The sequence below is a fragment of the Eretmochelys imbricata genome, chromosome 7, assembly GCF_965152235.1.
Source record: "Eretmochelys imbricata isolate rEreImb1 chromosome 7, rEreImb1.hap1, whole genome shotgun sequence".
Taxonomy (NCBI): domain Eukaryota; kingdom Metazoa; phylum Chordata; order Testudines; family Cheloniidae; genus Eretmochelys; species Eretmochelys imbricata.
Genome location: NC_135578.1, coordinates 23,993,300 through 24,112,491, shown reverse-complemented (window position 1 = coordinate 24,112,491; position 119,192 = coordinate 23,993,300). Strand labels below are relative to the sequence as shown.

General features: G+C 55.1%; 1 protein-coding gene across 1 annotated transcript; it reads left to right on the top strand.

The window, feature by feature from the left end:
* Positions 1-3,092: 3,092 nt before the first annotated feature.
* COL7A1 (collagen type VII alpha 1 chain) lies at positions 3,093-103,676 on the top strand. Its single transcript, XM_077821477.1, has 117 exons — positions 3,093-3,144; positions 3,270-3,450; positions 4,055-4,214; positions 4,714-4,807; positions 5,346-5,501; positions 6,130-6,293; positions 6,675-6,804; positions 10,532-10,651; positions 12,071-12,217; positions 18,480-18,596; positions 18,881-19,030; positions 19,610-19,738; positions 21,831-21,977; positions 22,501-22,623; positions 23,081-23,227; positions 23,507-23,632; positions 24,620-24,763; positions 24,870-24,995; positions 25,374-25,520; positions 26,016-26,147; positions 26,226-26,372; positions 26,778-26,897; positions 27,507-27,653; positions 28,087-28,223; positions 28,458-28,584; positions 28,961-29,104; positions 30,276-30,448; positions 31,630-31,659; positions 32,281-32,307; positions 33,081-33,173; positions 34,300-34,371; positions 34,895-34,948; positions 35,690-35,758; positions 36,210-36,217; positions 36,634-36,747; positions 37,835-37,861; positions 38,589-38,651; positions 38,980-39,039; positions 39,790-39,825; positions 40,572-40,616; positions 41,286-41,321; positions 41,564-41,720; positions 41,871-41,915; positions 42,397-42,432; positions 43,484-43,519; positions 43,986-44,018; positions 45,137-45,208; positions 45,815-45,874; positions 46,423-46,458; positions 46,885-46,965; positions 47,620-47,655; positions 47,756-47,800; positions 48,377-48,448; positions 48,542-48,586; positions 49,486-49,512; positions 49,603-49,647; positions 50,032-50,112; positions 50,609-50,644; positions 50,787-50,822; positions 51,281-51,361; positions 52,246-52,281; positions 52,737-52,808; positions 53,517-53,561; positions 54,210-54,245; positions 54,694-54,729; positions 55,608-55,712; positions 56,355-56,390; positions 57,060-57,095; positions 58,232-58,279; positions 58,515-58,550; positions 59,326-59,457; positions 60,343-60,552; positions 61,030-61,065; positions 61,859-61,903; positions 63,012-63,083; positions 64,024-64,068; positions 64,942-65,004; positions 65,311-65,355; positions 66,349-66,384; positions 67,158-67,193; positions 67,729-67,773; positions 68,749-68,781; positions 69,071-69,133; positions 69,277-69,312; positions 69,647-69,727; positions 70,307-70,375; positions 70,891-70,926; positions 71,406-71,447; positions 71,535-71,579; positions 71,717-71,761; positions 72,170-72,205; positions 72,994-73,053; positions 74,178-74,303; positions 75,099-75,170; positions 76,136-76,171; positions 77,211-77,270; positions 77,814-77,858; positions 77,953-77,988; positions 78,536-78,571; positions 79,134-79,190; positions 80,012-80,083; positions 80,773-80,844; positions 81,031-81,066; positions 81,153-81,233; positions 81,666-81,719; positions 82,569-82,622; positions 82,708-82,770; positions 83,537-83,599; positions 84,646-84,762; positions 85,970-86,047; positions 86,268-86,321; positions 86,657-86,705; positions 87,086-87,118; positions 90,721-90,816; positions 92,220-92,336; positions 99,492-99,671; positions 99,863-103,676. The coding sequence occupies exons 1-117, from the start codon at positions 3,093-3,095 to the stop codon at positions 99,910-99,912; spliced, it is 9,015 nt and encodes a 3,004-aa protein (XP_077677603.1). The 3' UTR covers positions 99,913-103,676.
* Positions 103,677-119,192: the final 15,516 nt, after the last annotated feature.

Sequence of the window (119,192 nt, the reverse complement as noted above, 5' to 3'; positions counted from 1 at the left end):
TATACACCCTGCCTCCTGGCACAAGAACATAGGGCCGGCCAAGGGAAACTGAACGCCAGCTCGTTTAGAACTTACCAAAGGAAACACTTTTCAACCCAGTGAATCTGGAGAACCTGCTGCCAGGAGGGGTCGTTGTGGCCCAGAACTCAGCACAATTCAAACCCAGATTAGACCTTTATATCGACAATAAGAGTGTCCACGGTTACTCAGCATAAAAATGCCTGCTTCAGGCCCTGAACCAACCACCTGGGGTTAGTAGGCACTTCCCTTGGGGGAGGTTTTCATAAGTGTCCACTAGGGGGGTTTCTTGTATCTGGCCACTGATCAGAGACAGGCCACTGGCCTAATGTGGCAACCCCTGCTGTGGGTAAGGTGTCTGGGAGGGTCCGGTGGGCTTTTTCCATGAAACTCAGCTGTGTCTCTGCCCCCATCCCATTGCTTTGCTGAGACATGAGCCCCCCATTGGTTTTCCTGTTCCCTGGTGGGCATCCACTCCTCCCACTTGTTATGTCTTGCAGGCTCCCATGATGAGAGGGTGGATCCTGCTCCTCGCTCTGCTCCTAGCTCCAGCACCAGTTACGGCACAAAAAAGAAACCAAGGTTGGTGCTGTCTGAGTTCTCCAAGGGGGTGGGGAGGGTGGGGGTACGTGAGGCAAGGGCTGGGGGCTGGGCCCACTTGTGGCACCATCACTGGGTTTGCTGGAAACAATGCGTGGCCCCAGAGAAGCTGGGGGAGGGAAGATGGGGGCATTTGGCCCACATAGTCAGCTGGGAGGGTGAATTCAGACTGGTCCCAGCTCCACCCCTCAAACCAGCCTGGGCCCTGTAGTCCGATACCAGGTGTCTCCTCCCAGCACAGATTCGCTGGCAGGCTGCCCAGGCAGATCTGAGCCATCACCATGCTGAATTGTACTGGGTCTGGTGGGTGGGGTGTATGTGGGGGAGGGGATGGGACACAGACTTTGTTGAGTGGTTCATGGTTCCCCAAGTCCCCACATGCCGGACACAGGACTGGATGGGGCAGAGAAATGATCTAGAGTAGGGGATCTCTGCGCCCCTGCTGCCTCGAGGCTGGCCTCTGTGTCTGTGGTTGGGATGTCTGCCTGGAGCATGGCATGCTGTTGCATAGTTAGGTGTCACAAATCTGCTGCTCTCTGCAGTTCTCCGGCTCATGCCTTTCTGGTATCCCTATTGGCCCACCACCCCACCCCACCATGCTTGCTGATGTGCAAGGTGAAGTGGGGCTTGTCCAGTGCTCAGCTCCTGGCCCCACCTGTGAGCTGTCAGGATCTTGCTTGCTCCCTACAGAAGGTCAGGTTGGAATCCCACTCTCAGCACCACCTGGGAGGTCCCCTCCTTGGAGGGGATAAGGGCTAGATCCCCAGACTGAGAGCCCCCGTCCCTGAAACGAGGACTGTTAGGGTTGCCAACCCTCCATCTCTTGGAGGCTATTGAAGCCAATCCGGGAGATTTTAGGCCACTAAAAGTCTGGCGGCACAGCGGGGCTAAGGCAGGCTCCCTGCCTGCCCTGGCTCTGCGCAGCTCCCGGCGTGAACAGCATGTCCAGCTTCTAGGCACAGGGGCATCCAGGGGGTCTCTGCATGCTGCCTCCACTCTGAGTGCTGACTCTGCAGCTCTCATTGGCCAGGAACAGTGGCCAATGGGAGCTGTGGAGCCGGCACTTGGGATGGGGGCAGTGCACAGAGTTGCCTGGCCACCCCTGAGCCTAGGAGCTGGACATGCCATCTGCTTCCCGGCAGCTGCCCAAGGTAAGCACTGCCCAGCCGGAGCCTACATCCTGCACCCCCTCCTGCATGCATCTCAACCCCCTGCCCCAGCCCTGAACCCCCTCCTACACCCAAACTCCCTCCCAGAGCCCACACCCCCTCCTGCACCCCAACCCTCTGCCCCAGGCTCAGCCCAGAGCCCCTTTCCACACTCTGAATCTCCTGGCCCAACCTGTCAGTCCAGAGCCCGCACCCATTCCTGCACTCCAACCCCCTGTCCCAGCCTGGTGACGGTGCGGGAGAGCGAGGGAGGGGGGATGGAGTGAGTAGGGGCGGGGCCTTGGAGAAGGGGCGGGGCAGCCGTGGGGCCTTGGGGCAGGGGTGGGGCAAGGGTGTTTGGGTTTGTGTGATTATTAGGCAGCTGGCAACCCTCAGAACTGCGAGTGGGGGGAATGCAGCATCTCCCTTGCTGACTTGCTGCTGCCCCTGTGCTCCTGGGATAGGCCAGAGGGCTCCTTGCGGGTTTGTTCTGCTCCAGGGTGTAGACTGCGCTTCCCTGATGCTCAGCCTGGGAGTTGGTGTCTCTCCCTTCCTCCATAGGCTTGATGACTGCCCCCTCCCATGAGCTGGGGCATGGAGTGGCCCAGGGGTTTTATCCTGGGGGAGGCTGGGAGGTGCCCTGTGCTGACATTCAGAGGAGGTTTGTGGCCAGGGGTGCTGGAACAATTTGTACAGTGGGGGTGCTGAGAGCTATTGAACCAAACTGTAAACCCATGGAAACCACTTCAAGCCAGGGGGTGCGGTGCACCCCGAGCTCCAGCACCTATGCTTGTGGCATGAGGGGGGGAGGAGGAGGAAGGATGCATGGTCCTGTGTGATGGAGCTGCCTCTGTCAGCCCATATAGGACCTGGAGTCCCAGCTGCCTCTTGGCAGGGACTTATCCCTGAAGGAATGTGGGATGTGTGAGAGGCTGGAGTGATTCCCAGGGGAGGGGCAGCTGCTGCCTCGCTGGTGAGTCCCTGGCCCCTTTGCAAGGCCTGTGGTTGGCAGGGAGGAATGGGGTACTAGTCTGAGAAAATCCATTGTGTTCTCTGCTAAGGGGGCCCCTAGTCAGTGGGCCCTCGGGGAGCTGTCAGCCCACAAGCACTGGCTGCTGGCAGTGCTCATCCCCTGCGTATTCATGGGATATCCCCACCCCTGCCTGCTTGGCCCTGTCTGCTCCACACCTGCTTGGCCCTGTCTGCTCCACACCCGCTTGGCCCTGAAACTCCTATAGAGGGATAGGCTGTCATGGCCTCTGGCACTGAACCTGTCTCCTTGCTAGAGAATGTGGCCCTGAGGTCTGGGCTTCCTTGCCCTGACTCATGGACTCTGGCAGTCTTGGAGCTCTCTGTGGGAGGAGTGAGGGCTCCTGGGGTAAGAGGCTGGAAGGGCTAAATCAGCAGAGGGAGCTTCCATGGCAGGGCTGGGACAGTTCCCTCTGGCCCTCGCATGCTGGGACAAAGGGAGTCAGCCCTGAGCTGCTGATGGTTGCTTTGCAGGGACATGCATCAATGTCTATGCGGCCGACATCGTGTTCCTGGTGGATGGATCCTCCAGCATTGGGAGGGCTAACTTCCGCATGATCCGAGCCTTCATGGAGGACCTGGTCAGGCCCTTTGTCCATGTGGTCGGTGAGAGCGCGGTGCGATTCGGGGCAGTGCAGTACAGCGACGACCCCAGGTGAGTCCCAATGGTCCTGTCCCCCCCTGCCAGGCACACGGGGTGCGGGAGGCTCCTGCAGCCCTGTCCCTGGTGGGGGCGCCTCTCTGTGCTCCTGGGGGTGGCTCCTGGGGTTCCAGTCGCCAAGGGAGCTCGGGATGCTTGGAGTGGCCGCAGAGCTATCTGCTGGGGGAGGGAGTGCTGCGAGTGCCTCACACCTGCTACTGACAGAGGAGGCCCAGCCTCTGCTCATGGGCACTGTGCTCGGTGCCCCTTGGTAGCCAGTGAAACCCCTTCATTGTCCCAGGCTGGGCAGGGGGAGGGGGAGAATAAAATATCTAATTACCCCCATTGCCCCTGCAGCCCCTAGCACACTTTCTAAGGAGCCCCATTACAGATAACCCACTGACCACCTCTGCAGTGTCATTGCCTCGCTTCCATGGAGCCGCACCCTAGGGATACATGGAAAATGACCCATCCCCTACAGGAACCCTGTGGGTGCCCTGGTAGCTTCCCCTGAGGAAGCATGTGGACCATGCAGTTACTGTGTAGGGATCCTGCTCAGAGCGGGAGTTGGCTGTGTTGTGGTTTTCCCCCATCCCCCTGGGATTGCGTTTGTCCCCAGGGTCGAGTTCACGTTCTCCCAGCATCCCAACGGGACGGAGGTGAAGAGGGCCATCCAGCAGCTGAGCTACAAGGGTGGGAACACACGCACAGGTGCCGGCCTCCGGTACATCGCTGACAACTTCTTTGGGCCCACTCAGATCCGGGCTGGAGTCCCAAAGGTACCTCTAGAGAGACCCTGCTTATGCCGTGGCCAGGGAATGTGAGAGCAAAACGCTGGCCTATCGGTTCTCCTCCAGTGGGGCCAGAGAATGCTGATGGCTAGGCCGGTCACTCGGCTCCCTCTGTGCTGGAGGGGAGCAGAGCTGGGTGCTTGGCAGGAACGGGTGGGTTGCTACATCCTCTCTTCTTCGAACCCCCGTGTAACATCTATCCAGTTCCAAGTCTTTCTCCATAACAGGGGAGACCATGGGGAGGCAACATGCTCCAGCCCAGTGGGACTGTCTGACTGCTGCTCCCCTTCTTCCCAGTGTGGGCCCCTCCAAACTCAGCTTCTGGGGGTCCCAGTCTCACATCTGCTGTGCTTTGGCTGAGCCAGATGGGGGCACTGGCCTTGGGGCCCTTCCTCCCTGAGGTGGGCCCCATGGCTCGTGTTGAGCCTGGCAGCTGGTGTGGAGTTGGCCAGCCCCTGCCTGACTTGCCCTTGCCCCTTCCTGGCAGGTCTGCATCCTCATCACAGATGGCAAGTCTCAAGATGACACTGAGCAGCCGTCCGTGAAGCTGAAGGCTCAGGGCACTAAGGTCTTTGCTGTGGGTAAGTGACTCCAGGAGCCCAGGGGTGTGTCTGCCTTCATCAGGCTGCTCAGGACTCCCACCGCTGGCCAAAGTGTCCCTTTGGTGCAGGGGAGCTCTAGGAGGAAGGCAGAGCCATGCATCCGTCCTCTGATCTTGGCCAGTGCAGCTGCTGGATGAGAGTGGAAGCACCTGGCCAGGCCTGGAATGAGCCTGATCCTCTAGCATGGGAGGGCAGGGGGAGTGGATGGTACAGGGGTGTGAGGCTAGGGAGCTCTGGCTTGCTGGCCACTGCAGGACATTACAGGGCACTGCAAGGGGGGTGGGAGGTGGGAGAGTCTGAGGCGATGGGCCAAGGGCCCCGGGAACCCAGCACACCATGGCATGTGCTGCAGCTCGCTGTGAATGTCTGACACTGTAGCAGCCAGCTAGGGCGAGTAAGAATGGGGGGGGTGCCACTGTGCCAGCCGGTGGGTGGAGGGGGACATGGCTCAGGGCATACCTGGGGATTATTCCTAGGAGAGAGACTCACCCGCTCACTGGCTCTCCACCCCCTACAGGGATCAAGAACGCAGACCGCGCGGAGCTCACACGTGTGGCCTCCACTCCCACAGAGGACTACTTCTTCTACGTCAATGACTTTAAGATCCTGGGCACCCTGCTGCCGCTGGTGTCCCAGAGGGTGTGTGCCAGCACTGGAGGGGTCCTGCAGACGGGTAAGGGGCGTGTTGCACCTAGTGCTCTCGGCCTCCCCCCTGCGATGGCTCAGCCCTGGACGTGCTTTGGAATGCCGTGTTTGATCACATCTCTCCTGTCCGCTGTGCCCTTCTAACCCACGAGACCACTACAGCCTGAGGGATTTTGGCAGTCTCCCCACTTGGCTCTGCTTGGCAAGATACTTCTCTTTCTGAGTCTCGGGCACTGGCTGTCGCAGCTGTTTCTGATGCTGCAGTGGAAGGGTTAAATTCCACCTTCCCCTGTGTTTCTGGAGATGAGCCCCATCCTGGAAGTACATCCCGGTGTCTAGGGCTCAGTGCTATGTCACGCTGTGGCATTGTTTTGTGGTGATGGGGCGCTGACTGGGGCGCTGTGTTGGTTCGCTTTGGCCCCACGGTCGCTGCCCTACCCAGTTGATTCCCCCCCACCCAGAAAGTTTGAGTGAGAACGTTTTCATGATTCTCTTCTGATGACGTCCTTCGCTGTGGCAGAGGCCATCCGTCCCCGAGCGGGCTCCCTGCGTTGGGCAGCTGGGACTTAGAGTCTGCGCCGTGGCTCTGTGCGTGTCAGCCCTGGGGAAGGTGGGGTGCCAGCAGGGAGCCTGACTGCTGCTTCCCTTCCCCTAAGGTCCGCGGGTGTACAGCGGCCCGTCCAATCTGGTCTTCGTGGAGCAGGCGGTCAACATGCTGAGGATCCGCTGGACTGCGGCGGGTGGCCCGGTCACAGGCTACAAAGTCCAGTATGTGCCGCTCACGGGCTTGGGGCAGCAAGTTACAGCAGAGATGCAAGAGGTGAGAGTTCCCTTCCCAGCTATGGCCGGAAATCCGCCTGCTGGGCAGGCTCGGCAGAGAGGCCAGTGGGACTGAGCTGCCCCCCCCTTGTTGGGAAAGGGGGTTTCTCTGGCTGAGGCACATTGGAAAGGGTGTGCCTACAGCCTGCCCTCTGGGTGGATAGAGCCTGTTGGCTTCTCGTGGCGGCGGCTCTGACTCCTGCTCCAGCACCAAACCCCTTAGGGAAGTGAATGGTGCAAAATCTCATATGGAGCCCACCTGTTCCGTGGGGCCTGGCTCAGTGGGCCATGCCATCTGGACAGCAGGAGGAGGCTGGTGAGCAGGCAGGGTATTCGATCTCTCTGGCTGAAGAGGAGAATGCCTTTGGGTGCCTTTGAACAGGTCAACCTGAGCCCCGGGGAGACGAGTGCCATGCTGAGCCAGTTGAACGGAGGGACGGATTATCTGGTCACTGTCATCGCCCAGTATGCCAACAGCATTGGGGAGTCGGTCTCTGGCAAAGGACGCACTGGTGAGTAACCTGCCCTGCTCCCCATCCAAGCACCCCCCGCACTCTCACACCTAGTCCACCTGCCCAGAGCAGGAGCCAGCCTGCACTCCCAGGCTCCCTGGTGCCCTCTGAGCCAGGGGGATTCCTGATGGAAGAGCCTGGTGAGCTTGGAGTCCAGCCTGGGGCTAGAAAGGTCAGCTACCATGTCCATGCACCATTGTCTGAGGATGGGCCCCATTACAGGGATGGGGCCTGGCTGAGCCCACCCAAGGATGGGACAGGGCTGCTGGACCCGCTTCCAGCTCAGTTTGAGGTGAGTGGGACTCCTCATGCCTGTGACCCTGGCAGGCTTCCCATGGGAATGGGAATGGCTTCCCATGGGAATGGGTGACTCCCTCTGGCCTCACCATGTGCTCACTCCATCATTGCCACCATCTTGGATTCTGTGGCTGGATGACCGTGCTGGGATGGGATTGATAGGGTGTGAGTGCCGCTGCCGAGCCGGGCACTGGGCTCTCGCGCTGATGGTTTTTGGTGGGTCCCACAATAGCGTTAGCTCTGGGGCGTTGGTGGGCTTGGCAGCGGAGAGATGAACTGTATATGGGGAGTCTTTGAGTCAGTGTTTAGTATCCCGAGGATGCTGCCCAGTGGAGCGTGACAGTTTTAGGGCTGCTCCGCCACATGCTGGGATTTGGCCCCAGACTGGCTAATGACCGCCCCTGTCCCCTCCTGCATTGCCCCAGGGCAGCTTGCTTTTCTCCTGGCACCAAGGCGCCTCTTGACCCCGTGCGAGGGGCTGGCGGCTCTCTGGGGCAGGAGTGTGTGAGGGTGATGGCCTTGCCCCCATTCTCTTTCAGGGGCCCTGTCTGGAGTGTCGAATTTCCGAGTGGTGGAGGCTGGGCCGTCCTTCCTCAGACTGGCCTGGGGAGCTGCCTTGGAGAACTTGCAGGGCTACCGGATCACCTACATGGCCCGAGGTGAGGGCAGAGTGCGGGCGATTGGGCCGGGGAGGCGCTGCCTCTCCTGTGGCTCTGCAATGTGGGAACATCCCCCTGGGCTGTGTTCTCTGCCACAGGAGAGCTGCCAGCCAGCCCGGCTACAGACCCTTGTCCCGCATGTGTAGGGTGTGGAGCCTGGATCCATTCCAGGAGGGCAGGGGAATCCAAGCCTGGGCAGGCCTTTCTCCACTGCCCTAGGACTCGGCTGAGTGGGAGGGTTGGAGGAGAATCAGCGAGCACGGATCTCTGCTCCCTTCGCTCTTTGGCTGCACCACCTCCTCCCCACACCCTGTCTGTCCAGCAACTTTGTTAGCCACAAACCCCAAGGAGCAGACAGCTGTGACGTATGAACTCCCTCCGAGGCAGGCAGACACAGAGCCAGTTGAATGGCCTCTTGTTCCCATGGGAGGCCGTGCTGTGCCGGGATCAGTGCAGGGCATCCACTGTGCCCAAAGGGGGTGGGTGGTGCTGCCAGGATCTCTGTGATGTGGTGTGTGGCGTTCACGTGGCCGAGTGAAGCCCAGGCACCCCATAGGTGAGAGCGGATTCCAGCCCCAGCTCTCCTCTCGCTGCAGCTGTATTTGTTGTGGGGGAATGTGTGGGCCCAGGTGCTTGTGTGTGTGTGTGTGTGTGTGTGTGTGTGTGGCAGGGGGGAGGGGGTTGGAAGGGGTTGGGTGTGTGTCCTGGGGTGTGGATGTACAGGACTGGTTTGTGTGTACGGGAGGAGATCAGTACATGTGCTGGGGGTGTACATGTGGAGGTATGTACATGGGGTACAGTGTGTGCTCAGAAGAGTGTGTGTGTACAGGGGCTCTCTGAGCATGCTGGGGTTTGGGCAGGGGTATAGATGGTTTCAAGCCCCCCACCCCAGTGCTATTTTCTGTAGGAAGCTGCACCTGGAGCTGCCCCTCCCCAGCCTGCAGCCATCCCAGTGCATGTGGCCCTGGCAGCACTCCCAGTGCGCCTCGCCCTACATGCTGCCACACCCGGCTGCCATGGCAGTGCATCTCCCCAGCAGAGAATGCTAGCCCTGAGGGCACAAAACCACTGCTGAGCTCATCTGAACCACCCCTGTGCCCTGCCCAGACCCCGTGCCTAACTGAGGGGGCCAGCTTAGAACTGTGTGTGGAGATTTGCCTGCCATCTTCCTCTCCTTTCATGGCATCTGCAAGGGAGTGCCAGGACTTGCCTACAGCTCCCTGCCAGGGAGTGCAAGCAGGGCCCTTGCTCCCTTTTCCCAGCCCTGCCTGGTTGGGTTGAGCCCCTGATCTTTGTTTAGCTTCTTGCACTGGCTGAGCCCTGCTGCTGGGAATGGGGGCACAGAGCCGGGCTGAACGCACTGAGCGCACATAGCATGTCTGCTCATGCTGCCAGCCATGTGCTTGCACACGTGTGGGAGGCCAAGTGTGTTCTGTGCTGCATGTGCTCCCCCTCGCCAACCCACCTGGGCACCAGAGTGTTCCAGTCCTGACCTACTGCATGAAGGAAAGGCCTGTCTGAAGCCCCACAAAGCTTGTGTTCTGCAGCCTGCCCAAGGCTGGGGTAGTGTCCGGCAGCACCAGAGCCCCCTGCCTTCCAATGGATAGTCCCCCCTCGTGCTGGGCCCCACTCATGCGTCGCTGTCTGTGCCCATCCCAGGTGAGGCTCAAGCGGAGGAAATGAGCCTGGGGGCCAACGCTGTGTCTGTCACACTCAGCAATCTGCGCCCCAACACTGACTACATGGTCACACTTCAGCCTATCTCCCAGCGGCAGACGGCAGCGCCGGCCCAGCTAACGGGCCGAACCCGTAAGTACCATCTGCTCAGACAGCCAGAGCCTGGGGCTGCCAGAGGGCATCTGACTGGGTTTTCTTCCAGCCAAAAATGACTTTTTATTTCTTTTTTTTTTTTAAAAAGGAACTTTCTTTTTTTTTTGCAAAATAATTGTCCGATTATTGAAATGTTAGTTTTTCATAGGACTTTTCTCCATATTTTTATAAAAACTCTATCAACATAGTTCTCAAAATCATCAACATTTTCTCTTTGCCAAAATCCTGGTTTCCAGGAAGGAACCATGGTTTTCAATAGGCAAAACATTTCTAAAACACTTTTGATAAAAATGTCAATCCAGCTGTGTGAAAAGTGTCAGGCAAACTGGAAAATGGGTCCACTTCGAACCCACTGAAATGAACACCACTCCCACATGTTGTGAAATTGTTAGCTTGTGTTTTTTCAACCATATCTAACTCAGGTCAAGTACAAAACGTGCATATCTCAGATGCAGCATAACACCCTTCACTTTGACCCGGGGATTTTTAAATGAAGAAGTGATTTTGATCTCTCTCTCTCTCTAATCACCTGAGCATAGAATTTTTTGGTAAAGTATCTCTGATGTATTTTGAGACTAGTATTGGATATATGGTTTATGTGACGCAATCCACTTTTAAAATAATGCATGTGTGTGGACTTGCATTTGAAGCTGATTGGTGCATGTCCATGAAGTGCACATGCATCATTCCTGGGTGTATTTTTCCAAAGAGTTTTGTGGGGTATTTATATTTTGAGATTACCGGTGAAGGGAACTGTGCTTATTTAGGGGCAGAGTTAAGGTTATTGTGTCTCTTATGTGAGCTGGCAATGCAGAAGGGTGGCTGGGCTGGGCTGGACTCTGCAGTATATTTGGCTGCCTTGCAGGTTGCATGGAGGCTGAGCTCTCTGGGTCTCACATTTGTGCCATGGTTGTGTTTTGTTTGATTCCCTCTCCCTCCAGTGCGTTTGGAAGGGGTGCAGCAGCTGTCGGTTCAGAACGTCTCCCAGCAGAGAATGCTGGTGACCTGGCGGGGTGTGAGTGGAGCTACTGGATACCGGGTCTCCTGGGGGCTCCCCTCAGGTAAGTCTACCGGACTAACTAGAGCTCTCTCCCCATACCAAAAACCAGTGGCAGGGTGCTGTAAACTGAACGGTGGACACGGTTCTCTAGACCTTCTGGCTGGATGGTGGGGTGCTGAGCTGTGGTGCAGGCTCTAAGGAGTGGGTGGGTGTGGGTGGGGGGCTGGCATGCCTTTCTTCCAGCAGAGCAGATACACCCCTCCCATGGGACAGGACTCTTCTGTAGTCAGGTGCATTATGGGGCAGAGGGTCCCAAACTGTGTTCTCTGGAGCACCTGCTGCTGAAGTGTGGAGAGACTGGAGAGTCCAGAGTGGCTGGAGGAGAGGCGAGTGAGGCAGCATGCTGAGGGGAGAAAGGGACCAGGGGGCTGGGCAGGATGCCCAAGACAGAAAGGGACCAAGTGACAGGCAAGCACATACAGGGGGAGAAGAGGAGGGCAGGTGGCAGAGCTGCTTGAGAAGTTGGGGGTGAGGGGAAGAAAGTTTGGGGGCGGGGTGGTGGAATGAGCAAAGGGGGCCGGGGTGATGAACTTCTGTCAAGAGAATCTTTATCACTCTGAAGGCAATTCAGATCCACACCTGCTCTCCTGCTGGGCCTTGTGCCAGTCCTAGGGGTGTAACAGCCTGGGGGAATGGTGGGGAGGGGCCATGCTCCAGGCTCTCTGTCCATTCTCTGGGAGACTCTGCGCAGCCCTGCTCTTGGAGTACTGGGGATCTCTCCTTTTGCCCCGAGACACATGGAGAACCAGGCCAAATCACACCAGACTGAAAGGGATCCATGTGTTCCCGGAAATGACCTCACCACGAGCTTTGGGGTTTGCGCAGCTTCTTGGCCAGGTCAGCCACATTGTCTGTACAGAGCCCATTGCTGAATCCCTCCAGGAAGGCCCACACATCTGGGTCACAGGTGCAGGGCCCAGGTCTGCAAACCTCTTGGCATAGAACTCTGGGAGTCCTGCTTGTGGAGGATGGGTAGGATCAGGCCCTGTATGTTAGTCACCTGTGTCTGAGGTGGGGTGGAGTGCAGGAAGCTTTCTTGTTCAATCATCCCCCATGTTCTCTATTAACATGAACAGATTTTACTGACAAAGCCACTTATGGCTGGGTGTGGGAGTAGTGTCAGGATATTTGCTGGCCTTTGGCAGCCCAGAATCCAAAACCTGATGAGATTGGCCTGGGGGTATGGCCTGGTGTATGGGGGGAGGCTGGATGCCAGACTAGACTTCATCTGCTATGTCGTAGACACAAGGATACTGGATTAGCAGCGCGGCTCTGGCCCCGTGCAATCAAGAAATGGGATAGCGGACTGGAAGGGCTGTTGGTCTGGTCTGATGTGGAGTCCCTGGTGTTGCATGGGGCTCTCAGTTGAACGGAAGACCTGGAATTGTGCCTTAAACCCTTTTTCTCTGGATTATCTCAGGCCAGGACATTCGGAAATTTGATGTGGATGCCAGCAAGAATTCCTACCTGCTGACAGGGCTGCAGCCAGACACAGATTACCTGCTGACGGTCATTTCACTCTACGGGCAAGTGGAGGGGCCCCCAGCCTCTATTAGGAGAAGAACAGGTGTGTGCATGACCATGGGAGAGGCTTCCCACTGCTGAGGGGCAAGAGGCAGGGTCTGTGCCAGGAAGCTGGTGGCTCTTTGGGATAACTGTAGTATTTGTACTCTAGTAGCACCCAGAAGCCCCAGTCAGGGCTCTATTGTGCCAAGCCCTGTTTCGATTGTGACACTCCCCAGGAGCGAGGCACCTCACCATCACCTGTCTTTAGCATGAGGAGGTCACGTCTGTGCGTGCTGTGGATCAGCTCCCGGCAGCCACTGGCAGCCCAAGCACTGCCTTCCAGATCCCCGCAGGCCTTGCTCTCTGTACTGGTAGCAATCGGCATACACCAATGCCTGAGTCCTCAGAGCGTGCAGTGCACCGTCCGGCCCCTGATTCACCGGCCACCTAGAATTACCAGGCCTGCTGTTCCCAAAGGAATCGTATGCACCAGCTTGTCAGCTCAGGAGCAGCACTTTGCTTAACACACAGCACTGAGATATATTGATAGTGAAAACTAGAACAGAGATTCCTGTAATAGTGAGTAAGGGTATCAGAAATAAATGGTTACATACAAAACAAAATCATCACCAGCTTTCTAGGTAACTACATTAACAACTTCTCCTCCTGTCTGAAGAAGCAGATCTTGCCCAACATGCTTTCCAGTGTTGTCAGCCAAGCCTGATGGAGACCCTTCTTTCATGAAGTAAACTCACGGTCTGTTAGCTTCCTAGGTGAAGGATGCCAGGGTGTCTTTATTAGAGCAAATCTTTGATGTGCTGTAATGATGCTGGTTCTGCCGGGACCCAACTGAGAGTGTCAATTCAGGACAAATTGCTTAAAGCAGGGCAGTTACAGCCCAAGGCTGGGGTTTCTATGCACACCAAGGCAAACCAAACCAGCCAGACAGAGAAGACTTTGGTTTTACCCCACTGGTTAACCACAAGTCACACAAGCAATTCCCTTAGACACTCCAGTTTCCCAGTATCACCACCAGTGCCACTCGTTATGGGGACAGATGGTTATGAAAACCAGTACCCCAGTAAAAGAAAAAAGGTTCTCTCGATCCCAAAGCACCAAGCCCCAGACCCCGGTCAATATACAAGTTAGATCTTACCCACAAATCATGCTGTTGCCAATCCTTTAGAATCTAAAATCTAAAGGTTTATTCATAAAAGGAAAAAGAGATGGATGAGAGCTAGAATTGGTTAAATGGAATCAATTACACACAGTAATGGCAAAGTTCTTGGTTCAGGCTTGCAGCAGTGGTAGAATAAACTGCAGGTTCAAATCAAGTCTCTGGAGGACATCCACAGCTGGGATGGGTCTTTCAGTCCTTGGTTCAAAGCTTCAGTGTAGCAAAGTCCCTCCAGAGGTATGAAGCAGGACTGGAGACAAGATGGAGGAGCTGCAGCAGCTTTTTATATTCTCTTGCCATGTGGTCTCTGCTTTCTTTGTTCCAAAGACAAGCTGTCCCTCACGTGGCCTGGAAAAACCTCAGCGTTCTGTCCATAGGCATGTCCCTGCACACCTTGCTGAGTCACAAGGCATGTCTGCCTTCTCTCAATGGGTCAATTGTACAGCTGATGGTCCTTAATGGGCCATCAAGCAGGCTAGGCAGAGCTGACACCAACTTTTCTGGGGTGTCACACAGAAGCATAAGTTTGAAATACAGACAGTATAGAGCCAATATTCATAATGTCAACTATAAAAATGATACACACATACAGATCGCATAATCATAACCAGCAAACCATAACCTTTTCTGGGACACCTCGATTCGTAGATACTATGGTCAGAAGGGACCATTATGATCATCTAGTCTGACCTCCTGCACAATGTAGGCCACAGAATTTCACCCACCCACTCCTGCAAAAAACCTCTCACCTATGTCTGAGCTATTGAAGTCCTCAAATCGTGGTTTAAAGATTTCAAGTAGCAGAGAATCCTCCAGCAAGTGCCCCGTGCCCCATGCTACAGAGGAAGACGAAAAACCTCCAGGGCCTCTTCCAATCTGCCCTGGAGGAAAATTCCTTCCCGACCCCAAATATGGCGATCAGCTAAACCCTGAGCATATGGGCAAGATTCACCAGCCAGATACTACAGAAAATTCTTTCCTGGGTAACTCAGATCCCACCTCATCTAATATCCCATCACAGGCCATTGGGCCTATTTACCATGAATATTTAATTACCAAAACCATGTAATCGCATCATACCATCTCCTCCATAAATTTATCGAGTTTAATCTTAAAGCCAGATAGATCTTTTGCCCCCACTGCTTCCCTTGGAAGGCTATTCCAAAACTTCACTCCTCTGATGGTTGGAAACCTTTGTCTAATTTCAAGTCTAAACTTCCTGGTGGCCAGTTTATATCCATTTGTTCTTGTGTCCACATTGGTACTGAGCTTAAATAATTCCTCTCCCTCTCCGGTATTTATCCCTCTGATATATTTATAGAGAGCAATCATATCTCCCCTCAACCTTCTTTTGGTTAGGCGAAACAAGCCAAGCTCCTTGAGTCTCCTTTCCTAAGACAAGTTTTCCATTCCTCGGATCATCCTAGTAGCCCTTCTCTGTACCTGTTCCAGTTTGAATTCATCCTTCTTAAACATGGGAGACCAGAATTGTACACAGTATTCCAGATGAGGTCTCACCAGTGCCTTGTATAATGGTACTAAAACCTCCTTATCCCTACTGGAAATACCTCTCCTGACGCATTAGCTTTTTTCACAGGCATATCACATTGGCAGCTCATAGTCATCCTATGATCAACCAATATTCCAAGGTCCTTCTCCTCCTCCGTTACTTCTAATTGATGTGTCCCCAGCTTATAACTAAAATTCTTGTTATTAATCCCTAAATGCATGACCTTACACTTCTCACTATTAAATTTCATCCTATTACTATTACTCCAGTTTACAAGGTCATCCAGATCCTCCTGTATGATTTCCCGGTCCTTCTCTAAATTGGCAATACCTCCCAGCTTTGTATCATCTGCAAACTTTATTAGCGCACACCCACTTTTTGTGCCGAGGTCAGTAATAAAAAGATTAAATAAGATTGGTCCCAAAACCGATCCCTGAGGAACTCCACTGGTAACCTCCCTCCAACCTGACAGTTCACCTTTCACTAGGACCCGTTGTAGTCTCCCTTTTAACCAATTCCTTATCCACCTTTCAATTTTCATATTGATCCCCATCTTTTCCAATTTAACTAATAATTCCCCATGTGGCACGGTATCAAATGCCTTACTGAAATCTAGGTAAATTAGATCCACTGCATTTCCTTTGTCTAAAAAATCTGTTACTTTCTCAAAGAAGGAGATCAGGTTGATTTGGCACGATCTACCTTTTGTAAAACCATGTTGTATTTTGTCCCATTTACCATTGACTTCAATGTCCTTAACTACCTTCTCCTTCAAAATTTTTTCCAAGACCTTGCATACTACAGATGTCAAACTAAGAGGCCTATAGTTACCTGGATCACTTTTTTCCCTTTCTTAAAAATAGGAACTATGTTAGCAATTCTCCAATCATACGGTACAACCCCTGAGTTTACAGATTCATTAAAAATTGTTGCTAATGGGCTTGCAATTTCGTGTGCCAATTCCTTTAATATTCTTGGATGAAGATTATCTGGGCCCCCCGATTTAGTCCCATTAAGCTGTTCGAGTTTCACTTCTACCTCAGATATGGTAATATCTACCTCCATAGCCTCATTCCCATTTGTCATGCTACCATTATTCCCAAGATCCTCTTTAGCCTTATTAAAGACTGAGGCAAAGTATTTGTTTAGATATTGGGCCATGCCTAGATTATCCTTGACTTCCACTCCATCCTCAGTGTTTAGCGGTCCCACTTCTTCTTTCTTTGTTTTCTTCTTATTTATATGGCTATAGAACCTTTTACTATTGGTCTTAATTCCCTTTGCAAGGTCCAACTCTACTTGACTTTTAGCCTGTCTCACTTTATCCCTCCATGTTCTGACCTCAATACAGTAGCTTTCCTTGCTGATCCCTCCCATCTTCAACTCCCTGTATGCTTTCTGCTTTTTCTTAATCACTTCTCTGAGATGCTTGCTCATCCAGTTTGGTCTACAACTTGTGCCTATGAATTTTTTCCCCTTTCTCGGGATGCAGGCTTCCGGTAGCTTCTGCAGCTTTGATTTAAAGTAATCCCAGGCCTCCTCTGCCTTTAGATCCATAAATTCTTCAGTCCAATCCACTTCCCTAACTAATTTCCTTTAATTTTTGAAAGTCAGCCCTTTTGAAATCAAAAACCCTAGTTGCAGATTTATTTTTGTTTATCCTTCCGTTCAGTTTGAACTGAATTAGCTCATGATCACTTGAACCAAGATTATCCCCTACAACCATTTCTTCTATGAGGTCCTCACTACTCACCAAAACCAAATCTAAAATGGCATCCCCTCTAGTCAGTTCAGCAGCTACTTGATGAAGGAATCCATCAGCTATCACATCTAGGAAAATCTGAGCCCTATTATTATTACTAGCACTTATCCTCCAGTCTATATCTGGGAAGTTATAGTCTCCCATGATCACGCAGTTTCCATTAGTATTTACTTTATTAAAAACATTAAAAAGGGCTCTATCCGTATCCAAATATCTGTACACCCCAAGCACTATCCCAGGGGAGGCTCTAATAGTTTTCTTCCCCAATGTAATTTTTGCCCAGACGGACTCGGTCTTACCCATTGCATCGCTTCTTATTTCTTATTTAGAAATTTATTATTTGACCCCCTTTATATAAGATTTGGTGCCACTGCAGGACCTTGGTTGCAACCATGATCTATACGGTCTCAGTTCAAGTCCATAACGTCACATGTGCACTTCAAGTATTGTTCTCCCTGCCCACTCTTTACTTCTTCCTATTGCTTTTTCCTCGCTGAAGCCGTTGCAACCCTTTGTCTGCATTCCGTTCAGCCGGCTGAGGGGAGACCCAATGTGAAGCAGACAATACTTAATATCCATGTAAGCAGCTAGACAGAAACATTTCTTGACTGACGGAAAACCTGTTTTTTCATCTTTGCGGATGACCAGTCCCCTTGACTTGACCTAGAGAACATAATTTTCAGTGTATGTACATAACAACTTCTTACGAAACCTCTGTACATGCGTTTCCCGATACTGATGATGAGTGCGACACTGGCTTTTGTTTGTGACCTCGCATGGCACTCTTTGGTGAACTAGAAGTTATGTACCAGATCCAGGAGATCCCCATAAGCCCTGTGCACCCCCTCTGTGCTCCTTGCTAGTTGGCAAGAAGAGATTCTTGTGTCACACAGATAAACACCCATGGACATGCAATGAAGAGAGAGGTCAAGGCCCCAAGAGCTTATGCTCTGAGAATGTCCAGAGGGCTGACAGGACGAGCAGCTGGGGCAGCACAAAGTACTAGCAATGCACATGGCCCCAGGCTTGGCTGGTGTCCCTCTCATGGGAGAGCGATGCACAGGGGGAGACAGCAGCTCTGCATCCCGGTGTGGCTGGGTGCGGATTGATATGGTACTGAAGGGATCCTGGCTGAGAGAGCGCTTTGTAATGTCCACAAAGCGGGATGAGGTGGCACCTACAGTCGAGTGGGGAGGAGGCTGGGACTGGGGCTGCTCCTGCAGAAACAGTCCTGACAGTACCATCCCTGGTGCCCTTGGCTGGGTCTCCAGGGGGTTAATGCCATTCTCCAGGCCAGGGCACCGTGGCCTTTCCTTTCCCACAGGTCTCTGGGGAGGGAGGCCCCTATTGTAAGGGGGGGCTCAGCCCTGGGAGTGCCCCCATGGCACAGATATTTCTGGACACATTCTAAAGCAGAGGGAGATGGGGAGTTATTTTTCCCTGTGTCTTTTTCTGGCTGGGAGCGTCAGTTGTTCCAGGCCTGGCTCTTCATCCCCTCTCTTGGCATAGTGGCTCTCTTGCCAGTGCAGCCCTCCAGTTTGCCAGCCCTGCAGACTGAATCCCTACTCAGAGCAGGCTCCGCCAAGGCAGTGCCAGAGCTGGCTTCCCCCATGAGCTGCCAGGGAAGGACCCTCCCGTGGGGAGGGTATGCAGCCCAGCTGGGGAGTAATTAGCGACAGCTGTGGTGGTGGGCACTGGACTGAGGCCCACCACCTCACTTCCCAAAAGGCTACTCTGGCGGGGTGCCCAGCTTTAGGCTCAGCTTGAGAGATGGATTTGGAAGCCTAAGTGTTTCCCTTCTGTGGGCGCTAGGCTCTGTCGAGAGCCTTCATGCTGCTGAGCTCAGCCTGGCCGCCTGTCTCTCCTTCCTCTAGAAACAGGCATAGTCCAGTCCCTGAGGACCGTCATTCTGGGCCCAACTTCCATCCAGGTGGCCTGGAATATCATCCGCGATGCCCGTGGTTACCGGCTGGAGTGGAGAAGAGCAACAGGTAGGCTGGCCAGGTCCCCAGGGCAGGGAGTGGGGAAGGCTACTGGAGAGGCTGAAATGCCCTGTGTCTGCGTGGGGGTAGGGTGATAGATCCCCATCCCGGATCTCCACAGGCTCAGCTGGGCTCCAGGTCTGGTTCACAGGCCGGCCAGGTTCAGGGGGATCCAGCTGCTGGTGCAGGAGTCCCTGGGAGGACGAAGGGGAGGAGAGGTGCTGAGATTCAGGGCTGGGAAGCAGCAAGTGACTGCCTCATTTCCGCCCCCCCCATCCCATTCTGGTTCTCAGGTGCTGACCCCCCACAGACTGTGTCCCTGCCCACCAACATCAACAGCTACCAGCTCACCGGCCTGCAGCCAGCCACGGACTATCGCATTACCCTCTACACCCTGTACGACGGGAGGGAGGTGGCCACACCCGTAACCATCTCCCAGACAGGTGAGTGAACGCCCCTGGGCCCACCTGGGTGGAGTGGGCAGAGGAGGGTTCCCAGAGCCTAGAGGTGCCCAGTGCACCATGCAAGTGGCTCTGTGACATCCTACCAGCGTTTTTTGGGGTGGGTAGCCCTCCAAGTGAGTGACATCCCCAGCACAGGGCCCCTGCTCTTCTCCCGGCTCACTCCGCTGGGCTGTGGCATGGCAGCATGGGTGGAGTCATTGCTGAATGCTGGGCCCCCTGCCAGGCCCAGACTGTGTGGGGCTGAAAGACCTGCCCCCTTCCCTGGAGGCTCTTTGACTGTAGGTTTTCAAAGGAAGCGACTTGGGTGCTGGGCAAACAGTGATCAAACAGATCCCTGCCCTGCCCTTTCCCCTACACTGGAGCCTCCGTCCATTCAGCAACGGGGGTGCCAGGAACCCCATGGACTGAGCGAGGGCAGGATCTCCTGGCCCTGCCAGGCCTGCTCTGACTGTTCCATAGGTCTGTGGTGCCCCGCCCCTCCTTCCAGTGCTCCTTGGTGTCCCCAGGCTGTGCCTGCCCAGCTGTGAGCCATGGCGTTAGCGCTGTCTTGTCTTGCAGGAGCGGAGCCCCCAGTGGGCAGCATTTCTGACCTGCGGGTCATTGATACCGTGGGGAAGAGGATCCGGCTGGCCTGGACTGGGGTCCCGGGTGCCACTGAGTACAAGATTGTGCTGCGCAGCTCCCAGGGTGAGTCTCCAGCGGGGAGCCAGTGCTTGGGGGCCACAGGGGAGTTGTGGCTGCAGGCTGGACTCCAGACCCATCCAGAGCTGACTCTCTGGAGTGCCACCTACCTCCTGACTGGCATCTGAGGCCCAGTGGTGGGGGGGTGGGACAGGCCAGAGCCCTGGAGAACACACCGTGGTGTCTAGATACCCAGTGGAGGCTAACTGCAGTCGTGGGAATGACCCTCGCACAGACAGCTAGAGATCCACCCCACACCAGTGCTTCTGCAAAGCAGCCCTTCAGTCCTCTATCTCCCGATCCTGCTGGGAGGATGGGTGGGAGCTTGTTCGCTGTTTACAGGGCCGGCTCTAGGCACCAGCAAAACAAGCAGGTGCTTGGGGCGGCCCATTTCTAGGCGTGGCAGTCCGGCGCCGGCCATGCCGCCCCTAGAAATGTGCCCCTGCCGCCCCAGCTCGCCTTCACCCGCTCCCCTGAGCACGCTGCTGTCGCTCCGCTTCTCCCCCCTCCCTCCCAGGCTTGCCGCACGCCAAACAGCTGTTTCGCCCGGCAAGCCTGGGAGGGAGGGAGGAGAAGCCAAGCGACGGCGCTCGGGGGAGGCGGCGGTGGCAGAGTGGAGGTGAGCTGGGGCGGGGAGCAGTTCCTCTACCCCCCCGTTACTTCCTGCGCTCCCTCCCCACCCCCCCTCCGCTCCGCCTGCTCCCCTGAACATGCTGCCTCTCCCTCGCCTGGGGAGGGAGCAGGGAGAAGTGGAGTGGCGGCATGTTCAGGGGAGCGGGGGAGCGGAGGTGAGCTAGGGCGGGGGGTTGCGGCGGGGGAGCCGCAGGAAGCAATGGGGGGGGGAATGTGGCACGCCCGGGGGAGGAGGCGGGGCTGGGGATTTGGGGAAGGGGTTGGGAAGGGGTGGAGCTGGGGGTAGGGGGACATGGGAAAAAAAAAAAGCGGGGACAGCCAAAAATGTTTTTGCTTGAGGCGGCAAAAATCCTAGAGCCGGCCCTGACTGTTTAGTTGGCTGGCACTAGCCCTGTGCTGAGTGCTTGGGAGCAGCTGGCTGAGATTCTGAGGTAGATGCTAAATCTGAGACCGCAGGTTTTGATGGCATTAAGTCTGTGAGTGACTAAAGCCCACAGTGCAGTGCCCCCTGGCTTCCCCCTTTCTCCTTGGTGCTGTGATTTGGCTATTCACTGCAGTGCATTCTGCGCTGTCCCTCCATTCAATTCTCTGTGTGCTGCACGGGCTTGTGTTGAGGCTGCACTGAAGCTGTGATGGGGGAGCCTGGTAGGGGCCAGCTGGGACTTTTGTCCCTTGGGGAATTGAAAGAGGCAGCTTGGATTAGTGGCACAAACCCATTAGCGGGATGCTTTTGCCAAAACAAGCAACACTGAAATGGTTAAGAGTTATCATGTACAATGTTATCGTTAGGTTCCAGTGTCAACAGTACATGCTCATGTGAATAGAGCAGTTCCCGCCTCTGAGCTATTGTTTCAGGCTGCTGGCAGACTCAGGCAGGCATTGCTGTCTGCTACCCTGGGGTCACAGTTTGAAGGTTTCTCTTGCACTTGTCAGGCCACAGCTGAATTGTGTGACACAGAACTGATGCCGTGAACTGGGAGCACGTGTTCACAAACTCATGCTCAGTAGCGGGGGGAGTTACCAGTCCCCAGTCCACTAGCCCCAGCTGCTCTAGCCACCCCTGGCCTGGCATTCCTCCAGAGCACCATTGGCCGGGCACCTACTCGTGTGGCCACCCTCTGCTGGGTGATATGGAATGGCATGTGTGATTCCAGGCCATGCAAGTGGGCTCTGAGGGAAGCGCGCTCACCCTGCCCATCGGACGAGACGTGTGCACGTGATGGGGAAGGAGTGGTACCTGCTCCCACTCTGCTCTCCAGCCCAGTCAGCTCCCCAGCCAGGAGATCTGTGCCCAAAGGCTGAGGAGGCACCTGGGGTCAGCGTGGCTTGGCCTGTGGGTGGGGGTGCAGTGCTTTGTACCTGGGTCTGAGGGTAGCAGGGATGTCACAGAGGGACTCTGTCATAGCTGATGTGACATCAGAGCTGGAGGGAGCCCTAAGCCTCCCCATTCCTGTCACCCCTGCAGATGGCACTGACAGGACCAGGCAGATCCCAGGCACCCAGACCATGCTGGAGCTCGAGGACCTGAGAGAGGAGGTCACCTATGTAGTGCGTGTGTCAGCCCTGATTGGCAGGCGTGAAGGCAGCGCCGTCCCCATCAGTGTCCGGATCGGTGAGTGCCAGCTAGCCCCGGTGGGTGGGTGGGACCTGAGGCCCCAGGGAGGATAGGCTAGAGTGAGTGTTCTCTTCCCATGGAGCTGGCCCCAGGCAGTCAGATGGGATTTCTTACTAGCAACCCTGGGGGCTCTGCCGGGGGCATGGGTGGGAGATGGGCTCTTGTCCCTTCACACAGGGGTCGGTCCCTCTTTCTCTAGCTCCTTTCCCATGCTCCCTCCCCCAGCAGCAGGCTCAGCAGTCATCAGCTGGCATTCAGCACAGCCAGCAGTGTCTGTCTAGAACAGACACCCGGGGTGCTCATGAGCCCTGGACACTGCACCCAGCTCCACTCTATGAGCTGTGCGTGCTATGTCCGATATTACCCCCACTCCAGGGGCCTGGTCGCTGCATCTCCCTTGCCCAGGGGCTGGGAACGCTCCCTTTTCCCCTAGGGCAGTCATGCCTGCTCCCCGAACAGGCTTTGGTCCAGGCCCCTTGGGCTTGCTCTGACTGGGGGGTCCCTTGTGTGTTTATGGCAGAGCCATCAGTGAGCAGCGTGTCCAACCTGCAAGTGGTGCCTGTGGGTGTGGGCCGTGTGCGGCTTCTGTGGAGTGCCATGCCCAGGGCCACTGAGTACAAGCTGGTGATCACCAACAGGCAGGGTAAGAGCTGGCCTGCAGAGTGTGGGCATGGGTGTTGGATAGGCTGTGGTATGGGGGCCATACCTGCTGGTACCCACTTCTCTGCCTGGCAGAGCTCTGCTGCGCAGGGGTGTCTGCTGAGGCACCTGGAGGGACGTCAGAAGAACACGGATAAAAGGTGGGCAGAATGGGGGGCTGTGACTGAGCAGGGCAGAGGGGAAGGGCCTGTAGGCAGCTGTGACAGGGCAGGGCGGAGGGGTTGGGAGTTATGAGGGGGAGCAGGACATGGCTGCGGGTGGCTGTGATGGGGGTTTTTGTACTGGGCAAGCCTGGCATGCACCAGTACATTAGGGCCATCTCCCCTGGGAGCGTCAGGGTGTCTGAGAGCCCTTCCCCGTGCTGCAGTAGCCGTGCTGTGGGAGCCTCGCTCCCTGCTGGGGCGCAGAGGCCAACTCCCCAGTGCTCTTCCTTGCTGCAGATGGCTCAGAGGAGACCAGGCGCATCCCCGGCAACCGGAATTTCTTTGAGCTGCAGGATTTGAAGGAAGGAGTCACATACCTGGTGCAGGTGACAACCCTGGTGGGCAGCCAGGAGAGTGACCCTGCCACTATCACTGTCCAGCTGGGTACGTCTGCATGGGGACCTGTGCAGGGGCATGGCTTAGCACCTGGGGGGGCACCAAGCTAGCTCAGCACTTGGGCTGAATGGTCCAGCTCTCCCAGCAAGCCTGCGAGGCTGAGTGTCACCACTGCGGGGCGTCCGGCTCTCCCAGTGAAGGCTCTGGGTATGCAGCCCTTGGTTAGCACCTGCATTTGTTCCTGCCCTCTGGCTGGGCTGATTGCGGGGACCGGGCATGACAGACAAGTCTCTGGGGTCCAGGCTGACACAGTCTCCGGCCCTGCAGATCCGCCATCTGTGGGCAGCGTCACCAACCTGCGGGTGGCTGAGATCAGACCCAATCAGCTGAGGGTCTCATGGAGTGGGCTTCCTGGGGCGAGTGGCTACAAGTTGACATGGCGGGCGAGTGATGGTAGGTGTACTGAATGCACGTGGGCTCAGGTGGGCCATTGAGGTGAGACTATCCAGACTGGCTCCTTGCCTTGGGAGATGCCCCCGTTACCCGTCTGCCTCTGCTAGGAGGCACCACACTGCAGCATGATCTAGCAGTTGGAGCAGGGGACTGGTGTCTGTGCCTGGCTTCTTGCTTAGAGCTGGTGACAGGACCCCCTTGCTCACTGGCAGCCCAGAGCTTGAAGTGCCTTTGGCCTGGGGTATGTTGCTGCCCCAACCTATTCTAGGGCCAGCGGGACTGGCTGTGCCATAGGCGGGAATAAGCTACAGCCTCACAGAGCAGATCCTGCTGCCGGAGATTTGCAGGCCAGTGCCTGCTGCAGGCAGGGTGGGGCTTGGTTTGGCCATTCCATGCTCAATGGCCTGTGCTTGGCTAACCCACCATTCATTGTTTGAGGAGACCCCATCCTGCTGCTCCCTGGGGAGAGCACAGACTGGAATCCTGGCCCCTGCTGCTTCCAGATTGGTGGCTCACCTCCAAATGACAGCTGCTGTTGCCATTCCCTCCCCGCTGGATTGGGTGTGGCCATTAAATGCTGGCCGTGGTCCTCCCTGGTTGTCGCAGCATCTTGGCCTGGGGTGTCCCTGTCACGGAGTGTGGGGGAGTCCAGGCCCTGTACCCCTCTTCCTGGGATTCACTGAGACTCTCAGCCAGCCAGTAAAACAGAAGGTTTATTGGACAACAGGAACACAGTCCAAAACAGAGCTTGTGGGTACACCCAGGACCCCTCAGTCAAGTCCTTCTGTGGGAGCAGGGAGCTTAGACCCCAGGCCTGGGGTTCCCTGTGTTCCTCCACCCAGCCCCAAACTGAAACTAAACCCACCCAGCAGGTTCCCTGCTGCAGTCTCCGTCCACATTCCTGGCAGCATCTTAGCCCTCTCCGCCCTCCCAGACCTGCCCTGCCTATGAAATCCAACCCCTGCAGCTTGTCTTTCTCTCCCGCAGGCCAGGAGATCTCCCGGGTCCTGCCAGCCGACAGGACCTCCTTCAGCATCGAGGAGCTGCAGGCTGGGGCCGTCTATGTCATTGGGGTCTCGGCCCTGGTTGGCAGCAGGGAAGGCAGCCCTGTCACCATTGCGGCTAGAACAGGTGAGGCCTCGCCTGGTCTCAGGGTGTAGCTCCTCCCTGCCCCTTGTGACTCTGTGCGATACTGATCTCTTAGTAACCCAGGCCTCCTGTGTGCCCTCTGTCACAGCTCCGGAGCAGGTGGGGATGGTCTCCAGCCTCAAGATCCTCTCGTCCAGGAGCAACGTTGTCCGGGTCACCTGGGTTGGAGTGCCTGGGGCGACAGCCTACAAGGTGGTGTGGAGCCGTCGAGATGGTAAAGTACCCAGCCAGGTCAACACGCTGCCTGTGGTGCCCACATCCCCAGACCTCTGCCCAGCTCTGTCCTGGCTGTGCTGGGAGCTCCTGGAGTCCCGTGGTTGCCCTGGCCTGCAGATCCCATCACGCCACTCCTCTTGCACTCTTAGAAAGCCTTTGTCTCCAGCCCTGGAGTCTCTTCTCTGACTGGCACAAACCTTGGAGTTGGGCATCGTGAGATGAATCTCTCCCTCCCCTGATGAGATGGGATCACTCGCCATCATCAGCTAGTGGAGAGCCTGGTTCTGTCCCCCACTCTGGGCACCTGGAGTGAGGCTGGCATCCTTGCTGGCTCTGCCCCTTCTGGGTGCCATGTTAACCCTCTGTTCCTTTGCAGGGGGCTCTGAGTCGAGCGAGGTGGTTTCTGGTGACACCAGCTCCTTTGACATTCTCAACCTGGAGGGTGGGGTCAGCTACACCGTGAAGGTCACAGCACTGATTGGCAACCGCGAGGGTGACCCTGTCTCCATCGTCGTCACCACACGTAGGTGCTGATGCCTGGCCATGGGAGTCTTGGATCCCTGCTGGGCTTAGACTGGGCTGTGGGTGGAGTTGGTGACTTCCATTGTCCAGGGTCCCCTGACCCTGGGCAGTGCCCTCCCAGCGGGGTGTGGGCAGGGAACTGGAACTCCCATCTGCTCCTTGCTCTAAGATCTGTGGCCTGAGCTGGTGGGCAGTGCCTATGAGAGCTGGAGGTGATGATGCCTGTGCCAGAGAATTAGCAGCAAGTCTGCCCCGGCAAGAGTTGCCCATGCAGCCCAGAGAGCTCTTCCCAGGCCCTGTGACACAGCTCCAGCCCTGCCAGAACCTCTCCGATCCCTGACAGAGAGCCGAGGAACCCCGCGCAGTGCTCCCCATCCTGCCCATGTGAGCCAGGACACCCAGATCCCAGTGGGGAGCCTCTCTGTGCACCTGGTTTGACAGCTGCAGCAAGACCACTACGCCCCTGACCCTGTCCCTCTGTGTTGCTGCCCCACAGCGGCAGAGGTGGCCCCAGCCCAGCCTGTGGGGAACCTGCGGGTGATTGACTCCTCGGAGCAGCGCATTCGCCTCACCTGGAGCCCAGCGCCGGGCAGCACCGGGTACCGCCTGAGCTGGAGGCCAGCAGATGGTGAGCTCCTTCCCCACCTTCCCCGCAGCTCTCCTGGCACGCCCTGCCCCGTTTAACCCCGTCTCTCCCCTGGGGCAGGAGGGCCGGAGAGGAGCCAGCTGCTCGCCCCCAACGTCAACTCCTATGACATCGAAGGCCTGGAGGCGGGAGAGCGCTATGAGATCCGGATCACCAGCCTGGTGGGCAGCCGGGAGAGCGAGACTGTGGGCATCGCTGCCAACACTGGTATGGGCAACTCTCCCACAGGCCAGCCCCATCTCACCCAGTGCAGGGTCTGAGGGCCTGGAAGGGAACCTCCGACCATGGCTGTTCACTGGCATATCATCGGGGGGGTGGGATGGGACAGGTTTTGCCCTCTCTGGAGTCTGAGACTACCTTGCGGGCGTCTCTCTTAAGGGGAGCCCAGTTCTGCCCCCTGGAGACCCTGTCTGGCTGAGCCATGTCTGGACCCAGGGGGCCACCCTGTGGTGAAATGCAGAAGTGTGCTTCCCCGACCCCTCCTCCCTTGCCTGATGGGTTGGGTTTGCTCCCCACGCCCTCACCAACTGTTGGTGGGGGTTGGGGTGACACCAGTCCCTTGGGCTGGGGTGGGAGGCACACTCTACACCCTATTCTTTCCTGCCCTTCCAGCACCTCTGGGCCGAGTCACCAGTTTCCGGGTGACGGCGACCCGAGATGATTCTGTGACCTTGGCCTGGACTCCGGCTCCCGGGGCCACTGGCTACCTCCTCACCTGGAAGCTGCCCCGAGGTAATGAACAGATTTCCAGCACGGCTGCCTCTGGGGCTGCAGAGCTACAGCAGGGACCCCTAGAGCCTGCATGGAGCTGCGCCCCATGGCTGCCTGAAGAAAGGGCCCCCCTGAAGAGATAGGAACCCCCCTTCCGTGCTGGGCCACAGCTAGCCCCCACCTCTGGGGCTCCCTTGCTTGCTCAAAACAAGGTCTGCAGAAGTCCTGGTAAGGCTGTGCAAAGCCCTAGAGGAAACCCAGGCTCAAGGCCAGCGAGCTGAAGTGAGATTGGGGCTCAGACCCCCCCTTAGTGGGCAGGAGCCCAACTCCCCCAGCTGGCAGCCTGCTCCAGACAGGCCAGGTCACTGCTGGGAATGGGGACCTGCTGGGGGGTCGCTCTGCGGCAGGGTGAATGGGGTGGAGCTCTCTGGCCTGAGCCCAGTCTGGAAAGAGGGTCTCTGTTTCCATTGCTGTGGGATCTTGACCATCCCCAGTTCAAATACCCCTTCAAAGAGAGACAGCACTGAGCAGAGAGGTGGGAGGCAGAGGGGATGGGTAGCAGGGCCCACACTAGGGCCATCTCCCTCAGACCCTGTCTATGCTGAGGTCCCTTGTCCCTGTTTGGGTTAGAGGGAGGCGAGACACAGAGGACACTGCCCGGGTCAGCAACTTCCCATCAGGTGTCGGGGCTGCGGCTGGGGCACAGATACCTCTTCACCATCCGGCCGCTGTTCGGGAGCGCCAAGGGCGCGGAGTCCACCCTCACCGACCGCACAGGTAAAGGGCAGCCTGGCTGGCTCCCAGGACCAGTCCGGCTCCAGTTCGGCTGTGCGAGGGGTAGGGACTGGACTGTGGGGCCTTGCTCCATTGGGGCACTTAGCGGTTTGGGGCTCAGCCTGGTCGCTGTTGGGACAGGGGCTCTCACTAGTCAGCTGGCATCTCCGCACGGCAGTGAGGCCTCAACTGGAGCCTGCTACCGCTTGGGTCTTTTTGGTGGCTGTGGAGGCTTCCTCAGCACTCACTGCCCCTGATCCTGAGCAGTGGGGCAGCAGGCAGGAGCCTGCCCTGCACACAGGGGAGTGGCCCTCCAGAGCAGAGGTGCGGGGAGCAGCTCCTCCGTCAAACCCACCCACAGGAGGTGAGCTGCCCTGGGCTTTTCTTCCTGTCCCCCTGCCTCTCAGGGGCTCCCTCATCTCCTTCTCCTGTGCAGTTTGCAGGGATGCTCGTGGTGACATCATCTTCCTAGTGCATGGCACCCGGGACAGTGCCTACAGTGCCGAGGCCGTCCGAGCCCTGCTCTCCAACACCGTCTCAGCGCTGGGCCAGCTGGGCCCTGATGCCGCCCAGGTACTGGGGGGCAGGGCTGGCCTGGGAGCAGAGCTCTGGTTCTCCCCACTGATGTGGAGGGGTGGAACGTGCACCCTGCACACATACCCCTTGTTCCTCCACCTCCCCTGGGGGCTGCCTTGGGCCATCCTGTCTCTCCCCTTCCTCCGCCCTGGGGCTGGTCCCACCCCGTCCTGGGACCACATCATGGCTGTGATCTCAGTGGCCTGGCTGACCTCTTGCTTTCTTCCCCAGGTGGGCCTGGCGATCTACAGCTACCGCAGCGTCCCGTGGGTCCTGCTGAATCGCTCCAGTGACCTGGGCACTGTCCTGGAGCGGATCCGCACCATGCACTACGAGGAGCCCAGCGGCAACGCCCTGGGTAAGGGGCACCATGCCTGCAGCCTGGGCTCCCCCATGGTGCCCCATGGTGCCTGCTGTGGGGTGGGGGTGATGCCAGCTTTGGATGTCGTGCTTCTTCGATGCCACAGTGCCAGGGGATGAGGACAGAACACTGTCTGGGGGGGGCAGGAAGGGAGGGGGCCCTGTACTCCGAGAGCCTTATGCAGTGGCGGGTTGGACTCTGCAACCCCAGGCCATGGGAACACCTTCCCAGTTGGCTGGCGTCCCGCTCTGGAGTTAACCTTGGGTGGGGGTGAGTGGTGATGGGGAAGGGGATGGAGGTGGCAGGGCCCTATGGGGGGTGAGATAGAGGTGGCATCACACCTGCTTGGTAGTGATACCCTTTCTCTCTGCAGGAGCTGCCATCAACTTTGCCAGGACCTACATGCTGAGCCCCAGTGCAGGGCGCCGGCCTGGTGTGCCAGGGGTGCTGGTGGTGCTGGCAGACAGCCCCTCCGGTGACGATGCCATTGGGCCGGCCAGGGAGATCAAGGCGACAGGTGAGAACTGAATCCCTGGAGCTGGGATGTGGCGTCTGAGCCAGGTGAAGAGGGTGGGATGGGTGTCGCAGACCCACATGATCCGTGCTACACCCCCAGCTTTGGAACCCCTTCAGCACGCTGGTCCCCCTGTGGGTCTCGCCCTTTCTCCAGGGCAAGCCACTCGGCTTCACCGCCTCCTTTGACTGGTCCTCAGTGCCTGCAGCCCTCCTGTTTCACATTGTTCAAGTCCAACTGAGACAGACCCCACGGGAGCCTTGTGCGCTCTTGGGGGGATCAATGCACCTTGCTGAGTGTTTGCAGTGATACTTCCACAGTTGGGTTAATTCGCTAACTGGAGCACAGCGTAGGAAGGCCTTAGGGTAGTCGAGAGAACTGAAGGGTAAAGCACAGACCGTTCTGGTTAGTCGAGAGCCCAGCCAAGCTGTAGTGACCCCTTGGTTCAAGCTGTGTCTGTCTCCCTCCGTCTGATCTTCTCCATCAGACCCCAGGTGAGAGCCTAGACTCCTTCCAGCAGCCAGCTCTGATCCCCCACCTCACTCCTTCCCAGTCCTTTGTTCTCGCCCTAGGGAGATGCTGTTCAGCCTCCCTAAAGAGAGGCAGGAAAATCCATCTCCCCCTGGGTCATTGGGTGCTAAGTGCCAGTGTCTGAGCAATTGGATTTGCCATTGTCTTCTCAGATGCTCCACTGATATAGGGCATAAGTCCCAGACAGCTAGGCGCCATTCACGTCTATGTCTTAGCCTGCCCCAAGAGCAAACAGTCCTTTTCTACCCACTAGATAACAATTCAGCATATAGGGGAAACCGAGGCACCAGCCAGACTCATAAAAGTATTAGAAAATGTTCCCACTTTGTCACATCGGGCAATAGCTGGGGGGCAGGGGAAGGTGTGGGGAAAAAGGGAGAGGGCAGGCTGGTAGGGAAGGAGTTTACAATGGTGGGAAGGGAGGGGTGTGTGTGGGGAGGGGTGGGGAGTGACAGGAAGGGAGAGGATTGTGTGGGAACCCTCTCCCTCTCCTCTTTACTGCTGGGTTGGTCAAAACCCCTGCCCAGGGCAGTTTGCCGGGGTGCCAGAGCCTTTAACCCCTTTCCCTTCACCCTCCTGAGTGGTGAGTCCAGGGGGGTTAGTACCAGGCTGGCCCCCTGAGACTCCTTTCTGCTCTGTGTAGGGATCCAGGTGCTGGCGGTGGGCATGGACGGGGCGGATCACGAGCAGCTGCGCCGCATTGTCACCAGTGAAGACCCGCGCCATGTTTTCTATGTCAAGGATTCGAGGGCCGGCCTGTCGGAGCTGGAGGACGGGCTCGCCAGCACCCTCTGCAGGGTGACTGTCACAGACAGGGTAAGAGGGAAGGGCGGCCTGCAAGAGGGACGCTGCCTTCTTGCCCCAGGTAGGGTTGCCAACCCTCCCGGTTTTGCTGGGAGTCTCCCAGAATCGATCTCTATCTCCTGGAGGCTACTGAAGCCAAACTGGGAGATTTTTAGGCCGCTAAATGTCCAGTGGTGCAGCAGGGCTAAGGCTGCCCTGACTCTGTGCTGCTCCCGGAAGCAGCCGGCATGTTCCTGCAGCCCCTGGGGGGGAGGGTTCTCCATGTGCTGCCCCTGCCCCAGCATTGACTGGGAGCTGTGGCCAGTGGGAGCTGCAGGGGTGGTACCTGCAGGCAGGGGCTGCATGCGGAGCCCCCTGCCCACCCCCACAGGGGACGCAGGGACATGCTGGCCGCTTCCAGGAGCGGCGCAGAGCCAGGGCAGGCAGAGAGCCTGCCTTAGCCCCGCTGCGCCTCCAACTGGGAGCTGCCTGAGGTAACCGCCACCCCCTCCTGCACCCCAACCCCCTGCCCCAGCCCTGAGTCCCTTCCCACATCCAAATTCCCTCCCAGAGCCTGCATCCCTCACCCCCTCCCATACCCCAATCCCCTGCCCCACCTCCCAGAGCCTGCAGCCCGCACCCCAGCCCCCTGCCCCAGCCTGGTGAAAAGAAAAGGAGTACTTGTGGCACCTTAGAGACTAACCAATTTATTTGAGCATAAGCCCTTATGCTCAAATAAATTGGTTAGTCTCTAAGGTGCCACAAGTACTCCTTTTCTTTTTGCATATACAGACTAACACGGCTGTTACTCGGAAGCCTGGTGAAAGTGAGTGAAGGTCGGGGAGAGCAAGGGATGGAGGATGGAATGAGTGGGACATGGCCTCAGAGAAGGGATGGGGCAAGAGTGTTTGGGTTTGTGTGATTAGACAGTTGGCAACCCTAGCCCCAGGGCTGCCCATAACTGCAGGCCCGGAGCTATCCCAGAGCCAGGTTGGAGCTGCTGTCGGGTGGGGCATAGGGAGCTGCAGGTGACTGAAGCCGTGGGGCTGGGGGCAGCTCTCCCCTCCCCCTGCACATGCAGCATCTCCGTGGCCCATGTGTATAATGTCCCCCTGCAGGTGGGGGGTGCTGCTCCCTGCCCCAGCAGCTTGGCATGGGGTGGAGCTGACATGGCTGCCCAAGGCCCTCTCTAATGCAGAACTTTTCCCCCTCAGCTGGAGCCCTGCACGGAGCAGTGTCCCAAGGTGAGTCCCACACCAGTCAGCACCTCTGCAGCTTCCTCCCATGAAGAGGGGGCTGCAGGAGAGCGACTGAAGATAGCCGGACCCCTCCTGGAGCTGGGGGGGAAGGGATGGGAGCCCCCCTGGAGCTGGGGGGGATCAGTGCAGTGAGCGGTGGGAGGGGAGGCAGCGTGGAAGAATCAGGCTGTGTGAAAGGCCTGTTTGGGGCAGGGGAGCATACTGGAGAGGGGGCTGCAAAGAGGACTCCAGGCTCTGGTAAAGTGGGGAGTCAGGGGACATTGAGGTGCCCTTGGGAGGTGAGCAAACACCTGGGGGGAGGGCACTCCACCCCCAGGTGTATCTGCAGAGGGAGTGGGCTGCTTCCAGCCCAGAGCCTTGGGCCACGGGGGTGGAGGTGAGAGCGCCAGGCCCCTGGCCAGGAAAGTGGGGAGAGGTGGGCTGGGTGATGGTTTTTCCCTGCCAGCTCTGCACTGACTCCTGGTGCAGCCTGGCCAGCCCCATCACTGTCTGTGCTGCCCTGGGGAATGGCTGGGCGAGGTGCAGGAGGTGGAGATGCTCACGGGTGGCTCTTCTGCCTGTTGCTGCACTGCCCCCTAACTGGCCTCTTTGCTGTTTTTGCTGCAGGGTGAGAAGGGGGAGCCCGGCCAGATTGTGAGTATTACAGGATTTGCTGGAGGGGTGCTGAGGTGCTCCCCTCCCAGGGGCTGCGAGGCCACTTTAGTTTAGTGGCTTAGCTGATGGACTTAGAAGCTCTGACTGCTGATCAGCCTGCGTCCTGGGAGTGGGAATGGCCATACATTCCTGTCTTTGTTTCTCTGTGCAGGGGCAGAAAGGACGTGTGGGGCAGCCCGGCCCCCCTGGACGCCCGGTAATACTCCCCTCTGTGTGTGGGCCCCTGGGCTGGGGGGACTGTGGTGCTGAGCTCTCCCTGCACTCAGTGTGGGTCGGGTGCAGACCCTGTGTTAGAGTCAGGACCTTTCCAAGGCACAGGGCATGCCTGGAAATAGACTGGGGTTGGGGAGCTCAGCTAAGGGGTGCTGCTGCTGGCAGTCCCAAGGCCTCTGCGCAGTGGGGGCTCGTGTGAGGAGTAGCGCAGGGGCCTTTAGGGGGCCTTATTACAAAGCCCCTGTGTCACCCCAGTAAGCAGGGAGGAGGAGATCTAGGGACCCCTCCCTGGGCCTCCTGCTGTGCTGAGCTCCTTAGGAGTCCTCATTGGCCTGCCCTGGGAAAGCTTCTTGTGGCAGCCAATCGTCCTGCTTCTTCTTTGGAGAGACGCAGAGAGCAGGAGATGGAGGCACTGCAGGGTGATGGGCACAGAGGGGCCTCCCAAGGCCCCGAGCCTGCCCTTACCACGGGGGTGCATCTCCACGTAATAACCCCATGTCATTTCTCCTTGGCTGTTTTCTCTCCTCTGTTCTTTCTAGGGCCTCAATGGGCTTCCGGGCCCCCCAGGACCAATGGGGCCCCAGGGTGCCCCAGGCGAGATCATCGAGCGGCCCGGCGAGAAGGGGGACAGAGTGAGTGAGTGCCCTTCACGCCCCACGCTGGGGGGAGGGGCCAGGGCACTGGATGGCTGCATTGTAGGGGCAGAACATCCACTTTGTTCAACTCTGATCTCTTTCAGAGCCGGTGCCCTGAGGGTCCCTCTGGGTGCATCCTCCATGCCCATGTCCCCTATGGAGCCCCTTGGTGTCCTTATTTGTGGACGCTTGAAGCCCATTGGCAGTGCTGGGCACGAGGGGCATGGACAGCACTGAGTACAAGGCACTAGGCCCATTGACGGTGCTGGGTGCCAGTAGCACCAACAATGCTGGGCACAAGGCACTGAGCACCAGGCTCTTTGGCGGTGCTGGGTGCCAGGGGCACGGACAGGCTGGGTCAGAGGTACCGGGGCCATTGGCGGTGCTGGGTGCCGGGGCACGGACAGCGCTGGGTCAGAGGTACCGGGGCCATTGGCGGTGCTGGGTGCCGGGGGCACGGGCAGGCTGGGTCAGAGGTACCGGGGCCATTGGCGGTGCTGGGTGCCGGGGGCACGGGCAGGCTGGGTCAGAGGTACCGGGGCCATTGGCGGTGCTGGGTGCCGGGGCACGGACAGCGCTGGGTCAGAGGTACCGGGGCCATTGGCGGTGCTGGGTGCCGGGGGCACGGGCAGGCTGGGTCAGAGGTACCGGGGCCATTGGCGGTGCTGGGTGCCGGGGGCACGGGCAGGCTGGGTCAGAGGTACCGGGGCCATTGGCGGTGCTGGGTGGCGGGGGCACGGGCAGGCTGGGTCAGAGGTACCGGGGCCATTGGCGGTGCTGGGGATGCAACTATCTTTCACAACCCCCTTTCTTCTGGGGTTTCTCTGGCACTAGGACCCAGGAGGGATCCTATCCCCATGGAATCCCTTGGGGAGCTAAAAGCAAGTCCAAATGGGGCTCTGCAGTGAGAGCTTTGGCCAAATCCCAGCTGAGGGGACCCTCTAAGCTGAGATGCCCTGTCCCAAATTCAGCCCCCGTGGCTGCCCTGGCACGGATCAGCACTCTGGGGTGACTTTGAACATAAATAGGTTTCACTCTGGGGCGTGAACCAGGCTGGGAATGGTGAGGCCAGTGGCCAGAGCAGAGCCAGGACCTGCTGGTTTATTCTCCTCTCTGTTCCCAGGGATTCCCAGGAGTGGATGGGATCCCAGGAAGCCCTGGTCGCCCTGGCAACTCTGGCTCCCCTGGCCAGCCGGTAAGTAATTCCTCCTAGTTCCTCCTCTTGGGCCATATTTACCATTGTTCTTTGCCTGCCGGGTGATTTACATCCCCCTTCCCATGATGCTTTGCAGCACTGAGCTATTACTTGGCTTCATCCCATGTAACAAGGGTTGCAGAAGTCCAAATTAAATGGGTCTCTGAGACCCACATTGCCCCTGTTGTGCCCCGTGTCAATCCCCTTCCAGGTGCTGTCTCCTGCCTGTGGTGGCTAACTTCAGTGCCATGGACTGTAGCGGTTACCCTGCTCCATGGTTCCTGTGTCTGCGTCTTGCTCCATGCATGGCGTGCAGACCACGTGTGTACCTCCTCCCTCGGCTTCAGTCTCCTGCTCCCTTGGCTGGAGGATGCTCCTCATCTTCTTGTTGTTGTGTTTTTTTTCAGGGTAGACAGGGCATTCCTGGCCTCAGAGGGTCCCCGGTACGTAGAGCTCCTGCTTCCCCTTTAGCCTTGCTCCCTGCTCTGGAGCACCCCTGCTCACTGTTGCTTTTGCCTTCCAGGGGGACCAGGGCCCAGTGGGGCCTCCCGGGCTGCGGGGAGAGAAAGGCGAGCCGGTAGGTAGAGGTGCATCCCGTCCAGTGCCGCCTAACGTGGCCACCATCTTGGATTCCCCACCAAGCAGGGCAATCCCAAAGGCTCCGCTTGGAAAGAGAGAGAGAGAGCTCTGTCTGCAACAGCCTCTGCCGGCGCCTAGCCATGTGGGGTGGTCCACAGCCCCCTCCCCCCCCCCCCAACTTTATGTGACCCCTGATCCCTCCAAGCTCTGTGTCCCGCAGCCCTACTAGGCAGTGCTGCCGTGAGCAGGTTCTGGCATTGGCAAGAGGGAGGCCTTCATCCTTAGATCCAGTTAGACACCTCCCTGTAAATTACGCACACGTCATACTGGGGTCACAGCAGCGCTCCCAAGCTGAGCAGGGTGGAACCAGCTCAATGCTTGGAGTGGAGACTCCACAGCACTCCAGAGCCAATGAACAGCTCAGTAGGGATTGCTCTCCTTTGATCTTGGTGCCGAGGGCACTGTGCTGCTGGATAAGTCATAAAACTGAGTTCTTGGCCACTTGTGATCACTAACAGTCCCCTGGCCCATTGCCCAAGAGTCTGGTGCTCTCCTCCACGTCCTGGCCAGAGTCCAGCTCTGGTGACTCTGTGCAGTCTTCCCCGATTTCTTCTTCACTGCCTGTCCTGAACCGTGGTACAGTGTCGCTGTACAGCTGCCATGTGTTCTCCCAGAGAAGCTGAGGCTTGTATATGGGGCTGGGCTGGTGCACTGAGGTTTGGCTTTCTGTTTTGTGTAGGGAGATCCAGGGGTGATTGTGAACGGAGGAGGGAGGCTGCCTGGCCGGAAAGGGGAGCCTGGGAGTCCGGTATGTAATAGAAAGCAGGTTTGGACTGTGTGGTCATTGGGGTACAGGAACGAAAGGAGAGGTCCTGTAGCCCAGGGCCCTGGCACCCACAGTGGGACTGCAGGGGGGGCTTTGCATCTCTCTGCCCCATGGTGTGAGCCTCTGGAATCCATTCAGTGGCACCAGGAGTGTTCCAATGACTCTCCGATTGCACGAGGATTGGTGCGCCCAGGGCACTTCTGCTCTGAATAGATCTGTGCTCAGCTCTTATTCTATGGACCCTGCCCTCTCAGGCCTCCTCAACATGGGTGTCATTTGGGAGGGTGGGGGGGCATTGCCCCCCCCAAAGTGCAAGCCTCAGGCAGGCGTGGAATTTGCCCCTCGCACGCAGCCCCGTTAGCCGGACTGGAGCTGCCCCCCCAGATATAGAAGTTAAACTATGCCTGTGCTTCTCTGTGCTGTCCCTGCCTAGGGGTGGAGGTTTGAGGGACTCGCAGGCTTGCCCAGTGCCAGATGAGCAGGGATCCAACCCTCTCAGCATTCCTGCCTGGGTCTGTCACCCTCTAGGCCTCACACTGAGGTTCTTAGACTCCTTGCTGCCGGTCCACCAACTCTGGGGCTGCTAGCACGTGGAGGGCAGAGGCCTTCTGCCATAACCCCATTCCACAGAGACTGGGGGCCCTGCCTCTAGGGTGAAGCTGTGCCAGGCTACAGCAGAGCCTGCACGCAGACATGCTGGACAGTATGGGCAGTATATGAACACCCTGAGCACTGGCTGGAAACTCACAGACCTGCATGGCTGGCTGCTGTGGCTCATCCCAAAATCCAGGGTCCCCAGTCCGTGGTGCGCTTTCTTCCCAGCACAGAGCACTGATGAAGCCTCTCTGATTCTCTAGGGAAATCCTGGCCTGCCTGGGAACCCTGGGCCTAGAGGAGCAGTCGGTGATCCAGGACCTCCTGGGCCCAGTGGACCTCCAGGGCCGTCAGGACCTGCCGGAGAGTTTGTCAAGGTGCGTTTCCCTCTCCCGCTTGGGAGGAGCTGTTCAGAGGCCCTGCCCCGGGCAGCTAGATTGAGGCACATCGTGCCCCCTCCCCTGTACATGCACACAAACAGCCTCTTCCACAACACCATGCGCCCGCACGGCAGCCCCCGTGCAACCCCTCTACAGCTCCTTCCATGCATGCAGGCCCTGCCATGCCCTGCCTCCCCGGGCATGCAGCTCCCACCCCACCCCATGCATACAGCAGCCTGCCCCAGCACCTTCCACACAGCCATGCCCTGCCTGTGGTAAGCTCGCCTGGCCTGGGGTGGGCTGAGGTTTCAGGTTGGGGTGTGCACCAAGAAGCCTGAACTGCAGAAGAAGCTCCGGCAGCAGCGGGGCTGGGGAAAGGGGGAGGGGCAGGCATGCACCTTAGCATCGGAGGCACATGGCAGGCTGAGGAAGCGGTACGGTTAGGGCAGCTGCGGTGGCACGGAATCCTTGCACCCCTGCCCCGGGCACCCAGAGCAGCCACCCGCCTGGCTGCTTCTTCCCCTTCCTGGCTGCTGCTCTTATGCAACAGCTAGTGGGTCCTGTCCTGGAAGGGAAACAACCCTTCTCTGTCCCCTAAATGATGTGGGTCTGCCCAGCTGTCCTTTCCCCGCCCAGCTCGGCTCCAGCCCCTGCCTCCAGGCATTCCCTCTCCCCAGGATGCTCCATCTCACACCCTCCCTGGCTACAGGGGTGGAAACACATCCGCCCCCACAATGAAAATTAGCCCCCATTGCCGCCCTGATTCTGCTGCCTCCTGCTGTATGTGCATCGTCATCCCACCACGTGTGCACACTGTGTGTCCCTGTGGATCTCTCACCCGTGCACACGTGGCTCCACCGTGGTCCCTGGCCAGGTGTGTACACACAAGCCAGATATTCTGAGGCTGCTCCTGGTGAGTGGGTATCATGCTGAGCTTATCTTTGCTTGTGGTTTCCCTGCCAGGTGCCCTGGGCTGTGAATGCACCAAGCCCACTGAGCATTGCGTTCCCAGGGCCGCCCAGGGGCCACTAGGTTGCCAGGTGCAGGAATCCCTCCCTTTAACCCTGTGTATTTCCTCTTGCAGGGGGCGAAAGGCGAGCGAGGGGAGCGGGTAAGTGACCTTCCTCCTTCCCTGGCTCTTCCCCTGAGTGCTGCGCTCTGGCCTGGGGGAGGCTGACAGGCTGTGACGCTCAGCAGCACTTGCCCCTTCATGCCAGCTGGTGGGGTCCCGCAATGCTGTGACAGGGCAGCAGCGGGCTCTGCTCTCTGCATTGTGGAGCTGGCCTGTGGAGAGCTGGCCTGCGGGAGCTGCAGCCAGTTAGCCACAGGGCTGAGCCAAGACACGCTCCCCTGGGTGGAGGGGCTGTGTTTGGGTGCAGAGCCAGCTTGTGGGGCCGTCAGGGCATAGCCGGGTGAGAGGGGTAGTAGGAGTGTGACGTGATATCTGAGCTCCCTGTGTTTGTCTCTCTAGGGCCCCCCAGGGCTGATTGATGGGGTACCTCCCGGAGGAGAGCCAGGCACCCCGGTGAGTACCTCCCCGTGCCATGCCAGGGCTGGGAGTGGAGATGCATGGGTGAGCAAGGTGGGTGGGGATGGGGTGAGGGTGACTCTGTTGGTGGTGTGTGGTGCGGGGGAAGTGGGGTAAGGAGGATTAGGGGGGGATATGAGTTAGGGAAGACACAGAATAAGGCTCCATAGAAAGGGAAATCCCCTTTGCTAGATGTGGGCAGTGTTAATCTTGTGCTGAGGCTGGCTTCCCGTGAACACCATGTCACTCAGGGCTGGTCTCCACGCTGCTCAGGTTGGTCTCAGCTCTTTCTTTCTCTCTCGTTCCTCAGGGCTTGCCTGGCGATCCTGGGCCACGGGGACCTCCTGGGCCCCCAGGACAGAAAGGAGACAAGGTAAGAGGAGTGGCTGTGGTGAGAGGCAGGGGTCGCAGGAAAGCCCAGGCTGTGCTAGTACAGGATCTGCTGCCATCCCTCACCCCCTAGTCTGCTGTGGGATTGTGCTCTGGTCTCCCTTCTGCACAAAGGCACTTGATGCCGTGACCAGGGCGATGCACACATGGTAGGAGACTGCTGTGGCTTGTAGTGACCTCGTTTCCCTGGATCCCACCCTGCTAACCTGGAGGAGCAAGGGAGCCATCCTCGCTGGCTCCTGTCCCCTCAAGTTCCCTGAGATATGATGCCTTTGTCTTTTCTGGACACTTCCTTTGCTCTTTGTCCCCAGGGTGATGGGGAAGAAGGCTTTCCAGGGCCGCCGGGTCGCCCAGGGGACCCAGGAGATCGGGTGAGTCCCCTAAGAGGAGGTAAGCCATGCCCTGGTGGAATGAACCCAGCTGGCATGGAGCACCTGTGGAGCCTCGAACAGCAGGCCCCCTGAGTGGGGAACAGCGAACCGCTCTAGGGCTACGTGGTCAGAGCTGGGAAAGGCCTATTAGACCCATGAGTCCATGCCCCAAGCAGGGCAGGAGAGAGCCTCTTAATCAGAGACTGCATGAGGCCCACTGGGCCAGCGCTCCGCTGGCTGTCTCCCTAGAGCCAGCCCTGCCTCTCCTCAGCTGGATGGCAGCTTGGCAAGCCCTGCCCCAGGGGTGGAGGAGCTCATGTACTCGGCTGGCTGCTCTTACACCAGTCCGATGGCAGTCCTAAAAGCCTCCTCAGCCAGGAGCCTCCCCATTCTCAGCTCTGGTAAAGCAGCCTTCCAGCTGGGGTGTGCACAGAGCAGGCGCAGTGCTGGGGGGCTGCTCACGCCCTGGCTCAGACCGCCGGCAACAGGGCCTGAACAGGGGCAGGAAATAGTCATGTCACAGGTATCCTGAGGAAGTCAGAGGCTAAGCCTGCAGGAGTGGGGGAGTGGGTCCTGGATTCCAACCTCCTCAGCCACTGACCCACCGGGCTGCCCCCTAGACAACCCAGCCCATGCCTCGCTCCGATCAAGCAGGGAGATAGGTCCAGGCGCCCCTGAAAACACACCTCAGCAGGTTTTGCTAGGGACTCCCTGGTGGAGAGATGTAACATTCTTGCTTCGCTTTCCTAGGGCCCGAGAGGACCTCCAGGTGAACAAGGAAGCAAGGTGGGTCCTGGGAGACCTCCCTGCTGGAAGGCTGGTTCAGGTGGAGACGGGGAGTTGGGATTCATGGGTGGTGTATCCAGTTCTGCCAGTCCTGTGCTCTGCGACCTTGGGACGGCCCCTTCTCCTCCCTTCTGCACCTGTTTCCCCCTCTAAACGGAGGGGATGCTGTCTGTGTCCCTGGGGCCATGGGGATAACATGCCTGGAGATCCCAGAAGGAGGTGCTGTGTGTGAATTGTTATTACGCAGGTGGCCTGCCCGCTGTACATGGTCACTGCCCTGTAACAAGGATGCCTGTCTGAGCCTTCCCCCTGAACTCTCTGGGGAAGCTGGATGTGATGGGGCACTGCTCCCAGGCCCTGCTCTTTGGTGCATGGGCTCCTGGCCAGAAACCCTCTGCCTGTGATGGCCCAGGGACAGTCTGAGACAGAGCACTGCAGCCTCAAGTGGGGAAAGTCAGCGGGAGCCAACGAGCTGCTGAGGCCACGAGCCTCTTGTGTGTTCCTGTGCCAGGGAGTGAAGGCAGGGCCACGCAGGTGGGGAGTTGCTACAGTCCACTCTGCTCATGGGGTCCCCCCAGGAGGCATCTGCTGGCTGCTCACCCAGTGGTTCCTGCCTCTTGGAAACTCTGCAGGATGAAATAGGCCGAAGACCTCTGCTACCCCTGGGGCTCCTCCCACCTAGGTCCCATTGCTGGGCGTGGTCTTTGTGCCTTCCAACACTGATGCACTTATCTCTTCTGTAACAGGGAGACCGTGGGCAGCCGGGAGAGCTTGGAGAAGCAGGGGAGAAGGTGAGAGTTTGCTGGAGCACAGGGTTATGCTGTGGGGATCAGGGGTATCGGGCAGTGCCTCACCTGTGCCCTTTGGACAGTGCTGTTGAGTCACGACATCCCGTCCAATCAAGAGGAGAGTTTGGGACCAAGCAGGCACCACACTCAGGACTCCTGAGCTGAGGCTGAGTGCTGTTGCTCCCACCTCCCGAGAGTGCTCCCTTTGCACAGGGAACAGGGGTCTGCAGTTTACTTTCTGGGGCTTTCTGGCCCCCTGCCTGTTACTGCTGCTCCAAGCCAAAGCTCTGCCCCAGAAGTGATGGAGAAAACCGGAGCCCTGAACGGGAGAGGCTGGGATTTCCCTGTGACCATCCCTGTCTGCCAACAGCCTCCCCAGTGACAGACTGGCTCACAGTCTGCAGGTGCGCTAGAGACGTGGACAAACTGGATGTGGATTGCTGGGCCCTGGGATGGGCAGGACTGTGTTCTGTGCTATGGCCACGTAGCTCGAAACCCCTGCAGAAGACTCTCTAGAAGATGGATGTTCTGCCCTAGTCTGTTTCAACCAGGTCTCCAAAGAGGGTGCCCTTTGGCTGCTAGGGTGCTGCTGCAGGGGGCAGGGTTATCCAAGGGGCCCCAGCGAGTATGCACCCGGCTGCAATGTCCTTTCTCTTTCCATTTCCTCTGCAGGGCGATCGCGGATTCCCTGGGCCGGAAGGGACAAAGGTAGGTTCGCTCTGGGTTAACCTTTCACAGCCAAGGGCCTGCGATCACTGGGGGTGGGTAGTAGGCAGGACAGCTTTTGCCAGAGAAGCTGGGTCAGCCCCGTCCATGGCCCTGGCTCATTCTGTTCAGCTTTGTGGCCCCCTCTGATCAGCACATGAGGGACAGCAGCTGGTTGGGGAGAGCGGCTCTTCTATTGTGCCAATGCAGCGGGTCAGTGCGCTTGCTCTCTGTGCTTCCGTCAGGATGCTGGAAGCTTCTGCACAACCAAAAGGGTCCCCTTCCCCCAAACCCACCCATGTCCTGCAGTTCAGGAGAGCAGGAGCGCTGGCCAGAGGCTTAGATCAAGCAGTGCTGTGTGATCCCAGCCGGGGAATGGTTGGGGGAGGAGCAGAGAACTGGGTGAGGTGGGGAAGCTGAGCAAGGGGTGTGCTCTGGGTGCAGGTTGGCTCCTGCTGGGCTGTGGGGGTGTGATGGTCCTTCCTCACTTCTAAATGCCAAGTGTGCACAGAGCCTGTCCTGCTTCCACTCACACCTTCTATCCTGTTTCAGGGGGAGCCGGGAGCCCCAGGCCGCCTGGGCCCAGCAGGCAGAGAGGTGAGTGTGGGGAACCCCGCCTAGCCCAGGTGGAACATGGCAGTGCCAGCCCCACACTGTCACAGAGCCTGGGCAGGAATGCGCCTGTGCTGAGATGTGTCTGCTGCAGCGCCCCCTGCTGATCTGGCACTGTGTTTTTTCTCCCCTACCCCTCCGCTGAGCTTGACAGGCCCAGGGGATGGGTGGAGGGGACAGAGAAGGAGCAGAAATGACTATTGGAACCTCCTGTAACTGCCCTGCTGAGGCCTTGGCTTAGTACACTGAGTCACTGGGGGAGTTCGGCGATCAGGGATCCTCCCTCCAGCTCCTAAGCAATGGGCCCCAGCACAAATTGGGCTGGAGTCCCATCCATGGTTCTTGGTCAGTCTGGCTCTGGCCTGGGGCATGAGTCTCTGGGGCGGCTGGCATTCCCTGCATGGATAGACGAGGGTACCGCCAGTTCTCTCATGGGCTTCTCTTGTCTCTCTAATCTCTGGAACAGGGATTGCCAGGACCGTCCGGCCCGCGAGGGGAAAAGGTAGGGACCCTTTGACATGGCCTGTATCCTGCCTGCTTGCTGGGCCCCTTAGTCAGCTCTTGGGGTGAGCAGAGCATTTGTGGGGCATCCATGAAGTGAGAGATGACAGTGCCCGCCCCTGAGCTGCACTGATTGTTTTCCCCCCATGCCCCCAACATTGCTCCTAATGTGGAGAGTTCTCTTCCTCTGCGTGTCTTCTCTGGGCCTGCACATCTTGAGTGTTACCTTCGTCAATGTCCCTCCCACAGATCTGGGCCTCAGGGGCCAGGAACCCTGGGTCTAAGTGCAGAAAATACTCAGAGTGTCCTTAATGCAACAGACAAGGAGTCAGCTGCCACACTGCTGCTCCTTTGCATTCATCACTGGCATTTGGTGGGTGCCTGGAGGCTAAATGAGGAGTGGAGGAGGAGTCCAGGTAGGAAGGGAAGGGCTCTAGGTCTTGGGGGAGAGAAGTGCTGGGAATCCCCCTTGATAGGCAAGACTGGTGGACAGGGCTGTTGGATCTTGGAGAAGCTCTTAGAAGAAATAATGTTCCCCAGGTGGCTCTTTCTAGAGAGGAGGTGTCTCCCCTGTGCTGGGATTGCCCTGCAGAGGGAGGTGGCATTGCGTGCAGTCCGCTTGGCTTATCGCATCAATACCAGCCTGTCTTCTCCAGCCAGAGGAGCTGGTAGGGCAGAAAGCAGATGTCCTCCCTGTGTGACTTGTGCCATCTGTGCTCACTGGGCACAGAGAATGGGACCACTGATGCTCTGTCACTCAGCTGGGGCAACAGCACTCTCCTGGCCGTTGTCACTGTCTGGGTCTCTGGCACTAGCCCCAGTGCCCTTGGGCGTGGGTTCCCAGCGCTGCAGGGGAAGGGGAATCCTTGAGCTCTTTGGATCTGGGTGTTTAAAGTCTGTGGTGTGGGGCAATAGGGAAAACAATATCGCAACGCAGGGCTCTCTGATGGCTTCCTCACACTCCCAGGACAGGGTGGGCTGCTGCCCCTTGGGAAGGCTCTGCCCCCTGGGCGGGGTGGCTGACCCGTGGCCTTTGTCATTCTTTCCCTTAGGGGGATCAAGGTGCTCCTGGGGAACCTGGAAAGCCGGTAAGTGGCCTCCTCTCTGCCAGGCAGAAACTGCATTCCTGAGGGCCAGGAAGGGTGTTACTGGGCTCCCAGCACGTAGGGTGGATACTGACCCTCAAAGGGGCAGGAGAGGCACCACGGGACCGCGTTGCTGGGACAATGGCCCCCAGCGTTGGTGCTTGCGGGAAGGTCGGTGCAGAGATAACTCACTTCAGGGAGTGGGGCGTTGCCTACTGGGTCCTACTGCACCCAGCAGTTGAGGTTCTTCCTCTGTACCCCACCACCCTTCTCCTGAGTGCTGACCTCAGCCAGGGGATGGGCAGAAGGCTGCTTCTGTGGATACCCGGCCAAGGGGAAGTGCTCCCCCTGGTGGCTGTGAGAGGTAGCAATTCGCATGAAGGGCAGGCAGGGCTCTCTCCGTGTGTCCTTGCCAGCAGGGAGCGGTGCACAGGTTTCAGCAGTTTCTCTCCTTGTGTTTCTCCTCCAGGCTTCCAGCGTCTCTGGGGTCAAAGGAGAGAAGGTAACTGAAAATGATCCTGTCCCCAGAAGTGGGGCGCTGGCGTGGGAGGGGCCTCTCTCAGTTCTTTTGCAAATGTACAGTGTGTAAGATGCACTCCCAGCTGGCACTGTGTGTTAGGGCAGGGCAGAGTGCAGCCATGGGGCTTGGGCCTGTGGCATGGTGGTGGCTGATGTGACCCAGGAAGGGGGCAGTTACCCAGCAGGGCTGGCGAGCTCAACTACATGTTGATTCTGCTCCGTGGGCCAGGGTTTCTGGTTAGGATGGCACATTCCCACAGTGACCAGGAGATGCTCCCAAAGGTCGAGGGGAGAGGCCAGCCTCTGTGTAGTAGCTTAGGGTTGGTCTGTTATCAGCTCAGTGCCTTGTTACTCGGGTCAGCCTTGGGTGAGAGAACACACCTCCTTTAGGCTGCCATATTCCTGCCCTGTGTTCCCCTCTTCACCCACTCTGTTCTATGTCTCTCTTTTTCCCACTGCCTTGCCTTTCCTGCAGCAACTCTCAGGACCTGAGGGTGTCACTCCTACTCCCATCCCCTTCTGTCTGCTCAAATCATCAGCAGTGAAAAAGTTAGAGTTGACACTCACGTGAGGTCATTGGGCTTGAGAGTTGCTGCTCCAGTCAGATCGGCAGGGGTGTTCGCCCACTGGGTCATCGCGGCAGGCTCTCTGCAGACGTGGGCAGCCATCGCTGCAGTGGCTGTGCTCAGCTCATGACTGGAAGGCTCTCTGCAGCTGGGAGGGCTGGAAACTTATTTCTTGTAATGAAAGCTGAGGCCAGGCAGGCTGGAGCCCCCATGCTCAGGGGCAGAGGGGGCTTTGGCTTCTCTGGGGGCAGTGTGGGAACTTTACCTGCACAGAGGCAGCTTTGACACTGCTCTCTCCAGTATCCCAGACACATTCCTTCCACCACCCCCCTCCCCCCCGCCACTCCCGGCTCCAAGTCACTTGTGGTCAGGCCAGCCGGCTCCTTTTAGTGTCATCCTATCCTGAGCCCCGCCTGCCCCCGTTGCCCTGGGAAGCAGGTGAGCAGCTCTGTCTCGCCTGTGGGGGGAGGGTCAGTGTTGGGGTCCAGAGGGGATCAGCTCTGTGTGGCTGATGGTGCTGTTTCCTCTGTTCCAGGGTGACAGAGGCCCTGCAGGAGCAGAGGGGGCCCCAGGTCCCAGGGGAGACGCAGGAGATAAAGGAGCCCGCGTGAGTATCATTTAGGCTGTCAGCACAGCCAGGAGCTCTGGCGGAGGCAGGCAGCTCAGCGGGGGCCCAGGGGATAAAGCCATCTCTCCTGTCCCCTCTGAGACCCGGGCTCAGGGCCAACTCGCTGAAGTGAGTCTGGGGCTCAGTTCCCCACTTAGTGGGCAGAAGCCCAAGTCCCGCAGCCAGCAGCCTGCTCAGGAGGGGCAGGGATGCTGCTGGGAGTAGACCAGAGTAGCTCTTGGCGCTGGAGAGGGTGATCGCTCTGGGACAGGGGGGTACAGCTCTCGTAGCTGGGTAGGAAAGAGGGTCTCTGCCACCAATGCTGCATCCCGCAAGGTGGCCCCTCAGTGCGCCGTGGCTTAGAGGCTCTTCAGGGGTGAGTCTGAAATCTGGGCCTGTGCTTGGGGCTCCCCAACATGCCTGTGTAGCTCTGTGCTCTGGGAGCTGGAATCCATCTCTCCCTGAGGGCAGGCCAGGCTACACCATCCTCTCTGGGTGTAACATCGCTGGGGGGACGCAGAGAGAATCACAGCTTGGCCAGGTGAGGAGCCTGGAAAGGGCTTGTCCTGCCTGCCTTGCTCTGACCTGCTTTTCTTTTTGTTTCAGGGCCCCCCTGGATTCAGTGTCCCTGGCCCACCTGGCCCCAAAGGAGAACAGGGCGACAGGGTGAGTCTTGCCTGCCTGCCTTGTGGCTGGCATCCCACAGCTGGCTGTGCCCTGCATCCTGGGCCAGGTGCCATCAGGGCCATGGGGCTATGCTCCCACTCGTCTCTGTCCCTGGGATTATGTCTGACTCAGAGCTCTCTGTGAGGAGGGAGTTGCTTGGTCTCTATCCTTTGGGCCAGGGTTGCTGGGGTGGCATCGATCAGCCCAGGGCTGTGCCCCTCTCTCCCTCAAAGTGGTGGGTAAAGGGCTAGAGAGCCACTGGTAAATATGAAAGTGGCTGGTGTAAGAACAGGTGGGAGCCCATCTCTGCACAGGTGTGGGGCCCTGGCTCACCTGCACTCTGGGTGGGGGAGGGATTTGGGGACTTGCACCCCCACCGCCCATGTGCAAGAAGGGCTCTATGGAAAGGCCCAGGAGCAGTCCCCAAGGCCCCGCGAGTTCTGCTCCATGTCCCACAGCCTCCCCTGAGACCACATCCAGTGGGGGCAGCACAGACCCTGCAGGCAGCCAGGTCACCAATAACAACCTCTCTCTTTCCGGACAACCAGGGGATTGTCGGCCTCACTGGCAAGAGTGGCCCAAAGGTAATGGCTCTGTGGGGTGATGGGGGGTGCGGGGAGGGCTCCTCTGCCTGGCTGCCCTGAGAACTGCGTTGTGTGTGTGCACTGGGCTCCTCTCCGCAGGTGCTGTCCTATGGGAGGAGGGGTTCCTTACTTCTTGCCCCATTTGCATGGATGCTGTGTTGTGAGGGGGACTCGCCCTGCCCTGCCCTGCATGTGTGGGGGTTGTGTTGTGTGAGGGGGAGGGAGGGTGCCTCTGGGCATTCACTGTTTGTGTGGCGGGGGGGCTCACTGGTTACTGTGGGGTGTGTTGGTGGGCTCCTCTTGTTCTACACTGTTCACATGGGTGCTGTGGGTTGGGGCTCTCTTAGCTGGGTGCTGGGTTGTAGCCAACTGGCTGTACATTGACTCAGCCTCTCCTCTCTCTGCTGTGATTTTTCTCTTGTCCAGGGTGACCCAGGGGAACCCGGTGAGAAGGGGGAGCTGGGGAGACCAGGAGCTCCAGGGCAGATGGGCCTGCGAGGGAAGGAGGTAATGTAGAGGTGCTCTGGATGAGGAGGGCATGACCTGGGTGCATTCCAGGGTGCCCATGAGCAGGCAGATGGGGCTCTTGGGTCTACAGTTCTGACTGTTGCCTCAGACAGTTCCTGCTGGTGGAGAGCCTGTTTCTGGCCACAGTGATTATACAACATGGTGGAGTTTCCATGGAGACCCTGTGCCAGATTGTCATGACAACATCAACAGGCTATTTTTAACAGGGGATCCAAGAGGTATTTGAGGGGGCTGTGTGCAGTGGAGGTGTATCCGGTGGAGGTTCGTTTGAGGGGCTGGTGCGGGTGGGGTTATGTGGAGGCATATGCCTGGGGAGGAGGCTGTGTGGCGTGGAGGAGTGTGCCGAGTGGAGGAGTGTTCGGGGTGATGGTGGGGGCTGTGTGGAGTGGAGGAGTGGTCCTGGCGGTGTATCGAGGGGAGGCGTGTTCCTGGGGGTGTAGCGAGTAGAGATGTGTTCAGGGTGATGGCAGGGGCTGTGTGGAGTGGAGGCATGTTCCAGGGAGACGGGGGCTTGTGCATATGGAGATATTTAGGGTGCTGGGTTTGCACACAGGGTGCACTGAGTGGGTGACTCTATTTTGTTGGTCAGGGAAGATTACTGGTAACTCTTTTTTTCTCTTGTGTGTGCTGCAGGGTGAACGTGGTGAGAAGGGTGATGAGGGGACCCTGGTAAGTGATCAGTCTGTCGCTTTGTGGCAATGCCCCTCCCCTGCTTGGCCAGACTTGGCTTTTCCCATCATTCTCTTACTTCCCTCTCTTTCCCTCTCAGGGAGAGCCGGGTCAGCCTGGCAAACCTGGAGACCGGGGCCCACGGGTAAGTGAGGGGGCTGTGAGGGGTGTATCCCATGGGGTGGCGGGGAGGAAGAGATCATGGGAGGCCTGCATGTGGGCTCCCCAAGGGGCCAGGGTTGCTGGGACCGAGTGGGGACATGAGGATGGACAAAATGCTGCCCCTCCATGGGACTCCATGCTGTCGTGCTCCCCGAGCTCATGTGAGTGGGGAGCTGCAGAAAGGACCCAGCTGAGCCCTGTGTGCTGCCTGGGGGCGAGACAGCAGCCGAGATACTGACTGGGGTGAACTCCAGAAGGCGCAGCCTGGGGGAATGATGTTACAGTAGAGTTTGTCCCCGCCCGGGCTGCTGGGTACCCTCCATTCTTGGGGAGCCTGGTGAATTCCAGCCTCTGTAGGGGCAGCAGCACCATCGCTGCATGTCCCATGGACCTCTTGGAGGGCCTCTGCCTGGCCCCTGCTCCTTAACTGCTCAGACCTGAGTGCACCTGCTCCTCCCCAGCCCTGTTCCTTGGGTCTGGGCTCCCCAGCCTCTCACTCCAGCGTGGGGGTCACCATAGTGCTCTGGACCTGCTGCCTCACCTGCTGTCTCTCCACCAGGGCCTACCAGGAAACCGTGGCCTCCCCGGGGAGAAGGGTGACCAGGGAGACCCAGGCGATGATGGCAGAAATGTAAGTTCCCAACTTGCAGCCCACCTCCTCCTTCCCCAGCAGCCGGCTGCCTGACTCTCCCCTCCCCTCACTGTGTCCCTTCTCTCCTTGCAGGGCAGTCCTGGAGTACCAGGGGCCAAGGGCGACCGCGGGGAACCGGTGAGTAGCTGCACCCCCTTCTGCCATGCTTGGAATGAAGCATTTAGTGCTCAGCCTAGGGGTGCTCCACCCCCACACAGACCCTTCTCCTTGGGGCACTGCAGTAGGGTGAGGCTAGGGCTGCCAGTGTCACACCTAGAGGGCTGCAAACAGGGCACAGGAGCACCACCATGACCCACGCACAATGGAAATCCAGGCATATAGGAGGATCGCCATCCTCTGAGAGGAGCCACTGCAGGCTCAGGGTGTCCATTGCATGCTCCGTGCACATACCCCTGCTCCTGTTGCACGCTCACCCCACAAAGACGCAGGCTTACTTGTACACTTACTGATTTGCCCTGGCCCGTGTGGTGCTGCCCAGGCTTGCACGTGTCCTCCCTCATGCTCGCCCAGACCCTGCACAAGTATCCCAAGCTCAGACAAGGGCACCTGGGTTTGATGATCTTTCCCTCCCAGGTCTCTGGTTTGGAGCCAGCCCAGGCTAGCAGTGCTGGCAGCTAAGTTGATGTGCTAAGCCTGATGTCTCGCCCAGTCTCTAATGGGCAGTCTCAGCAGAGTACCCAAAGGCTAGCTGGTCCCCAGAGATGGGCCAGGTCAGGGCAAGGGGGCAGCGTGGAGAAGCTTGCACCAGTTGCCACCCCTTCGCAGCTGGTCCTGGCCATGAGAACCCGCCAGTGCAGCTTCTTGATTCAGGGCAAGATGTGGAGCTTGGGCTCCATTCAGGCTCCATGCTGGGTGTGGGCTCCCAAAGCTCTTGTTTAGCTCTTCTATGTCTAAGGTGGTTTGGAGCCCTGCAGAGCTTTCCCCCTGCCCCCACAGGGTGCTGCTGTGTCTTGGGCTGTCTGTGAAGATGTCCTGGAGGCCTCCATTAATACTGGGCTCTCTCTTCTTCTCTGCAGGGGCTGCCTGGACCCCCAGGACGAATAGTAAGCTCAGCATTTCTTTGTCCCTGCCCTGGTTGTGTTGGGTTTGTGCCCTGGGCCCCATAGCATGTGACCCCTCTCTCTTCCCCACAGGTCGATTCAGGAGCTGTAGGAGGAATTGGAGAGAGAGGCGAGAAGGTAACGCTGCTACTATCTCCTGAGGGCTGCCGTAGGATGAGCGCGGTGGAGCTGCCCTCTCTCTGCAGGAGTGGGACAGCCCAGCTGAGGGCCCCAGGCCTGAGGCTGGGCTGTAGCCTAGCACTCTGTGTGTTCTGGTACCACTCAGGACTCTGCAGTATGGACCACACCTGCCCTGCAGAGAGACTGTCCTGGAGTGGAACTGTTCCCTTCCTGCCTGGCAGGGGCATGGCTCACTTGGGCTTAGGCTCTGGGGGTGCACCTGGAGGAGGATACAGGACAATCTGGTTCCAGGGGAGCAACAGAGCTGGTCCACCTGCCTGAAAACACTGAATGTCAGTGGTCCTGTGTCTAATCTGTTCTGATTGGCTGTTTCCATTTCAGGGGGAGCCAGGGGACCCTGGAGAGGACGGGATGAAGGGTGCGAAGGGTGAGGCCGGGGTACCTGGCCTGCCTGGAGAGAGGGTAGGTGCTAGTGCCTGGGAGTATCTGTCTCAGGAGGTGCCGCTTGGAACTGAAATGCCATTGGATTGAAAGTCTCTGCAAGCCGAGCTCTAAGGGAGGGACGGGGGGTGTGGCAGAGGAAGCTGGGGGTCTGGGTGTAGCTCCTGGGAGCACAGAATAAGGGCGGCTGTCTCGCTGGGAAGGGATGCCCATGTGGGGGATGGGGGAATGCCTGCCAGGGGAGCGTGGGGAGGCTGCATTGGGAGGGGGGTGTATTGCAGGGGTTGGGGAGTCTGTAGCGCTGGGTTTGCGGCATAGGTGCACATAAGAAGGGAGCATGCTGGGGGCTGGTACCTCTGGGGAGCGTGTGCATGTGGGGAGAGCCTGCACAGAGAACTGGGTCATCTCTCAGGTATTCATGTGGTGAGGGGGCGGGTGATGAATATATGGGGGAAAGTGGGCCCCAGACATCTCCTCCTGACACTCCTGGAGCAGAACCATCTCCTTCCTCTTGCAGGGGATCGAAGGCCCCAGAGGCCCCCCTGGAGCTCGGGTGAGTCCCTGTTCCCTTTCCTCTCTGCTGCTCTGGAGGGATGCAGCACTTTCTGCTCCCCACCCAGGTGCTGGGGAGCTTTGGCTGGCTCTGCCCCTCACCTTGTGATCAGCCGTGTTCTCTTCTGTTTCATACCCTTCAGGGTGACCCTGGAGACCGAGGCCAATCAGGAGACAAGGTAAGAGCCTCACTTCCACGAGACATGCCAGGTCTGCCTGGGCCCAGCATGGGGTGGGCGGGAGGGTGGAGCTGGGGTGTGTTGGAGGTGCCCCATTGGGCTGTACCATGTCTATAAGTGGAGCTCTCACCAGGACCCGCAGCCGGCAGGGCCTCTTTGCCTTGTTCGTGGGGAAGGAGGGATATATCCCTGCTGCTTGGCCTGTGCTCGCAGTCCCGGGTGAGGGGTGCAGAGTGCAGCATGCCCATCTGCAGGGGGCAGGGAGGGGGCATCCAGCTTGAGGGCCGAAGGGCTGGCCTGCAGCACTGTTGCTGGAGGGTCCTTACTTCCGCTGCATCCAGTGCTGCACCATCCGTTCTCCCGGCTAATGCTGCTGCCTGCCCCACTGGTGGACTCTCGGGGGAGGTCGGAACAGGGGCGCCTCGGGGCGAAGCTGTCACTGCCTGGTTCTCTTTCAGGGAGACAGAGGCCCTCCGGGGCTGGATGGCCGGAACGGGTTGGATGGCAAACCTGGGCAAATGGGCCCCGCTGGGCAAAGGGTAAGTGTGGCCTCGCTGGGGGGTCCCATCCTTCTTGCGTGAGGCTGCCCCTCAGAGGGGCCTAGGAGAGGCTCTGCTCCCTGCAAGGAGAGCCACTAACCGGAGTACCGGTGTATCGCCAGGTCCCACTAGCCATGTAACATGCCCCCAGCAGCATGACCTGCCCCCTGACAGCGTTGCCACATGACAGCAGCTTGTGCAGGTGCCCAGGAGACCCCTTGCCCAGGCTCCAGGCCCCCCGCTGTAGCTGAAGGAGCTGCCTCAATATTGAGGGTTGTGGTAGGAAGGCAGGAGAAGGCATTGCCTAGCAGGGCCATGTGGGGCTCTCCGCATACAGGCTGACAGCTGCCCCAGCCGTGCCAGCGCACCCTGGAGTAACACCCCCAGGGTGGGAGGGAAGTGCAGTCTCTAGGGTGACCCACCCAATCCTTGGCCTCTCTGCTGAGATGCCAATAACGGCACCAGTTAGTGCCAGCTGTGATGGTGGCTCAGTAGTGCAGGCACCTGTCCTTGAGGACCTAGATGGAGACCATCAGCTCGTTCACTTCAGCCACAGAGCCATGGAGCCTGAGCTGGATTTGAGTCGGTGCCTAGAGGGAGGGTCTATGTCGCTGAGCCATGTGGTGCTCTGTGCTCATTTGTGTCTGTGCCCCCTGAGTGGCTGCTGCCGGGCTAGCTCAGGGGTGCTGCTGGGTTTCCCTGGGTGGCTGCTGCTCCCTTCCAGTCAGTCTAGGGGCCCTATTAGCAGAGGTGCCTGTGTGGTGGTGACCTCTCCTGCTTTCATGCCGTGAAATGAGCCAGGCCTCTCTGGAGCCCCCCGGCAGTACCCTGACAGGCCTGAGCCCAGCCCCAATGATCATGGCCATGTTCTGTTGTTTTTCTAGGGTGACCCAGGCAAGCAGGGTGATCCTGGCCGAGATGTAAGTATGGAGCTCCTGCTTCTGAGGGGTGGTGGGTCACACAAGGCAGGGGGCTTCCCCGCTTTCCCTGGGGCACCCCGAAGTCTCATGCACGAGGCCAGTATCTGAATAACACTGCAGCAATGGGCCCAGGAGTCACCAGAGCAAAGCACTGGTTCAGCTAGCTCTGTGCCCCACCTCCCTGTCACAGGGGTCCATCCATTCCAGTATCCTTCCTCTGACCAACAACTGATGCTTTACCCTGCGGGCCCAAGGCCTGGAGCTGTGTGTTGAAATCCTGAGCATGGTGGAGCTGTCCCGGGGGCCATCTGACCCTGCAGAGTCCCTGGCCCGAGGGCACTGCTTACCCCTACGATTACCAGTCCTCCTCTCCCTTTGTTGCTGAGCTGCTGCCCCTCGTGTCTGCCTGTGACCCAGCTGGGATCTGCTTCTCACCTGATCTTTTATTGTTGCAGGGGCTGCCAGGCCTACGAGGGGAGCAAGGTGCCCCAGGAGCCATCGGCCCCCCAGGACCACCAGGCTTGACTGTAAGTAATTTGGTTGACTGTTGTGGGCCATCCCTGCTGGCTGTTCCCTGCATCTCCTCTGGTGTCGCCCTGCACTGGCAGGGCCCCAGATAACCCACCACCTGCCTTGCCTCCCTACCAGGGGCTTCCTTATGAGGTCACTCCTGTTCTCCAGCAGCCTCTCATCCATGGTCTCCACTCACCCTTATGCACCTGACCTGAGGGGTTTGACCCTGCCCCACACCATGTCTCACATGCTCTGGGAGGCCTGTTCCCAGGACTTATGCTGCCCCGTTGGCCCATCATTTTGCCCTGAGCAGCCTGACCCAAGTCTGATGTGAGGCCTGCTTGGGCCTGGGGCTGCTTGCCCAGAACTTTCTGATCTCTCAGGAGGGTTTAGGGCAGCCCTTAGCTCCTGGCAGCCCTTAGCTCCCAGCAGCCCCGTTTGGCTGGTTGCTCTGCCAGCTCAGCCCATGCTATTACCCTGGGTCTGGCTCTCTCCAGTCAGCTGTCATGCCCCAGCTAATCACTCTCTGGGCAGGGTCACAGCGAAGGCAGGTATCCTGACCCAGCCTCCCCTAGGAGCTGCTGCCCTGTGGTATGACAGCATTGGACTCCAGCCACACTGTGGGTCAGGGTGAGCCCAGAGGGGGCCTGCAGAGGAGTCTGCTGCCGTCTCAGGCACGGGGAAGGCCCCTCACTCTCCTAACAGCCTGCGCTTCCTTCCAGGGCAAACCCGGAGACGACGGCAAACCCGGCCTGAATGGGAAGAACGTGAGTAAAGGAGCCAGCCTCTGCTGGAGAAGGGCAGCTCCTGGCTGTGGTGGGCAGGGTCTCTAGGCCTGATATGCAAGGACCTGCCCAGGCGAGAGGGAGCTGTGCTGGCAATGGTGTGGGGACAGAGGAAGAGACTGCTGCCTGTAAAGCTATAGCGTCCATGAGACTGTACTGAACGCAGGCAGAGGGCTCCTTATCAGACGCTGGTGCCGCTGCACCCCCCGCCCCCGACAGACCAAATATTGGCAACCCCTGTAACAGATCCTCAGCTTGCCAGGACCTTCCACTGATGGGTTGTCAAAGGGGCATAACAAAGGGCTTCCCAAGCCCAGAGTGTGGGTTCTCCCCAACCCTCCTATGTGGGGCACCCAGTGTGCAATGGGTAACCACCAGGGCCAGAGTCTGCCATCTCCCTGCTGCCCGCCATTCCTCAGCTCCACTAGCCCTGAGGGAGCCTGGCTCATCTGAGGACTGTATGGCAGATGTCAGGAGGGCTGGGGGACCCAAGGGGATGTATTGTGCTCCCCAGTGTGGAGGTGACAATCTGATCTGGGCTTCTCTCCCCACACCTGCCCAGGGCCCAGCCCCCTAGTGTGCAGGGCCTGTGTGGAACAGGGCTTTGACTAATGGTTTCTATCCTCCTAGGGAGAAGATGGGACTCCAGGAGAAGATGGGAGGAAGGTAATGAGCTCAAGGGCCCCTCTCCCCTGGACTAGCCAGCCCCCTTTGCTAGGCAGGCCTGCAAGCGTCCTAGCAGGTGGGGTTCCCCTGGGTGACAGACTTTCCTGCTGCTCCATTGTCACTGCCAGGCACCTCTCACCATGCATTTCCTCCTGGTGCCAACATGCAGCTCCGGGCTGCTCCAGCTTTGCTTACCCAGCAGGAGGGGTGGGTGAGGTCAGGCCTGATGTTACTTCCTCCCCACTAAGTAGCAGTCTCAGACCTTGCTGGCTACAGGAGAGGGGCCATTGGGAAAACAGACCCAGGCTCTGGGCGAGGGTTCCTGCCTCAGTGGGGGCAGGGCAGGCGGACACAGTGGCTGGGCCCTACCTGAGTCCCTTTGACTGTCTCATTTGGAAATGGAATGAGGCTGTAAGGTAGCCATTTTCTCTTGGCTTTTCCTGATTAGGGGGACAAAGGAGAAGCTGGAGCCCCTGGCAGAGACGTAAGTACCTATGATTTTCCCCCGGCTCCTTTCCTCCACCTGCCCTGGATTTACCTCAGTCACAAATTGCCCCCCAGCCTAGGGGCTTGGCGCAGGGTCTGTCTGTGTTTGGTGGCTCCACATGTGACTCTTCCATGTGCTGCCTACACAGTCAGTTAGGCCCTTCTCTCTGCTCCGATAATCCATCACACTGGGGGCTGCACCGTCTGGATGGTGCCAGTGGCAGAGACCCCATCTAGCAAACCTGGGGGCAACTCTGATGGGTCTCCCCAGCTTGCTGCCCATAGGCAGGCAGGGGTGGTCGGTAGTGATCCAGTGCATCAGGACCTTTACCCACCGGCAGGGGAGGGGAGTGCAGGCGGTGTCCTCAGGCCTCCCCCCACCACACACTGTATGAGGGGAGCTGCGCCTTCTGGCCTATGCTCCCCGGCTTATAGAGGCTTGGGTTTAGATGGCAGGCTCTGCTGAGCTGGAAAGGGCAGAGGGGGCTCCAGCTCTGGCTAATGAGATAGTGATGGGTGGGAGTGGATCAGGGTGGGACTGGGGCCTCAGTGACTCCATTGCTTACAGGCCCTAGTTGTTTCTTGGGCTCCTTTTTTGGCACCTCCATTAAAGCGTCACTAAAAGATGCTGGCCTGCTCCCAGTTGGTGCCCCCACCCACAGCAAGTGGTGATAGTGCCAAGGGGAGGTACATGCCTTCTGCTGTCACCCCAGGTTGCTGGCACTCTTTGACAGTGACGGGCCTTTCAGCAGTCATCTGGCTGTAGTACCTCTCTGTAGCCCTCCCAGCTGGGAGGGGGTGAGGGTAAGGAGGAATGTGGGGTGATGGCCATGGGGAACAGCACCAGATGGTGATGCGTCTGTTCTTCTTTGGCAGGGTCAAGAAGGCCCCAAGGGCGAGCGAGGAGACCGTGGGGCACCAGGCCCCTTGGGACCCCCTGGTGTCCCCGGTGTACCTGGGCAGGTTGGACCCCCAGGCCAGGTGTGTAACCTCCAGAATAATACTCCTAATACCAGCTGCTTGGCATGGCTTGCTGTGCCCATGGTCATTTGGGATTGGAGCCCCATAGCCTGCATGGGAACTGGGGGTGGGGAGAGCACTAGCTGGGGGAGTGGAGAGACAGAGGGAGAGAAGAGGAGACTGGCCCAAAATCACACTGAGCTCAGAGCCTAGGACTCCTGTCTCCCAGACCCTGCTCTAGCCACTAGATGATATGCCCAGGGCTGAGCTTGGAGTACAGACCTGGCCAAGTCCAGAGATGCCAGGGTCTGGACAGCAGAGTAATGGCTCATTGTGCCATGGCATGGATACCCTGGATCCCTCTCTGATTCCTTGGGGAAATCCTGTTCCTCTCCAGCTGCAGCTACAAGCTCCTTCCAGCCATGCAGGACCACTTGGGATTGGACTGCTGACCTGCCTCAGGGGGCAGACCCCGGGGCAGGGAAAGTACCCCAGCTTGAGTGGGCTCCTCCTCCCAGTCTCGGTGCTCACAGACACCCCAAGCTGCGTGGCCTCCTCTCCCCAGCCCTGGGAGTGCCTGCGGACCCCACCCATTGGTAGTGAAGCTGCTCTCCCGCTACTTGCAGGTCCACGGTCTGCTCACATTTCTTCTATTCCTTCCAGGGTGCTCCAGGCCTCGCCGGGGTGGCTGGACAAAAGGTGAGTGTTTTCCCAGCCCCCATCAGGCCACTGGAAAACGAACAGAGCAGAACAGCCTCTCCTGGCAGACCCCACTTGGAGAGGGGCTGGCTTGCTGTGCCAGAGCACAGACTTCTGGGCCCTCAAGGGTTAATCCTGTGAGTTCCCTGAGCCCCTTTCCCACTGTGTCCAGCTGGTGGGTGTGGCTTTGTGTCCTCCTGTGAGCTGTCTTCTTTGGAGGAGCTGGGGGCTAGGAGGGACTAAGGTGCTTCCTGGGGGGCCTGCGTGGAGAGCAGTGGGGCCCAGGTGTGAATGGTAAGGGAGCTCTGCCCACATTCTCTGGGGTGCCATAGGCTTTGCAATAGGCCAGTGGGGGTTCCCAGCATGTCTGGCCCAGACTTGGTTCCAGGTGGAAGTTCTCTGAGGCTGCAGAGCCCATGTGCTGGGCTAGCTGGGGGTGGAGCACTGGTTCGTGTGTTCACCCACCTGTCTGGGGAGGGAACTTGGGTATCTGCCCTTCCTCCAGCACCTGGCACTGTTCCTCCCCAGGGCCCTCCCCGAGCTGTATCACTTCAGCCTAGACCTAAATGGGGGCTCTTCCAGAGGAGGCGGGGCTGAACTCTTCCTCTGGGGTTTTACTCTCCCATCGCAGGGCTGGAGGCGATCCTGACTCCTCTTGTTCTGTTTCAGGGCGACCGAGGAGAGGCTGGATCCAAAGGAGAACAGGTGAATACCCAGCACTGCCTGGGGTGATCCACCAGCGCTGAGTCCTCCCCTCCCCACAGTGCAATGTCCTTTGGGGTGTGTGCGGGGGAACCCAGAGCTTGGTCAGCCCCTCTGTATCCCCTCTGAATGCAGCTCTGGGACTCTGGAGCAGCTCCATCAGCTGAGATAAATAGACCCTTGCCAGTCACTGCCACTTGGGAGCAGGAAGAACAGGGTGATTATAGGCCTGTTGAGTCCACCCCTGCAGCAGAACACTGCCCTGCAGTGTTCATTCTCATTGCCAAGGGAGCCTTCTCCTAGCCCCGGTGGCTGTGAAGAAATGCTTGGGAGTGTGACCCGAGCATAGCCGATGCAGCAATGCCAGCCTGAAAGAACTCTGCCCCACTCATCTTGATCCTGTGTTTAACTCTGGAACTTAATAAGGTCAATTTAATAGCAACATAGTATCTCTTTCCCTGCTGATCATTTTAGCAGCAAAATCTGTCTGAAGCTCTTGCTATTTCACAATTCCAAACCACCTCCTACGGTGCTAACTGCCTCAGCTGTCCCAATCTCCAACTTCCCCAACGGCTTTGCTTCTGCGTTAATACAAATGCCTGCAGCCCAGTGAAAATGGGGGCAGTGTAAAATGGACTTTGATATCCAAATAGCTAACCCAACGTGCTGTGGGCTCCCACGTGTCCCTGGGGTAGAAGTCACTACTGCGTCTTCCCTCTAGCTGATGGGCTAATCCAGTCCCCTGGGTAGTTCAGGCAAGCACTCACTTTCTGAGTGTGACACTGCTGGAGAATTAGCAGACTCTGGTTGCAGCAGGTATGAAGGGTATGCAAGGTATGAAGAGTTAATGCAAGTGATTGCGTATTTTACGAAGGCAGTTGATCGGGGCCTGTGTAAGACCTGCAGTACCAGGGAGAGTGCAGTAGTGACCTGTGAACGGCGTCATCGCACTAACTGATGGGTGAGATCTCAGGCCTGTCCTCCCAGATGGGGAGGATTCTCTCTCCCCCGCATTCACTAGGTCAGCCCCCCAACTCCTGCTGTTTCCTTCCCTGGGGTTTCTATGTGACGTGGCCAGGTGGTCAGTGAGCAGAACTGTTCTAATCTGGTGTCATTCTGCTTCTTCTCATGGTGACTAGGGCAGACCCGGGGATCCTGGACAGCGTGGTGAGCCTGGGACGGTCTCGGTAAGTCACTGTGTGGGGCCAGTCCCTTCCATCTCAGAGCGGGGAAGCTACTTACACCCGCAAAATAACCTGGGCATCTACTGGTGCAACCAGTTCAGCCCTGGCAGATGTGAGGAGGGTTAAGGCCCTGGGGTCTCACAGCTGGCAGTGTTGGGGGTTGGGGTTATGCCTCAGCAACCCTGTCTAGGGGCTGCCCCTCTTTTTGTTCTCATTGTCTTTCCCTTGCTGTTCGTAGAACGTTGAACGTGCTCTGGAAGCCTATGGGATTAAGGTAGGAAGCAAAGCAACAGCCAGCTCTGCTCACAGGGCATCTGTAAAGGGGAAGGGGAAACACGGGACTTGGGGTGGGGACACTGTCCCTGGCCATTAAGAAACCAGCAGGAGGGAGGCCTGAGCCTGGTCAGGGTGGGTGAGGAACAAGGGGAGACTGAGATATAGGGGGATGCCAGAGCCCTGGCCAATAGGCTCATGGGTGGAGGAGACCAGGGCCTGGTGAGTGCACAACCGAGAGAGAAGCCAGAGCCATCGAGCATGTGGTGTGGGGAAGGTTGGGATACTGGCTGGTGCACCTGGGGAGGGGAGAGGGAGTGAAAGCCTAGGGTCCCCAGCCACTGGGCCATGGGGTAGTGGTGGGGAAGGCCAGGGGCTCTGGCCGGCATCTGCCTGGTATCCCAGCAGTTCTGCTGGTGGCAGGCTTTTGGCAGTGGTAGGCCATGGCTGCAGGGTGTTATGATGGTATCGTTCCCATGTGTGCCAGGGGGAGAAGTTATCCGAGTGTGAAGGTCAGACCTACCATTTTCTGTCCCTGGCACAGATCTTCCCCCAACAAATCATGGGATCCCAGCATGTTTGTCTGTATTCATTGGGGACCCTGTTCTTGTGCAGTGGTGGGATTGAGAAGCACTTGCTCAGGGCTGTATGGACTGTCCCGGTTGTCCCTCTGTCAGGGGGCGCAGAGCCTGGATAGATTATCCCTCCCCCAACCCACGGTCTGGGACTTCCCTCCGTTGCCCTCTGTTGTGATTACCGCGCTCTGTCTCTCTCAGATCGCCTCGCTCAGAGAGATCACTGGAGCCTATGACGGGAGCACCGATCCATTCCTGCCCTACCCTGACCGCCGGAGAGGCCAAAAAGGCGACAGGGGAGACTCAGGGGAGAGGGGACCTCCAGGCAAAGAGGTAAGGTGGAGCCACCAACAGAGGGTTGGGGCAGGTACAGAGGGTAGGTGGTGAGTTCCTCTGGAGCCTCTGTGCTGCCCCTTGTGGGCAAGCCTTCAGCCAGCACCCAGAGAAATAAAACACTGCCCTTCTTAGGGGTTGCTCTATACCTGGTCCCAATGGGCCCCACTTCAGGCCTGGGTTAAATCAAGCCTCTCTGAGTCCCTCGGTGGACATGGCCAAGCAAACAGCTCCTCAGGTTCCTTCTTTCCTCGGGAGAGGAGACATGTTGAGTCCCTAGCCCCTTCTCCTCAGGACTCTCACACACATGGCTTTAGAGTCCCCTGTCTCCTGGGGAAGACTGGGGGGAGGGGGGCGGGAAATCCCGATGGCTCCCTGGTTCTCTCTGGCTCAGAGCTCAGAGATACAATGAATCTCAGCAACATCTCCTCTGGGGAGCTGCCTCCCTCACTGGGGCTTTCCAGTTCCAGCCACTTCATAGATCTGCTTCATGCTGCTTCTGGGCCCTGCTGGTTAACCCTTGTCTCCCCATGCACAGTCCTGCCATCACACTCCATTAGAAAGTGCAACCCTAGCCTGTTGGTGCTGCCCAAGACTGAGCGAGACTTTCCTGCTTCCTGTGCCCAGTGCTCCACTGGCAGCCAGCCCGGACTTAGCCTCTTGCTGGCTAGAGACTGAACTCCCCGCTGGCCCCAAAGGGCTCCCTCCAAGCCAGGGCTGAAACCCATTGACGGGGCAACACATGAAGGAAGCCTGTCTATCCACTAGCAGCACTCCATCTACAGTGCTGTCCATCCATTCCCAGACCATGAGCTTCCCCATCATTTCATCTCACCTGCTGGCGCCAGTCCTGGGACTAGCTGAGTTGTGGTGTGTTTCTTTCAGGGTGTGATGGGCTTTCCTGGAGAGAGAGGGCCCAAGGGCGACAAAGGAGACCAAGGCCCTGCTGGCCCTCAAGGCCCCATGGGACGTGCCATCGGAGAGCGAGGTCCAGAGGGGCCACCTGGCCAGGCAGGGGAGCCTGGCAAGCCTGGAATCCCAGGGGTGCCGGGCCGGGCCGGGGAGCTTGGAGAGGCTGGCAGGCCTGGCGAGAAGGTGAGTGAGACATGGGAAAGAGGGAACAAGGATTGGAAGGTCAGTGGTGGCCAGTTATGCAGCTGGCCCAGTGCGTGAAGCTGCTAGGGGATGGAACAGGGATGGAGGGGGCTTCCCTCCCTACCCCTCTCCCCTGAAACCCAAGGATGTGGCGACACCTGCCTGCCATGGCTGTTCTCTCAGGCTCAACTGGTGCCTCTGTGGGATTTAGGAGCCTTTTTGAGGAGGTTGTGCAGGGGGAAAGGATCCTTTTGAGAGGACTCTGCTGCACAGTGACCAGACTATTGGTTTCCAGGCGAGGACCTCAGCTGCTTGAGGGCCCCTAGTCCTGTCTCAGGCTCCCGGTGAGACTGCTCTGAAAGCTGTCAGCTGGGGCCCTCCTGTGGCATTTACTGACCCTTGCTGGGGAGGGGAGGAGGGAGCAGAACCGAACTCCTGAGACAGCACTGCTGACCTGGCCCCACCTTTGCTTTGCAGGGCGATCGGGGCGAGAAGGGCGATCGGGGAGAGCCGGTGAGTGAGGCCTGGACCCACCAGGCACGCAGCCTGCTGCACCTTTCCATATCATGCACTCTCCACAGCTGGAAAACATGCCATGATCTGTATCTCTGTGGGATCAGAGGCAGCTATTACTGCCCGTGCCTGCACGTGCATGCAAGATTGCCAGTAGGGGAAACTGACCCTCTGACTTAGGGGGCTCAGGATTATTCCATTGGGGTACAGAGGCCATCGGTTGCATGTAGCCTGTGGCCATGGGGCTAGATTCCAAAGACATGGGGCAGGGGTGCTGTCTTCTGTACCCTCCCACGCATATTACTGATGATTCAAAGTCCTCGTGTAGCCCCACCCTAAATCCAGCAGGAATCCGCAGGGCACGCAGAGAAGCCCCCAGCTGGCTGGCACGTGCACCAGCAGGGAAGGTGTACCAAAGTGCTGCAGTACCATCGTCCACCCGTGTTGTGCTTTGGGCTAGCAGGTGGAGCCTCGGAGGGCTGGGATCAGAGACAGTGCCCACGGCCCTGAAGGGAGGAGGCCCCAGCACTGACTGTGGGGCACAGAATGGAAGGTCCCTGTGATCTTGGGCCCAAACTAGGGTGGGGAGAACGGGCCAAGAGGTGCATAAAGGACAGTCCTTCACCTCCTCCCAACCCTTCCCCCTTGGGGTGTTGCTGCAGGGTCAGTGTACAGGGGCTGCCTTCTCCTGGAGCTGTGGGCGAGGGGCTGTCTCCCTCCGGGGATGGCTTCCGCTCTGCCCTCTGGGGGATCATCTGGGACTTTGATCCATGTCCTGTTTGTCTTGTCTCAGGGCAGAGATGGTGCTCAGGGTCCTCCAGGGCCCCCAGGACCCAAGGTGAGTAAGTCCCCGCCTGGCAGTGTTGTCCAGGTCTGCCCACTGGAACCAGAGGGGTTTGGGTGGGCGGAGGTTGTGGCACATGACCCTCTTGACTTGTTTGGCTCTGGGCCATCTGCAAAGGACCTGACTCCCCTGCTCCTTGGGCTGACAGGGACGGGAGAGCTGTGAAGGCCATGTGCTGAGCTGTTGGGAAAGGGAGTGCCCCATGCTGCCCCACAGCCTCCTGCCCCTGGGAGATGCTTGGGTCTAGACAGCCTTGTCCATCGCTCTTTGGCCAGAACTGAGACAGAGCCACTGTGACACAGGGCAGCTCCTATGCAACCCCCACCCTCCCCAGGCCTTGGGCCTTTGCGTCCCTACTGTCCCGTGTTATCATGGGGTCCTGCTCTTCAGGCAGCTCAGACACAGGTGTCGGGAAGCCACTGCAGGCAGCAACCAGGTGACTAACATCACTCTGTTTAGCAGGGGCCTCGCCATTGTGCAGCCCCAGTTGAACTAGGAGACAGCAGCTGGGGCAAATTGCCCCAGGACCTGTCCTTTTAGCTAGCAGGTGCCATGGGAAGACCCCTGCGACCTGGCAGGATTGGTCTCCCTCAGACCCGTCTAACAGGATCAGCACATCTCTGCATGGGTCCCAGAGGAGGCCACCAGTGACAGTCAGCTCTGAACTCTGGATGTGGCCCCGAAAGGGACGTTCCAGACCCAGTGGGTCTAAGGGGCACCCAGGTCTATTAATCTAGTACAGAACATAGAGGAGGTATGAGCCCTGCTGCTTCACAGCATCAGCCAGCCACTCCATGCCCAGGGCTGGAAGAGGCTGGGTAGGTTCTTCCAGAGCTGCCCATTATGGGGTTTCTTGTACCTTCCTCTGAAGCAGCTGGGTCTGGCCATTGGCCCGTGGACAAGAAGGACCCATCAGTCCGATCTGGTTTGGCAGTTCCTGTGGCTCCAGGGGACAAACAGGAGTCTTACCCAGGGCATGTGGGGAGAGGGGTTGGCAGGTGTCCTGTAGGAAACCAGGTTCCCATGGAGGGTTCCCAGTGCTGTTGGCAGCAGAGTTGCTGGACCTGGGCTGCTGCCTCTCACTGTGCTCTTGTGTCTCCAGGCAGATGTGGTGGAAGGGAGCCTCTCTGGTCTTCCGGGAGAGCGTGGACCCACAGGACCCAAGGGAGCCAAGGTTAGTGCCAAGGAGGAGAGAGGAGCCCTGTCTGTACCCATGTCTCAGTCAGAGTTTAAGGCCCAAAGGAACCACGAGACCCTCTGTCTGTCACCATCACCAACTTCACCCAGCACCGCACAGTACCCCTGTCTCCCCAGATCTCCCAGGGTGCTGAAGGACATGGAGCTGGTAACTCTTCCCTCTCCCTGAATTTGGCCCAGTGCCCCAGCATGGTGCTAAGAGGTGCTGCGTTGCTGCGTTTCAGGTGGGATGTTCGAGGTCCTTTGTGGTCGTCAGAGAGCTAATGGCGCTTACTGCACAAGCGTGGGTTTAAGGCCACGTGGTGTCCTGGCCAGACTCCTGTGTGGAGCAGGGCGTGCCTAGATTCCTCCTGTACTTCCAGTTGGCTAAGAGATTCTCCTTCATAGACTCTTGTGAATGTGCTGTGTGATATTCAGCAGCCCCCCTGGCCCAGAGGTGGCTGCATTTCAGTGGTGGGTGAAATGATCCCTGTTTATAATGTTATAGGGATCACCCCATAAGCTCCTTATTTCCCAAACCAGGGTCTCCCTTCAGCCCAGTTTGGAAACGGACACTGTGGTACGGTGAGCTCAGCCCACCCTGGTGACATCATTGTTGCCACAACCATCAATGCACTTTCAAGGGAACAAAGCAGCAAATGGGACAAAATGTGAAATGGGACAAAATGTGAATGAAACACGAAGTGGGAACAATGGTGGGGCTTGGAGCAGAGGCAGCAATGCTGTGTACTTCTGGATTGGGGAAGGAGGTGGCAGCTGCCACTCAGGAGAGATGTAGGGAGAGAGTGGTCTGGAGCCAAGGCTCCAGGGTTCTATTCCCTGCTCTGTGAGGGCGTGTGTCCAACGGTTAGAGCCGGGTGACTGACTGTCTGTGGTTTGAGCCAGGGCTTTCTGATACTAACTTCTCTCCTGTGCAGGGAGAGCCCGCTGTGGATGGCGAGAGAGGACCCAAAGGAGATAAGGTCTGAGTATAGTAAGTCTTCTGGCACCTGCACTTCACCAGCTTCCTCTCTGACTCTGTCTCGCTCACATCGGGGGATCTCCTCTGCCTGGGGCACTTGACTCTGTCTTTGATCCCTCAGCTTCTCTCTCGCTATCCTTTTGTCTGGCTGCACCACTGCTCAGCAGGCCCAGGTCTCTGGAGCTGGCCCTTCTGTGTTGGAATCCAGGCTCCGGTGCCCTGCCAAGGCATTACTGGTGGCTCATCATCCCATTGGAATGGTTCTTTCCTGGCAATGGCAGCTCCTCAGGCTAAGTCTGAGTGGTCCATGGAGAGAGAACTTGCATCTCCCGAGGGGGGCCCTCCAGGGCAAGTGTAAAGCATGTCAGCAGGTGATGGTGTGCGGGGGAAGCTGGCCTGGCCACTGCCTGTTCAGCGTATAAACAGTGGACTTCAGCCCCAGGGCTGTCAAGCCAGCAGCTTCCACACACAATCATGCTGGATTTATTCTTTAAGAAAGAAGGAAAAGTCCACATTATCCTGTAGGCCCTACATATAAACAAAGAAGCATGAGCGCTTCTGTACCCTGCACTTTACTATGGCATGAGCCCCGCTCCCTATGCAGCCATAGGAGCTAGTTCCCCTGCCGATTTCCAATAAATGCCCGAGGCTGGGCTGTGCTGAGACCTTATGTCCCCATGTGAGGTCCCCCTCCCCAAAGAGCTGGGCAGCACTAGGGAGATGGGGGGACTCTGGCCTCCCCTCAGGGAGCAAACAGATCAATATTCCAGCGGGTGAGCCTCCCCCTGCCCTGGACCGGAGAGGATCTTGGGTTGGGATGGGTCATGGTGATTTCCTGCCGGTCTTTGTGACATGCTGCATGTCCCAATTGCAGGGTGAACCTGGGCAGAAGGGGGAGAGAGGAGAAGCTGGCGAGAAAGGCAGGGATGGCAGCCCGGTGAGTACCGCTAGTGGGACCAGAACCACTGGAGCAGCAGCAGGGCTGGGACTAAGGTTCATTGGCAGAGCTCGGGGGGCGAGGCTGCACTGACAGGCTGGCGTGTGTCGGCAGAGCTGGGGGGGGCGAGGCTGGTCTAGCACAGGGGGGGTTAATGTGCATTGGCAGGGCTGGTGGTGGAGTTAAGGCTGGATCAGCCAGGGCTAGAATGAGGTGCTTCAGCAGGGCTGGGGGCTCAGTGCTTCCAAGACCTTTAACCCCTCGGTGCCTGTTTTTTACTGTCTTCCCTTGCCTTGTTTGCTTTAGGGCCTCCCAGGAGAAAGAGGCCTTGCTGGGCCGGAAGGGAAACCGGTGAGTAAAGGAAGGAAGCGTCAGCCTGGGAGTGCGGGGTGTGGGAGGGAGCGCATGGAAATGGGGAGGCCGGAGGAGTGTGTGACAGGCTGGCTGGGAGGCTGCTCAGAGAGGAGTGAGTTGGTCACTTGGGGTTTTCTCAGGAGCCAGAGTCCCTGTGTCGGGGGGTTTAGCGGGCGGAGGTTGTCATTCCCAGCTGCAGACACAGGGCGGCTCTCGCAAGACATGCCAGCACCCCAGTACACTGCCAGTTCCCCAGTGCCACAGCTGGGCTCTCTGGAACGTTTGTGGGACAATTCCCTGGGCCGGCAGGGATTCAGGATACTGAGCGGGCATGGCTGAGACCATCACTGGCCCACGTGCAGGTGGGTGAGGTGCCCTTTGCCAGCACAGGGAGACAGGATGTGATTCAGGCAGGGAGGAGAGACTAGGGCTCAGCACATGTCTAAGGGCCCCCAAACCAGCTGCCTTTGTTCTGTTTGTCGTGCTGTATCTTGGTGCTCTCGGTGCCGGGAGGGTTTGGAACAGGTACCCGGTGCTGACTGTGATCGAGCTGGTGGGGGACCCCGGACAGCCCCCAGTTTGTTCTTGGGACACGTCTGCCAGCATTAACCAGCGGGAGACACTAGCTGTGCAGCAAACCCTCCTGCACAAGGTGCCAGCATCGCTGTTCCAGTCCCTTTGCACCCCCGTGAGCAGCATTCCCCACTGTGACGTTTTGCTGCCAGCTCACGTGTTGTCATTTTGTGTCCTTCCCTTCCATCCAGGGCCCGCAGGGCTTTAGAGGGCCTCCCGGCCCAGCTGTAAGTAATCCTTCATGGTAGGCCTTGGTTCTGGGCCCTGGCTGAGGTTGGCTTCCCCAGCTCTCTGTCTATCCTGTGCAGCAGCTCTGTCTTGGCATCATATTGTGTAGAAGGCCAGGCCCGAACTGGGGCTGCTTCAGGGGCTGCTGTGGTTTCGCTAATTCTCCGGCTTTGAATTGCCTCTTTGCAGGGTATGCCAGGCTTTCCCGGAATTCTAGGCCGACCGGTAGGTGATTGCCTTCCCCTCTTGTCTTGGGCCCCTTCTGCATGTAGCAAGTACATCCTTCTCCTGCAGAGTCTGGGGCGTTTCTGCTTTCAGGAGCAGTCTGCATTGTAATCTTTTCACAGGGAGGCAGAGATCGTGCATCTGGAGGTTAGAGCAGGGACTGGGATTCCAGAAATATGGGTTCTAGTCCTGGTTCTGACTCACAACTTTGGGCAAGTCACTTACTCTCTCCTGGCCCTCAGTTGCCCCATCTGTAAAATGGGGCTAGTGACTCTGAGGCTCCTCACAGGTGTAAAGAGCTCAGCGATCATTGGCTAATGGTGCTAGAGCAAGGCCCAGAATGACGGACTGTGTAGCGCACAGCTGGTTAAGAAGTGCCGACAGCAGATAAAGTGAGAGGATTAAAATCCTGTCTGTCTGTGCCTGGCCCTGGTTGTAAATCACCTAAAGCAGGCTGGGTTTGCACCGCTGCCCATATCGTCCCAGACACGGTGTGACATGCACAACAGCTTGTGGAGAGTGTGGGTACAACCCTGTCGCCCGCTGAGTGCAACTTCCCTCCTTTGGCAGGGCCGTGAGAGGGGGCTATGGTATGGTGGCAGGGACACTTCACATGAGGATAACTCAGTCCAGAGCTCAACCCTTTTTAAAGAATACTGATCCAACCAAAACTCAGTTAAACCCAGAAGTCAGTTGGCCTATCTGGCCTCTGCAATGGCAAGAGGTGATCAGAGCCCCCATCCAGCACTAACAATCTCTCTCCTGTCCTGCAGGGCAACCAGGGAGATCCAGGGCCACCAGGCACAGCTGTAAGTAACACCAGCCTGCTGTACCTTCTGTTGTCTATGGCCGTGTGTGTATCAGAGCCACATCTCGGGTGGCATGGGGGAATCTGCCAGTGCCTCAACCCCAACATGCATAGTAGAGTCCAGATGGTTCCTGGAGGCTGAAACCTGCTGGCATGAGATATCAGCCCAGCACAGAGCTTATACTGGGAAAGGGGAACAGAAAATAGAATCCCAGTGACATCCATTGGAGCTGCCAGAGGCACACAAAGCATTTTCTTTCAGTATTCACCTCCCTGCCAACCCTCCCCACGGGGCCTGCAAGAGATGATGTCCTGCAGAGCCGGAGGTACAGCCCTCTGTGGTATTACAGGGCTAGGGAGATGCGGAGCCCTGAGCCCAGGATGTTAAACAGGGCTTTTGTGTGTGTGGCAGATTACAAGGCAGTGAACCAAACAGGAAACACCTCAGTGCTGTTCGTGCTGCGCTCCAGAACTGGCTCAGTTGCACTGCTGAGCTCTAGCTGTACCTGGGATAACCATCTTCTCTTTCCTTGCAGGGGCTTGTTGGAGCACCAGGCGCTCAGGGCCCACCTGGAATAAAGGTACATCCCAGACAGCAGCAGCTTCCAACCCGCTGGAGGCTGGAACCTCTGGCCAGAGGAAGCTGGAGTCCTGCTGCCTTTGCTCGGCTTCGGGACTCCAGGAGGCTGAGTTAGCTGGAGGAAGCACTGCAGATCAATGAATCAATACGAAACCCGCAAGCGTGGCTTGTGCATCCACTGGGGAAGGCCTCCAGCTGCCGGGAGCACCAGGTTCCATGCAGAGCTGCATGTGGGCTGAAAGAGGGCCACGCATGAGGCTTGGGTGATAGGCACATCCCTGAGCAAGCCAGAGGGGGTGGAGCTGCACAGCATGCAGAATGCTGTGCTAGCTGGAGGGCTTTGCTGCCCCGCTTAGACCCGGGATTGCAAGGATCTGATTCCAGGTCAAGTACTGCACACCTATGGGTTACACCGTCCCCTGGTCACTGTGGTCACAGTGTGTGTGAGATGCAGGCTGTCCCCTTAAAGGGGTGCCACATGTTTGGAAGGCCTACATGGCGTTGTCCCACATTATGGAAAGAGTGAGGGGGAGGCTTGCAGGAGAGACTGGCTGGAGCCTTTGGGCACTCCATAGCACAAGGGACATGGGGAAGGGGTGACAGCAGGGGAGGCTCCACTTCTCCAGCCAAGTAGGTGAGGGGAGCGTGAGTCACAGTAATGGACCAAATTCACCTTGGGACATGTTCCTGGAGTCAGCGCAGTGAGCCCAGGGCTGAATGTAGGAAAGTAATGGCGAGGACAAAGCCCATGGAAGGGAAAGAGCAGCAGTCCAGGGCTGGGAGACACTGAGTGTGTCTTTGCAGAGAGCACCCTGGGGGGTACCTGCCCCCATCCGTGGGTGGGCGTCTACCCTGCTTTGCCTCACTTAACCACATGCCCGTGCACGCTGGCTTGAGGCCTCATGGACACCTGCAGCTGAATCTGGGATTGTTGTACCTGCCCAGTGCGGGTTTGTAACAGACTCTCTTATTGCAGGGAGATGTGGGTGAGCCTGGCTCCAGCATTCGGGTGAGTAGCTCTGCCATGCCCTGCCCTCTGTGTCCCGTCCCCAGTCAGGCTGGCTCTGGCCTGATCTTAGGCACTTCTGGGACCTTACCCAGTGTGTACACACCTGCCCTAAAGGGAGTGCTGGGCCCTTTCCTCAGGGGACAACTGGTGTGTCCTGATTCCGTGTCAGGCCAAGGCCTGGGAGCCTGCAGAGTGACTGCCTGGGGGTTGATGCTGTCAGGGGGGGACCCACTATCCTAGGGAGAGGCTTCCCCTGGTCTCTAACACATGCCTCTTTGTTCCATTGCAGGGCTTGCCTGGGCCCCAGGGAAGCGTCGGCCTCCCAGGCCCCTCAGGCCCCCCTGGCCTTGTGGTAGGTAGTTGGTGTGGTTCTCTCCCATTTGGGTGCCATCAGGGAGCAGAGTTTGAATGGTCTCTGTGCTGTTGCCCAGGGTGGGAGATTTGCAATTCCTCCTTCATTGCCTTTGATTCCTGATTGTGTTTGTTTTCCAACAGGGGCCGCAGGGCACCCAAGGATTGCCAGGACAAGTGGTGAGCATTGCTTGTTCACAGTGCCCGATAACTCCCTTGCTGCCATGGGGGGTATGAATTGCCTTTCCCAACCTGCCTGGCTTTGCGTATGGCCCTTCCAATGTCCTGCCACTGGCATCTCTTCTCTTGGCAACTTTTGCCTTTGTGTACACATCCATTTGGCAGAGCTGGGCCTCCCTTAGCTGAGTGGGCAGGATCCAGGTAGCCCTTCTCTGAGGCCTGGAAGTGGCAGGAGGAGTCCGATAGAGATGCTAGCTGTGGAGTGGATTGTCCGCAGTGCTGTCTACTTCTCTCTCCCTGTGATAATTCCAGCTGTTCCATTCCTGTTTTCTAGGGTGAGACTGGAAAGCCTGGAGTGCCGGGGAGAGATGGAGTGCCAGGGAAGGAGGGAGAACCAGGGCTGCCTGGGAAAATGGTATGTCCCACACAGGCGCTGGCAGGGCATGTGTGTCTGCTATAGTGAGCTCCAGCAGGAAGGGGAATGGCAGCATTCCCCAGATACTTGGGTGACAGAGGAGTTAGAAATGCCACAATCCTGCTGCACTGAGCCTCTCTGGCCTTCCCTCCCATTGTGTGTCTGGCACTGGAGACCATGTGGATCAGGAGTTGTTCTACATCTGTCTGTGCAGCTGGATGCCCTGGTGACTCTAGCCCAGTTTGGATGACACAGGAGGTCTCATCAAACCACAAATTCCAGGGGATGTGGCACCTCTAATCGGCACTGAAAGCTTGGCTTTGAATTCAGCATGGTTTAGATTTTCCATGGCAGCATGGTGTGTGGAAGAGTACATTAAATTCAACCCCTGGGAGTGTGGTATGCAAGAGAGCTAAGTCAGCAGCCGTGTATGATCTGCCAGGTTACCTCTGTGGTGGCCCCACCTCCTGAGGGAGCTGGTGGTGGCAGAGCAGCCAAGGGAGCATGGAGTTGGGGCAGAGCAGCACCCATCATGTCCATCTCAGGCCAAGCCTAACAGTTGTGTTGATTGCATGACAGGGTGTGCCAGGACCCGCAGGCCCTGCCGGACCTAAAGGAGAGCCAGGGGACGCCGGGCTCCCAGGACAGGTGTGTGGGACATTCTCCTATCTCCCTTGGCTCATTTTCTGAGCCAGCTGTGGTAGGTTACTAGCTCCTTTCAGAGGATTTTCCTTCTGAAGGTGGGAGTAACTCATTCAAAGCCCAGCCCTGCTGGGTGGGGTGGGCTGAGCTGGCCCCTCTCCAGGGCTGTGGAGAGGCCCCCCCCCAACCCCAACATCCCCTGCTGCCGGAATTCTGAACGCAGGTCCCATACGGGGATGGTGTCGGGACCTTTAATCACTTTATAGCTTACCCAGTGAGGAAATGGTGACAGCAGCTGGGGTTCAGCAGGGCTGGACAGCCCTTCCACACGGGGGTAGGGAGTCTGTATCCCCCTGCCTAAGCCATAGACCAAGCAACGATGCTTATCATTGTGCTGTCTTGCTGTCCTCCTTTGTGTGATTCACTCACTTCCTACCCTGGCCCTTGAAGTGAGAAACTTCCCTCAGTCCCTGATGTCACTCTTTTGTTAAATGTCCATATTTCCCCTTCCCTGTCTCTAGGCGATTGTCGGTCCTCCTGGGATGAAAGGCGAGAAGGTAAGAGGCTTGGGGGTTAGCTCAGGAGAAATCTGCACAGAAAGCTTCAGAGGGGGAGTGTGGGGACTAGGAGCCAGGACTTCTGGGTTCTTTTTCCAACTCTGACCCAGAAATTGCATTACTAATAATGTTGTTAGAGCCCAGTAAAAGCTACAAAGGGAGAGGGTGGGGCTGGAACAGCCTGGAGTGAGTGACCAGCCCTTTGGTGCAGGGCTTTCTCAGTGCCATGCTGCCCATGCGCCATGAGCTGCATCTGCTCTGGCTTGTCCAGTGCCAGCTTCCCCGGTGTCTCTTCAGCCACTCCAGCGTCTGAGCAGGAGCACAGGGATCCCAGGCTGCACCAGGAGTGATGGTTTGGGGTGACCAGGATCAGTGGAAGAAGGGAGGCCAGATGTCAGCTCAGGCTGGGAAAGGGGTTGGGATGCAGGGAGCACAGGAGGGATGCCTGATGTGCTGAGCCTTTGTGTGTTGGTGTATAGGGCGCCCCCGGAGGGATTGAAGGGAACCTGCTGGGTGAACCGGTAAGTTGGCCTTTCATGTTCCTTCCCACTGTTATATCTCAGACTCTGTGCCCAAAGCCAAACACTAACTCTGCTCTCTACCTGCAGGGTGCCAAGGGCGAGCGAGGCTTACCGGGCCCCAGGGGAGAGAAGGTGAGGAACTTCCTCACACCCCAGTGCAGGGAGGGGCTTCCACTCTTAGCCACCTCCCTGTGATGGCTCATGGTGCCTTTGTGACCTGATCCATTTCAATCCCCATTGGTGAGTCTCACTCTCTTTCTTCCTGCCAGGGGGAGCCTGGAAGACAGGGGGAGCCTGGAGACCCTGGGGAAGATGTAAGTACCACGTAGATGGGGTGTTGGGAATGGCTGGGATCCCCACTGTAGGAATGCTGAGTCCAGGCCCAGTGTTAGAGGCTGGGGGAGGCTCTTCCCCTGCCCACCTGCTCAACCCCCCCTTGGTACTGTTCAGGTTCTTGTCCTGGGCCCAGCACTGGAGTATATGAGCGGTTTTGATTTGTTTCATTGCCCCACCTGAATGAGAAGCCCTGGCCTTTACCATAGTAAACCTCTGAGCATGGGGCAGCTCCAGCGTGTCTGAGATCTGGCTCCAGGGAAAGGCTACCTTGGTGTATTGTAATCTAGTTCTGAAAAATGGTATACAGCGTGTGTGCATGCCCTCAGATGTGTACGTGTGCAGAGCGTGGTTTTTCTTCATTGTTTCCTGTGCTTGTATTTTAACAGGGAGCCAGAGGATCCCCTGGAGTCAAAGGGGAAAAGGTAAGTAGCAGCCCCGGTACTTGGGCTCCAGTGTACTGAGCCTAGAACTCACTGGTATGCCCTGTCAGTCCCAGAACGGGATGCGTTTAGCAGTACTTGGTGGCTCAAACACCCATCTGTCACTTGTTACCTTCCATATGGCATTCGGGTTCATATACCTGAGGTATCTCCCTTGCAGTTTGATTGTCATGTGCTGGTGGCTGAGGAGCAGGGAAGATTATGGCAGCAGTGAGAAGGGCAGGTCTCTGAGTCAGCATGAGACAGGGAGAGAGCTCTTGGGAGCAGGAGCAGCCGCCAGCTGTGTGTTCAGAATTACTGGGACGAGCTGGCCTGCTCTGCTTGGTGTTTGGCTGGGTGAAAGGCTGATGTAAATGGGCTAATCAGAGCTCTTCTTGCATTGTTTAACAGTGACTGTAGTGTTCATGGCTGTGGAAATGGCTGTCACAGTGTGTGTGTCTCATTCCTGTCCTGGCAGGACCCCCCCAAGGCTGAGAGGGGAGTTTATTCTCCAGGGACCACAAGCTGAACGCACCCTGTTCTGTGACTGACAGGGTGTGCTGGTGAGGTTCTTGTGATGTGGCCACTTTCCCACTGGGGACTGACTGAGGCCTCCCAGTGAACAGCCATAGATTGCAACCGTGCTTAGTCACCAGCTTGGGCATAGCTAACTGGAGGATAATTCTGTCCCATTCCCATCCACTCCTAACTCCTGTATGTCCCTATGTATCCACCCCTCTGCCCCTCCATGGGGCATGACTTACCATTTCTATTCCATCTGCACCATTCAGGGTTCAGTTGGCATTGGCCTGCAGGGACCCCCTGGACAAGATGGGCCTCAAGGTTTGAAGGTAACATCTCCTAAGACTTTGTTAGCACAGAGAATCTCTCCTTAGTCATACGGGGAGTCTGGGAATCAGAACTTCTGGGTTCTCTTCCTGCTTCTGCTTCTGGCTTGCTGAGTGACTTGGGCCAAGCCTCTTCCCTGGCTCTGTGCCTGTCTCCCTTTTTGTATAATGGGGTTAATGACACTTGCCCTCTGTTGTTAAACACCTGCGTGGAAGGTGCATATTATTATTGTTATCAACTTAAAACATGGAGTGAAACGCCACGTGCTGGCCTTGGCACTGCTCCCTGCTCAGCATTGCTGTCTCCTGCTGTGTGTGACCTGTCCAGCCCACAGACTCGCAGCCAAGCCAGGAAATACTGTGAATACTGTGAACACGAGCAAGACACCCATAATCTCCCCCTTCATGGGAAATTGATTATTTGGTAGATTCTCCAGGCCCTTTGAGTGAGTCACAGGACCGCTCTAGATGGGGAGGTGGCAGGAGCCACTCTAGAAGCAGGACAGGAAGGGCTGGATCCCCCCGCTCCCCCCGCCTACCTTGCCCCTCACAGCTTCAGGGCTGAGAGACACGGGTGCTTACAGAGCTCATTTGGCATCAGCACCACGGGTGCTGGACAGCTCCTCCTGGAGACCCTGAAGAGCTGGGACACTCTACTCCTGGTTCCAAACCAATCCCCCAGCAGAGATCTTCAGCGCCCAGTTACCAATGAAAATTACCTGCCTCTCCCTCCGCTATGCACACCCAGGGAAAGCCAGCTACCCCAGTGTAACCGCAGAGCGGGCAAGTGCTGGGATCAGTATGTCTCCACTCCAACGCCAGCCATCCTCCGTATACAGGCCTGACCCCCTCACTTTTGTGCTGCCTACCTGTATAGGCCTGAGATCCTTTTCCCTGCTTCTGCCCACCCTCAGCATGTGGGTGTTTGGCTGAGCCCACCTCCATTTCATTCCTTCCCCCCAGGGCTGAGTGCTCTGCCCTGCTAGAGTACTGCATTTCCCTCCAGACTGAAATTGAAGTCCCCTGAGGAGTGTGGGCCGCATCCCACTGCTCCTTTCTCAGCAGTCTGGCATCGGGGGAGTCCTTCCCCAGCACCAGGCTCAGCAGCACTTCTCTCTCCCCTCCAGGGCGACACTGGCTTACCTGGCCCACCAGGATCCCCAGGCTTGCCAGGCATCGCAGGGACCCCCGGCCAGCCAGGTCTGAGGGCAGAAAATGGACAGCCAGGCCCACCAGGACCTCCAGGAGAGAGGGTAAGAGGTGCAGTTACCATCCGGCCCTGAGCTCTGGCCCATCTCACCCCTGCTAAAGCACAGTCACTTGGACCACTCGCCCCAATAGCACATACTGCTCAGCACCAAGGGCCAGTGCAGCAGCATGACTGTCCAGCTGCCTCAGCTTCTTCCCTGGGCCTGGCCCTGGAGGTTCATGCAGGGGAGCCAGATTACAAAGGGAGGCCACTGGGTGAGTCCATGAGATGTTCCAGAGCCCTGAGGCTTCCTGTCCTGGACTCCTTGGTGCCGGCAGGCAGGGCCTCCTGCTGCCGGAGTGCAAGGGGTCGATGAAAGAAGCAAGGGAAAAGCCCACGTAGGACCATCCTGGCTACCCCCAACAGACTTTTCCCTGCAGCGCTTTCTCCGACCCAGTGTGAAGTACGCTCCAGCAAAGCAGCTTCCATCAGCTCCCTCCTGCGACGTGCAGAGAGTCTGCAGCACCCCCCTTGAAGGATTAAACGTCCTTTCTCCACTCACTCCTCCCTGCACTGAACTGGGCTCTCTTTCCTGGCAGGACCTCGGAGTTTGCCCTGAGCTGCACAGTTCCCCTCCCACGAGAGCACTTGCAGTTGCCTGGTGCCCTGAGTGTGAGCTCTGCCATGGGGGGGCTCGGTGAAGAGAGATGCCCCAGGGCCCTGGGGCTTGACCTCTGCCATGGAGAGGCCTTAACTGTGCTCCCTTTACAGCCAAGGCCACTCCTGGGCCTTCGCTAGCTGTGAAGTGGGGCCTCATCATGGCCAAGGCCTCTCTTGACTGATGTATTTTTCTTGCTAGGGTTTGATTGGCTTCCCTGGAAGAGATGGTACCTCTGGATCACCAGGGCCCCCAGGGCCCCCAGGGCCAGTGGTGAGTGTTGGGCACCTGGGGCCTAGAGGGCTGGGTGTGTAGCCAGGAGGAGGAAGATGATTCCAGGAGGTGCAGCTATTGCTCCCCCTAACTAAGCCTCTCCCTGTGTCTTTCTGAAGGTGCCCTGCACAGCCTCGGGGAGGGAGAACTGGGCAGGGTGCTGGAAAGAGCCTGCTGCCCTGACAGAGCAGCAGGCAAGAGAAGTCAAACTGCCAAGCTCTCCGGGGAGCAAATGAACAGTGTAGGAGGTGACAGGCAGCTGCCCTGGGCCAGGAGGGAGGCCACTGAAATCCAAGCCAATGCCACTTTGCACAGCTCCAGAGGGAGGGATTTAAAAGGTCAAGTGCCCAAAAGCAGGCAGGCTGGGTGTCTAATTCACCTGGGCCACTGCCACAGTGACTCATATAGCATATATGCTGTGACTCTTGCTCATCACTTGCACACACAGTCCCAAGGATTGTGTGAGATCTTCCAGCCCCCACCTCCAAGCATGGGGTTCACCTTTGGGTGACAGAAAAATCTCTTGCTTATCCCAGTGCAGACGCCCTTAGGGGTCTCCCTGTGGACTGGAGCCAGAGCAGCTTTGCATCCAGATTCAGAGCTGGGTGAGAGGCTTACATGAGTATCATTGAACTATTCCCTTGAGTGGGTTGGGGTTGTGGAGGGATGGCTAGACAGATGACTATCTGCATTTCTTCAACTAAAACTCCCTCCATCTGCTTGTTCTCTTGTGTTAACCTCCTGTTCCACTAGTGCTACCCAGGGCCAGACAAATGAAAGGGAAGTGAGGTGAGTCGTACAAGTGACATGGCCAAGGTCTGACCCCTCTCCTTGGTGTAATTGTGGTTGGCATCTAGACCAGGGCAGCACTGATCTCTGTATCCTGTGATATAGCAAGCCCGCGGGGATTGCTTCAGAGGCCCCCAGGCTGGGCCTGGTCCACTGATCTGTCTCTCTTGTTTCAGGGGGCACAAGGCATCCCAGGACTGAAGGGTGACAAGGTAGGCTCTGCTTTAACCCTTACTGCGCCAGCCTCCTGTGGCTCCTGGAGTGCGGGAGAAGGGCATGTATTCTCCAAGGGCCACAGCTAGAGTGTTCTTTTTCTTGCTTGGTGGATGTTCCCTATTGCCTTCAAATAACACCTGTCCCCCTTTGGGGGATGGGTCTCTGGAGGAATCCAGACTTTTCTCCCCCAGTGCGGCTTCTGGGCTTGTGATGTTGATAGACGGAGGTACAGGGACATCTCAGAGCTACCTACAGGGGGAGTCCTTGGGGCCAAGTGTATCTCTGACCCATTTGCAAAGGCCGTTCTTCTCTCTTCCTCTGGCCTCTGGTGCAGTCGCTTGTCTCTGAAGAAGCCTGTTGTAGGGTGTGACTGTGGTGCCAGGCCCCATCGGTTGATCCTGGGGCTGGCAATGCTGTTACAGTACAGGTACCAAGGAGCAAATGAGCTCCTGTCCTGTTGCATGACCTGACTTCCCAGTTTGAGGGCATGGGCAAGCAGAGCCGGATCCCCTTCAAGCAGCCAACAGACAGCAGCATCCCTAGAGGTGCAGGTGGCATGAGGATCCTGCCCCGCACATGGAAACTTCTGAGCACCAAGGGAGCAGCGAGGAGAGGCCATGGCTTTCCGGCTTCGCCACATGTCTGGTTGTCAAGACATGCAATCTCATGTATGTGCAGGGTAGAGTGGCCAATTTTGGTTGGATGTATTCCTGGAGGTTTCATCACATGGCATAATCTTTAATTAAAGATTCATCTTTAATTCCTGGAGACTCCCGGCCAATCCTGGAGGGTTGGCAACCCTAGTGCAGGGCAGTGTCCCATGGACCATAATGCTGAAGATTCCCAGAGCTGGGACAAAGTGAGCAGGCAGAGGGCGTGGAAAGGGGCAGCCAGTGGCTGGATCCAGCAGGGCCCGGGTAGTGCCTGACTTGGCCTTTTGGGCAAGGTGTGCAGGATTGCTGCTTACCTCGGCTCATTCAGAGAATGCTCTTGTTAGCTACAGCATCACTAACGCTCTGTCTCTCTGCCCTGTAGGGGAACGTGGGGGCTGGACAGCCGGGCCCTAGAGGTGAGCGAGGAGACCCAGGGCCACGGGTACGTATCTCCCTTATAGCCTCCCCCAGCTGTGAGTGCAGACCATGCTAACCCACCCCTCTCCCCAGCACTGCTGTGTGTGAGGGGACAAGCGCATCGATCCCATGGGGCCAGAAAGACTTTCCAGCTTGCGGTACAGCAGTGGGGAGCACGGCCTGTGCTCCCCTGCAGCACTGGGGACTCTACCAGGCCTTGTGTCTTTGGGATACTGACACGGCTCTTCATGGGCCAGGGGTATGTGGAGCAGTCTTGGAGGTTAGAGATGGAGAAGACACTTTTGAGCCCATCTCCCTGAGGAGAGCGCCCCCTTGGTGCACACCCTGGCTGGGGCTGCGGAAAGCCCACAAATGGGTACCCTGGAGGCATCCTGTGCCCAGGACCCTCCCCAAGGCCGAGGTCACTGCTCTGGGGCTTTGCCTCTCACCCCCCTCACCATGGATCAGGATAGCAGGCTATGGAATTGACCCGCTGTGCCCTCAGGGCCCAGCTCTCCCATTCCCGGCCCTGTGCTCTGTCTCACTGTGCTCTTTTCCTCCTCGGCAGGGTGAAGACGGGCGCCCAGGGCTGGAGGGAGATCGTGGGCCTGCGGTAAATACCTTCCTCCTCCCTTTGCCTTGCTCTTTAACCAGGGGCTGGGATTGGCTCCCGCTCGCCAGTGATTCCCCTTCTCTTTTCCCTTTAGGGGCCTCCCGGAAACCGAGGGGAGCGAGGTGACAAAGTAAGCAACCTACTGGTGGGGAGCGGTGGGGCCGGGGGAGGGGAGTCTTCTCCCACCTCCCCCTCCATCAGGCTGCTATTGAAGTACAAGCACCTGCCCATGGGGTACAATCCCACGCTGATGGGATGGGGTCAGGCAGGGTATTGCCCAGAGCTGCCCCTGGATTTCACCCCCCAGCCTGCTTGGGCTGCTGCCTGACCAGGGGCTGTCTTCTCTCCAGGGGAGCTCATGGCCTGTTCTCCCTCTTGCTCTCATTTCTCCCAGTTTCTAGTTCTAATAAAGTCAGGTATGAACCCGTTTCTCTCTGATCCTGAGCCCTCCACTCATGCCTCTCAGGACCCCATGAACTTCCCTAGGTTTGGGGTCCCCAAGGCCCCAGGTTTGGGGCTCCTTCCAACCACTCTCCTCCCCTCTGAGGGTCTGGGTTCTGGCTGGTCTCCTTGATGCTCTGAGGGAGGCCCTCGGGTTTGGTAGTGGCCTGACAGTCGTGAGACCCACATGTCCCTGTGCGAGGCATGTTTCTCACCCACGCTCTCTTCCCTTCTAGGGAGACATTGGAGCTATGGGGCCCAAAGGAGACAAGGTGAGTTCCCCATTTACATGCTGCTAGGGGCTCATTGGCTGACCTCTAGCCCCAACTGCCACACCAGAAAGGCCCACTTGCCTTCAGACCTGGGACTGTCTGAGCCAGTCCCCAGAGGAAGTTGAAAAAGTAATTCTGTGCTGGCAAAGCTGCAGTGCACAGAGCTTTTCCATCTGCTGCCTGCACACCAGGTGCTCCTGCCCAAATGCCGCCACAGCAGGTCCACCTACCTTCCAGTGCTAGTGGCCAGCTTTGGCTTTGCCCTGACTGGACAGTCCTTAGCCCTGGGGCTGCTCCTGTAACCCTGGGTTTCTCACTGCTGGGCTGTGTAGGTCCTTGGTCTCCGGCGGCGTGGGAAGCCGTCTGCCATGCACCGCAGTGGTGCGTGTAGGGTGTGAGCTGGACTCTTGACTGGCTTGAGGGCAGCAGCTGATGGCCCTTGGGCACATGAGCCTGTTTAAACCCATGGGATTGCAAACTGCAGCATGGGTCAGTGGGTCTGTGGTTTATTTTGACCTCTCATTGGCTGCCGTGTGGTCTGTTTGTTTTTCCCCATGTGCAGGGTGATACTGTCATTGTGGAGGGGCCGGCTGGAGTCCGGGGGAGCAAGGGGGAGCCGGTAAGAGCCCTACCCCATAGAGCAGAGGTTTTCAAACTGTGGGGTGCACCCCCTAGGGGGGTGTGGAGGAACGTTTTGGGGGGGTGAGCAGCAACTGGCTTGGGCCAGCCCTGCACAGTGGGGCTCAAGCCAGCCCCACACCATCTCCACCCCCGACGCACCTCAGCGAGCCACCCAGCCTACAGGTCAGTGTCAATATCCACCACGGCTGCGCTGATTTCTGTTCCCAGCAGCCTCTGTGCCCAGCGCTGGCTCTGCCCCCAGAGACCATCACATGCGCCTTCCCCCACCCTGAAAACCCTCGTGGGGAGGGGCATGCATTGGGACTATTTTTGTCTGGGTTGGCGGGGTGCAACCAAAAATTATAACTCCAAGTGCGGGTTGGCTCAGAAAGTTTGAAAACCACTGAAGGGGCCCATTGCCCAGGGGCCAGAGTGGGCTGTTCCCTATGGGCTGTTCCCAGGATGCTTTGAGATTCATCAGCCTCGAGGTATTTCCTGCTATTGAACCTGTAGCTGTTAGGTCCGTCCCTTCGCATCCCCCTGCCACGATCCTCTCTTGCCTTGGGGTTCAGTCTACACTGCACGTGACCCGCCCCTGCCTTGGGGTTCACACCCCAGATCTCAGCAGACACTTCCCCTGTGTACCTCCTCCCCCAAGTCTCCATGTCGCTTTAGCCAGACAGACCAGACTCCACCCCAAGAATCTCCCCTCCAGTCCCAATGTGTGCCTTGCTGTTCTCTGAATCCCACCTATGGGTCATCCTCCCTGTGCTGTCAGGGGGCTGACTCCCTGCACCCTCCGCTCTTTTCCCTGCCCAGGGAGACCGTGGCCTGAAGGGGATGGAAGGGGAGAAAGGTGACAAGGGTGACCCGGGCCTCCCAGGAGAGAAGGTACGTGAGCGAGCAGCTGGAGGACAGGCAGGTATGGGAGCATGCCTGTCTGAAAGCTGTCCCAGAGGCTTGGGAGAAGCCACAGAGCACTGAAGGCTTGGCAGGACTGAGAGCAGGTGCTGTGATGACTGGGCACTGTGGAGCACAGCTGGCCCCAGGAGCTAGGAGCTGGATGCTTTGTGCCCTTTGCTTGCTGTGAGCGCAGCCATTGAGAGAGAAGGGGCTTTGGGCTGGCGGCAGTGGGAGCTGCAGGCCCTGGTTATGGAATGGAGACTGGCAAGGAGGAGAACAAGAGAGGGGCGTGTCACTGGAGACTACAGGGGAACGGGCCGAGATGTGACGGAACAGGCTTGGTCCCAACCTGCATTATACTCTGCTGATGGCTCAGGGGCACCCTGTACTGGCCAGCGCCAGCTCCCCGATCCCACTGGCAGTGGTGGGGTGCTCAGCAGAGAGTGGCCCCTGGACACCTGCTTTCCCGGAGGTGCATCAGTCTGACCAGGAGGGGAGTTGGCTAGTGAGTCACTGTGGTGGGGGAAGCAAATCAGGGACGTTTTATTTCTCTCATTTGGGGTCCTTTTTTTAGAACCTAATATAATTTCAGAAGCTGGTTCTGTCCCTCCAGCTGCCTGCTGTGAGCAGGGGGAGTTTTCCTCAGGCTGTGCACTGATGTGTGCTTTCACCTGCAGGGAGGAAGAGGTGAGCAAGGGGAGAAGGGCTCTACAGGCTTCCCAGGAGCACGCGGCCCTGGGGGCCAGAAGGTAAGAATAGCCACAGGTGTGCACAGCCCTGCATGTGCCACTTGTGCGCAGATGTAGGTGTGACTGCAAGTGCGTGTGCACACAGGCCTGCCAGAACATCTGCTGTCCCCATCCTGGCATGTACACGTGGGCGTCACTCAGGCACTCAGCCCCTCCGTCCCTGACCTGGTGTGTTTGCCTTTCCAGGGTGAAGTTGGCGAATCGGGAGACCCCGGAGAGTCGGTGAGGAACTGTCCTTTGCTGCTGTTTCTTGCCCATTGTCCAAGAGCAAAGCCCGAGAGTCACTCTGTGTTTTCCTCTTTCTCCAGGGCCTGCCAGGAAAGGATGGAATCCCAGGAACAAGAGGGGAGAAAGGGGACATAGGGCCACTGGGAATGCGAGGCCCTAAGGTGGGCATTTCTTGTGTCTGTCTGTCCTCCTGTGACCCTGAGAGAGCCTGCCTGCCTGGGCCAAACGTAGCCCTAGGGCAGACCAGAGGGACGCTGAGCCCACTCATGGCAGTGTCTTGGGACCAAGCACCTTGGGGAGAGAGGAACCCCCCGTGTGCATTCAGGGTCAATGTCAGGGAACCCCCAGGCCACCAATTGGCCCCTGGGAATGGGCTCGGATGCAGTGGGGTCTTTCCAAGGGGGCAGTGTAGCCTCCCAAGAATGGGTTCAGTGGCATCAGCTGCAAGACATTGATGGCCTTGATAGCCTGAATTTCTCCCCCTGATACCCGACACCCAGCACAGACCCTGTCTGCAAAACCAGCCCACTGCCCCAGGGGTTAGTGTCGAAGCGGGTCGTGGAGCGGTGTTGTGACGTCTCTCTTCACTGCAGGGGGATCGGGGACCGAAAGGCGCCTGTGGCCAGGATGGAGATAAGGGGGAGAAGGTGAGTGTTCACGGGTCTGCACAGGTGACTCCCCTTCTCCAGCCAGACAGCAGAGGTGGGGACACTTGGTTCCAGAGGCGGCAGAGCCAGCACGCTAATGGAAGGTGGGACGACAGTGCGTTGGGACGTGCCAGTGGAGCCGCCCAAGAGCCCTGTGCTCCCTGCGGAGCTGAATGGATCCCTGGGGAAATGACTGATGCTTAAGGGCTTCCAAGGAAATAAAGGCTGTCCTGGGGGCCAAGAGGCTTATGGGAAGTGGTGACAGTTCAATCCCCATCTGGTAGAACCCAGTGGAGCTAATTCTGGGCCCAGTCTCACCCCCAGGGCAGCCTGGTCGTGTCACTTGGCTGAGGGGCTGGGGTGCTATGGAACTGAGCTCTGTCAGACCAGCACTGGCCCTCTGAGCCACCAGCGGGGGTCTGTGTAGTCGACGAGGGAGGGGCCTTTGAGAAGCCCCAAGTATCAGCCCTGCCCTGCAGCACTGGAGGGCCCCCGGGATGCTGTGGAGGCTACTGAGGAGATTGAGGAAGGCGGGGGGACCCTCAACCCCACCCCTTTGGAGCCCTGGGGTTGTACGGTGCAGCAACCCCCAACCGGAACTGAACCCCAGGAGGGGTGAGTCCATGGGCGGGCGGAGCTGTGTGGCATCGCCCAGAGCACTGCTCAGTGGACTGGCTTCCTTTGGAGTAGAGGAGGGCCGGGAAGCCACGGGCTAGATATAACTCCCTCAGTAAAGCAGTCTGTGCTCTAGACATGAGCACAGTATGGAGGGGCTAGGGCACTGTCCAGTCTGGTTCTCCATTACACGGCTGTCTCCCACTGACCTGTGTCTCCTTCTGTCTGCTCTAGGGGGATCCAGGGATTCCAGGCCGAATGGGACTTCCAGGAAGGAAGGGCGAGCTGGTAAGTGCCCCCAGCTGGCTCCAAGGGCAATGTGATGCGAGCACATCTGGACTGGCCAGAATGAACATCTGGTTTGTTTTCCTAGGGAGAGCTGGGCATGCCTGGAACCCCAGGAATCCCCGGGAAAGAAGGTCTCATGGGACCCAAGGTAGGGATTAAAGAGCAATAATGTTTGGAGGGGTGGAGTGAGGCCTGTGGATGAGGGGCTGCTGTGGGGCTTGCTGATCACTCTCTTCAGATCATGGCCTTCCTTGGCCAGAGCTGCCTCACTGACTGTTGGTTAATAGCGCGCCACAGCACGTGCCCATGTTATGTGCAGACAGTGGGATTTCTCCAGTGCTGCTAATAGAGGCTCCAAAGCAGCCAGAGGCTCTGCATTAAGATGACCCTGCAGCCCTTTCCAGTGCACTCAGTGAGCATTGGGAAGTAATTAGATGCTGGGACATAATGTTTCTAACCTAACTGCTGTTAGACTCTGTACAAACCTGACATTTGGGGCCCAAGATCACCTGACAATGGCACTTCTACCCAGTTGTGGGTTAGCCACTGGGCCCACGGGGCCTGATCCCAGGGACCCCAGCCAACTGGGGGGCCCTGGAAAATGAGCAACCCTGTGCCCCAACCCGCTTCGCCCGTCCACCGCTCCTGCAGAGTGGGGCAAGCCTCCGTGCCCTGACAGCACTCCCTAGCTGGGGCGCCAGGCAGGTGGAGCGGGGTAAGCCCCTGAGCCCTGACCCCACTCCCCGGCTGGAGCATCAGGCTGGCAGAGTGGGGCAAGCCTCCGGGCCCCGACCCTGCTCCCCAGGGCAGAGTCCCAGAAATGGTGGCCTGCTCTGGCCCAACAAAACTGTAATCCGCCAGTGTCCCTACCCCAAATCTCGCTAGAAAAAACACCTTGTTCTTTGCCTTCCCAGGGTGACAGGGGATTTGATGGTCAGCAGGGAGCCAAAGGAGACCAGGGAGAGAAAGGAGACCGGGTGAGTTGTGCTTTATTAAGGGCCAAACTCCAGTGCCCTTGAAGCTTGTGTTGGTGGGATCAGGGCTTATACCTAAATGCTTAGGAGTTTGGAAACTTCCCCACAGGAGCCCTCTGCTGCTGTGGCAAACCCTAGCATGATGGCAAAGGTCTGGTGCCCCGACTTGCTAATTGCTGGACAGTTTTCAGACGCTGACCATCAGTAGCTCGTTGCCTGTTAACTAGAGCTGAACACTGATGTGTCCAGTAGGGTGTAAGGATATGCCTGGCCAACTGGGGAACCGTGATTCTCTAACCAAGACACGGGTCTCAGCATTGACTTGAAACTCCTCAACATCCTCCCTTCCAGAGGATTCTGGCACGGCAGAACCGGTGCTTCAGGCTGTAGCAAAAGTGGGAGTGGAGCAAGGTCAGCTCACTGTTAGAACTCCCAGCTGGTGAGAGCAGTCACAGGCCTGATGGAGAATAGCTGCAATTCTCCCACTGACAACTGGCACTGTCTGGTGCCTCCCCACAGATCCACGGTTGTCCTGCAGCTTGGGGGGTGGGGGTGATGGGGGTGGGGGTAGAGCATCTATGCTGTATGGCCATCCCCAAGGGTTCAAAAATCAGGCGTCAAGCCGTAAAAAAATCCCAAGATTGGCTGAAAAACTGGCTTTTTTTGAAATGACTAAATGTTGGGTTCTTTACCTTCTGGTTTGGGGGGCCTTAAGGATGCACTCAGGACACCTTCTTCAGCTTCTCTCTGCAATCAGGAGGGCGAGGCCCTCACTCTTTTTAAAAAGCAAGTTGAAATTCTCACGTAATCACAGAATGTCAGGAGCTGGGGTTCTAAGAAAACCCTCAGATATGCTGGGTCTTGTGATGACGTTGTGAGTGTTGGCCACACTTCTCTGTCAATAGACTATGCCTATCTCAAAGGGTACAGAGCAGGTCAGTGCTGCGGGAGATTGACTCGGCATGGGCCAAGGTGCCAGTCTGTCACACTCCCAGTTTGTACTGCCCAGTGTGGGTCATGCCCTTCCTAACCCCTGCCTCTTTTCTCAGGGTGCTCGAGGCATTATTGGCTCCGCAGGCCCTAGGGGCAATGATGGAGCACCTGGCCCACCTGGCCCACCAGGTAGCGTTGGCCCTAAGGGCCCTGAGGGGATTCAAGGGCAGAAGGTAAGAACCTCTTCCCCACTGTGCATGGCCATTTCCCTACAGCTTCTACCCACCCCTCCAGACCAGGACAGTGTTGCCCTTGAATGGCCAGCAGGTGGCGAGCTCCTGTCTCCGGAACTCCACAAGGAAACCAAAACTGGACGACAAACCCCAGTGCACTCCCAGCCCTGGCAGCAAAGGCACCAGAGTCTGAGAGGGAGCAACCGCCCCTTTTCCGTGCAGTATTCAGGAACAAGAGACCCCATGAAGGGCGAGAGTGAGTTTGCAGGGGTCCCTTGGCAGGCACAGGGTGGAGGAAGCAGTTCCCCTTCCCCTCCCGTCTGTTTCAGTTCTGCCTGGTCATATCCCCATCCCAGGGCAGTGAGCAGGTCCCGGACCTGTCTGCAGTTAGCAGGCAGCAAGGAGGTGGTAGTTAGACTCTGTTCAAGCAGGATCAGCTCCATCCACCTTCTGAATTGATGAACGGTGCCGCGCGAGTGATGTGCAGAGGCTGTTAGAGTGACAGGCAGTGTTACTCACTGGTTAGACGGCAGTGTTACTCACTGGTTAGAGCAGGGAGCTGGGAGTCAGACTCCTGAGGTCTATTCCCAGCTCTGTCACTGGCTCATGCGTTGACTCAGGTCAGTCTCGTAACCTCTCTCTGTATCTCCGGGATGATTTCCTTGCCTCCCAGGGCCAGTGGGGTTCATTTAATGAATGCTAGCAGCATGCCTCCGACCCTGAGCTGGAAGTGCCCTGTGGGGGTGCAGTGTGTTCATTCTGGCTGTATTCTGGAGCACTGCTATTTCATGACCTCCCATTCACCCACAAGATCAGCTTCAGGGCTGCCCTGAACCCAGCCCGAGGTCACCATGCGTGATGTCTCTCCCCAGAGCTACATCTTTGATCAGGTTGGATTGCTCCCCTAGGGGACAGTTCTCACCTACAAGGGCACGGGGACCCGCCTTTGAGGACTTCTCACTGGGGATAGGGAGATGAAAGCAGAAGAGTCTAATGTTTTGGAAGCGGCTGAGAAATCTCTCTCGAAATAAGTGAGACTGTCATGTGTACCAGCTCGTTTAGAGCCGCGTCTAGGGAACAGCCCCATTCCCTGCAAGAGGGAGCTCTGGGGCGTGTGGGGGATGGTAGTTACTGCCCTTCTCTGGATGGCCCAATCCTAGAACTCCTCTTGCCGGCCAGTGTCTCAGTGTGTATTTTCCTGCTGCAGGGTGAAAGAGGCCCCCCAGGGGAGTCGACTGTAGGGACCCGAGGTGTCCCTGGGATTCCAGGAGAGAGAGGAGATCAGGTGTGTAAGCATGTTTCTGACCCATTGGATGTGCATTGCCTGGCTGAATGCTTGGCTCTGCCTGGATGTATTCGCTGTACCTTGAACCCCGCCCCTGTCAGGTGAAGAGGAGAGCTTCCTAGGGGGTTGACAGGGTTCTGCAGAGGGTGGGTGTCTCCTGGCTCAGGGAGTTGCTGACCATGTAGCACGCCTCTTGATTTCCCATTTGGCTTGTTTTCAGGGGAATCCAGGACTCGAAGGCTCGAGAGGAGAGAAGGGGGACCCTGGCATGACGGTGAGAAGAGAGCTCCCTGAGGTCTTGGAGCAAAGCCCTGACCCACAATGACAACACATCCGTGCTACTGCGCAGTCAGTCAGAGAAGTGGGATACTTCCCTCTCCCAGGGGCTGGGACTGGCCCTTGAGTTCTGCCTTCCTGCATGGCAGGCTCGAGGCCTTTTTCCCCTTTACGGTTTCCCTCCAGGTCTGGCTCAAATGTTGGATTGTTGGAGTGGGGGGAGACTGCTCTTTTCCCTGTGATCCCCAAAGCAGCTGAGGCAGGCTCATGATGGGCTGGGGGGGGCCAGAAGGCATCTCTTCCCTCTCTTCATTCCCTTGGTTTTGTCTGCAGGAACAAGAGATCCGTGCATTTGTCAGGCAGGAAATGAGTCAGCACTGCGGTAAGTGAGGCTTCACCTTCCACTTGGGGCTGACTGACTTCTCAGCAGCACCCCGGCTCTGATCTCTTATCACTACCAGGGCTCCTTGGGCAGAAACTGGTAAACAAAATTGTCTCCTTCACTGTCTCCTCCTCTGCCCTCTGTCCCTTTGTTCCTTCCTCTCTCCTTCTTTTGGTTAAGTTGCATGTACCATGACTCCCACATCTGGAGGTGTTCAGAGTACAATGTGCCAGCCCCATGCAAGTGTTAGGGGCCTATCAATCTAGTATGTCCCTTTCCTGATACCTGGTGGCGGGGCAGGTCTGTGCCAAGTGCCAGGATGCTAGAGAAGGCTTTCCCCATGGATTAACCTCCTCTTTTCTCTCTTTCTCTCCACACAGCTTGCGGCGGGCAGTTCTCCTCTTCTGAACCACGTGAGCACTGATTTCTTGTAACCCCTTTGGGATTAAAGGATGCACAGTTTGCAGTGCTGAGCAGCAGCCCTGTCATTGACGAGCAGGTCCATTCTCCCAGATATGTAGCAGGTTTCACGAACGGGCCATGGCCCGTCCTGGAAGGTCACATGCAGCTAGCTCAGCCCTGTAGCACCAGCCACATTGGCAGATTGCCAACAGAAGAGGCAGCCCTGTGGAGATGCTGGTTTGGCATTGAGCCCTAGGAGACTTGGCGAGAGTGGCTGGATTGGTAGGGGAGCTGTCATTGAGGGTGACTCACTAGGCCAGGAGCAGGAGATGATGGAAGCTGGGGTAGCAAGGGCAGAAGAGGTGATGAGTGACATGCTGCAGTTTGAAACATTCCTCAGCAAGGTCTCACGTCTGGCAGCACTCGGGGTGTCAGTGAGTGCGGTGGGGATTCTGAGGGGGTAGCACCAGGGAGCGAATCTCTATAGGCAAGAAGGACTCAGTAGACTCCAAGCCTAGAACTGCCAATAGGGCAGTTTCAAAGCCGAGCTTCAGAGGCCGGACAGGAATGCGTGGCCAAGCATCTGATGGCAAAAGGAGACTGCTGCACTGGGTGTCCCCAACCAACCTGAGACAGCATCTGACATGCTACGCCAAGATTAGCAAACAGAGAGTCACAGCAGCCATCCCTTCTCTGGACCCAGGGTCTAATGCGGCTCTCCCCGACACACTTTGAACAGACTGCCAGTGGGCAGAGTAACTTATGGGTAGTCGTGCCTGGAGAAGCCAATACTTGTGATACCAAGGCACCAAATACATGGTAACAAGCTTGTAAAAGAACAATTATTGTGCAAGCCAGGACTGAGGAATCACTATAGCAAATACACTAGAGCAGGGGTCGGCAACCTATGGCACGCGTGCCATTAAAAATCCAATTCGGCCTGGCCCTGCCTGGCCCGCTCTTCTCTGCTCCCCACCCCATCCCACGGGGGCAGGGGGCAGAAGCTTGGTCCTGCCAGCTCCCCTGTCTCTTTCCGCAGTGTGCTGGCTTCCTGTCCCGCCCTCCCAGCCCTCTGCTTGACTCCTTCATCCACATCCCACAACCCCAGCCCTAACTCTGGCACCCCCACACATACCCAAGCCCCCCACACCCCATGCCCTGATTCTTGTACCCCCCCACATACCCAGGCCCCCCACACCCCATGCACCCCCCCACATCCTGACTCTTGCACCCCCACATTCCCACCCTGAGCACCAAATGGGAGCTCCTGCACCTTCCCCACCCCCCACATTCCCACCTGCATCCCTCGCACCAAATGGGAGCTGTCCAGGTAAGTGCTCCACACCCAAACCTCCTGCCCCATCCCTGAGCCCCCTTCCTCATTCTAGCACCTGGCCAGACCCTACACCCCAACCCCCAGCCTACTCCTTCACCCCCAGCCCTGTGCTCAGTGCACTCCCACCCTCAGCTCAGTGCAGAGAGAGAGGAAGAGAATGGCCAGAACCAGGGAGAAGGTAGGCACCCACTGTATGTGGGCAGGGCCGGGACCCCAGACCGGCAGCAGGCTGAGCAGGTCCTGCAGCTGGGATCCCGGCTGGCAGGAGCCAGCGGATGGAACCCCTGAGTGGCAGCGGGCTGAGACACTCAGCCCACTGCCGGTCTAGGGTTCTGGCTGCCGGCCCCTTGCCAGCCGGGGTCCCGGCCATCGGCCCCCCGAGCCCGCTGCCGGCCTAGGTGAACAGAACCCCAGACCATCAGCAGGCTGAGCTGGCCGGCAGCATAAGGTCAACATTTTAATTTAATTTTAAATGAAGCTTCTTAAACATTTTGAAAACCTTGTTTATTTTACAATACAACAATAGTTTAGTTATATAATATATAGACTTACAGAGAGAGAGACTTTCTAAAAAACATTAAAATGTATTACCGGCACGTGAAATGAAAGTGAATAAATGAAAGGTTTCAGAGTAACAGCCGTGTTAGTCTGTATTCGCAAAAAGAAAAGGAGTACTTGTGGCACCTTAGAGACTAACCAATTTATTTGAGCATGAGCTTTCGTGAGCCACAGCTCACTTCACGAAAGCTCATGCTCAAATAAATTGGTTAGTCTCTAAGGTGCCACAAGTACTCCTTTTCTTTTTGTGAATAAATGAAGACTCGGCACATCACTTCTGAAAGGTTGCCGACCCCTGCACTAGAGTAAGGAGAATAAGATGGCACAAGGACATTGACAGACTCATCCAGGGTAAGATCTGTTCCTGCACAAGGGCTAAGCCTGGTGTGGATCAGGGGAGGAAGAGAGAGGTGAGTGGGGGAAGGGAAGGGAAGAGAGGGCTGGTGAGGAAAGCAAAGGGGAAGAAGGAAGGAGGGTTTCATAGCAGGTTCCCAGAAATGATAAAAAAACAGCTGAAGATTGTAGGGAAGAGGAGGCCAGCAGGGCAGCCAGCAGTGTAAGCCTGGCAAGGAGGAGCTTTGACGCAGAGGTAGGTAATGTTTGGGCAAACATGAAATGAATTATTTGCCTGATTGTTCTCAAAGGAGGATGGGGGACACATGCAAGGAACAGACATAAATCTTCCAGGAGAGGAAGAAGAAATACCAGAGGAAATCAGGATCACGGCAGAACAGGTGATTGAGAAAGCAGAGCATCTTTCTAAACCACCCATGCCAAACCGGTCCAGAGCAGAGCCAAGCAGACTCCATCCTTGAATGGCAAGAGAGAGTGAGAGAGATTATCTTCTAGTAGATAATTCCACACTGTTTCCAGCCAGACCCAGCAGGCTGTACCAAGCTGGGGAAAGGCTGAGTTTAGTATTGGAGGCATCATTCGTACAGGGCACAGTGTTCATAGGCTTCTCAGCATTCCTGTAGTACCTTCCTATTTGTGTGTAGAATCTGTGACCACATGCCTCATCCAGAGCCATGAGTGAGCCTGCCTCATATCTGGGAAGACCTTTGCTGTGCTCGTCTGTGTCCTGTCTTGTCCTCCACTGGTGTTTGACAGCTGCCTTGTTGTTTTTGTATATTGTTCAAACTCTAACTCACCAAGGGCTGTGTTCAAGAGCATGTCTGCCCGCTCCAGGAAGCCCAGTTCTGCTGAGGGGATTGGGTGGATTAGGATGAAGGGAATCTGAAGAGAATATATCTCCCTTTGTGCATGCATCCTGCCTACAGGTCTCTTTCTGCTGGTATTTCCAGCATCTATATTGCCATCACCTTGCAGTGGAGTCAGTAGGGTGAATTTTTCTATTTAGCCTCTGTCCCAGGAGGTCCTGTCCCATCAGAGGCAGGAGGATACAATTACATAGATTATGCCACAGGCCAGGGCTGATGCAGACAAAGTGCTGCTGTTCAGTGTCCAATGGCGGGCCGCAAGAGGTGGTCCAGACCTGCCCGTCTATGGTGCTTCTCTCCCTGATGCCTATTTCTTCCCTTAGGTCTCCAACGCAATGCTAGTTTTGCACCATGTCTGTCTGGCTGTTAGCAGTCTTGGAAGTGGAAAGTGCTGATGCTGCTCTTGAGCATTAGCCCGTGACTTGTCGGGGGGAGGGGAGCCATGTCAGTCATTCTTATGTCCTGTTTGATGTCTGTGCTGTGTCCTTGCCTCTCTTAGGTCTTCTCCCCAACTATCCATCCACCCAACCATTCCTGTCTGTTAATGCTCATCTAGTCCCTGTGCTTAAGTTGTCACACGCTGAAGAAGAGGAGGGTGAGTCTTGTCTCTTTGTGCCCTGTCATCATAATCGTTCTCCAGTGCTGACTTTGTGAGTCCTGCATGGAAGCTCTGCCATTACAATGTCCTTCACTTGCGGGTACCAAGGGATTGCAATACCCACCTTCTGTAACAGTAACTCAGAGAACCTAAGGCAGCTGCAGGCCATTTAAAAGTAGAGTTCTGGCTATTTATTACCTTAATGCTAAGCTGCACCTAGATATGGGCCATTGTATTATGACTTAATGAAGGGCATCTGCATTCTCGCAATGACACAGAACACATAGGGATGTCTTTGCTATGTCGTCAAACCCCAACCACCTTTGGATCAACTGATCAGAGGGACAGGCGAGTGAGAGTGATGTGCAGAATGAAAGGAGTGTTGTTTATCAAACAGCTGGAGTGCACAAGGTGCTCAGGATGAATGGGTAGGTTCATGGAAAGATAAACAGTGACTGAGTAGAGGAGTAAGTGTATGGCTTGGATAGATACTGCAGGATGGTCACATGGCTTATGGAAGGGTATGTGAATGTAATGGATGTGTGAATGTCCAGGATGACGGGTGCGTGGGTGAGTGAATATGGATGGAGAGTAGATGAATGGATGGGCTCATAGGTAGAGGGGGTGAAAGGAATGGGAAGAGGGAATGTCTGAAGAATGATGGGAATGTGAAGGCAAGTGTGTAGAATGACTGGAAGGATTGATTGGCCGGATGCTACAGCATGGCTGGTAAAGCAGCATAGGTTGGTGGGTAAACATCTAAACCTGAATTGCATCCAGTAGTAAGTGAAGGTGGCACAAATCCTCCCTCTAGCTCCTTTTCCAGCTTCTCTGTTGTCCCGTTGAGATAGGGCACAGAGAGATTTGCAGAGATAAGTCTCCAGAGAGGGTGTTCATTCCCCATTTATTTAATTGTTAGCATTTTCGGTGACAGCCTCTTCGCTTCCCTGTGTCCTGCCCCCACACACCCCTTGTCTGCTCTAGAACATTTTGTATCTGTTTTCCAGGCATAGTGTCCATCCCAGTAAAATGAGCACAACATGTTCTAGTGTAGCTGTAGCCACACAGGTCCCTGTGCTGTGACACTGCACCTTCAGGGAAGTGACCCCTGTGGCACGGTTAGTTACTGAGCAGTGCAGCCAACTCCTCTCCCTCCGGCTACCTTTGTGCAAACAAGCCAGTGCACCAGCCAGGCAACTCAGTGGCATGTTGACCAGGCCTGTTACTGAATCTCCTCCCAGGATCAAAGCTGCAGGCCAATTGTCGTCATCCTAGGAATGATGAGGGATGAATTCCCACATGGCTCGGGCAACTAGCCCAGTGACCTCATCCACCTGCCCTTCCCACCCTGCACTTTCCTGTCCTGTGGCCCTTCTGATATGGCCGGTGTTATTTTCCAGGGCACGAGGTGCGTGTTGTGAACACAAATGACCCTGAGTACGAGCATGTCTACGCAATGGAGGACTATGAAGAGAGCCTGGAAGCTGATGGGACAGAGAGCACCATGTTGAGTGATGGTGAGTTTCCTTAACCTTCCGACAGCTCTGAGGAAAATGAGACCCGCCAGCACTCTCGGGGGGGGTGGGGGTGGAGGGCGGAGCAGAGAAAAAGAAGCAGACTTGGTTTTATGTGGTCCTCTGCCTTTCTAACCTAGTCATTAGGGGTCGGTAAAGTCGATGTGCGTGACTGCTTCCTGCAGTGAGGCTGGCTGGCATGTGAGGTGGGAACAGGATACGGAGCCTTTCACCTCTCAGTCACTGTGCCCAGCCTGCCCAGTGGAAGTTGTTACCATCTGAAGGGTGTTTGGCAGCCTATGTGAAAGGAGTGGGTGGATCTCTGTCCAGTTCTTAGTGGACAAGCATCCACAAAACAAAATCACAGCACAGCTGCAAACATTTTCCAGCTTGATCTCACTTGTGACGGAGAAGCCAAGGGCTCATTGGGCCATGGAGGCCGAACTCCTTCTCAGGCACAACAGAAGTGGCCTCTTCAGGAAAAAAGGCGGGATCCTCCTGTTAAATATGCTCGGTGGTAGTATTTTATGTGAAACCTCAGCTTATGTATCCTGCATTTAAAATTCAAAACCCGCGTGCATTGTAATTGCTATTTAGTAAAATCAACTCTTGTAATACAGCAACAAGGCAGACACCTCCCAAATCAATGGGGCAGAAAAGAAGTCCTTGTAACCTGAAAGAGGAAGAAAGGAAGCCTTTATGCCCTGCTTTGGGACACGTTAGAAATATGATTTAAGAGCTAGTTGCCTAGATTCTTGTAGATGAGCCCAGGACTTAGCCATAATTTTGGCATGGACTGTAGATGCCACATCTGATGGGGAGCGTGATGACTCTGAAATTGCCATTTATGGAGACCTCACTGAATGGTGTTGGATAATCAGGAGAAAAAGACTTCTCTCTAAGGTCTGAAGCTGCTGATATTCTCTAAGGCTATTTGGGTGTGGAAATTTGGTCCCTGAAGGTATTTCACAAGGGTTCCAGGACTTCCCTGTCTCATGAAAAGTAGATTCCAACAGAAAGCTCCAGCAAAAAGGAGGACCACAAGGTTGCCACCAAGAGAGGAGATAGCATAGTAATGATGTACAATAGTTAAGTTCTGAAGGATTTTCAAGCAACTCTGCTGCTTACGTGTTGCGATTTGTCCCCATGCAAGTTGGGACCCCATTTTTGTGACTTCTGATCTTGAGGTGAAAGGGCAGGTGACCTGTGCATGGTGTGGCCAGGGAGAGGGCTTTGTTACAGTTCAGGGGAGCCAGCATCTTCCGCCTTTCATTCCTGATACTTGTGGGCAAGCCAGCTCTGGAATATGACCCACTCATCCTCCTATCTTGCACTGCCTCTGTGAAATAAACCCAGAGGTTTTCCTGAACCCACAGTCCATCCATTAGCCTTTCCACTTTTTCTTCACATATGGGAAGTCAGGTTTAGGAGGCTTCTCCTCTGGCAAACAAGGACTTCCTAAACAAGTACTTTACTTCTGTTTGTAAAAGTGATCATCCCCAGGGCAGCTCCTGAGCACGGCCAGCAGAGGAGAGAGACCTCTGAGGCAGATAAGAAGCAGACCTGCCTGATAACTCTCCTATCACAAGGGGGAGCCACCACTCTCCCCCTCCACCCTCTTTTGAAACTGTTAATCTGATTTTTTTCTCCCACCTCCCAGTAAAGTGACTAATAAGTTTAGTGGTCTGTGCTAACAGTGACCCCTGAGTAGTGTGGTAGAGATCTGGCATTTTTTTTGCAGGGAGGAGATGGTGCCGGTCTCCCAACTGTTAAGTGTCCAATCATGGCTGAGTGAATAAAACTCTTTGTACTGTGCAGAAGGAAGGAAGAAAAAGGAAATCTTTGGGTGGAAAACAAAGATCCTCCTCTTATAGTCTCTGTGCCCTGCCATGTTGTTAATGAGGATTCTATAGAGGATTCTTACCCCTCCCAGAAACAGCAATGCCCTAAATACTAAGCATCTAGTACAGTACAGCAAAGATCATATTGGCACGTTGCTAAATGCAATGTTTCTTTTAATTTGCATGAAATGGAGCAGATAGCAGCCACCCAGAGAGAGACTACAGGTCCCAAACTGCAATGCTTCAAATATCCAGATCACAGCACTGCATTGTGGCATCTGTTAGAGCAGACGTGGGCAAACTACTGCCTAGGGGCCACATCCGGCCCTCCAGACGTTTTATTCTGGCCCTTGAGTTCCTGCCGGTGAGCGGAGTTCATGGCTTGCCCCATTCCACGTGTGCCATGGCTCTGCGCGGCTCCCGGAAGCAGCGGCATGTCCGCCCTCCGGCTCCTATGCATAGGAGCAGCCAGGGGGCTCCGCATGTTGACCCTGCCCCAAGCACCGCCCCGCAGCTCCCATTGGCTGGCAACCGCGGCCAATGGGAACTGCAGGGGCAGCGCCTGTGGATGGGGCAGTGCGCAGAGCCACCTGGCCGCACCGCCACATAGGAGCCGGAGTGGGGATATGCCACTGCTTCCAGGAGCTGCTTGAGGTAAACGCTGCCCGGAGTCTGCACCCCTGACCCCCTCCAGTACCCCAGCCCTGATCCCCCTCCTGCCCTCCAAACCCCTTTGTCCCATCCTCCTGCACCCCAGAGCCTGCATCCCCAGCCAGAGCCCTCACCCCCCACCTGCATCCTAACCCTCTGCCCCAGCCTGGAGCCCCCACCTGCACCCTGAATTCCTCATTTCTAGCCCCACCCCAGAGCCCACACCACCAGCATGGAGCCCCCTCCCCCCACCCGCATCTCAACCCTCTGCCCCAGCCTGGAGCCCCCTCCCGCATCCTGAACTCCTCATTTCTGGCCCCACCCCAGAGCCCGCACCCCCTGCCGTACCCCAAGCCCCAATTTCGTGAGCATTCGTGGTCCGCTGTACAATTTCCATATCCAGATGTGGCCCTCGGGCCAAAAAGTTTGCCTGTCCCTGTGTTAGAGCCACAGTAAAGGTGAGGGTGATCAGCAGTTGCATTTGGTTCTCTGACAATGCTTTGGCTACCAATCCAGTACAAGGTTTGAAGCATAGGGATGGATCACATAGGCTTTCAAGAGCTGGTGGTTTATCCAGCAGATGCGAATCTTAGTATCAGGGTTCAGGGCTGAGAAAGCTATCTAAAGTGCTGACGTAGTGCCAGTCACCATAGGATCCAGGTACTGACCTTCAGGTTTAGGTGAGACGGTATTGTGACATATCGGGGAACGATTCAGACCAGTGAGGGCCTGTGTCATCCTTGCCATGCAACCTTGCGTGCCTTACAATACCTTGCTGAAGTAGCTCCCACCTGGGCTGCTCACAAACTGCATGCAAGCCACACCTTGCCAGTTACACCCTGGCTCTCATCAGCTTTGCTTCTACTGCGGAGTGACCCCAACGTGCCCTCAGACCTGGATTTCCCCCCATAAATGTATGTCCTGTACTGCCCACCCTCTCCTGGACTGTACAAATATTTTAAGTCCGTTATTCCTTTAAGGGAATAATATATTGACTTATTATCTTAAATAGAGTTACCCAGACACTTCAATTTAAACACACTGGATTAGATAAAACAGTAAATCAAGATTATAAACTACAAAGGGATAGATTTTAAGTGAGTACAACTAATGAGTCATAAAAGTCAGAAATGGTTACCAGAGAAATAAAGATAAAACGCCTACTAGTGCCTAACTTAACAAACTATATTAGATTCAAGCAAAATTTCTCACCACATGCTTCCAGCAATGTTAACATGCCCCACCCCCAGAGTCCAACAGCTGGTTTTTTTGGTCATCTTAGGAGCAATGCTAGAGACAGACGGAGGGAGAGAGAAAGAGGTGGTGTCCTGGGGTGTTTGACCCTTCTTTTTATAGTTTGTCCCTCTCTTGAAAAACATTTTCCAGCTGAGAAGTAGGAGACGGCGTCTGTGGGGCAGGATGTTCCCTGCTGTTTTTCCTATATGTTTGAGCTTCCTTTGTTTTCCCTTCCTGCTTGATGACTCTGTTTACTGCTTAAATGCAAATTAAGGCAAACATACGCTTATTTGTTCCCAGCAGGCCTGTTCGATCAGTTTGCTGCTACGTGGGTCTTGAACATGCACTCTTAACATGATACAGGGGAACCTTATTGTGATGGGTTCCCCCCAGAGTGCCACCTGGAACTGGGGTACCACTGAGCCCTCTGACTGACCAGCCTGGGCTCCCTCTCACACTGCTGCTGTGACAAGCTCTAGACAACTCCGGGTCTTACACTTCCACAGGCAGGGACACACCCAGCCGCAGTTACATGCAGGCTTTGACCAGCCATTGCATGAACCAACAATAGAAAGGCTACAGCCAAGATTTCTCCCAGCCTCGAACCAAGGAGCTGTCCTGCCCAGATCAAAATCCCGACCAATATGAATTTATTACTCATTCGCCTCTCACTCAGTAGGGAGAGGAGTATGCACACTTGTGGTAACTAAGCGGAGGTTTTTCCCCAGACACTTAAAGGCACACTGGTTTAGGTTAAAATATAAAACAAGTTTATTAACTACAAAAAGATAGATTTTAAGTGCGTATAAATTATAGCAAATTAAGATTAACATACTAGAAGGATAGGATTTGAATTAACAATTTCTCACCTTGACTGATGATACAAGCAGGCTTACAGATTCTCAAGGCACAAGCTGCACTTGCTTTGCAGCGTGGGATCCCCACCCCCGCTCCAAGTCCTTTTCTTTTGGAGCTTCTCTCAGGTATTGAGTTGTGGGGGAGTGAAGAACAACAGATGATGTCACTCCCTGCCTTATATAGCTATTCCATACGGCAGGAACCCTTTGTGTCAAAAACAGTTCCCAGCCCAGTTTGTGGAAAAATACAGGCACCCAAAATGGAGTCTAGAGAAATGTGGTCTGGTCACATGCCCTTGCAGAGTCATAGCAGCCATTACTTACAGGTTGGCTGAAACATCCACAGGAAGGTTAAGCTATTCCACAGCCCATTGTCTTTGCTGATGACCTATTAACTGTCAGGTTTCTTCATTGTTGTACCTGAAAGGCTGGCTGTGGGTGTCTTCCAGAGTAATCCCATTTGAAATTCGGATCCATAATCAGTATTCATCACTTCAGATACAAAAATGATACATGCATACAAATAGGATACAAATAGGATAATCATAACCAGCAAATTATAACTTTTCCAATGACACCTTACATGACCCATCTTTTACAAAATGCATCATAATTATGCCATAATCATATCATCATAATATTACTATGACAAATATAGGGTGTAGTGTAACACTTACAACTTCACATACAGTGTTTCCACACATATTTTATCTGGACAGTACTGACCAGCAAATTGAGTTTTGAAATGATACCTTACAAGGCATACCTTATACAAAGATTATTACAATAGTGCATAGGGTGTGAATACAGGGGTGTATTTCATCAGACCTCCATCCTTACAAAGCTGCAGTAGGGTTAGCCACTGGCTGACCTGGAGGCAGCAGGTCAGGGCCCTCTTTCCCGGACAGGGCATCTACCACCATGTTTTCTTCTCCCTTGGTATGCACAATCTTCATATCAAGTTCTTGTAGTATAAATCTCTAGTGCAGAAGCTTGGAATTTGAGCCTTAATTTTGTTTAACCAGATCAACAGATAATGATTCCTTAAAACTCTGAACTTCCTGTTAAGAAGATAGGGCCTAAACTGCTTGACTGTCCACACAATTGCATAACATACTTTCTTTATGACAGAATAATTTCTTGCTTAAGAAAGCAATGGGGTGTTTCTTGTTGTTTACCCTGTCTGCATCAGGATAGGCCTTAACCCAGGGTCTGATGCATCTGTGCACAGTTCAAACATTTTATCAAAATCTGGACTAGCTAGAAGAGGCTTTTTCAGACAAGACTTTCTTTAGCTTATCAAAATTCTCTTATCTGCCTTTGTCCATACAACTTTGTTAGGCTTTGTCTTTTTACATAGGCCTGTGATTGCAGATACACAAACCTTCTGTAATAGTTTACCAGACCTATGAAAGATTGAACCTGTTTTTTGGTTTGGGTACAGACCAATTTACTGTGGTTTCAACTTTCAAGGGTTCAGGAGATATTTGTCTTCTCCCTACCCAGTGTCCCAAATAAGGAACTCTGGCTGCTCCAATTTGACACTTAAGAGGCTTTTATGGGTAGACCTCCCTTTTTGAGCTTTGGCAGCACCGTTCGTAAGTGTTTTTTGTGTTCAGCACAAATGTTGCCAAACACTGCAATGTCATTGACATAGGCCCTTGCAAACCTCTGAACCATTTAACACTTGGCTGAAAGCCTCTGAAAGGTGGCCCCTGCTTTAATTATCCCAAATGGTAACATTGTGAACTCAGAGAGCCCTGTCAGTGATCAAAGTGGCGTTCTTCTGTGCAGCCTCATCTAAGGGAATATTTCAATAATCTCTGCCAAATCAAAAAAGCTGAGATCTTTTAGCTTTGCTTAAGATATCTAGCATATCACCTATTCTAGACATAGGATAAGCATCTAGTACTGTGCCCACCCTGAGTTATCTGTAATCAACACAAAACCTTACAGTGATATCTTTCTTAGGGACCAAGACCACAGGTGGTACCCAAAAGCTGTCAGACTCTTTAATTACTCCCAGGTCTAACATGCTTTGTATTTCTGTACAAGTTTGTTCCTGAACCTTGCCAGTGGCCCTGTAGCTCTGCTGGGAGGTGGCTGTGGTCTTTCTGTAATGATTTTGAGTCAGCCAAGGGTGTCTTTCGTGGCTTGTTAGAAAATACATTGTGGTTTTGCAGCACAGACAACACGTCTTCCCTTTCAGCGGGTGTGAACACAGTGCAGATACCAATGCTTTCCAGAGTTGAATCAGTTTGGCATTCAGCCATTAAATCAGTGAGGTGGTATGCCTCCGTTTTCCTTTCCACAGAGGTCTGACCAATGCAAAATGTTTGTGTCTTCCATTCACATATAAAACTGCCAATCCCATCTGGCTCCTTTCCATTTCTCTCTAGCGGTACCTTACTGGGGGTTCGCCTTGGGTTCTGAAGGGCAAGAGGCATCCTAATGTCTTCTGATGATGTTTTGCTAGGTATGATGTCAGAGCAGATTTTTAAGCATTGATCTCTTTTTTCCCTCAGCCCCAGGGAACCTAACCAGCAACTCTGTTCACTTTTTTCCCCTCCCAGCTGACCCATGCAGCTTGCCCCTGGACGAGGGAGACTGCAGCAGATTCACACTCAGGTGGTATTATAACCAAAAAGTGGCAGAGTGCCGGCCTTTCATCTACAGCGGCTGCAGGGGGAACCTCAACCGTTTCTACACCAAGGAGGACTGTGATCTCCAATGCAGGCACCAGGCAGATTCAGGTAGGGGACCAGCAGTGCCGCTCCTCTCCATTGCCAATAGATCTAGGACAGTAAATGTCCCTTTGTGCTGATTCAGCCCAGAATGTCGGTGAAAACGGGCAGGCTGTAACACCAGTGTGTCTAGATGCTGGGGTGTAGGGGTCCTGACTCCCAGTCGTCTGCTTTCACCACTCTTTCCTCTTTTTCTGCAGATGTCCAAATTGCTGCTGACAACACGTCTGATGGAAAGAGGAATGCATAAACTGCCCTGTTTTAGTGGGGTTTTCCCGTCCGGGGGGAAACTGACCAAAGGGAGAGAAGACCCCACCTGCCCTCTGAGTGAAAGACTCTTACAGGGGAACCTACCCTGGGCCTGCCCCAGGTCCTGGCCACACATGGTGTGTTTGGTCTGAGACTCTCCTTGTTGCCATCTCTGCTCCCTGCAGCGTTGCCCCGCATGCCAGCTTGCCGGAGCAGAGACGTGGTGCTATTTCATAATGAGTATTTGTGTTGCTCGTGGTTTTACTTTTTTTTATTATTTTTAAATTAAGGTGAAATTTTTATCAAATGGAAAAAAATAGCTGTAACCTCTTTAAAAAGCCAACAGTTCTGAATTAGAGCTTTTTAATTTATTTGATGCTGACTAAGAACACACAGAATGCATTAGCCAGACCAAACCTGTTCGTATTGCCACTTGCTTTATTTCTGGTTCACAGGCCTGTGGGCCACTGCTTGTGAAATGGACTAGCCAGCTTGACTGTCTCCTAGCCAAACTGCTCCTGTGGAATTGGCAACCCACTCACTCAGTGAGCACAGCTGTGAATGGCAGCATCAAGGCACAAAGCCCCTGGATTCAGTGCCAAAGTTTGCATGATGTCAATTCTCCAAAGGATAAAATCTTCTTGGTTTCTGCCTGGAAACTGTCCCCTCCCATCCCCCAGGCACTGGAAATACTTCTTCGTGGTTTGTAACGTTGTGCTTTCTTTTCTCTTGCTGTTTGTCTTTTGGGGGGACTCGTTGGGCTGTTGGCAGTTCCGCCCTTGGGGCTGCCAAAGGAACAGAACATACAGGCTGCCCTCCTCTCCTGGCATATCCCAGGCAATTGGACTGTATCAGAGAGGAGGAAACACAACCCAGTTGGGCAGCCCTTGAATCTTAGAGATGTGATCTCATGGCTTGGAAGAAACTGGCCAGGTGTCAGTTCTCCTCGAGCCCCAGCGAGAGCCTGAGCCAGAAGGGACCTTCTCTCTAGGCAATTCCACCATTCTCAGCATAACTCTTCTCTTAGCTCCATGCTCAGAAGCCCTCACAGACAAGCACGTGGCAAATAGCAAAATGTGGCTTACAGCTTGGCAGCGGAGATCAGCCTCTCTCTCCTGGTCCATGCATTTCCCTCTGGATCCCCAAGAAATCTGTTCTGCTCCAGAACAGCATTTGCCAAAGGAAAGGACCTGGTTGGTATCTCAGACCTCCATGCTCCGGTAGGACCAGACTGTTTGCACACTCCATTCGCCATCATCAAAACAAACCACTTTATAGTAACTAAGGGTGATGGGTGGGGCTTGTTCAAGGCACTTTCCTGCTGGCCTCCACCAAATCCTGGATGTTAGCTACATCTCCCGTGCGCTGCTCCCCTGCACTGTGTACTGCTTGATGCCTGCAAACATTCAGTTGGTATAAAACAGCTGGGAAATGCAATTCACACCTGGCCTGGACCGCCAGTGCAATTTTGTACCCAGGCAAAGGTGATTTTACAGAGGTCCCTGGGAATATCCAAGACCTCCGATTAAAGAAAAGAAATCAGGATGTTGAAAAAATTTAATTTTGGATTCCAGAAAAACTCTAGTCGGGACCATTTGCAAAGTTGACATCATGTAGAGACTTGGGATTTGGAAAATCATGATTTTTATTTAATTACTAATTGACTTAACCTCTCAGGTTCCAGGCGGGGGCTTCACAGCGGTAAAGGCTGTAACGTCTGTGCTTGTTATGCCACTGGGGGAGGCATAGGCAGCTGTGAAAGAGCAACAGACCCGTTAAAGGAAACATTCCCCACCTCCGCCCAAAATAAATTTCATTTGAAAAAGTTTCACCTTAATCCTGAACAGTAACCAATATTCTCAAGCAAGAGTGACAGCACTGGGAGAAACCTAAACAAAGGCCAGAGCGTGTTTAAGTCTACGTGTGTGTGTGGATTTGTCTGTATGATGCATATTGATCCACACCCATTTTAACAATGCTTTTCTTTAACCCAGTGGTGCTGAACCTTGTTATGAGACTAATCAGGGAAACACTGAGGATGGTGCTATGCTATTGTAAGTTCCTGCCATCATACGGCATTTTAAAAAGCTTTGTAAAGACTGTTTGCAATCCCGGTTTTATACCATTGCCCTTTTCCCCACCCAAAACACTGTGCCCACAGTTGGACATACTCACACTCTCTTTCGGTTATGTAAAGTGCCAATACAAACCTCCCATCTTTACACAGCTGTTCTGAAAAGGGAAATGAGGGTAACCGTCACATCTGAAACCATGCCAATGGGTGGGTGTATATATGATATCTATATATTGCTGCAGTGTGTGTGTGTGTGTGTATATGTATACAACATGTGTCTGTGTGTCTGAATGCAAAGGAGGTGTCATTTAAAGTTGTGGTAATTTGAATCTGATGCAGTTATTGTAATGATCGCTAGTGAGGAAACATCCTGTGCTAAGACACAGGCACAGAGAGATTTCACCGGCTGGACAGAAGTTAGGGAGCCACATTGTGACTCTAAAAGATTGTTTCTGTAGTCATCAGGTCATGTTCCTGTGGCGTGGCTTGCAACAGGTGTAGCTGAGGGAAATGTGACTGGTGTTTCAAGTGTGGTGTTCAAGTGTCTGGCTTCGTGTGGCGGGAGAGACTTGCTGTTGAACAGTACAAAGTAAGAACTACGCCTGGGAAGACGTGTGTGTGCAGCACTGTTGTGATCTCAGTGCATTGACTGTAGATCTCCATTTTGATTACAGTTCAGATCCTTACTAAAGACGACTACTACTACTGTGTTTTCTGGTAATGGCCCATATACCCTAGTGATGCTAATACCACTTGGCTTGGTGAGGGCATTATTTGTGATATTCTTTTAATAAAAGAGTACAGTTCTGAGGTCTTGGCTCCTGACGCAGTCCTAAGTAATCAGCAATATCTTAGAGTTGCTGACGTGTCATGTCACCTGCCCAGCTGGCCAGAATTGTGCTGTGATGCTTTCAGCAACTTCCTCTGAAGTTGTCAGGCTTAGATCTTCAAAGCATGGGTGTGAGTGAGAAGCCCCCTGTTACAGTAATGGGCACTAAAACATCTGACTCGGTTGAGGACAGACCTTCTCCCAGCCTGCATGGATTGCTCACTCCCGTGGGATGCCTGAGTCAGTGCCCAGTGCTTTCACAGGTATCCAGCACTGTGCAATGTTTCCATTGTCGTTCTTGCACAATCTTACAGCTTTTCCATAAAGGTCCCTTGGAAATGGAGAACCACCATCCTCCTTACATCTGGGCCCGTGTGGCCTTGCTGTAGATAATTTTACTAAAGATAAACTTAACTTATCAGCATGTTCCCTGCATCTTTTTTGGGGACGTGTTTGTCAGCATCCAGTGGTAAGTTTCACTTCCGTGTCACCTCTCATCAGCTGTGAAAGAGGCAAAAATACCACCCTGCCTGGCAGTGACTTTAGGAAGATTTGTCTGGATAGATTCAGAGAAGGGTCACTACAATCGCAGCCTCCCACCCTCTGTTGCTTTTGTAGCTGCTCAATCTGCTTGCGATGTAAGCAAAGCAAGCAGCTCGCAGCGCGATCCAGAGCGTGTTACATTGTGTCACTCCAGTTGCTCAGGTACACACTGTACAAGGCTTGTCCTTGAGCCTGACGTTGAACTGGTCCTGCAGAATCTAGATGCAAGTCACGTTTGGTTGTTGTTTTTCTGTCAAGTGCCTCTCGTGACATGGTGCAAAAACTCAAAATCTGGCAAATAAAAGTTTGTGATACCTCATTTCTGTTGGGCTTACCAGTCTGTCTGTTAATGCTGTGCCTCTCCCTACCCACCCCAGAACCTCTTGCTCATCGCTACGTCACACTGTATCTGCACTTTTCACTTACTGGAATTTTGGGGCCTTTAGAAATGTTTGTGTCTCTCTCCATCACTTTATCCAGCCCTTTTGCTTTCTGGCCTCTAATAGAGAGGAGCAAGTTGGTGCCAAGACTCTCAGCTGCCATTAAAGAGCCCCACAGAGAGTATGTGAGGATTGTTCCCAATTTGATGCACAAGCCTAAACTTGCTACTGCAACTGGCTGAAAAGAAGCAAAACCCATCTGTCTGGGTTCAGGAGTATACACTTGTCATCAGTCAGCTGCAGTGAAATGATCGACATAGCCTGTCATCCCTCAGAGTTCCATGGAGTATGCCCAGGCCAGGGAGTGGGCATTACAGCACCAGAATCAAATGCTAATTGTCCATTTTGCTGGCGAGCATCCCCATTTTAAGTTAACTAAATGGGAGAGGATCTGCTCTCTTTCAAGGCCTTTCACCAAGGCTGAAATTATTTTTGAAAGAGTAACCACTGAAGTTTTGTTGGCCCAAAATACGCCTAATCTTTGTTCTTAAGTCTGTTTACAAAGTCCATCTAAATCTTTGTTGCTCTGTTTTTATTTCTTTGAAAAAAACAAACTTAAATTTGTTTTTTCCTTGTTATATAAAAAGCCATGACTCATAAGTGACCTGAGATAGCAAACCAACATAAGTGCCTGGTGCTCACATGCAACTCTACTAAGATGATCCAACTCTTGCAATTTTCCCTTCAATAACTGACCAGTAAATGCAGTCTAGCATCTGGGAGCAACCCTACAATAACAGAAAAATGTGCCAGCTCTCCCCACTCATTTTCTGGTGCCCAGGGTGCAGTCAGTAGTGAGACTCGTGCAGTCTTATCTTCTGAGCAAAAGCAGGGTCTTTCCCTGCAGCTCCGAGAAGGCTGCACTTGGTAACCTCCTCCCTGGTGCACACACTTTGGCCCCAAGGCTGTGAGGACATGACCCTTGTCATGTGGGGTTTATTGCTGAGGAATCCAGAGCGGGTGCCATGCCAAATGACATTCACCCAGCAAACTGTCGAGTGGATGATGGTCATTTCTGCCTCTTTGGCGTGTCTTTACAGTCGCAGCCAGCTAATTACAGAAACTAGCCCACTAAGGTTAGTATTGCGCTCTGGCCCCACTCAGCAGTGCTGCACACCTCACTCACATGACCAAGCATGTGACTTCCTGGGTGACACTCTGCCCGCATCAGCAACTTAGTCATCAGCAAGGGCTAGGGCATGAGAGCTACAATGCTAATGTGTCCAGCACATGCTGTGTCACTGCGATTGTGGCTCTGCATAACATTTCCGATGCTTTATATGAATCCATGCCTTCAGTCTAATTTCAGCTGCTCTGACAAGCTGGCAGGCAGATTTCACTTGATAAGGAAGGCCTCTGTTCCCTGCATTCTTTCTCCTGCCCTCTTTGTGGCTTCAGCTAGTAAAGCAGGACAGGCTGTTGGTACATAAATGAATCCAGCCCTCGCTAAAGGCCAACAATGAAAGCCTTAGGACCATGACAGACCCTGTAAGCGACAACACAAGATTCTCTATTACCTGCAGAGGTGAGAGGCATCAACGAGGCAGGTTTCTGTGTTGGGCTCAGCACTGAGAATGGGAGGAGAGCTGGAAAGCAGCCTGTACACTCAGCTCCTTCTGAGCAAAGGATGAAACAGGGTCCCAAACAGTTCCTGGACACACCAAGGAAGAATCCACCCATTGCCCTGTGCTTCCAGCAGAGTCTTTAACCCATATCGGAGGAGCAGAGTGAGGTTCTGGTCTCTTACCCTACAATTCCCCCAGTCCAGCCACTCCGTGGCCTCTGTGCAGTGCTTACTCTGCAACCAAATGGTTGAGTCTATAGTAGACTTAATCTTCAGAGCACTTTACAGACATGAACAAATTGCCCCTAACACCCGACTGTGAGGCATCCACAGGTATCTGCTGTCCCTTGTTATAGAAGAGGAAACCGAGGCATAGAAAGGGAAAGTAACTTGCCCAGAGCCACAGAAGGGGGCAATATCAGAGATGGCAGTATAACGCAGGAGTCTCTTGCTCCGTGTCCTGTCAGAGCACTTTGCACTTGTTTACCAGTAAAGGGAGACTCCACAGGACCCGAGGCTCAGATCCTGCTGCTTTAGCACCCACTGTACCGAAGGACCTGCCTGTCCTATGCAACCTCAACTCATTCTAGCAGCACTGGGCTCATTCTAGCAGCCACCATCTCCCTACTCCACTCCCGTGCTGGGCACAGCCCCCACTCAACAAAACCCAAACTAAACCAAAAATGTCTAAAAATAACCCATCTCTGCCCAGTGTGGCCTAGGGCGTGACTCTGGCTGCTGGATATCTGAGCCTGGCACACTTCCAGCCTGGCCTGGGCGAGAGCTGGCTCAGCAAGGGGTATCCCAATGCATGCGTCATTGCAAGCACATCAACTCAACTTCCAGTCAGCCTCTGAGTGGGGAGCCCTGGGCGCTGTTCAGTGGTCCCTAACACAGCCCGAAGCCTGCCAGGCCTAAGCCGCAGAACACGGTTATTAATAGCATCAAACAAAGACCCCCGTGTGCATGTGGCAGGAGTAACTGGCCAGGCAAAGCAGATCCATTCATTCACAACTGGCTTTGTCCTATTGTGCATGAGTGTGACTGTGACTGACTGCTGTCAGCAGCCTCATCCCATAATTAGGGCCCTACCAAATTCATGGCCATGAAAAATGTGTCCTGGACAGTGAAATCTGGTCTCCCCATGAGATCTGGTCTTGTGTGTGCTTTTACGCTCTACGATACTGATTTCAGGAGGGAGGCCAGCATTTCTCAAACTAGGGTCCCAACCCAAAAAAACGATTGGTGGGGCAGGGTGGCACGGTTATTGTGGGGGGTCACGGTATTGCCACCCTTCCTACTGCGCTGCCTTCAGAGCTGGGTGGCCGGAGAGCAGTGGCTGCTGGCCAGGTGCTCAGCTCCGAAGGCGGCACCCCACCAGTAGCCAGACAGCAGTACCATACCATGCCACCCTTATGCGCTGCTGCCTTCAGAGTTGGGTCAGGACCCCCCCCCCCAGTTACAACAGCGTGAACGTTCAGATTTAAATATCTGAAATCATGAAATTTACGATTTTTAAAGTCCTATGACCCTGAATTTGGCCAAAATGGACTCTGAATTTGGTAGGGCCCTACCCATAATTGATGCCCTGGAGCTGGCTTCACCCTCTGCTGGGCTCCTGATGTGCTCAGTGTTCACTGGCTGACCTCAGCGGAGGCAGGGCTGCAGGCTGAAATAGGTTGGGGCCGGGGGGGATGTGAATTTCTGCTGGTGGAGTGGATGGTGCTGGCTTGATGGTGATAGAGACTCATTCCCACGTATCAAAAGAATAGCTTACTTGCTTGGGCAGCAACAAGGCAAACTTCTATCCCCACCACTGTGTGTGTGTCTCAGCCTGAACCTCAACAGGGCCCTCTCTAGTGGTGAGAGAGGAGTTCAGTCACACGGGCTCTTTGGGGGTCAGATGGTGGCTGAGCCTGCTAACAGAGGTGCCGGTTAATGCCAACTTGGTGGTGATGGTGATTCTGCAACACCAATTGACACTAGGCTGAAGACACACCAACTCATTTCACATAAGAAGCCAGGGGCTGGCATCCAGCCGCTTTCTATCATTGCCAGACTGTGGTGGTATTGTTTGTAAAGTGCCCTACTAAAGCTCATACAGTAACTGGCAGGGAGGATCCCAGTTGTCCGTTCCCCCATCCATAGTTCAGCAGTGAAAGAGGCTGATCTGAGCCTTCCTCCTCACTAAAGCTGATAAACAGAGCATTGCTTAGGGGGCTAACGAACTCACCTTGAACTTGGGCTGACCCAGAAGGCTGCCTAGGAATGCCAGGGCTTCAGCACGCAGACTCCTCCCCACTAGGCATAAGGACTAGATGAGGGCACATCATACCCAAGCTTTGTGATGGCTTCCAAGTCAATTTTGTGTCTGCTCCTAGCCCTTCTCTCTGAAGTCTTTCTGGGCTGTATCTTGACTCACAGACACCTCTCCCTACATATCCAACCGTGATTGCATTGGTCTCTGGGGATGATGTGTGGCTGACCAAGTGCAAGTCTCAGTTCATGAGAGCTTGGCGTTTTTGGTAGAGGCCCTTGTCTGTGAAACTCTGCATCACCAATAATCAAGCTAAGCATGAGCCTTGCAACCTTCACAGACTCCTCTCTTTCAGAAGACCTCAGCCCGACAAATAAGCTGTGGAAGGGCCCCAGCAACGCTGCTGCTGCAATTAACTATGCCAGCTGAACGGCTCAGGAGCCAGTAAGTGCAATCTGTGGAGAGGGGATAGGAATTTGAAGGCCCTGTTGTTCTAAACGTAGATAATGGTGCCTACATATTACAGTGATAGGTGTCTTAGAAATGTGCAAATAACCAGAGAAGAGCTAGAAAAGTCCTGTTGGGTTATCCAGTCCATCTCCTGCCCAGTACAGTAATAATTTGACTTAATAATTATTAGACCAGGGAACTGGGGACTATGACTCCTGAGTCCTCATGCCCCACTCAGCAAGCCCTGTCACCTCTCTGGGCCTCAGTTTCCCCATCAACAAATGAAGATGAGACCCATGTAAGGGGGGTGGGGCATGTTGTGTGGGTAAATGGATTGTTTGTAAAGTGCTTTGAGATGCTATAGCCATGCAAAGTACTGTTACTTACAAGGGATAAGCACCCAGAGATGTGATATGCACCACTTGCCAGCATATCACAGTAACATCACTGCAGCCAGGAGGCTCCACGCTGCTGGCTCCAAAGCAGCACATTTAAAAATCAGAAAACCTTTTACAGCATGATATATTTGATGTCTGAGAATGTCACTTATCCAGAAGCGTCACTGATACTTCCCTGAGGCTTTGGCATAAGTGTTTTTTCCCCCGCCTCACATGATTAAACAAGGATGATAGGAGCAGGAGTGCTCAATTAAATGGAAAAATCATCTTGATAGTCAAACATGAAATAATTAATACTCCGCTGCATCACATTCCCAGAATACCCTGAAACACTCTCATTGTGCTGCTGGGGAGCCGGGGAAGGGGGCAAGCATGCCCCCCTTGCCCTTCTGAGATGATCTCATCTGTACTGAGGCAAAATTCTCATTAACACCGTCTTCACCCCATGTCATACCCAGCCTCAGGGCAGGAGGAGGAGGAGGAGGAGGAGGAGACAGCACTGGGGTGACAATAAGAGCCCAGGAGTCTGGAGCTGAATGAAGAGAGTGTGCTGCCCTTACGCAGAGGCAGCAGTTGCAAGAGGCTCCTAACTCAGCCATTCTCTCTGCTAACTTCAGTGGAGTGTGACTAGTTTGTTGACGTTGTACAAAGTTGTATTTGAACGGGAGACGGCTGGCAGGAGAAGGTTCTACTGGGAAAGGTGAGATTTCAAACTTTACAATAAATTAAGGGTCTAATTTAAGTGATAGATTATAATCCTCTGGGAGAGAATATATGCTTTTAATTTGTGTCTCTGGCACCTGGCTCCTGCCATGTATTTAAAATGTTTAAGATTGAATTGAGAGAGAGATTATGAGAAATTGGTTTTACACAATCAGCAAATGTGATTTTTAGCTCCTTCTCCTGTTTCTTGGGCAAATGTACCCGTGAGACCATACAGAAAATGGAAATCTGACATCTAACCACTTGTTCGAACCTGTCCTGGGGATCTAGGAATTCTTAACAGTCGAGCAAGTCATCTAGCTTCAGTAAAACAGTGCTGGGATTTGAGTGTCTGACTGAACAGGATACATTGAGGGAACTCAATCTGCAAAACCAATTATGCAAAATGTGACAGAATTAAAGATACAAAAATGCCTGCAGGATTACAATCTAGCACAAGGGAGATTTAACCCCACTGACCCCCTGGTGCTAAAATGAAGAATAAAGAACTAGAGTTAAAAGAAGAACAAATGCAACCTGGATATTAGGGAAAGGTCTTGATGGGAAGGTCAGTCTGATAGGTGATCTTTCCCCAATGTGGTGCTTATAAGGCAATCACCTTTTTGGAATATTTCCTGATCCCATCACTTATACAATGATATGTGTGGCCATGGCTGCATCCATAGCACAAGGTCTCTTCAATTCTTTTTCAAACTTGAGGGACTGATACATGAGTTTGGGGATGTGTGGCAACTGCCATGGGTAGTTCTGGGCCAATGACTAGAGAAATTCAAGGTGAGGGTAGCTATGTTTGTGGAGGATCAATTTTAAGCTCTTTCTTGTGAGATACAAGTGACTAACTTGTATGGAGTGGGGTCTGGTGTTTAGAACAGAAGGGACTGGACATCAAGAGACAGGTTCTATACTTGGCTATACAAAACACTGTGATCAGTGGTTACAGCAGGTGCCTAGAAGACAGGACTTGAGTTCTATTCCCGCCACTGACTCGTATGATTTTACGCAAATTACTTAATCTCTTGTTGCCTTAGTTAACCAGTCTGTTAGGTTGTGCCCCAGAAAACATAGATGATTGCATCATAGGGAAATGGGTATCAAGAATAGATTGCATGAGGGTAAGGGAGCCTAAAAAAATCTTTAGATTTGCATTTTTAATTTCCAATTTAATGTTCAAAGGAAAGATCATAAGTTTTTAGTCATGGGAAATATCTAATAGCCCCTTCCACTTGTTATTTTGCCAGCCTGAGATAAATTCCCTAAACTGACATGATCCAATCTGAAAAGGTTTTTCAAGCTTATTTCCTTGGCTAATGGAATAGATAAAGGGCATGAAACCAAGAGGAAATTAACATTTTAATCAGGAAAAAAAAATGCAAAAGTACCATGAAGATCAGCTAACAACATCACAAGGAAAAGGGATGGTAACTGGAATGTCCCAATCCATTGAAATGTTACCTTACTGTCCATTACCTCCCCAACCCGTTCATCCCAGAAGTCCTGCCCAGCCTAACTACATTCGTCAGCATTTAGGGCCCAAAGGTAAAGTTGTGGCATACACCTCACCAGCGAACCTTCCAATTCTCCCCTCTCTAATGCTGCCAAAAAATCAAGCTTCGAACCCTCTTTGGCTAGAAATTCCCAGGAGGGTCTCTGTGAAATTGCTGATGGGAGGAGGCCACAAAGGGCTGGAGGCAGACTGGGCTAAATAGCACCTTATACGCTAACTACAAATTAAAATGTCAACTGTGGGGGAAGGGGAGAGGGTGTTCCCTGGCTGGGGGAAAATGTGGGTGGGTACAGAGCATTTACAATGAGGTGGCAGTTTGGAAATGAGGAGGGATTTCTCTGCCTTTCCCCCTAGAAATAAATCATTGCAGATAACTTTGGCAAATTCTCGGAGGCTGCCTAGGAAAAAGACTTTCCAAAGGTCTGTTTGGGGGCGGAGGGAGGGGTGTTCTCTGCATTCTGGGGTTTGTCAGAAGAGGAAGCATCAGTAATGGGCAAAGGAACTAACTGCCTAAACAACATACGTAAAAACAATAGGGAACTGTCTCCTCCATTAACAAGCCAATAACCTTTAAAAAGATTGTGATGAAAATAAAAGTTGTAAAATAAGTGTTAAATGGGCAAAATGTTTGCCCTTTGGAGCTGGGGGAGGTGATGGACTAGTCCCCCATAAGATTTGTGTTTAAGGGGATAGTCCCAGATTATGTCACTTTTGGCCTAGGCCATGAACAGACTAAATCCCAGATGTGAGCATACCTGGTATGTTTGCCAGCACAGCAGAAGTGTTTTACTTGGATGTTCCTAGTACACTGGGCAGGACAGTATGTGTGTTCTATCTGGGATGCACCTACCATGTCTGGAAGCAAAGCAGGGACATTTTGCCTGGATGTATCTAGAACAGTGGTGAGCAACTCCCATGCAGACAGACCTAGGCATTGCTAGCATTCCCACCTGGAAAGGAAGATCAGTGCATTCCCAGTGACCATACATTAAACAGACAGGCTAATTCCTGCCTCCTAGACGGCAGCAAACTGAAAGGGATTTGCCTCCACCCCATTAGTGTCCCTCAAACTCCCTTGAAATGTTAGGCAAGCTTTCGGCAGAGATGAACTCAATCAAACATCTTGGTACAAAAACGGCAAATCTTTATTTTGAAGAAAGACTTGAAATAATATATTTTTAAAACCCCAGCCACTTACCCAAAGGTATCCCTCAAACTCTGAGGATTTGCAACCCATTGACGCAGGGTGCCCGGCACTTCTCACTAGCTCTAAGGACTCATTTGCAGCCCTAAATATGTTGGGCTTTGTCATTCTCAAAACATGATTTTTTGGCCTTCCATTTGTCTAAGGTGCTTTTCGCCCCTTTCTCCATACTATACGAGAAGCAATGTAAGTTGTAGGTAATGGGCCACATCCTTGGCTCCAGCTGCTTTGCACTGGTGAAGCAATACAAAATAGCCACAGAGCTGCTTTGAAGAGCACCTTCCCCCAAGATTTCCCCCATAACAGACAGGAATCCGCACATGTAGAGATGGAGCAGGGGCCTTGTCTCAACCACATCCTTGGCTCTCTATATCTTTCTTACCTGCATGGTATTTTACATTGCTCTAGTGCCTTTATTCCTGAGGTCCCAATGCACTTTACAAAGCGATATACAAAACACACACAAATCACTTCACTCACCACTAACAAGTAGGCATCTGTTGAGGCACAACCAGACAGTATGCACCTGCCAGCTGCATGCAGATAGAATGTGACTGCTCTGCTGCTAAACATTTTGGGTGCAGCTGGCAGCAAAACAAGTTAATGTCAGTTAAAAGAAAATCCCCCTTTTGCAGAATGTTACATGGCTGATACGGGACAAGGATTTGCAGCTATAACATGTGTAAAGACACTTTCTTTCTGTACACAGCCTGTTGATTTTCCATGGAATGGCTCCTGCTCATTACTGAAAGTGCACTGCATGTTCATTTGCAGATTTCCTAGATGATGCCCTGCCACAGAATCTTAGTGTTACTGAGCTTCCTGATTCTGTCCTGGGCTCCAGCAAGAGCCTCTAAGAAAATGGGGCGTGAGATGCTTCAGAATATCTATGATGCTGAAGCAAACTTTCACCAAACTGGCCCTGAGAAGAGAGACAACCCGGTGAGCAGAGAAACCATGGAAAACAGCAAGATCCTGAACCTGCTTGGTGCTAAGGGCCTCTCAGTAGCAAATGGAAGTCGCCATAGTAGTGGTGACGAGGCTGGGTCTAGCCACAAGGAAACACGTTGGGCATTACTGGAGGAGTCAGCCAAGAGGACGCTTTCCTTGCTGCCTTCACTCAGCCACAAGAAAGCCATGATCGTCAAAAAGAGCAGCCCTGGGACCAAGTTCTCCCTATCACTTGATGTCCCCACCCATATCCTGAAAATCCTGATAGACCTAGCCAAAGCTAAGCAGATGCGGGCCAAAGCAGCAGCCAACGCAGAGCTCATGGCACAAATTGGACGCAGAAAATAAATCTCGTTCCAATTCAGAAAAGCTACAGCAGTCACATTCAGCTGAATTTGGAAATCTCTGTAGCACAGATGTGGTCTAGCACAAGGATTCTCCCATTGTGGTCTGTGGTTCACAGAAAGCTGGCTATTCACCTGGAGCCAGCACCACCTCTTTTTGTTCAGCCGCTTCTACAGATGTTGCACAGCTTAGTTACGTCTACTAGCAGCCACTACTATAGAGGAGGAGGAGGAGGAGGAAGATGCAAGGAAATGGGAGTCACTTTCAAGAACTGAAGCCATAAGCAGGACTCTTAAACATACATAAATACTTTCCTAATTTTACTTGTCCATGCAAGCAATTGCCATTAACTCACTGTGTGACATTGGTCAAGTCATGTCCCTTCTCTGCCTCAGTTCCACATCTGTAATACGGGGATAAAGATGCTGACCCACTTTTATAAATGCTGCGCTGATATACGGATGAAACCCAGTTTGTAATTGTGTATTATTAATGTGCAAAATACTGAGGCTTTTATTCAGTCCTTGTTCAGGAAAACCCAGTAAAAACTGTGTAAGGGTCTCAGAATTTGACTTGTTACTAATTTAGTGATGGCATTTTGTTGAACTGAGCGAGTTGGCATCTAAGTTAGGTGTATCCAGAGGAAGAATGGTCTTGTTATTGAGGCTCTGCACTGGAATTCAGGAGACCTCCTGTCTATTCCCAGCTGTTCTACAGACTCCCTCCATAGCAACCTTGGAAAAGACCCTTAGTCCCTTTCTTTGTGTGTCAATTTCAATAATAATATTTCCCTACCTCACAGGGTGTTGTGAGGATAACATTATTAATATTTGATATGTTCAGATGCTACAATGATGGAGCCCCAAGAAAAAGCTAGAAATAAAAAAGTGAGGAACGGGGTCTCTGGAGTAGTTGTTAGTGTTTTACAGAGCATTTTTCAAATCCAACGCCTCCTGCAGGTATTTCTTCTGTGTGATTATCTTGGCTTCTGTCAGAACATGACACATGTGGGATGCATCAGTGTTACTAGACAATGCAGAACAGGCAAAGAGGTAACATTAAATAAATAGTACCCCTCTTTTCCTTATAGTCAACATAACCATAGTTTCATGTGTAAAAAGATCACTAGCAGGTAGTTTGGTCCCCCTACCAAAAAAATTATGAATTTCACACAACTTAGTATACAGAGAAATTTCCTGATCTCTTCATTTCAATGAGAACAAGTTATTTTTATATTTAAACATTTTCCCCTGTAGTTTTGGAAACACAAACTCAAGCCATCCACACTAGTGCAGGAGTGTGAAGAATCAGAAAGTGAAACTGCCTGGGAGAGTTTTACTGTGCCAATCTGAGTGAAAGGCTAAAAGTTAGTAAACAAACAATGGAATTATTTGTTTTAATAATCTTTGGTGTTATTAGGACCATGGAGGGAAAAGTGTTTGTTTTTAAATACAGGAGGTCTGATTTTTCTCTTGTTGTTATATCGGGGTATCGCCATTAACTTCAGAGGAGTCACTCCTGATTTACATCAGCGTTCTATCAGAAACAGGCCCATTGCTTTTTTCTCTTTACAGTGAACCCTTAAGCTGCAGGTGTAGCGTAGTTTCATGTGACTCAACTACAGCTGAGCTTTTTCTAGACAATACAGCAAACTGCTGGTAAGTTTTGAAGATAACATCTTCAAGAAATTTGAAATGAAACTTCTTGAATATATTTCCCTCTCCATTTGTGTCTGTGTTAAAGACCATTTTTTTCTTTAAATAAAGCTTTATTTACCACCCTGAACAATTCTGCAGAGAATGTACAGACAGATGTGTGATATGTACAGTAAAAAGTGGCATTTTCAAATCCGATCTGATTTTTTTACAACACTTTGGACTATCCTGTCACTCTACATCTCGCTACAACTTTAATAGGCCGGAAGACCCTTACACCCTAAGGGGTCATGCATTTCTATAGTCATTCAGTACAAGCAAGTCAAATCTTACAAACACAGAACACCTTACCATGTATAGAACCCTAAGAAAATGAAGTTGTCCCAAGGTCACCCCTGAAGTCAACCATCTGGAGAGGGAAATGGGCCTTGGTGTTTTACTGATGGACCGGGGTGAGATGAGAGAGGAAGAGGGGTAGGAGTTCCTAAGGTTACTGCAGTACCCCATGGACTTTGTTTTAGTTCCACATGGATAAAATGTGCTAAGCCCTTGAACCACTGCTCCCTGGCTGACCCAGGTACAGCACTGATGAGCTTTAGAAGCAGCTGTGCCCAGCCTTCCTTGACCAAATTCAGGGGTCAGTGTACAGAAATAAAAATGAAAGGCAGGGTAATTCACAGAGAGGGATCATCTCAAAAAATGAGACAACTCAACACTGGTCCATTGAAAGAAATGAAGTTACACCAGTTTACATCAGCAATGGATCGGACTCCCTGCCTCTGGTGTCTTGTCTGGGTCCCCACACCAGCAAGAGATCTAGCAGAATTGCTGGCTTTTACAAGTGATGAATGCAACTGTGTGTAACTGTGAAGTGTCCGGTTTCCCTGTTGGACCCTGACTCCAACTTCTTCAGTGAGGTTTTGAGATAACAGCACAGAGCTGGGGCTGACACACTGGTACAAAGTACACAGGCCATTTACACAGAACAAGTAAAGGACAGACCAGAAAGAGAAACTGTACTCAAACTAGCTGGAGTTTATCCCAGACATTGCCATGTTCTCTGAGGACTACTTACTCTACAGTAAGTACATTTCTTATTATATATTTTCTCAGCAGGCATTAAAGCAGAGCTACGGTGTCAGGCTTCATGCCCTTGAACAGACTTCCTATGCACTTCTTGATTTAGGGGATCAGGGAGGTGAATAAAACAGTATGCCATTGGGAGGCAACTTCAGGTAAAACACCACTAACTTTGACAATAAGATCTGTAGGTAGATTCATAACATACCAGGCTTCTTTTTGAAAGCACTTTGAATCCAAGTTGGGATAACTGCAGAAGATGATGAAGCAATCCACAGCTCAGGGTGGCTGACCACCCCATTTGTTTAAAGGACTAAATGATCCCACCCAGCACTGTCTGACTTACAGCCATATCAGCTGGTGTCGTGACCCGGTCAAATCTTGAATCTCACAAGTTAAGAAGGGCTGGGCTGGATCAGAACTAGTCCTTGATGACTCACCTGCAAAGGTAGTGTAAAGTTTCAGTGGTTCGGTAAGTAATGCCCTTCTCTCTGAGTCAGCACTGAACAAATGTGCCAACATGATGATAGGAGGTGCTGTGCTGTATGGCTGGTGCCATCTGTTAGAATGAGATGTACAAATTAAGTCATGATTTCGTTTGGTCATTAACAATCCCATGGTGTTTTTTTACAAGAGCCAGTCTGCTAACCCCAGTGTCTTGGCCAAATTCGACTTGATTAATTCCATTCTGCTTTCCTTAATTTCCCCTGTAGTTTACGTAGGATATAGTATGCTTTTTCATATTCCTACATTGTTTAGTATTACTTTGCTCTCTTCAACAGCTGTCATGTTGCACCCTAGTGGTGGATGAGATAATCCCAGTACATAACCTAGTAAACTGCTTTGGGGGAAAGGAGCAATATAAACAAACTGTGAGGTATTACTAGTTAGTCCTTGCTTGCCTGCAACAATCCTGACACAATCCAGAAGACTGTTAGAGCTATTCAAGAGGTCGATAAGAGGAGCAAAGTCATCTGTGGGATGCATTACTGCTATTTTGGGGGTGTGCCGTAGATGGGTTCATGATGCCAGGAAACAGTAGTGGTATTTCTTGGGCAAGGCAGGAATGGAAAAGCTCTTGGGGTTGAACTAGAGCCTGGTTTTTAGAAAGACATCCAGTTCTGATTAAAAGATTTCAAATGATGGAGAATCCACCACATCCCCTGATACATTCTTCCAATAGTTAATAACTCTCACTTTTAAAAATTTGCGTTTTATTTCCAGTTTGGAGTGTCTAGCTAAAATATTCCAACTATGAGCACCACCACCTGTCTTAGTTGAGTATTCTATTTTTCTATATTATACTCAGACAGTTATGGTGAGCTCTGTGAGACAGGAACGCTTTACTGCTTTGGTGTGGCTCATGCACTGGACTACAACTTTCAACATGAGGGAAGGGATTCATTTTAAAAAAAATACATCAACAGTGTGAAACATTCATATTTCCTCCTTTAAGCTTTGAATGGGAATGCAAGCTTTACTCAGAGGGGAACTGCACCCCCTGAAATGAAGCCTTTAAAAATAACCATGTGAAATCAGCAGCCGGCTTTTAAGCCTAGAATAACAGACCCGTGTATGATTGTAAAGAAAACTCAGGCTGTCCCAATGGCCTATACAGAAAGAAAATAGGAAATGGCCACAATGGGACTGCAGAAATGACTCCAGCAGCCACTCTGTCCTCAGTGATAGCTCATATGTGGCAGCAGGTGTATTACTGCAGAAGGGAACGTGAGCCAAGACCCCTTCAATAACCCCATCAGATTCTCAGAGAACATCCTGTGATCTTTAATACTCTCCTCCAACAGACCCCTCTAGATATGGGCAGAAAGGATTTGGTTTAACATTTCACAAAAGTCTTACGTTCAATATACACCTTAAAGGTCTCTCACATCCTTCACTATAGGCTGGAAATGTCACCCACTTTTGAGCCCGGTTGCCAATGAAAGGCCCCAGGAAACTGGTGGGGCAGGACCACTATGCAGTAGGTAAAGGAGATGACTTGGCACAACCCTATCAATTATATGTTGTCAGGTCCCACAGTTGGCAGGAGTTATTCTCCCTCTAATAGCACTGAGCTTCCCCAGGAAATAGTATTCCTGTGTCCCAAACCCGCTGCACAGAGGGGCAGGAGATTAACAAATACAGCATGTGAAATAACCTAGGTCCAGAGAAACTTTTAACTACCCAGGTCATTGCCCCATAGGCTCTGTGATCCCCTCAGTCTACTCCCCACAGGCTCTGGGCCCCCCTCAGCCACTGCCCCGCCACCCCCCATCACTGCCCCCAGGCTCTGGGCCCCTCTCAGCCACCGCCCCGCCCCCCCCGTCACCGCCCCCAGGCTCTGGGGCTCCCCCAGCCACCGCCCCCAGGCTCTGGGCCCCCTCAGCCACCACTCCGCCCCCCCGTCACTGCCCCCAGGCTCTGGGCCCCTCTCAGCCACCGCCCCGCCCCCCCCGTCACCGCCCCCAGGCTCTGGGGCTCCCCCAGCCACCGCCCCCAGGCTCTGGGCCCCCTCAGCCACCACTCCGCCCCCCCGTCACTGCCCCCAGGCTCTGGGCCCCCCTCAGCCATCGCCCCGTCATTGCCCCCAGGCTCTGGGCCCCCCTCAGCCACCGCCCCGTCATTGCCCCCAGCCTCTTGGCCCCTCTCAGCCACCGCCCCCAGGCTCTGGGCCCCCTCAGCTGCCGCCCTGCCCCCCGTCACCACCCCCAGGCTCTGGGCCCCCCTCAGCCACCGCCCCGCCCCCTCGTCACTGCCCCCAGGCTCTGGGCCCCTCAGCCATCGCCCCGTCATTGCCCCCAGGCTCTTGGCCCCCCTCAGCCACCGCCCCCAGGCTCTGGGCCCCCCACAGCCGCCACCCCGCCCCCCGTCACCGCCCCCAGGCTCTGGGTCCCCCTCAGCCACCGCCCCCCCCCGTCACTGCCCGCAGGCTCTGGGTCCCCCTCAGCCGCCGCCCCAGGCTCTGGACCCCCCTCAGCCGCCGCCCCGCCCCCCGTCACCGCCCCCAGGCTCTGGGCCCCCCTCAGCCACCGCCCCCCCCCGTCACTGCCCCCAGGCTCTGGGCCCCCCTCAGCCGCCGCCCCGCCCCCCATCACCGCCCCCAGGCTCTGGGCCCCCCTCAGCCACTGCCCCGCCCCCCCGTCACTGCTCCCAGGCTCTGGGCCCCCCTCAGCCGCCGCCCCGCCCCCTGTCACCTGCCCCAGGTTCTGGGCCCCCCTCAACCACTGCCCCGCTCCGAGGCTCTGGGCCCCCCTCAGCCACCGC

What these genes read in the sequence shown, in the direction of transcription:
- COL7A1 (XM_077821477.1), top strand. Translation starts at nt 3,093, where the DNA reads ATGGACTCTGGCAGTCTTGGAGCTCTCTGTGGGAGGAGTGAGGGCTCC. An exon ending in CTGGGCCGGAAGGGAAACCG is followed by an intron (nt 65,356 to 66,348) that starts GTGAGTAAAGGA and finishes GCCTCTTTGCAG; the next exon opens with GGTATGCCAGGCTTTCCCGG. An exon ending in GAGGGGAGCGAGGTGACAAA is followed by an intron (nt 77,989 to 78,535) that starts GTAAGCAACCTA and finishes CTTCCCTTCTAG; the next exon opens with GGAGACATTGGAGCTATGGG.